The sequence below is a fragment of the Bufo bufo genome, chromosome 6, assembly GCF_905171765.1.
Source record: "Bufo bufo chromosome 6, aBufBuf1.1, whole genome shotgun sequence".
Taxonomy (NCBI): Eukaryota; Metazoa; Chordata; class Amphibia; order Anura; family Bufonidae; genus Bufo; species Bufo bufo.
The window spans coordinates 24723762-24867940 of NC_053394.1; the positions used below are offsets into that span (position 1 = coordinate 24723762).

The 144179-nt window shown below is 46.6% G+C and overlaps 5 protein-coding genes and 1 long non-coding RNA gene across 10 annotated transcripts in view; 2 read left to right on the top strand and 4 right to left on the bottom strand.

The window, feature by feature from the left end:
* The window catches only part of TPI1 (triosephosphate isomerase 1), a 14113-nt gene extending 6889 nt beyond the window's left edge, over positions 1-7224 (bottom strand). Inside the window, exon 1 of the mRNA XM_040436365.1 lies at positions 7020-7224. Coding sequence (XP_040292299.1) covers positions 7020-7131 — 112 coding nt within the window. The 5' untranslated portion in view covers positions 7132-7224. The remainder of the gene's footprint in view (positions 1-7019) is intronic.
* Positions 7225-15297: 8073 nt separating this feature from the next.
* Positions 15298-23108, top strand: LOC121005316. Its single transcript, XR_005779912.1, has 4 exons — positions 15298-15395; positions 17232-17240; positions 22529-22531; positions 23098-23108. It is a non-coding gene; the product is annotated as an uncharacterized LOC121005316 (long non-coding RNA).
* Positions 23109-26046: 2938 nt separating this feature from the next.
* Positions 26047-48376, bottom strand: USP5 (ubiquitin specific peptidase 5). 2 transcript variants are annotated; one of them, XM_040435362.1, is made up of 20 exons: positions 48213-48376; positions 47160-47285; positions 46421-46487; positions 43215-43348; positions 42921-43066; positions 42083-42267; positions 41441-41535; positions 41168-41361; positions 40900-40971; positions 40622-40697; positions 39668-39793; positions 39426-39579; positions 39170-39344; positions 38309-38397; positions 34464-34586; positions 32061-32204; positions 31672-31817; positions 30434-30590; positions 28744-28828; positions 26047-26515 (listed from the first exon to the last, which is right to left on the bottom strand). In XM_040435362.1, the coding sequence occupies exons 1-20, from the start codon at positions 48318-48320 to the stop codon at positions 26422-26424; spliced, it is 2496 nt and encodes an 831-aa protein (XP_040291296.1). In that variant the 5' UTR covers positions 48321-48376; the 3' UTR covers positions 26047-26421. The 2 variants fall into 2 exon arrangements, with proteins under 2 accessions (XP_040291296.1, XP_040291295.1); XM_040435361.1 differs by having other exon boundaries at positions 34395-34586.
* An 8025-nt stretch (positions 48377-56401) lies between these two features.
* CDCA3 (cell division cycle associated 3) lies at positions 56402-62233 on the top strand. Of its 4 annotated transcripts, none has more exons than XM_040437583.1 (7): positions 56402-56477; positions 56666-56672; positions 58244-58391; positions 58467-58596; positions 59013-59255; positions 59337-59455; positions 61794-62233. In XM_040437583.1, exons 3-7 carry the CDS (start codon positions 58269-58271, stop codon positions 61908-61910), a joined length of 732 nt encoding a protein of 243 aa, XP_040293517.1. In that variant the 5' UTR covers positions 56402-56477; positions 56666-56672; positions 58244-58268; the 3' UTR covers positions 61911-62233. The 4 variants fall into 4 exon arrangements, with proteins under 4 accessions (XP_040293517.1, XP_040293516.1, XP_040293515.1 ...); XM_040437582.1 differs by having other exon boundaries at positions 56402-56437; positions 61794-62231; XM_040437581.1 differs by having other exon boundaries at positions 56413-56505; positions 61794-62231.
* A 1612-nt stretch (positions 62234-63845) lies between these two features.
* GNB3 (G protein subunit beta 3) lies at positions 63846-83884 on the bottom strand. The gene is made up of 10 exons (XM_040437580.1): positions 83603-83884; positions 74009-74073; positions 73300-73338; positions 73111-73217; positions 72077-72140; positions 70367-70529; positions 69800-69866; positions 69009-69210; positions 68704-68920; positions 63846-64478 (listed from the first exon to the last, which is right to left on the bottom strand). Exons 2-10 carry the CDS (start codon positions 74063-74065, stop codon positions 64372-64374), a joined length of 1023 nt encoding a protein of 340 aa, XP_040293514.1. The 5' UTR covers positions 74066-74073; positions 83603-83884; the 3' UTR covers positions 63846-64371.
* A 49569-nt stretch (positions 83885-133453) lies between these two features.
* The window catches only part of P3H3 (prolyl 3-hydroxylase 3), a 24138-nt gene continuing 13412 nt past the window's right edge, over positions 133454-144179 (bottom strand). Inside the window, exons 10-15 of the mRNA XM_040436900.1 lie at positions 141809-141904; positions 141420-141567; positions 141179-141296; positions 138050-138125; positions 135225-135365; positions 133454-134857 (exon numbers count right to left, since the gene is read on the bottom strand). Of these exons, the coding sequence (XP_040292834.1) occupies positions 134672-134857; positions 135225-135365; positions 138050-138125; positions 141179-141296; positions 141420-141567; positions 141809-141904 (765 nt within the window). The 3' untranslated portion in view covers positions 133454-134671. The remainder of the gene's footprint in view (positions 134858-135224; positions 135366-138049; positions 138126-141178; positions 141297-141419; positions 141568-141808; positions 141905-144179) is intronic.

The following is a 144179-nucleotide window of genomic DNA, read 5'->3' on the forward strand; positions in this document are numbered from 1 at the left end:
TTTACTTCTATGGGAACTATGGGAAAATAGCGCTTTGCCATTTTCAGCAGTCCCTTTAAGTGAACAGAGTGCACAGCGCAAGCGCCTCCACCGCTCCATTAACTTATATGGGAACGCCAGAGATAGCGCTTGTTACCTCAGCACTCCCATAGAAATGAATGGAGGGTGGCCACACATGCGCGGCTGCTCTCCGCTCACTTCAGGGGTCCCGTTCTGGAGATAGGTGCGGGTCCCATCTGACAATCCTAGCGTTATACCACCAATGTCTCAAATGAGACAATCCCTTTAACGAGTCCCTTCACATATTTTACTGGTCACCGGTAACCCATAGGAAGCAGACATACTAGTCAGATTTACTAATTCTGCCTAAAAGTAAGAAGACCCCCTTAAACTCTCCACTTGGGGCCTGCAAACTTTCCCCTCCAAAAGACCATATTCCGGGTCCAGGAAGCTGAGATTTGGGTGTGAGGACCCTCATACAGCCCCCATATCTCAGCTTCCTGGACTAATCAGCCACAACACAATTTTCAGGTTTAGCAGAGACTTCAAAAAGGGAAAAATATATAATTTTCTATTGTGATTATTCATCAGGAATCCCACCTGCCTCTTGAATAATCTATAAAAAGTAGACACCCAAATTATTTCTGCCGCCTGCCCATAAACCAGCGGGGGACACCATTCAGTACAGAGATGACATTTTTGGGCATCTACATGATACGAGGCTCGTTGGAGAGTTTTCTAATATACTTTATCATCTCCAATGCCCCATTACTAGTACACGTCACTCCTGTTTTCCCCCACATACAGTGTTGGCCTGCTGCCACTAGGGGGCAATCTATATACAGCTTTATATGGCTCCAATTCATATGAAAAGAAGCTGCCTGCACACTGCCACCTAGTGGTGGAAAACATGAGGAGCTGTAAATTTTCAAAAACACAAGGAAAAAAAATGGCATTCAAAAGTGATGCAAGTGACGTACACCATACTGCGTGTATTGCATCAATTCCCTACGGTTTTAAAGATCTCTGCTTGCTGTCAGGAACAGGAAACTTTAATGCAATCCCTCCTGGTCATGTGGTAATTGCAGGGTTGTGATACTGTAATGAGTCCTGCACCTGTGTGACCACCACATGGCCAGGACACATTGTAGTCTTCTGGAAGGAAAAAACGATTAAGCTTTCTATTCAGTGACACCAAGCAGAGCTCTTAAATACTGGAAAAAGGATACAGAAAACTTGCCATCGTTTCAAGCGGCAGGTATAGGTGCAGGCGGAGATCTGAGCTACAATATGCCAGTTTCTGGGGTAAATTATAGTAAATATGCTATACCTGAAGCAACGCCCCTTTTGTGAAGCCCCACCCACAAATGAAGAGAAGGCATAAAACTAAATAAATTGGCAGTTTGTTCAAGCCCAAGGATGCTTCCGCAAACATGTGCCCATTTGGTATGTGCGAATCAAGTACTGGATCTACCCGCCGCAGATGTGAACCTACTTTAAAGGGGTGATCCCATGACTAATGTCCGATTTGCATTTTTCACATCCTACAGTAGATGACAATGTCCATCTAACAAAGCTAGAACCAGCCCTGTACCTCACATGGGTCCAAAGATCTCCACATTTGTTGCTCTGCTAGATTTATATCAAACCAACAGCTCAAGGGGAGTGTCCTTTCTACTGCAGCTCAGGAGCGTGTCCATGCTCTGCCTATCACAGCTCAGGGGGCGTGTCCATGCTCTGCCTATCACAGCTCAGGAGCGTGTCCATGCTCTGCCTATCACAGCTCAGGAGGCAGTTGAAGGATAAAACTGAGCATGTGCGACCACCTCAGTAAGCAGGTCAGAGAAATAATAAAATAAAAAAAACACAGCAGGTGGCGCTATACAGATACATTTTATTGAATTGCTCTGCGGCTATAACAACATTTTTAGCAGAAAAGTTTCTTCCGTCTATTTTAACTTCGAATCTTCAATTATCACAATAGGAGAAAACCCATCATTCCTGGCTTTTCAGACATCTTGGCAATTCTGGCCCCCCATGTATTGGCCACCTTATCACAGGGGCCCCCTTTCCCCACCTACCTTACGCACACGACTGCATCCATATGCCGCCCGCATTGTTTTTTGCGGACCCATTGACATCACATTTTGCACTCATGTATAGGACGCGTTCTATCTTTTTGCGCAACGGACTTCAGGATGTGAAAATCCAAAGGATGACGGGGTGCCCTCTGCATTCCCATGTCTGTTCTGTAGAAAGATAGAAGTGTCCTATACGTGCCTGCAAAATGCGGATCACGGACCCATGAAGTCAACAGGTCCGCAAAAATGTGGATGCAAAATGGACCGTATCCGCATTTTGCAGATGTACAGTTTGCAGAGCGCAAAATACATAGGATCGTGTGCGTGAGACTTACTAATGTATTGTGATTGTCCATATTGCCTCCTTTGCTGGCTTCATTATACACAGCTTGTTTCCATGGTTACAACCAGCAACAGTGGTCGTGCTTGCACACTATGGAGAAAAAGCACCAGCCTAAGGCCTCATGCACACGACCGTTGTGTGCATCCGTGGCCGTTGTTCCGTTTTCCGTGATTTTCTGCGGACCAATTGACTTTCAATGGGTCCGTTGAAAACTCGGAAAATGCACCGTTGTTCATCCGCGGCCGTGATCCGTGTTTCCGGTCAGTCAAAAAAATATGACCTGTCCTATTTTTTTGATGGACAACGGTTCACGGACCCATTCAAGTCAATGGGTCCGTGAAAAAAACACGGATGCACACAAGATTGGCATCCGCGTCCGTGGCCGTAGGCTACTTTCACACAGACCGATCCGAAGATCCGTCTGCAATAAAAGCTTTTTCAGAGCAGAGTTTTCACTTCTGTCGGATCTGAGTTTTCACGTATATTCTAACACAGAGGCGTTCCCATGGTGATGGGGACGCTTCAAGTTAGAATATACTACGAACTGTGTACATGACTGCCCCCTGGCAGCACCCGATCTCTTACAGGGGGCTGTGATCCACACAATTAACCCCTCAGGTCCCCCCCCCCCCCCCCCCCCATCATTGGTGGCCAGTGCGGCCTCCCCTCTGCCCTCCCCCCTAATTAAAATCACCTTCCCCCATCATTGGTGGCAGCGGAGAGTTCCGATCGGAGTCCCAGTTTAATCGCTGGGGCTCCGATTGGTAACCATGGCAACCAGGACGCTACTGCAGTCCTGGTTGCCATGGTTAATTAGCAATTTTTTGAAGCATTATACTTACCTGCGATGTCAGAAAAAAGAGAAAAGACCCCGGATATCCCAGAAACACAAGGAGGACAGTGCCTACACAGTATAAACGTGCTGGGACATCCAAAAAGAGGTAACTCGGTACAAGCTCCGAGTACAATAACAAAGGAAAAAAGGAAAGAAGCCCTGACGAAGGCACGCCGAAACGCGCGTTGGGGTAGCGCCATCCTGGTTCCCTTGTCCACACTTGGTCCACCTTTGGTAAGCTTTAGATCATAGTCTCCCTCCCACGGCTTTGTGCTGCCGATGTTGAGATTCCTCACTTGGCTTTTATTCATTGTTTTGCTGACTTTACACTATTTCCGCATTACTATTTTGGTCAGCACACCATGCACCACAGCCATGGTTGGTTCTCTCACTGATCCGTTTGGCTCCGCACGGCCAGGCGGACACCAAAACGACTTTCTTCATGTTTGTGGATCCTCCAAAAATCAAGGAAGACCGACGGAAGAAAAAACAGTCACGGATCACTGAACAACGGAAATCCGTTTTGTGGATCGCCAAAAAAAACGTCCGTGTGCACGAGGCCTAAGGCCTCTTGCACACAGCCCTTGTGGTTCCGTACCGTGCACAGGCAACATCCGTACAGCGGCCGGGACGGAGCGAGAGCCATTCAACTAATCCGCCCGCACCAAAAAAAAAAAAAAAAAAAAAGTTAACTTGTTCTATTTTTTGGAGGTGCAGAGGCACGGACAGGAACAGCGGGTTCCAATCTGTGCGCTTCCGTTCTGCATCTCCGTGATTGTGAACCAATTCAAGTGAATGGGTCCGCATCCATGGGAGTGCACACGGGCCAGTGTCCGTGTATTGCAGACCCACTGCAAGGATACTTTCACACTAGTGTTTTTTGCGGATCAGTCATGGATCTGCAAAAACGCTTCCGTTACAATAATACAACCGCATGCATCCGTCATGGACGGATCCGGTTGTATTAGGTCTTCTATAGCCATGACGGATCCGTCATGAACAGCATTGAAAGTCAATGGGGGACGGATCCGTTTTTTATTGTGTCAGAGAAAACTGATCCGTCCCCATTGACTTACATTGTGCGTCAGGACGGATTCGTCTTGCTCCGCACTACATGGCGGACAGAAAAACGCTGCAGGCAGCGCCTCCAGAGCGAAATGGTGACTGAACTGATGCATTCCGAGCGGATCCTTATCCAGTCAGAATGCATTGGGTAAAACTGATCCGTTTTGGACCGCGTGTGAGAGCCCGTGAACGGATCTCGCAAACAGAAAGCCAAAACGCCAGTGTGAAAGTAGCCTTTGTGAGCTCCCGGTCACCAGAGAGGCTTTTCCTACAATGTGCAACAACGACCACCACTGATGGATAACAGGGTGGTCGTAACCATGGAAATGAGCAGTGCATAACGTGCTGGAAAAATGAATCAACCCAGCAAAGGAGGCAATATGGAGAATCACAATACATTAGGAAGAGCCTTGTGTTAACTTTCTCTACATGATAAATGTCATTTGCTGAAGTGACGAAAAATATTCTACAGTTTTCAAACCAGCACCTGGATCTAAATACTTTTGTAATCGAGTTAGTCAATAATATGTATCTGTACAGCGCCACCTGCTGTTTGTTTTTTCTTATTTCTCTGACCTGCTTACTGAGATGGTCGCACATGCTCAGTTTCGTCCTTCAACTGTCTCCTGAGCTGTGATAGGGAGAGAATGGACACGCCCCCTGAGCTGCAGCAGAATGGACACGCCCCCTGAGCTGTCAGCTAGCAGAGCAATGAATGAGGAGATCTCTGGATCCATGTGAGGTGCAGGGCTGGTTCTAGCTCTGTAAGGGTACTTTCACACTAGCGTTAGTCTGATCCGGCAGGCAGTTCCGTCGTCGGACCTGCCTGCCGGATCCGCCTGCCGGATCCGCCAATCAGTGTGACAACTGACAGCATTTGTAGCCGGATCCGGGTCCGGAAAACAACAACGCTAGTGTGAAAGTACCCTTAGAAATAGGGTGTCATGTACTGTATGATGTATTATTTTTGACATTAGTCATGGAATAACCCCTTTAACCCCTTAAGGACTAGTCCTAAAATAAGAACCGGAATGAATGAGCTTTGCTGACGATTTCAGGTTTCGTCACCCAGATCACGTCCCCCCCCCAGCCCGGTCACAGGGGCAATAATGCAGAGGCCGTTACAAAACCACACGGGAATCAAACCGATTTTTTTTCCCACCGTCTTTAACTGCGGCAAAAATGATTTACGATTTTACGGACATTAGAACGATGCTGCTCTTTTACCCTGTGGTGGAATATTTCTTCTATTCACTGACAGCAATCAATTGCAAACTGGCCTCGCACTCCATTAGTACAGAGACCAAGGGGGTCTCATATGGATGGGAGAACGGCTTCGGTCACACACGCCGAGCGCTGAGGGTTATTTTTGGACCATCCCACAGTTTATTTTGGGCAGAGGAAAAGGTTAAAAGTCACGACCTTCACATCGGCCTGAGCGCAGAGAGGGCTGAAAGGTCAAAGCTGTTTTTAGGCCGTCTACTAAGCTGTGACAGGTGCAAAGGGTTAAAGGTCACTTAGGAGACGGGGACCGGGCACATCCTTGTGCCTTTTGGCCTCAGGGAGGACGAGAGCCGGGGAGCGCGCCCGACCACATTACTGCAGCCTGTCCGCACATTGAGGTTACTGTCTCTTTAAATGGCTGAGTGCATTGGGAGCGAGTACGTGCGAGTACGTGCCTGCAAGCAGAGACAGGCGGCTGCTGCAAAGGGGCAGAGACCAGCACGGCGGCAGTGCCTATGCCAAGCCTGTGCCCTTTTATAGCTCCTGCATCGATCTCTTTGCAGCTCAGCCTCAGGGCCTTCTGGGATTTGTAGTTCTACCTCATCAAGTGCATGATGGGTACTGAACCAGCATCATGTCTACTGTATTATAGGTCACCCCTCCCCCATCTACAGTGAACCCCCGCCCCCCCAACCGCACGAGAATCCATCAAAGGGGCACACGCAGTGCGCATGGACACAAGGGCAAAATTAGCGGTTTTCACCGTAGCAACAGGAAGTTACGTGCAGAGCGATGCATTAACCCTTCCACTGCATGGCACACACCCACCAGGTCCAAGAACCGTATTGCCACCCCAGCACCATAGTCTACAGTAGAAGCCTGCAGCAGCGCCTGCTGGGGGTTGTAGTATCCCCTGGTTGCAGGGAAGATACAGAAAGGACTCGACCATCCGTTAATGCACCCCCCAAATAACACCTGGAGCCCCCCATAACCCACGTCACCCATGTAAGAGGCAGAACGTGACCCATGTACCGCTCCTGCTGATGTTTTACACACACACGGCCATTAAAGGGTTACCCCGGGCACATACAGTGATGGTATATGGATGGAATCTACCATAAAAGGTCCAGAAGGGGGGGGGGGGAGCTGACCGCTGGGACCAACATCCATGGTTGGACAGTTGATTATTATGGAGGGTGATGGGGGCACCATGTTTGGGGGATATTTGCCCCATTATTCGATAGGTGCTCATAGTAGTTCTCAATAACAGCCGATCCAGGCGACAATCAGCGCCAATGGTCAGATCGCTTACGGCGGTCACCTGGACTATGGGCAAATACATAACGTGGGCACCCAGGATGGGCATGGCCAATGGGCACCATGACAAGGTCCCAAGGGTCACAGATTGTGACGCCTGATCAGACCCCACAGTGGACATTATAGATGACCCCATGTATTAACCCCTTCCCACCTGTCTCCGCGTTGATCTTGCCGCCGTTCAAGGTGGTGATCAGCTCCTCCAGGCTCTTCTTGTCACCGTTCATCTTCCAGTTCCCCCCCACGAAAAACTTCCTCGGAGACATGTCTGCGGCGGCTGCGGGGACTCGAGGTGCTGAGGATGAACCGGGCGCGGTGCTGACAAGAGCACCTTCTGAATGCGGCGCCTTTAAATATTAGCTGCGGCGAGCACGCCCACTCGCTGGGCAAAGGTTCAGATGGCCCCGCCCACCGACGCTCTGACAGATGTCGTACGTAATCAGGCGCCATGTTAAGTGTGGGCAAAGCTCTTTTCTGCCAGGATAGAAGGGAGAATCTGTATTTGTTGTGTTATTATAGAAAGAAAGGTCAATGCAATAAATGGGTGGGGGAGGGGGGTAACATTCTGATTTACATGGCGCCATGGCTTTTCTCTAAGGTTCTGGCACCTTGTCAGGCTGCAGTCGCAGGGTCATATTTTCGGTCCATGTACACTGAACAAAATATAAGCGCAACACTTTCGGTTTTGCTCCCATTTTGCATGAGCTGAACTCAAAGATCTGAATAGGGTTGCCACCCGTACGGGAATGACCCCGACAGTCCAGGTTTGTAATCCTGTGCCTGGGTACAAGCCTTTCTCAGACCCGGGCACAGGATTCAAACTGCAGACTTGCACACCTGACAGCTGGCGGTGAGCGGCGGCGGCGGCCGATGAGGTGTCAGCAGCTGGGACGATCAGCTGTCACTGCAGGCGATCAGCTGTGATGGTAGCGCAGGGCGGCGCTGTCTTCAGACACTCCCTCCCTCCTTTAAATGTTTTCTTTTTTATTTTATAGATTATGCCAATATTGTTTTGCTTTTTCTTATGTGTAAAAAAACAATAAATGCCTTTTGAAACATAAATGTTTTCTTTTACTATCTGATATCCTGTCTGCTTGGCCCGTTCCTCAGTTACAGCTTGCGCTCCACAGCTGGACCCACTTCCGGCCTGTGGAACGCAACTTCCGGTCCCGATGCGTTCCACCCGTGTTCGGGTTTGGCTTGAAGAAAAGGTGGCAACCCTAGATCTGAAACATTTTCTACATACACAAAAGACCCATTACTCTCAAATATTGTTCACAAATCTGTCTGAATCTGTGTTAGTGAGCACTTCTCCTTTGCCGAGATAATCCTTCCGCCTCACAGGTGTGGCATATCAAGGTGCTGATTAGACAGCATGAATATTGCACAGGTGTGCCTTAGACTGCCCACAATAAAAGGACACTGAAATGTGCAGTTTGATCACAGATGTCGCAACGTTTGAGGGAGCGTGTAATTGGCATGCTGACTGCAGGAATGTCTACCAGACCTGTTGCCCGTGCAATGAATGCTCATTTCTCTACCATAATCCGTCTCCAAAGGCGTTTCAGAGAATTTGGCAGTACATCCAACCAGCCTCACAACCGCAGACCACGTGTAACCACACCAGCCCAGGACCTCCACATCCAGCATGTTCACCTCCATGATCGTCTGAGACCAGCCACCCGGACAGCTGCAGCAGCAATCGGTTTGCATATCCAAAGAATTTCTGCACAAACTGTCAGAAACCGTCTCAGGGAAGCTCATCTGCTCGTCGTCCTCATCGGGGTCTGGACCTGACTGCAGTTCGTCGTCGTAACCAACTTGAGTGGGCAAATGCTCACATTCGATGGCGTCTGGCACGTTGGAGAGGCGTTCTGTTCACGGATGAGTCCCGGTTTTCACTGTTCAGGGCAGAGGGCAGACAGCGTGTGTGGCGTCGTGTGGGTGAGCGGTTTGCTGACGTCAACGTTGTGTATAGAGTGGCCCATGGTGGCGGTGGGGTTATGGTATGGGCAGGCGTATGTTATGGACAACGAACACCGATGCATTTTATTGATGGCATCTTGAATGCACAGAGATACCGTGATGAGGTCCTGAGGCCCATTGTTGTGCCGTTCACCACGACCATCACCTCATGTTGCAGCATGATAATGCACGGCCCCATATTGCAAGGATCTGTACACAATTCCTGGAAGCTGAAAACATCCCAGTTCTTGCATGGCCAGCATACTCACCGGACATGTCACCCATTGAGAATGTTTGGGATGCTCTGGATCGGCGTATACGACAGCGTGTTCCAGTTCCAGACAATATCCTGCAACTTCGCACAGAAGAGGAGTGGACCAACATTCACAGGCCACAATCAGCAACCTGATCAACTCTATGCAACGGAGATGTGTTACACTGTGTGAGGCAAATGGTGGCCACACCAGATACTGACTGGATTTCTGCCCCCCCCCCCCCTTCCCCCAGTAAGCAAAACTGAGCACATTTCAGAGTGGCCTTTAATTGTGGAAAGTCTAAGGCACACCTGTGCAATACTCCAGTGTTTCCCAACCAGCGTGCCTCCAGCTGTTGCAAAACTACACCTCCCAGCATGCCTGCACAGCCAAAGGCTGTCCGGGCATGCTGGAAGTTGTAGTTTTGCAACAGCTGGAGGCACGCTGGTTGGGAAACACTGCAATATTCATGCTGTCTAATCAGCACCTTGATATGCCACACCTAAGAGGTGGGATGGATTATCTCGGCAAAGGAGAAGCGCTCACTGACACAGATTTAGACAGATTTGTGAAAATATTTGAGAGTAATGGGTCTTTTGTGTATGTAGGAAATGTTTCAGATCTTTGAGTTCAGCTCATGCAAAATGGGAGCAAAACCAAAAGTGTTGCCTTTATATCTTTGTTCAGTGTATATTTCTTGGCAAAATTACAAATCCACAGAAAAAAAAAAGGCATACAGATTTTGAGGCGGTTTCACACAAGCTTAACATGGATGCATTTTTGCAATCGTACAGCCTGACCATCTGAGCTAACCGCATGGTGTTAACCTGGCCTTACACATGTGTATTACAGGCCAGTGCACAGATCTGTGTCCAGAATATAGAGCCTTTTCTACAGCCGGATTTCAGATACCTGCGAATATGAAAATGGGGCCCCTTCATGAAGTCATCATCATCCTAGAGCTCCTCTGTTTTGGTTCTGCATTTTTTTCTATATGGTGGCGGCCCTTGTGCAGCAGCCCATATGGTATGTGACTGTCCTCCCTCATGTCCTCATTTTGGTCCATGCTCCATGACAAAAATGGAGATGGATCCTGAGGCCGAAAATTTTTTCTCAAAGGTTTTGGATAATCACAGTGGGGGTTGTAGTTATTTGAGCAGTGTGAATGTACTGTACTTCCCATACAGGGGTGTACACAGAAAACATTGGATCCGATATTGAAGCTCAGATAGGGATCCACCAGATGTACATCAGCCGCAGATTTTTTTGCTGGTGCAGTTTATAAGCTCTCTCTGTATATGGGACTCTGTTTTTCCAATATAATTCTGGCTACCAGCAGCTGCCACTAGGGGGAGCCTAATGCATATGAATGTCTACAGCTAGTAGAGAATGCAAAGAGAGTAAATATAAGTCTGTGAGCAGTGAGCTCCCCCTAGTGGTGGCTGCAGGAACACTATCAATATGCAGGGGAAGCAGTTCAGTGTTGGCCCCCCAGATCACAGCTTCATGGTCCGCCTCTGCGATATCATTAGGCACTTATTTTACACAATGCTGATGTTTACTTTGGGGTAACTGCAAAAAAAGGGGGTCAGTCAGCACATCCCTATGCGCAGGTGCACGCTGCCATTGCTAGAAACATACAGGGAAAAAAGAGACAATGCAGCAGCGCCCTGCAAACACAAATAAAGTACAATAATGCCATAATTTTAGAAAACATTCTGGGAACCGAACACTAAATCCTAACTGTTATGTGCCATAAAAGCCACCAGAAAATTAAGGGAGAATGTTTTCTATAATTATGGCATTATTGTACTTTATTTGTGTTTGCAGAGCGCTGCTGCATTGTCTCTTTTTTTCCTGTATGATTCTAGCCATGGCAGCGTGCACCTGCGCATTGCAGTTGTCCTGGAGCTGGAGGTGCGGCTGACTCCAGTTGGTCTTGCACCCCTGACCAGCCTGTCTGCCCCATAGGCCGATTTTAATTAGAGTAAGTATAAGGGCTCGTTCACACAAACGTTTTTCGCGTTCCGTATACAGAACCATTCATTTCAATGGTTCCGGAAAAAAAAAAAATGTTATTCAGTTTCCGTATTTCCGTTTTTCCGTTAGCTTGAAAGATAAAACATGTCCTATTATTGCACGCAAATCAGTTCCGTGGCTCCATTCAAGTCAATGGGTCCGAAAAATAAACGGAACACATACGTAATGTACTCCGTATGTCTTCAGTATCTGTTCCGTTTTTGCGGAACCATCTATTAAAAATTTTATGCCCAGCCTAATTTTTTCTATGTAATTACTGTATACTGTATATGCCATACGGAAAAACGGAACGGAACCGGAAACACTACTGAATCAAAAAAACGGCCCGCAAAACACTGAAAAAGCCATACGGTCGTGTGAACAAGCCCTAAAGCTGTAGCCTGCTCTCATTGTATTTATGATAGCCATTTGGCATCAAGAGAGGTATAGGGTGAGCTCAGCATGCATGTTGGTACCTGCATCCCTGGATTTAATGGAGGCCGTTGTGGCACCAAAAATGGTAAAAAGAGTGGACCCAGCATGCATGTGGAACCTGCACTCCCTGAATTTTATGGTGGCCATTATGGCACACAACAGGTAGGATTTAGTGTTAGGTTCCCGTCTTATGGAGATCGCCTTGACGTGTGGTAGACGGGCTCAAATAATTTTGTACAAAATGTATTTGCCAAGAATCTCAAATTTGCAAAATAAGCGAAGCATTTACACCAGAATGTTTTCTATAATTGTGGCATTACTGTACTGTACTGTATTTGCAGAGCGCTGCTGCATTGTTCCTTTTTTTCCTACTTTGGGGTAAGGGATTTGATATCCATGATGCATTCACATATTTTCCATCCATATTCCATATTTCGATTTTTTTTCGCCCAAAAACAGAACAATCCCATAAGTACAAAACCCTTCCTAATGGCAAAAAAATAGAAAAGTAGAAATTGGGATTACAGATAGGACCATGGGAATCCATGTGCAGAGAAGGAGTTAAAGGGGTTATCCCATGAGTGATGTAAATAATGAAGAAAGCATAGAGCACATGACAAACTAAAGCTAGAACCAGCCCCGTACCTCACACGGATCCAGCGATCTCCCCATTTATTGCTCGACTTGTTCTGCTTGATTTATTTCAGGCTGGCAGCTCAGGGGGCGACATTTCTGCTGCAGCCGTCTCCCTATCACAGGTCAGGAGGCAGATGAAGGATGGAATTGAGCTAGTGTGACGACTTCAGCAACGTGGACAGAGAAAAGGAGATTTTTGTGAACTCACCTGTAAAATCTCTTTTTCTCTGAGTTCATTGCGGGACACAGGACCGTGGGTATAGCTGCTTGCTGCCACTAGGAGGCGACGCTAGGCTAGAAAGTGATAGCTCCTTCCCTGCCAGCTATACCCTCCCCAGTCAGGAGAGTTTGTGCCCAAGCAGTAGGAGTAGCAGAAAAGAACTGATAACACAGTCAGAACATTACCTACATCGGTAGGTATGAACTAAAACTGAAACCCAACATATAACCAACCACCGGCATGTGCGGTAACAATGGAAAAAAACAATAGGTGGGCGCTGTGTCCCCCAATGAACTCAGCGAGAAAGAGATTTTACAGGTGAGTCCACAAAAATCTCCTTTTTCTCGCTCGTATCATTGGGGGACACAGGACCGTGGGACGTCCCAAAGCAGTCCACGGGGAGGGAACAAACAATACTCGCCCATGGAAAAACTGCCCTCGCAGACGTTCAGGACGCTGCCGCCTGCAGGACTTTACAGCCCAGGGCAGCTCTGCCGATGCCAGGGAGTGCACCTGGTAGAATTTCGTGAACGTGTGTAAGGAAGACCACGTTGCCGCCTTACACAACTGGAAGGCTGATGCACGATGGAAGCGAGCCCAGGAAGCGCCAACCGCTCTGGTTGAGTGGGCCGTGATTCCAGGGGGTGGAGCCCTGCCCCGGGAACGGTATGTCACCATGATTGCCAAACGTATTCACCTGGCAATCGTCACCTTAGAAGCGGCACTTCCCTTACGAGGACCATCAGGAAGCACGAATAACGAATCCGTGCGGCGGAAAGAGCTAGAGACGGCCAGATAGATCCTCAGAGCACGAACTACGTCCAGTTTGTAAAGAGAATGCTCTCTAGGATGCGAGGGAGCTGGGCAAAAGGAAGGGAGGACAATGTCCTCGTTAACGTGGAAGGCCGAGACTACCTTCGGTTGAAAAGAAGGTATGGACCGGAGCACCGCCTAATCCTGATGAAGGACTAAAAAGGGTTCCCTACATGAAAGGGCTGCCAACTCTGAGACACGCCTGATGGATGTGATAGCCACCAGGAATGCCACCTTCCAGGAAAGAAGACGCAGGGACACCGTCTGAAGCGGTTCAAACGGAGCCGATTGGAGTGAACTTAGAACGAGGTTCAGATCCCAGGAAGGCACGGGAGGCCGATAGGGAGGAACAATATGAGCCACCCCTCGGCTCTGAGAGGAAGGGGCCATGGTGCGTCTGCTAGGAGGAGGACGACGTCGGAGTACCACGCCCGGCGGGGCCAGTCCAGTGCGATGAGGATCGCCTGAACGCCCTCCGTCTTGATCCTGCGCAGGACACGCGGCAGGAGAGGAAGAGGGGGGAACACATACACTAGGGAGAACTCGTTTGACGGTGCTACCAGAGCGTCTGCGGCGCACTCCTTGGGATCTCTTGTGCGAGAGAAGAAGGTGGGAAGTTTGTGGTTGAACCTGGACACCATCAAGTCTACTACCTCCGGACGACCCCACCGGAGACAGATCTGTTCGAACACCTCCGGGTGCAAGGACCATTCCCCGGGGTCCAGAGTCGTCCGGCTGAGAAAATCTGCCGCCCAGTTCTCCACTCCCGGAATGAACACAGCTGAAAGAGCTGGGACATGTAACTCTGCCCACCTCAGGATTTTTGCAGACTCCCTCATCAATGCAGGGCTGCAGGTATCCCCCTGGTGGTTGATATAAGCCACCGCCGTGGCATTGTCGGATTGACCGGCCCTTCAGGAGAGGGGCCCAATGGAAAAGGGAGAGCCTAATGGCCCAGAGTTCCAAGATGTTGATTGGCAGTCTGGACTCTAATTGAGACCATAAGCCCTGGACTGTCCTAGGAGGGAAGACTCCTCCCCAGCCTTGAAGGCTGGCGTCGGTGGTAATGATCGTCCACGAGATCGGGAGAAAAGACTTCCCCGACTGCAAGGTCGGGATCCGGAGCCATCACCTGAGAGCTAGACGCACTTGTGTGGGCAGACTCATGTGACGGTCCAGGGACAGTGGAGATTTGTCCCACTGAGTCAAGATTGCCCTTTAGAGCGGGCGGGAGTGGAATTGTGCAAATGGAATCGCTTCGAAGGAAGCGACCAGAGCCCCTAAAACTTGCATACAGCAACGGATAGATGGGTACCTGCGATAGAGAAGCAGGCAAACTGGCCACTGGAGTGCCAGTTGCTTGTCCACAGGGAGGCGGACCAACGCCTCCTCCGTGTCCAGGGTCATCCCTAAGAATGTGAGACGTCTGGCCGGGGACAGGGAGGACTTCTGGAAATTCACCAGCCAGCCGAACTGAGTGAGGGTATCCAGAGTGATACGAAGGCTGGCCTCGTTCTGGGCCAGGGTTGTCGTCTTGACCAGAATGTCGTCCAGGTAGGGAATCAGAGTTGATGCCCCTGGAACGAAGTAGGGCAAGTAGGGGAGCGAGGACCTTCGTGAAGACTTGCGGTGCTGTTGCCAGCCCAAAGGGGAGGGCGACAAACTGGAAGTGATGGGGCCCTAAGGCGAAGCGGAGAAAGCGCTGGTGCGCCTGGTCAATGGGGACATGTAGGTTCGCGTCCTGAATGTCTATGGAGGAAAGGAATTCTCCCTGGACCAGTGAAGCAATGACGGAGTGAAGGGACGCCATCCGGAAGTGCTGAACTCGGAGGAACTGGTTCAACAATTTGAGGTCCAAGATAGGCCGAACGGAACCCTCCTTTTTCGGAACTACAAACAGGTTTGAATAAAACACTGTAAACTGTTCTGTCCGAGGGACCGGGGAGATCACTCCTCGAGCTATCAGCGAATGAATTGCCTGGAACAAGGCGGAGGCCCTCTCTGCTTCCTTGGGAACTTGGGACCAGAAGAAGAGCTCCGGGGGAGGGGAGGTAAATTCGATTTTGTAACCTAATGTGATTAGCTTGAGTGCCCATGCGTCTGAGATGTGGGCCCGCCAAATCTCCTGATAAAGGAGGAGACAGCCCCCCACCCGCGAGCGTGGGGGCGCACCTTCATGCAGAGGCCTGTTTGGTGGCCATGGAATGGGAGGATTGGGATTTAGGCCGCCAGGCCGACTAAGACGGTCTTTTCTTCTGTTCCTGTGCGATAGCGGCAGGAGGCCCTCCTGACGCTGGCCGCGTAACGGAGGTGCGGCTAAAGGAATGGCTCCGTGCAAACGAGGACCTAGCACGAGAGGCGCGCTTGGACTTGGTTTGGGGAAGGGATGTACTCTTGCCGCCCGTGGCCTCTGAGATTATCTCATCCAGCCAGGTACCGAACAAGCGGGACCCTGCAAAACGTTTGGAAGAGACATCTGCCGCCCATACCTTGATCCAGAGCTCCCGCCGCAAGGTGATGGCGAGGGCTGAAGAGCGGGCTACCAAAGTATCTGTGTCCAAGTACGCTTCACAGAGGTACTTTCCTGCCTGAGCAATCAGCAAAGCCTGAGACTGGAGCTCCAGATGGAGGTCTGACGCCATACCTCCATGAAAACTAAGCGACCATTCCGAGACCGCCTTAGCCACCCAGGCGGAGGCGAAGATGGGACGCAGGGCAGAACCACTTGCGGCAAACAGGGACTTAGTCACAGTCTCCATCCGACGGTCTACTGGATCCTGGAGGGAGGAGCCGTTGGCTACCGTAATGGCGGTATTTTTGGCCAGACGTGGCACCGGAGGATCCACCTCGAGAGGGGAAGCCCATTTTGCCAAGTCGCTTAGGTGGAGCGAAGCGACGATCTGGATGGTCCCAGGCCTTGGTAATGACCACAGTAAAGTCATCATGTAAGGGGAACTCCTTCGGATTTTGTCTGGAGCGAAGGAAAGACACTCCTTGGCTAGTGGAGGGAGGGTCGTCTTGCACCTGGAAGGTGTCCCGGACTGCCGTTACTAGGCTATCCACCATGGAAGCAATCTTAGAAGATTGTTCCGAATCTATGTCAGATAGTGAGTCACCAATCTCCCCTTCGGACAGGGCTTCCCCACGAATGGAGGATATGTCCGAGCGAGATTTAAGGGGGGTGGAGAAGCAGAGGCATCAGAGGAGGAATGGCGTCCTGCTCTGATCCGCTTCTGTGACGACCTGCTCCTGAGGGACTTGCCCAAGGAAGGTGAGGACTGCTCTGGTGGGGACTTATCAACCAAGCGACCCATGAGTGATAGGGTGGATTGGGATATTTTAGCAAGGTCCTCCACCGCCCGGGATAGGGAACGCGCCCAGCCAGGTTCCACAGAATCAGAGCGGTCATGGGGCTGCATAGGCTGGGGGGGGGGGGCAATGCTACCCCAGAAGGAGAGCACGCGGAGCACACAGGGTCCCACTGACCGCGAGGGAACTTTAGACTGCATACAGTACATGCAAAGTGTGTAACAATAGGAAGGCGGGGGTCATTAGTGGGATCAGACATGGCTGACTAGGGCTGAATGACCGACTCAGGGGTGGGGAGGGTATAAGGGTACGTCCTACCAGCCACCGAGGCTACCCATGTCCTGTGCTTCCTTAGAGACGCGGCTGCAGTGAGAGAAGCGCGTGAATGAGAAGAAACCGCCCACTGCAGCGGCGGAAAGCCAAGCCCATCTCCTCTAGGCATAGGGACCCGGCACTTGCTGAGAACGCGCAGCGGAGCGGCCACCCGTCAGACATATAAGCAGGCGGCCCATCATAGAAATCCTCAGACATAAAGAAAACCCATACTGAGGAGCGGGGGGGATATATACTCCTCTGCTGCTGTCTTCTTCACCCTCCGTCCGGCAGAACCAGCAGGGTCACCCCTTCAGCCACTGGCACCTAAGTGGCAGGAAGCTGGAACTGAGGGCTAGGAGATATGGGTGACCCTTAGGCAGGGGGGAAACAGGGAAGCGAGGCTGCCCTGGTCCACATTGACTTCTTAGGGGGAGGATGGTCCGTGAGGGAAACCGGCTACACACGCCGGGAAAAATAGAGGGGCTAGGCAATTCTGTTTTCCACCTAAGGAGAAGAAAGAAAAAGAAAATAAAAAGAAATAAAAAGCCGCCCTGCAATATGCAGGGAGGTCTGCCTCCTATGACACTAAGCTAAAAACTGATATGCTCTCTCCTGACTGGGGAGGAGCTATCACTTTCTAGCCTAATGTCACCTCCTAGTGGCAGCAAGCAGCTATACCCACGGTCCTGTGCCCCCAATGATACGAGCGAGAAATAAGGAAAAGATCAAACAGCAGGTGGCGCTATACAGTCACTTTCTCTTGAATGTGGCTATAATTCATTTTAAATTACGTGGAATTACAAAAGTATTGAGATTCGGGTTCTGGTTTGAAAGCTGCAGAATATTTTTCGTGGGACAACCCCTTTAACCCCTTAGGGACTGGGCTAATTTTCACCTTAAGGACCAGGCCATTTTTTGCAAATCTGACCAGTGCCACTTTATGTGGTGATAACTTTAAAACGCTTTGACTTATGCAGGCCATTCTGAGATTGTTTTTTCATCACATATTGTACTTCATGACACTGGTAAAATGAAGTAAAAAAATATCATTTTTTTTTATAAAAAAATACCAAATTTACCAAAATTTGGGAAAAATTAGCAAATTTCCAAGTTTCAATTTCTCTACTTCTATAATACATAGTAATACCTAGAAAAATAGTTATTACTTTACATTCCCCATATGTCTACTTCATGTTTGGATCATTTTGGGAATTACATTTTTGTTTTTGGGGACACTACAAGGCTTAGAAGTTTAGAAGCAAATCTTGAAAATTTTCAGAAATTTAAAAAAAAAAATATTTTTAGGGACCAGTTCAGGTCGGAAGTCACTTTGTGAGGCTTACATAATAGAAACCACCCAAAAATGACCCCATTCTAGAAACTACACCCCTCAAGGTATTCAAAACTGATTTTACAAACGTCGTTAACCCTTTAGGTGTTCCACAACAGTTAATGGCAAATGGAGATAAAATATCAGAATTTAGATTTTTGGGCAAATTTTCCATTTTAATCCATTTTTTCCAGTAACAAAGCAAGGGTTAACAGCCAAACAAAACTCTATATTTATTGCCCTGATTCTGTAGTTTGCAGAAACACCCCATATGTGGCCGTAAACTGCTGTACGGGCACACGGTAGGGCGTAGAGGGAAAGGTGCGCCGTGTGGTTTTTGGAAGGCAGATTTTGCTGGACTGGTTTATTTACACCATGTCCCATTTGAAGCCCCCTGATGCACCCCTAGAGTAGAAACTCCATAAAATTTACCCCCTCAAGGTATTCAAAACTGATTTTACAAACTTTGTTAACCCTTTAAGTGTTGCACAAGAGTTATTGGCAAATGGAGATGAAATTTGAGAATTTCAATTTTTTTGAAAATTTTCCATTTAATCAATTTTTTCCAGTAACAAAGCAAGGGTTAACAGCCAAACAAAATGCTATATTTATTGCCCCGATTCTGTAGTTTGCAGAAACACTCTATATGTGGCCGTAAACTACTGTACGGGCACACAGTAGGGTGTAGAGGAAAAGGTCCGCCGTGTGGTTTTTGGAAGGCAGATTTTGCTGGACTGGTTTATTTACACCATGTCCCATTTGAAGCCCCCCTGATCAGTGGCGCAGGGATCGCCATAGCAGCCATAGCAATGGCTATGGGGCCCTACGCCACTGGGGGCCCGGGCTGCCGGCTGAGGATAAAAAAAAATATATTCACGTGGCGGTGCGATAGGGCCCCACTCCTCCCAATTGGTGGCGGCGGCAGTTCCGATCTGAGTCACAGCAGTGTAATGCTGGGGCTCCAATCGGTTACCATGGCAGCCAGGACGCTACTGAATTCCTGGCTGCCATGGTCAGTTACTCTGCAGAATACTTACATGCGCTGTGGCCGCCGGGCGCTCCTCCTTCTTGTAACTCGTCACAGGTCTGTGCAGCGCATTGCTATAAGCATAAGCCGCTCTGGGAGCTGATGCAGAGGCACTGGGGCTGCTATGAGGCTACTGGGGGCTGCTATGAGGCATGGGGCTCTTATCGGAGGTCTGATTGGGGGTCATTCATATTGGGGTCTGAGCTGAGGTGTGAGCTGAGGACTTATTGGGGTCTTATTAACATTGGGGATCTTATTGGGGCTGTCAGCTGAGGTCTGATTAACATTGGGGGTCTGATTGGTGGTCTGACCTGAGGTGTAATGAAAAATATTTTTTTTCCGGAGCAGCTTGGAGAAAAAAGGCCTCACAGTCTCCCACACTCCTTCTGCCCGGCCAAGCCAGCCAGCACCCCTGAGGCCAAGCCTGCCAGCACCCCTGAGGCCAAGCCTGTAAAGCACCCCTGAGGCCAAGCCTGTAAAGCACCCCTGAGGCCAAGCCTGTAAAGCACCCCTGAGGCCAAGCCTGTAAAGCACCCCTGAGGCCAAGCCTGTAAAGCACCCCTGAGGGAGGCCAAGCCAGCCAGCACCCCTGAGGCCAAGCCTGTCAGCACCCCTGAGTCTTCAGAACTGTAGGTAAATTATATATAAGAGGAGCTTATAATATGAAAGATACAAATTATGTCAGAGCGGCTCTTCACCTACACGTGTATCAGCATTAGATATATACCCCTTACTCTCCCTAATACCCAATCTACACAAGATACATATCCCTACCTTCTGTCTAATACACATACACACCACACGATGTGTACTTTCACCTTCTTGTGTTACAGACCCCTGTACAATTTAACAATCTTCTTTAATACACAGACATTTAGATTCATACATTTCCTACACTGGCACAAATGCGTTGCCAGTGACCAACTGTCTGTGCTCAGTCCTACGCGTAACCGTCGCAAGTGCATGAGGAGCTGCGGATGTGGTGGTGAGATCCGGGAGGGGGAAGGGGCCCATACATTTTTTTTACTATGGGGCCCAGTCATATTTAGCTACGCCCCTGATGCACCCCTAGAGAAGAAACTCCATAAAAGTGACCCCATCTAAGAAACTGCACCCCTCAAGGTATTCAAAACTGATTTTACAAACTTTGTTAAAGAGCTATTGGCAAATGGAGATGAAATTTGAGAATTAAAATTTTTGGGCAAATTTTCCATTTTAATCCATCTTTTTCCAGTAACAAAGCAAGGGTTAACAGCCAAACAAAACTCTATATTTATTGCCCAGATTCTGTAGTTTGCAGAAACACCCCATATGTGGCCGTAAACTACTGTACGGGCACACGGCAGGACGTAGAGGGAAAGGAGCGCCGTGTGGTTTTTGGAAGGCAGATTTTGCTGGACTGGTTTATTTACACCATGTCCCATTTGAAGCCCCCCTGATGCACCCCTAGAGTAGAAACGCCATAAAAGTGACCCCAACTACGGGATAAGGTGGCAGTTTTGTTGGGACTATTTTTAGGGTACATATGATTTTTGGTTTATCTATATTACATTTTTGTGAGGCCAGGTTACCAAAAATAGAAATTCTGAAATTTCATCTCCATTTGCCATAAACTGTTGAGGAACACCTAAAGGGTTAATAAAGTTTGTAAAATCAGTTTTGAATACCTTGAGGGATGTAGTATTAGATGGGGTCGCTTTTATAGAGTTTCTACTCTAGGGGTGCATCAGGGGGGCTTCAAATGGGACATGGTGCAAAAAAAAAGGCCATCAAAATCTGCCTTCCAGAAACCATACGGCGTTCCTTTCCTTCTGCGCCCTGCCGTGTGCACGTACAGCAGTTTACGACCACATATGGGGTGTTTCTGTAAACTGCAGAATCGGGGTAATAAATATTAAGTTTTGTTTGGCTGTTAACCCTTTCTTTGTTACTGTAAAAAAATAACGGATTAAAATGGAAAATTTGCCAAAAAATTGCTGTTTTGGCACCGTTTTTATTAAAATTTTTTGACTGTGTTAATCAGAGGGGTTAAGTCATGGGGTATTTTTATAGAGCCGATTCTTACGGACGCGGCAATACCTAATATGTCTACTTTTTTATTTATTTATTTTTTACACTATTATCTTTTTATAAACAAAAAAAAAATAAACATTTTAGTATCTCCATAGTCTAAGAGTCAGTTTTCTTTTTTCGTTTTTAGCCGATTATCTTAGGTAGGGGCTCATTTTTTGCAGGATGAGAGGATGGTTTTATTGGCACTATTTTGGGGGGGCAGGGGCATGACTTTTTGATCACTTGCTATTACAATTTTTGTGATGTAAGGTGACAAAAAAATACCTTTTTTTGCACTGTTTTTATTTTATTCTTTTGACTGTGTTCATCTGAGGGGTTAGCTCATGGGGTATTTTTATAGAGCAGATTCTTACGGACGCGGCGATACCTAATATGTCTACTTTTTTTTATTTATTTTAGTTTTACTAATATTTTTTAAAACATTTTTTTTTTGTTTTAGTGTCTTAAGTCTGAGAACCATAGTTTTTTATCCGATGTCAGTGCTAAATTGGGATATAAATGTAGTACTCCATGGAAGTGTGGTACTCCCTGAAGCAACCAATAATGCAGAGGCCCGGATGATCGGGGCACATGTCGCACTGAGTAGTGGTGTCCTTCCGTATCCGCTTCTGCGACACACTCTGCACCTTTTTTGGGTCCGTCCCTTCTTTCCAGTATGGGGGACCACACCTGGAAAGTGTTGGCCAGGGACGATCCGGGCGCCTCCAGTTCCCGAGGTACTCCGGCCTGCTCTTTCCCAGTCAGAAAAGATCAGGGCCTTGAGGACTGCCTCATAGAACTGGAGGAATGTCCCTGTGTTGCCAGCGCTTCGGGATAGTACAAAAGAGTTGTACAAGGCAACCTGTACCAAGTAGACCGCAACTTTTTTGTACCATGCCCGGGTTTTTCGCATGGCGTTATATGGCTTGAGGACTTGATCAGAGAGATCAACTCCTCCCATATACCGATTGTAGTCGACGATACAATCGGGCTTAAGGACCGTTGCCGCGGTACCTCGCACAGAGACGGGGGTGATGCCGTTACCATGAATTGTGGACAGTACAAGGACATCCCTCTTGTCCTTATATCTGACCAGCAACAGGTTTCCACTGGTAAGGGCACGGGTCTCACCCCTGGGGATAGGTACCTGGAGGGGGTGGGCAGGGAGGCTGCGTTGATTTTTCCGCACGGTCCCACAAGCGGACGTGGATCTGGCGGTGAGAGACTGGAACAAGGGAATGCTGGTATAAAATTTATCCACGTACAGGTGGTAACCCTTATCCAGCAGTGGGTACATAAGGTCCCACACAAGTTTCCCGCTAACACCCAGAGTGGGGGAACATTCTGGGGGTTCAATACGGGAATCTCGCCCCTCGTACACACAAAACTTGTAAGTGACCCCTGAGGTACCCTCACAAAGTTTGTACATCTTCACACCATACCTCGCCCGCTTTGAGGGAACATACTGGCGGAAAATGAGTCTCCCCTTGAATGCAATGAGAGACTGATGAACCGCGACCTCCCTTCCAGGTACATAGGCCTGTACAAATTTGGCCCCAAAGTGATCGATGACCGCCCTGATTTTGTACAGGCGGTCATAGGCAGGATCACCTCGGGGGGGAAGGGGGGGGGGGGGGACATGCTGCATTATATGCATAATGCAGGCATTTCCGGATGGCCTCAAACCGGGAGCGTGTCATGGCCGTACTGTAAAGTGGGGTCTGGTAGAGGACATCCCCACTCCAGTATTGCCTGACACTAGGTTTTTGGACTAGGCCCATGTGCAGCACGAGACCCCAAAATGTCCTCATCTCGGCTGCACTGACCGGGGTCCAGCCACCAGGTCTAGCTAAAAAGGAGCCCGGGTGTTGAGCAATGAACTGTTGGGCGTACAGATTCGTCTGCTCCACCGTTAGATTTACAAAATGGTCACTGAAAAAAAAGACTGAAGTAGTCGTATTCAGTGAAGCCCACTTTGGGAATCTGGATTCCTGGTTTGCTTACAAACTCAGGAATCACTGGCTCAAAACGCTCTGGGGTGCACCAGACAAGTTCACCGGCAGGGGGCTCCGGTGGACTTATCTGGTGGGCCACAGGGTCCCTGGACCACAGGGTCCCTGGCATGGCGGTCCCCTTGCTCCGCCTGGCGGCGTCTCCGCCGCCTTGGGGGCTCATCATCATCGCTAGATGATGAGGAGGATGCGGATGACAACAGGAAAGTGGGGTCATCCTCGTCCTCACTGGGACTCTCGGACTCGGAGGCAAGCTGGGCGTATGCCTCCTCGGCCGAGAACATCCGGCGGGCCATAGGGTTTGTGTGTGCGTGCATGATCTATACGAGTGTATTACTGTAGTGCAGCGGCGGCATGAAGCGCACTGCGTCATAACAACCAATGACGCCATGTGCTCATGCTGTCAGCAGGAATACAGGCCGGCATACCACGGACCGCTCACGGCCACAGAACACGGCTGTGTGCATTCGGCCTTAGGCCTCATGCACACGACCGTTGTGTGCACCCGTGGCCGTTGTTCCGTTTGACGTGATTTTCTGTAGTCCCATTGACTTTCAATGGGTCCGTTGAAAACTCGGCTGCTGCACCCGTTTTGTCACCCGCGCCCGTGACCCGTGTTTCCTGCCGTGAAAAAAATATAACCTGTCCTATTTTTTTCACGGCTAACGGTTCGTGGCCCTATTCAAGTCAATGGGTCAGTGAAAAATCACGGATGCACACAAGATAGTCATCCGCGTCCGTGATCCGTGTCCGTTTTTCCTATCATTTTCAATGCAAACTTAACTTAGTTTTTTTTTTCACTTTTCATGTCCGTGGATCCTCCAAAAATCAAGGAAGACCCACGGATGAAAAAACGGTCACGGATCATGGACCAACGGAACCCCGTTTTGCGGACCGCAAAAAAATACGGTCGTGTGCATGAGGCCTTATGCTGAGGATTCGCCCCACATTTCACCATTTGCTTAGTTTACTTGTGGAAAGTTTCTGCACCTACTTGGACAGTTCTGGATCAGGGCTCGTTCACACGAACGTGTGATGCCCGTTGCCGTATTGCGGACCGCATTTGCGGATCCGCAATACACGGGCACCGTTCCGTGGCCATTTTGCATCACGGATGCGGACCCATTCATTTCAATGGGTCCACAAATCCGGAGATGCAGAACGCTTTCTGGGGTTCTTTCTGGAGTGCTTTCTGGGGTTCCGTGCCTCCGCACCACAAAAAGATAGAACTTGCTCTATCTTTTTGCAGAACGGAAGGATCGCGGACCCATTCAAGTGAATGGGTCTGCGATCCCCATGTGCCTGCCCCACAGACGGTGCCCGTGCATTGCGGACCACAATTTGCGGTCCACAGCATGGGCACTGGCTTCACATGTTCGTGTGAACGAGCCCTTACACTGCAGGTTTGCTGCACAAAAATCTGAGGGCAAATCTGCCCGTAATACGCAACAGTTGCAGGTGGCTTAATGTCAATTTCAGTTATTTTAAGGGCCGAGTTCACACTATTTGTTTGTGGAATCTCTGTGCAGATTTTGTCAGTGAAATTCCTGGAAAATCTAAGGGGAATGGAACTTTGAAAGGTGTTTTCCAAGATTTTTATACCGATGGTCTATCCTCAGGATAGTGATCCGTGGGTATAGGCCATCAATATGAAAATCTCTAAAACCCCCTTTAACAAATTCCACTTCCTTACATGTGGTGGCCTCCATCTTGCATAAAGGACAGAGCTGTGTAGTTCCAGAAATACTGCAAAACAGCTGATCTGTGTAGGTAAAGGGTGTTGGACCCCTGCCGCTCAGATAGTAATGGCCTAGGCCAGTGGTGGCAAACCTGCGGCACTCAGAGCCCTCTCTGTGGTCGTCCGCGCCCTGGAAAAAGTCTATGGTGTACCAATATGCCTTAGACTTTTCCTGCCATTCATCAGCGCAGGGCGCACCATGAACAGCACAGGCAGCGCACTGACTGTAGGCAGCTATTATAGCTAAATGATAAAGTACAGGGAAGATGGACTATACTGGACTGTAGTATTCAGGGTAAATTGCTGTGTGTTGGCACTTTGCGATAAATAAGCGGGTTTGGGGTTGCAGTTTGGGCACTCTGCCATTAAAGGTTCGCCATCACTGCCCTAGGCTGAGGATAGGCCATTACTTGTAAAGGAGTGGACAACACATTTAAAGGGTATAGGATATGCCCCCAAAGTCCGATAGGTGCAGGTCCCACCTATACTTAGAACAATGCCCACAAAGTGCCAGAGGGCGCACCGCGCATGCACAGTCACCCTCCATTCATTTCTACAAGACTGCCGAATATAGCCGAGCATCGCGCTCGGCTATTTTCGGAAGTCCCATAGAAATGAACGGCACATGCGGCCACTGCTCCATTCACTTCTATGGGGCCGACAGAAATAGCCGAGTCGGCGCTCAGTTATTTTTCGGCAGTCCCATAGAAATGAATGCATGCGCGGTGCGCCCTTCGGCACTTTGTGGTCTCGGATCTAAGTATAGGTGGGACCCGCACCTATCAGACATTGCCCCCAATGTCCAAGATGGGAATACCCCTTCAAGGCTGTGGATTCTCACATCTCCAGCATGCCCCATCTCTTCCCAAAATGCTGCCGGGTTTCACTTGGGATTTCACTCATTAACATGTTAATCTGCAGCTTAATCCGCACCAACGAAGAACACATGTAACTTAAGCCGATTTCACTTTGGGTTTTAACGAAGATTGTGGGGAGGAAGGGGAGCGGTTCTGGTGCTTAGTGGGCCAGTGCAAGACAAAACCACAGAAACTGAAGTATGGGGAGAGAAAAACTTTATTCACACGGTTTTGTGAACACATAAACCAGCCAACTACTGCGAGAGAAACCCCTGCACCCCAGGACTGAGCACACGGATCCTGGTATCGGATCTCCACCCCCGAGTCCTGCCCCCAATGCAGAAGCAGACACCGCCTGACCGTCCAATACGCCAGACCCATTCTCTGCTGAAGATATTGGGGGGGGAAAGAGTGCAGCAATGGGAATGGAGGGTTGGGAGAATCCAAGGACAGGAACATCTTGCAGCAATAACCTCGGAATAAAGCCGCACCAAACCTTGAAGATGAGAACCAGGAAACCATCTATCCCACAATCCTCGCCAAGGAGGGACACAGACCGTGAGGGGAGGGGGGATTAGCTCTGCACACGCTGGTAAAAGTAAATGTAGCCAAGGTCTTTTGGAGGCTTCTCAGATGCGCAGACCTTCTGGTCATTGTAGATCACCCACCTGAAGAAGACAAAGAGAGGACAGTGGTCAGCAAGAGACAGGAGGAGGCTGAAGGAGAAGACAGTGGTCAGCAAGAGACAGGAGGAGGCTGAAGGAGAAGACAGTAGTCAGCAAGACAAGGATGGAGGACGGGGGCTGGAGGACAAGACAGTAGTCAGCAAGACAAGGATGGAGGACGGGGGCTGGAGGACAGTGGTCAGCAACAGTGATGACGGGGGCTGGAGGACAGTGGTCAGCAACAGCGAGGACAGGGGCTGGAGGACAGTGGTCAGCAACAGCGAGGACGGGGGCTGGAGGACAGTGGTCAGCAACAGTGAGGACGGGGGCTGGAGGACAGTGGTCAGCAACAGGGAGGACGGGGGATGGAGGACAGTGGTCAGCAACAGTGAGGACGGCGGCTGGAGGACAGTGGTCAGCAACAGTGAGGACGGCGGCTGGAGGACAGTGGTCAGCAACAGGGAGGACGGGGGCTGGAGGACAGTGGTCAGCAACAGTGAGGACGGGGGCTGGAGGACAGTGGTCAGCAACAGTGAGGACGGGGGCTGGAGGACAGTGGTCAGCAACAGTGAGGACGGGGGCTGGAGGACAGTGGTCAGCAACAGGGAGGACGGAGGCTGGAGGACAGTGGTCAGCAACAGGGAGGACGGGAGCTGGAGGACAGTGGTCAGCAACAGGGAGGACGGGGGCTGGAGGACAGTGGTCAGCAACAGGGAGGACGGGGGCTGGAGGACAGTGGTCAGCAACAGGGAGGACGGGGGCTGGAGGACAGTGGTCAGCAACAGGGAGGACGGGGGCTGGAGGACAGTGGTCAGCAACAGGGAGGACGGGGGCTGGAGGACAGTGGTCAGCAACAGTGAGGACGGGGGCTGGAGGACAGTGGTCAGCAACAGGGAGGACGGGGGCTGGAGGACAGTGGTCAGCAACAGTGAGGACGGCGGCTGGAGGACAGTGGTCAGCAACAGGGAGGACGGGGGCTGGAGGACAGTGGTCAGCAACAGGGAGGACGGGGGCTGGAGGACAGTGGTCAGCAACAGGGAGGACGGGGGCTGGAGGACAGTGGTCAGCAACAGGGAGGACGGGGGCTGGAGGACAGTGGTCAGCAACAGAAAGCACAGAGGCGGGAGGAGAGGAGAGATTGCAGAAAAGGAAACCTCCACCATTGAGCAATTATGTTAAATAGTGGAGGTTTGACCTTTCCTAGAAATGTGGAGCTTTATTTAAATAAATTCCATTATGTATCTGCAACTGAGGGGGGGGGGGGGGCTCTTCCGTGCTTATAGGGGACACAAATGTCACTTGTGGGTCCATAGAGTCTGTATAGCAAGTTACTTAGTGCTTCTTTCCCCATTCATTCCTTGGTGAGCAGCGCCCGGTCTCTGGCGGTGTTCCTGCACACTGAAGACCTTGAGGAGCATCCAGGGAACATCTAGCTATGAAACAAAGAGCTTAGCTCCACTGAAGACATCATCAGGATAGATGCGTCTTGCTACCACCTCCTCCTCTCTCTGTATTATATTGGCATCATAATGATTTGTTCAGGACTTCGGTGACTGCTCTGTATGTTATCTTTTCTGTGTATAGATTATTTTAAAAAAAAATATTAAAAAAAAAATATTTGCTTGGTCTTGAAAGGGTTAATGCCGAAGGGAGTTTTTTTTCATTGTGATTCCCATGTTTTCTTCTCTGTAGTGTCACGGCTCTGAATGTTGGTACATATCCCTGTGCACTAATAACACGCAGGCAGTTTGTAAGGACAGACCCTTGCCCATGCGATCAATGGCGCGGCAACAGCTGTAATCTTCAGGATGGGTCGTCAATATCAGATCAGTGGGGGTCGGACTCCCAGCACCCCCCATTCGGCAGTTTGGAGGGCTTCGTTAGTTACCTGCGTGCTGTCTACACAGTGGTGGTAACTGCCACGTCCCCTTCGGCTAAGCCCGCTCCACAGGTTTTTAAAAGTGGCGTGTGCAGTGGAGAATCTCAAAAAGTTGCAAGTTTTTGCACAAAATCCCTTTTGTCCAAAAACGTGCGACTTCTGTATGCCAGAAAACAGGCATACAACCTTAGTAATGTTTTTATCATGGGGTGAGGAAGGAGAAGGGGGGGGGGGGGGGGGCGCGCTGCGGTTGTTAGACTCTGTAACGGATGACACAAGGCTGGAAAGTGAAATACAGAAAAGGGAAAATGAGGCGAAGGACCAGACATGCTGAACATGGAGAGGGTCTCACCGTCCGTCTTTCTTTATGTGACATACGTAGTGACCGCACATGGTGGACGTTCCCATATGACTGATGAATGCGAACAGCTCATATCCTGTCAAGACGAAAGAGATAAAGCGTAAAATAAAGACCCCCTCTGTATTTCATTTTGTCACCCCATCCAAAACGGACGCATCTGATCTCTGAGAGCGCCCTGCTCCAAATGAGAAAGTGCCAAAATGGGTGTCGAAAAAAATGTACCATATGACTGCATCCATGACACTGTTAAAGGGGTTTTCTCATTACAACAGCTTATCCCCTATCCACATAGGATAAGTGTTTGATCGGCGGGGGGTGTGACCCCTGGGGTCACCGCCAATCACTAGAACGGAGGCCAGTAATTCCCCTGTTCTAATGGAGCTGTGCACGCACATAAGGCTGATGTTCTATTCAACTCTATGGGACTTATACCCTGTAGAATTGTATGGCGGGGCAGCAGCGGGCATGCGTGTACACCACCCCATTCAACTGATCGGTGGGGGTCCCAGCAGTCAGATTCCCGCCACTTGCTTATGAACCACCCTGTGGATGCTACCGCTTAGGAGGTGAGGTTTGACAATCTTTTTGTCCTAGTGAAGACCAGGCAGAGGACACTGAGGAAGATTGGCCATGTATGGATCGTGTGAGTTTTTGAAACTGGCAGCCAGCGAACCAGATAAAGGACCATGTGCATAAGTCCCTGAAGGGGTTGTTCAAGATTACAAAAACATGGCTGCTTTCTTCCAAAAACAGCACCGCACCTATCCACAGAGTGTGCCTGGTATTGCAGCTCAACACCTTTGAAGGGAATTTAACGAAAGCAGCAAAGTATCTCTGCTCCTGGTAAAGGACGAAGTGCTGGGTGGTGTTTGCACTCTATCTTTAGTGTTTAATTGTCTCTGGCTTGTCTTCACTTCTACACGTGTAATCCATCATTGTGAATGATGAGGCTACTACCAACACTACTAACTACTACTACTACTACTAACTACTACTACTAACTACTACTACAAACTACTACTACTACTACTACTACTAACTACTAACACTACTACTACTACTACTAACTACTACTACTAACTACTACTACTACTACTAACTACTAACACTACTACTACTAACACTACGAACTACTACTACTAACACTACCAACACTACTACGACTAGCTACTAACTACCAACACTACTACTACTAACTACTACTACTAACACTACTATTAACTACTAACACTACTAACTACTAACACTACTAACTACTAACACTACTACTAACTACTAACACTACTACTAACTACTAACACTACTAACTACTAACACTACTAACTACTAACACTACTACTAACACTACTAACTACTACTACTACTACTACTAACACCACTACTACTACGACTAGCTACTAACTACCAACACTACTACTACTACTACTAACTAACAACACTACTACCACTACTACTACTACTACTACTACTAACTATTAACAGTACTAACTACTAACACTACTACTACTGACTACTAACACTACTACTACTAACTATTAACACTACTAACTACCAACACTACTACTACTAACTAACAACACTACTACTACCACTACTAACTATTAACACTACTAACTACTACTACTACTAACTACCAACACTACTACCAACACTACTACTAACACAACTGTTGGACACTCACGGCCATTCCCATCTTTGACGCGAGGCCCGGCAGCAGGGAGGCTCTCGGACACGGATTCTGCCACGGAGCGTCCTTCTGACAGGTCCATAGCAGCTTCAGCATCCAGGTCATCGATGTGCGAGAAGATCCAGTCCACTGCTCGCTCCAGACTGTTGCTCTAGAGGGGAAGTTACAGAGATTGAGCGTTCGGTTATCGCCCTCACACTAAGGCCTCTTTCACACGGGCGTTGCAGGTGCATTGCGGGAACATGCGCAGTTTTTCCACGCGAGTGCAAAACATTGTAATGCGTTTTGCACTCGCGTGATAAAAATCGTGCATGTTTGGTACAAACTTGGGATCGGTTTTCTGTAGATTGTATTATTTTCCCTTATAACATGGTTATGAGGGAAAATAATAGCATTCTGAATACAGAATGCATAGTCCAATAGGGCTGGAGGGGTTAAAAAAAAATACAAATAATTTAACTCACCTTAATCCACTTGATCGCGCAGCCCGGCATCTCCTTCTGTCTTTTTTTTTGCTGTGTGCAGGAACAGGACCTGTGGTGACGTCACTCCGGTCATCACATGATCCATCACCATGGTAAAAGATCATGTGACGGACCATGTGATGACCGGAGTGACGTCACCACAGGTCCTTTTCCTGCACACAGCAAAGATGAAGACAGACGAGATGCCGTGCTGCGCGAGCAAGTGGATTAAGGTGAGTTTAATTATTTTTTAACCCCTCCAGCCCTATTTTACTATGCATTCTGTATTCAGAATGCTATTATTTTCCCTTATAACCATGTTATAAGGGAAAATAATAATGATCGGGTCTCCATCCCGATAGTCTCCTAGCAACCGTGCGTGAAAATCGCACCGCATCCGCACTTGTTTGCGATTTTCACGCATACCCCATTCATTTCTATGGGGCCTGCGTTGCGTGGAAAATGCACAAAGAGGAGCATGCTGCGATTTTCACGCAACGCACAAGTGATGCATGAAAATCACCGCTCATGTGAACTGCCCCATAGAAATGAATGGGTCGGTATTCAGTGCGGGTGCAATGCGTTCACCTCACGCTTCGCATCCGCGCGGAATAACTCGCCCGTGTGAAAGGGGCCTAAGGGATACTCTCCTCGTCATTGTGGAGGGGGCCCTCGTCATTGTGGAGGGGGCCACTGTATGTAATGCGAGCAGCTGGAGAGCGCAGAACAGTCGTCAATGACCGCACACAGCGCTGGCGAAGTACTTACTGTAGAGCGGAGAGCCTTCACTGCTTGCTCGTGGGAGAAGCCCATAGATATAATTGTGGCTATGTGCTCCTCAGATGGAGGGTCTCCTCCTGTGGGGACTGAAGGTGGAGCGCTGACCCCGGATAAAACTAAAGGATGAGCAAAGTCTGCGAAGAGAAGGAGTACCGTGAGGGTTATCATGAAGTGCATTAGAAGCCTCCACCCCTATCCTGGTAATGGTATGGCCCACACCCATCGCTGTATACATATGGAGTGCCTTACAGGATGCTTTCCATCAGTGATCCCCACCTGTGGGTCTCAAGCGGTTGAAAAACTACAACTCCCAGCATGCCCTAACTGCAGGAGATCCCGTAACATTTTCAAGAGCTCTGCTTGGTTCCACATGTTACCTGGGTCGTCCATGTGAGACATCACCCACGTCATGGCGGCTTCTGCGCCGCTGTTGCCCGTGTAATAAACTGCTTTGCGACAGGCTTCGGCTGGGAATCCCATTTCCACCAGCTGCGTGACCACCGACTCGTCCAGCATGGGAGCTGAGGGGACAGATATGGAAGTGAATTAAGAAGAGATGGGATGTGGCGTCCTGCATTTAATGGGGTTCAGAGACAGCCCAAAGGGGTGAGCAGAGAAAGAGTTAATAGATCCCCCGGAGCAGGGAGCCCACAGGCAGACCCCCCTCCCCCTAGAGACACACACAGGTCATGCACAGCCATCCACGTGACACGTACACGGACTACTAGTGTCACATCATGGGACCCCCCCAGCTGCGGGGCAGGAAAGCGCCCAATAACAACCAATCAGGATGCAGCTTCCTTCTCCAAAAGGCTGCAGAGATCTGGGAGCTGGCTGTGAGGGGAGGGAACGGCACTGCCATTACAGCATCCTATAGAGCAGGGATGTTCAACCGGCGGCCCTCCAGCTGTTGTAAAACTACGACTCCCACCATGCCCTTCTGAAGGCTGATAGCTGTAGGCTGTCCGGGAAGGATGGGAGTTGTAGTTTTGCAACAGCTGGAGGGCCGCACGTTGAGCATGCCCGCTAGAGAGTAACGAGCAATGGTACTTACACGTCCACATTGTTGCTTAGCAACAGACACAAGCACCATGAAGCCTGGCAAAGTTATTCCCTGCAAAACCCAGAGGCAGCACGCCCCCCAGGGCCAAGAAAATGGCAACCAGCTGGCGTGCTATTAACCCCTTTAACACCACCATACATACAAGCAGTGCAGGGTTTAATAATGCCGTCTCTTCCTGGGCGCCATAGCCGCCGAGTTTCTAATGTTTTAAACAGCAGACACCCAAGGCTAATGTCCGCAATTGGTAATAACGCCGATTGCAGACATTTAACCCCTCAGATGTTGTGGTCCTATGTGGCCACGTCATCTGATAGCAGAAATTTGGAACGTCTTACCCTAGCTGAGATTGGGGAGGGTGTTACTTAGTGGTAATAGTCCAGAACCTGTATCAGGCTATTACAAGTATATTACAATGCAGGCCTGCAGGTGGCAGCACTGCAATATACCAAATTTACCACACTATATTAAAGGGGTTATCCAATACTATAAAAATGTCCCCCATATGCCGGGCCCCTGACAATGAATATACTTACCTGGCTCCCCGCACCGCCGCTTCTCCCCGTGAGAGATAGCAGCCAATGACGGAACAAGCCTCCCTAGTGTCCCCTGTGATGTTAAGGAGGCTCGTCCTCGCCTGCCACTGGCTGCTCCCCCCAACACCGGATGTTTTCATCCGCACACGGGGAGAAGCTGCATGGGGACCAGGAGCGGCGCGGGGAGAGGGGTAAGTATATTCCACGTGAGGGGCCCGGCATATGGGGGACATTTTTATAGTATTGAATAACCCCTTTAAATTACATAGAGTGTGGAAAGGGCAAGTTCATGTGCCCAGGGGAAATTGCGCTAAGTAAAAAAAAATAAAAAAAAAAATAATACAAAATTAAAAAAAAATATATAAAAAAAATCTAAATCACCCCTCTTTCCCCAAAATTCTAAAAAAAATTCTAAAAAAAAAAAATTCTAAAAAAAAAAAAATTGTTCGGTATCTCCATGTCCAAAAAAATTATTCATCCCATACTTCAAACGGCGTAACGGAAAAAAATATCTAAAATGGTCAATTCACAATTTTTTCGTTGCTTCACCTCCTCAAAAAATTTTATAAAAAGTGATCAAAGTTATACTCACTCCAAAATGGGATCAATAAAAACTATAGTTGTCCTGCAAAAAATAAATCCAGAAACGGAAAATCGCCCGGTCCTGAAGGGTTAATAAGGCTAATCTATTGCATAGTAAAATGTTGTGCAGCGTATGTAGCATTCTTCACCATTTCTAAAACCTGTGCTTGCTGTCAGTGAATGGAAACTCGGTCCACATCCAAAGGATGAAACCCTGTCTCTCAGAGCAATCTTCTGGGACAGGCCACGCAGCCACGTGAGCGCCATATTCTCCAGACAGGTTTCAGCTTCTGGATGCAAACAATAAGGCTCCCAAACAGTGACAACAGGAGGAGGTCTACGGAAAAAAAAACCTGTGAGAGATGATCTTATTATAAAGCGTCGTCAGGTAGTCGTCCGTATATCTACTGTATGGACGAGGGTCAGTACAGGACACCATGGGCTATAGGGGAGGACCGGTAATGGGGGGGCGATGACATCACACATCCGTTCAACCAGCATTCACATGAACCACAAGAGTCAGAAACACTAACATGTCGGAGAGGAGAAGTGAGGGGAGCAGTACGAGTCGTCATCATCGTTGCCATAGAAACCAAGGCTACCTTTGGGCTCATCTGGGGTCACCAAAGGGGGAGCTACATCTGGAAGTTCCTCTTCATCCCCTTGCAGACCCCCACCCCGAAATTGAGACAGGTCCAGTTCCTCTGGGGCATCAATTGAGACGTCTGCGGATAATCAAATGGAGAGAGGAGGTGAGAAGGCAGCATCGAGGAAATACAGCAACCGAGAGGGTCATCTTAGAGCACGCTAACCCCTTCCTTCCGTCCCAGCGCACAGCCTCCTCCTCCGCTATATAGACAGAAGGTACATTAAAGGAGATTCCCCCTTTAAAGAGGAGCAGCCAACTCCCTGAGTGTTAGAGTCATTCATGTATTCCTTATGAAACCACAATCTTCAATAAGAACTCTGTCGTGCAGTTCCTCTGTTATTCCTCTTTGTTAAAGATGATAATTACTTACCAGTAATTGGATTTTCCATTTAGCCCCCAGAACGGCACTAAGCAGGAGGAGGAGGAGGATACCCCACCTCCCAGGGACAGGAAACAAGGCGGAGAACAATCATTAAAAAGCCTCCTCCCCTTTACCTTCTCCAGTAAGTGTCCCAGAAACTCAAGACTATGCCGAGCAGGTATATTTATTTATACTTCCTTTATCTGATGAAAGGGTATAGAACAGGCATGCTCAACCTGCGGCCCTCCAGCTGTTGCAAAACTACAACTCCCAGCATGCCCGAACAGCTTACAGCTATCAGCCTACAGCAGGGCATGCTGGGAGTTGTAGTCTTACAACAGCTGGAGGGCTGCAGGTTGAGCATGCCTGCTCTAGAACATAGTAACAAAAAAACAACAAAGGATTATTAACAAATCAACATAAGTTTGGGTGGGAAATCCCAGTGCCGTTGTGGAGGCTAAATGGAAAATCCAATTACCGGTAAGTAATTCTAATTTTTTCCCATACGCCTCCCCAACGGCACTAGGCAGGAGGATTAACAGAGGAATCAAAAAATTTAGGGAGGGACCACTGCAGACAAGACGTTACGCCCGAAAGAAAGGCCCCTATTAGAGATAACATCCAGTACTCGGACTGGACCAGGTGGCAGCCGGACATATCTGGGCCAGAGAGGCACCTTCCGCCCACCAGGTAGAAGTTTCTCTAGTTGAATGGCAGAGGGGAGTAGCGCCCCTCTCTGTATATGCCAGCGTGAAATAGTAATTTTTGAAGCCCCTTGACCGCTCTTTCTTCCTGCATACTGTTCTAGTAGGCGATTCGATTTTCTTATGTCCTTAGTGGCTTCTAGGCAAGTCAAAACGCATCTCCTGGCGTCTAGATTGCGGTACTGAACCTCCTTGTCGGACCCTGGCCTGTGGACAGAAGGTAATGACATTTCCTGCTGACAATGGAATTTTGTAAATACTTTAGGCAAAAAGGAAGGCTCATGTTTTAAAATTATTCTGTCATCCAGAATGGTTAGATATGGTGGACGTCAAGACGAGGCCTGGATCTCTCCCACCCTCCTGGTCGAGGTGATCGCAATTAAAAAAAAAGCCGTCTTTAGGGAAAGTAACCTTAGAGGGATCTCAGAGGTTCAAAAGGAGGATCCATAAGTACAGAAAGTACTAGATTAAGGTCCCAGGGAGGCACCGTAGATCTAACTGATGGGTTTCACCTATGGGCACCTTTAAAGAAACGCCTGATTAAAGCTTCATCAGCACTGAGGGCCGCTACCTGGACCTTCAGAGAACTGACCCTTATCTGTCTTCTAGGCCTTTCTGTAGGAAGTCAAGAATTATCCTGACATCTGGCAAGACAGTGGGATTCCAGGCCTGAGAAGGCATCTACTCCTAGTGCTCTGTCCTCGTAAGATAGGGAGTAGAAACGATCTAGCTGTCTGTCTATTCTGGAGGAAAAGAGGTCCAGGACAGGAATTCCCCATCTGTCGCACATTGACTGAAATATCATTTTGTTCAAGGACCACTCTCCTGATTTTAGAGGTTTTCTGCTCAGAGCATTTTCTTGTCCTTTCAGAAGAACCGCTGGAGTTTATGTGGCTTTGGGCCCTGGAGAATAACTAGAACGCCGTCTGACCATTTTCTGCTTTTTGTGCCGCCCTGTTTCTTTATATAGGCTACAGCCATTCTGTTGTCGGGTGGCTGGGTGAAAGGCTAGGAAAACTGCTAGAAGTTCCTTCCAGTTTGAGGATAGAGGATGCAATTCCTGGCTCCAATCTCCCTGGACTAGCCGATCCCTGCTGTGAGCCCCCCAACCTGACCCGCTTGCATCCTCAATGTTCATGGTAGCCCTGATGGTTTTTGGGAGCGAGAACACAGGGGTCTACCCGATTCATCATCTAAAGAAACAGAGTCGGAATCGGAGGAGACCTCTCCTTCTTCATCGACATCCAGAGGTGCGTCAGGAATAGATCTGGAGGTAGAGGGTCTCTGAGGAATCACCTCTGACTTCCTCTTTAATGATAGATTTCAGGCTGTCCACTTAAGATGGGGTCTCTTCAGCCATGATCTTATCTATACATCTCTGGCAAAGTTTTTTTTTTTTTTTTACAGATGGCACACTTTTTCTTTAATGAAGGTTCCCCTTCAGGAAGAGCTTTGGAGTAATTAATGTAAGTGGGAACCTTCACCATGAAAACCCCAATGGTGTACAAAATAAAATTGCAAACATAGATGCATCCATAAGGAAGCGGCTTACCGGGCTTAGGGCCTTTGGACGTATGCCTAGACGTCGGTAGGGCCTGTATCTTGCACCGGATCCCGGCGCCCTGCTGCAGCCCTCCTGACAAATTTAGTCAGGGAAAAGGACGGACCCAGAAAAGGCTGAGTGACATCTTTCCAAAGCAGGAGGGAACCCCTGCTATGTTCGCCACTTCATCCCGGAGGGACAGGAAACAACTGGAGAAGGTAAAGGGGGAGGAGGCTTTTTAATGATTGTTCTCCACGTTGCTTCCTGTCCCTGGCAGGCGGGTATCCTCCTACTTAGTGCCGTTGGGGAGGCGTATGGAAAAATTGACAGACATGCCAGGAGCGGTGACATCTCCTCCTTTTACCATATTATAGGGGTGATCTGAGATTAGAACTAGTGATGAGCGAACTTCTGTTTTCAAGTTCGGCGTACAAGGTTCGCGCTATCTAAGAATTAGTTATGGATTCCGCTACCACGGACAATGAGTTATGCGGTAGCGGTATCCATAAGGGAATTCTAAGAGAACCCGAACCTTGTACGCCGAACTTGAAAAAAGAAGTTTGCTCATCACTAATCAGAACACATGGGTCTGCTTTAATTCTGCCAGAAACAGCACCACACCTGTCCAATGTCTGGTACTGCAGATTGGTCGCAGCTGCAATACCAGACACTGCCAAGGAGAAGAGTGGTGCGCTGTTTGTGGATATAGAAGCAGACCCGGCTGTAACTACATGAGCAGAATTTTTACCAACCACTCGTGTCAAATGCAAAACATCACAACCTAAGCTGGCTCGGCTATTTCAGTCGGGCCCATAGACGTGAATGGGAGCAGGACTTGGTGGTGGCTGGACTGGAGTCCTCCAGCCACCACCGTGCGGGGCTCCGTTCCCGATATAAGTGCGGGTTCCAGAGGTGGAACCCGCACCTATAAGACAATGGGGGCATATCCTAGCGATATGTGATGAGACAACCCCTTTAATATTCAAGGAGTGTAAGTGGAAAAACAGCAGCAACAGGAACCAAGGCCAAGTCTGAGCTGGAGGAGAACATGACAGCAGCTGGAGTTGTGACATCCTTACCTACAGCCCACATGTCATCAGCACTCCCAACATCAACCAGTGTACAGAGAAAGAAGCCGGCAGTCCATGGCCCAGTAAATATACCCATAAGGGGGGGGATCGCGTCCTTACCCAATTTCTTTGGAACCCAGTCCAGACCAAAGGTGAATTTCTTAATCTGGATGACCAGATAATCGGGGAATGAGGCAAAGCGGGACGTCCTAAGACAGTGAAAGAAATTAGTTTACACACAATTAAAAAGGTGGGAACTTGATCACTCAGACACCTCCGCTGATCCCAAAAAACGTGGTTTCTGGCAGAGGAGTGATCACACAAAACATTCTGCTTCTTTCTAAAATAAAAAAATTCACTGGAAAGAGGTATTAAGGTATTAGGTTTCTATTATCTAATGTGCTAACGGTACTGGGAAACGCTGAACAAGAAGTAAAACTCTAGATTTTTATTAGATATGAATTAAAAAGGAAGGACCTCTATATCGCCATACTAAAAGCTAAAGAGCGTAATCAAATACGAGTACATGGGCCTTCATAAATAAATGAATGGTGCTTATAGCGCTGGTTCTCTCCGCACCATCTAGCTGAGATGTACGGTGAGAATCCAGTGGTCGCCATTCTGTAGCGGCGTATAAATTGTGGGTGCCGCAACCAGAGGTCCGGTAATTTACATGGACCCCCAATTCTACAGCGTATGTGATTAATAACGCTGCATTGTGAGGTCCCAGTACAGCCCGCTGCTTTCTCTGTATTGTAGCATAAACAAATCAGAGAACAGCAGCGGCTGATAGACCACTTTACTGTAACAAACCCTCAGCTACGAGGGAAGGACTAATTCAGAGAACATTTTCAGCCTCACAGTGTAACCAAAACTGCTTCAGTTCACAGACTGCACGCAGAGAACTTCAGAATATGAAACACGTCGCCTGTAAGAAAGTGGCAGAAGTTTTCATAATGGGTTCAATAAGACCAGACTTACTTGAGTGCAGTAGACTTGGCCTGCAGGGCGGCGCTCCAGAACTCGTCCAATTGCTCAGGGGCTGCAAAGGCTTCTAGACAGGATGTGAATGGAATTCGTGCTCTGACTAGCTCAGGAGGGGGCCGGTGATCCTGCTCTGCTTGCTGTCTGGCCTGCTCATAGGCAGCGAGCTCATCTGCACGACATATAAAGTACAGGTGAGTTCAATGGCCAATCAGCCCCCAAATATCCAGAGCTGCGGCTGGCTCATTCTGACCTTTGTTTAATGCGGCCTCCATGGGGACAGGCAGCTGCAGGATATACTCCACCCTCTGCGTGTACTTCACTTTATGAGACACCAGACATTTAATCTTCTCCTCCACCAAAAACCGGAAAACCTCATTGGGATTGGAAGAGCTGCGGCAATTTCTCTGGGGACACGTAATGCAGGGGTTCAGCACCCAAGGTGTGTAGAGCTGCAAACCCAGAGGCGGCTCTATAAAAAGTACCGCCACTCACCTCCACCATGTTTATGAAGTGTAGGAAGAACTCCTGGGCATCCTGCTGCCTGTTGGTGGAAAACTCGGGGTGTCCTTTTCCAATAAGTGCTTTAAACATACGTGGTGCAATGCCGTCCTGTATGCCCTGCAAAAAAACAGAGGGGTATATAGTGCATATAATACTGGGGGGCAATTACTATGACTGGAGTATATTCTTCTCTTTTGGTGCATTTTCTAAGATTAGTGTACCTTTAACGGGGTTGTTAAAGGATAGGTCATCACTATGTGATCGGCGGGGGTCTGACGCCCAGCACTGCCGATCATCTATTTGAAGAGACTGTGGCACATTGCTGCTTGCCAAGCACAGTGCCATTCCATTGGATAGTGGCTGTGCTTGGTATTCCAGCCCCAGTCCATTCACTTGAATGTGACTCACCTGCGCCTAGGCCATGTGATGTCAGCGGCCTAGGAAGAGGTAGCAGCGCTGTCTTTTCAAACAGCTGATCAGCAGAGGTTCTGAGAGTCAGACCCCCCAATGATCACATAGTGATGACCTATGCTGAGGATAAACGATCAGTATAAACTACTTGGACAACCCCTTTAAAGCACTGTGTTTAGTGTCACTGGGCATACAGCAACCCTGAGTTCTACCACTAGGGGGCAAACGCTAAGCGGGAAGTCATCGCTGGAATCAGCCACATTTTTGTGGGTGAGCAGAATGGTGTAAGGCCATTGTCAGTCATACAGATTTACTAACATTTACTCCAGAGACTGCTGTAAATTATAGCGCCAGTCTACACCAGCCCATAACTGGCATAAATGTGATATTCTGGCGCGTGGAATGCAAAACGCCAAATTTATGAAACGTGCCTGCTCCAGCACACATTGGATGAAGCCTGGCGTATAAAAGAGCACTCTAAGTAACCCTCCCCCTATGTATTTACTGCTTCGGCACCTGACACCGCAGCCTCACCTTCTGCTCCTCGCCCTCTTTCTCAGTTCCCGGCTTTGAGTGTTCTCCAGACAACAACCCGTGGCCGAGCTTCGCTCTGTGGAAACATCCCGCACATGGATGGGAGTCAGTCGCATCGTCAAGGACATTCATGTCAAATCTTAAGACTGTTACAATGTTTCAGTGTGAATAAGATGGAACGAGAAAGTCTCCAAACACTTAAACAGTGAATGGAAAATGGCGCCCCCTCCTGCCAACCTGACATATCACAGATGAAAACCACGCTGCCGTCCACTCACACTTGGGTGCTGAAGTCCTGCGTGGGATCAGCTGGTGCCTTATGGAATATTTGATCCATTCGCTCCACATACCTGTAAGTGATCAAGACTGGGTGTTAAACTTCATTTTAACCCCTCAACAACCAGAGTGTTTTGCTGCAATACGACCAGACACATTTTAGAGATTTTGTGCATCCTAAATCCTCCCTCATCCCTAATAATCAGTCCTCTGTCTATCCGCTGTGGAGGTTATTAGCAATGTGTCCCCTCTGACCCCGGAGACACTTACTTGCGCAGGAAGGCCGGTATACTGAACACAACCTGCATCGTTGAGTTCAGATAGCAGCTGTTGCCCAGGTTGCGGATCCCTGTGTACCCCTGTCCATACAATGGCTGCAGCTGTACCCCTGATTCTTGGATCAGCTCCCATTCGCCAATTCTCTGGTTCATATCAATTTCCAGCTCGGTCATCGTCTTGTCGGTCTAAAGATGAAGAGATGTTACTCAGGCGTTTCAGATGTACTGTGGGCCGGCAGAAATATCCTGACACGGCTTCTCTCACCTTCTGCATCTTCATCATGTCGATCCCAAAGTGAGCCAGATGTTCCGCCAGGTTGGGGTCAAGCACCATGTCGTCTTCATCGTAGGAATAAACATCTGCAGTAGATGGCGGAACAAAGAGGTAAAGAAAATACCAGAATATCGGAAAGGAGGTGAATACTTTTGCAATGAAGCAACTTAATTTTGCAACCGGAACTAAAATGCATCTAAAATAAACGATAACAACGCAAATTATCTACACATAATAAAATACATAGCTCCTGTGCAGAACTATGTGTCTCCATGGTTACAGTCTGTGACACTATACAGACAGCAGAAGAGGGAGAGATGACTGCAAGCGTCAGGGTTTGTGGTCTGTGACCGAGGAGACAAGTCTTCATTAGAGCTTTATACATAAAATGATAGGAGATATCTAATGATGATGATATGCAACGTTTGCATCATTTTATGTCTGCAGCCGGACCCCCTGGTTTCATGATGACCCAAGTTCTGTTCAGTAAACCTATGAGGTGGTCTAAAAGCTGCCTGAAGTCCTTCCTTTGCCATCCTCCTCATCAAAAACCGCACCAAAATGGATATTGTGAGAATTTCCCCTAAAAACAGTGATGTAATTGGCTGTGCAAGTGCAAAAAAGAGAAATTACCAGCTCCATCTGGAGTGATTGTGCCTAGCTTGACAGCCAACGGGTACCCGGTCTCCCTGTAATGCTGCACTGCGTGGTTATTCCCTCCACTGCCATCAAAGTACCGCCTTCCACAAAAGATGGCTCCGTCTGTCATATTGAGCCACAGGTTCTCCCGCAGGTCGCACACGCTGCACTTCCAGCCGCTGGGGGATACAATGAGGCGGACAGGGTTAAAAGGGAAAATTCCTGGATGAATAAGAATAGTAAAATAATTCTCCATTACGGCCTCACCGCTCGGCTCCACTGCGCTTGTGGCATCTCGACGGTTTATTGTCAGCCTCCAGGAGCAACGGGGGCATTGCCGTTACACCTAGAGTCTCTGCTCTCTCTGCACTTTGATTGACAAGGCCAGGCGGTGTGAATGTGATCACCGCTGCCTGACCCTGTCAAACATAGGCTCATTTGCATATAATAAAACACCATTTTTTCTCAGCAATGCAGACACATATGAACATGGGACCAACACAGATTGCTTCAGCTGCCAAGTGCACATGGAACAGGTCAGCCAGTGTCATAGGTACAAAACTGCTGACAGATGCCCTTTAAGAACTCTAACTCTGTACACCAGGAATCAATAACCTCCAACACTCCAGCCGTTCTCAAACTACAACTCCCAGAATCCTCCTTTCACTTCTATGGGAGTTACAAGAACAGCCGAGTAAGTGGACATGCTGAGAGTTGTAGTTTCACAGCAGCTGGAGGGCCAAAGGTTACCAATTCCTGCTGTACACATATCACAATGGTGAGAGGATATACAGCAGGACAAGCTAGAAAGGCCATACTACAGAAGACTTACCAAGGAGGGATACGGGGAGCCCCCTCAAGCTGTTGGAGACTGAACGCGTGTTTGGAGACTTGCCTCACCTCCCCGTCCCATGCCTGAATCTCCTGCTTACGAGAAGCAGAGTCGGCAGCTAAGATGGCATCAATGGCAGAGGACACCTAAGAGACGGAAGAAAATGGAGTGAGATGCACAAGAAGAAAGGAGAGCATGGAAGAATGCAGCACAACAACCCTCAACATCCCAATGTCAGTAATACAATGTTCACAAATATGTCCCCCCACCCCACACACACCTCAGATTACCCACCCGGTCCCTGACCATCTCTGGGAGTTCCAACAGTCCGTCCCGCTGAATCTCCAGGAACTCGGGCAGAATGACCATCTTCACCTCTTCCTCATACTCACACTGCTCATCACACATGTCAAATCCGCCCTCCATCCCTAAAGAAAGGGGAGAGACATCAAGGATGAGAGAAAGATGGAGGAACCGGGACCCCTCCCTATTATATAGACTCAGGCTGGATTCACACACAGCTGAGTTCATGGCCTTGTCACTCTTGTGTTTCTCCACAGTTTACCACCATAACTTTTTAGGTGCACACAGCTTTTTAGCACCTTGTTTTTGCGGGAAGAGTTACTGAATTCTTAGAAATCACTTTGAGATACATATAAAAACGCCTCTCCGCCACCGCTCCGGTCTGGCTGCTTTCGGTTCCGCAGCACCAGGCAACGCTTTGATCACGTGACCACCACTACGGACAATAACAGGCCTCTGCAGTCACAGCAGTGATGTACGGTTCAATCTGCTGAGGCCTGTGAGTGGTCACGGAATCAAAGCGCTTCCTTGTCCTGCAGGACCAGAAGCAACCAGGCATGGAGCAGCAGCGCAGAGGGGATTTTTTTATGTTCGGGGAGGACCCCAGGGGTTGTCAGCTCCAAGGTCAGACAATCCATCTAATGTTCAGTTTATGCCGATTTGTAGAACAGCAAAATCCATAAAAAATGCAATTCCTAATTTTATTTTATTATTTCATGCCGTTTGCTATAAGGTTTATTGTACAGTACAGACCAAAAGTTTGGACACACCTTCTCATTCAAAGAGTTTTCTTTATTTTCATGACTATGGAAATTGTAGATTCACACTGAAGGCATCAAAACTATGAATTAACACATGTGGAATTATATACATAACAAACAAGTGTGAAACAACTGAAAATATGTCCTATTCTAGGTTCTTCAAAGTAGCCACCTTTTGCTTTGATTACTGCTTTGCACACTCTTGGCATTCTCTTGATGAGCTTCAAGAGGTAGTCCCCTGAAATGGTCTTCACTTCACAGGTGTGCCCTGTCAGGTTTAGTAAGTGGGATTTCTTGCCTTATAAATGGGGTTGGGACCATCAGTTGCGTTGAGGAGAAGTCAGGTGGATACACAGCTGATAGTCCTACTGAATAGACTGTTAGAATTTGTATTATGGCAAGAATAAAGCAGCTAAGTAAAGAAAAATGAGTGGCCATCATTACTTTAAGAAATGAAGGTCAGTCAGTCAGCCGAAAAATTGGGAAAACTTTGAAAGTAAGGGCTATTTGACCATGAAGGAGAGTGATGGGGTGCTGCGCCAGATGACCTGGCCTCCACAGTCACCGGACCTGAACCCAATCGAGATGGTTTGGGGTGAGCTGGACTGCAGAGTGAAGGCAAAAGGGCCAACAAGTGCTAAGCATCTCTGGGAACTCCTTCAAGACTGTTGGAAGACCATTTCAGGGGACTACCTCTTGAAGCTCATCAAGAAAATGCCAAGAGTGTGCAAAGCAGTAATCAAAGCAAAAGGTGGCTACTTTGAAGAACCTAGAATATGACATATTTTCAGTTGTTTCACACTTGTTTGTTATGTATATAATTCCACATGTGTTAATTCATAGTATTGATGCCTTCATAGTCATGAAAATAAAGAAAACTCTTTGAATGAGAAGGTGTGTCCAAACTTTTGGTCTGTGCTGTACGTGTCATGGCAGTTCGGACATGCATAATAGGTGTATATTTCACTATTAAATTACTTACTGCTAACATTTTATTTTTTAGCGCCCTTAGGCGACTTCATTTTAAATGGTCACTAACTTTCACACAACAGTGATAAAGAACTAGTTCTCATGTTATCAGCTGTTTACGTCTCGCCTCCCCTTGCTAATTGCTTTTCACTTAAAAAAAAAAAAAAAGGCCTTAAAGAGGACCTGACAATATAAAATAACTAGCAGGTTGTGTAGGGCATAGTGCAGGGATGCAATATCGCTTACTAAGTTTGTCTGAATACCATCGGTACAGGGAGGAGGAGACTGCCCTATTTCTCAATGGGCGTCTCCTTCTCCCTGGCTGTAGCGCAGTCCAATCGCAGTGGAGAGCGTCACAGCCAGGGAGAAGCTAGACAGGACTCCAGAAGAGACAGCAAAGAGACTGCTGCAGCTACATAGGGAGCTTATTTCACAGCACAAGTGCTTTGTTCACAACTATACAGATCAGTACTTGTAATGTCCTCCATGGTCCTCTGGCTGCTTCTAAATGAGTGAAAATGAGGGGGGGGGGGGGGAAGCCATGGATGCCTGGTAAGCTCTTCATTCACAGCAGGGCCCCGTTCCTGAGATAGGATGGGACCTGCCCCTATCAGACATTTATGGCATATCCTATTAATATGCCATAAGTGTCTAGATGGGAATATCCCCTTTAAAGATTGTGATCAGATTTGATCCCAGCCTGTAAGTGACTGCGTCGGCACAACTTCTGTGCCCTGCATGAGCGCCATCACATACATGTACATGATAATGAGGGGAAAAACAATTCCATGGCCAGATGTCGCTTTACTTTCTTCAATGTACAGAGTGTTTTGGCTTTCGTATGCTTTTTGGGGTCTTTTGTGGCTTTTTATTTCTCTAGGATTGATAAAGAGCCAGAAAAAAACACAAGTACAAAAGGTTAAACAATTAGAAAAAAATTCTAACTATAAAAATGCTTTAAAATTGCTGAAAAATGCACGTGTGAAGGAGACAGAAGTATCAGGCACAGATCTAGTGCAGCTATGAAAGTCATTAAAAGGGTTTTCCGAGATTTCAATACTCACTGTATAGGTCATCCCTTCCTGATCTGTGGGGGTCCAACACCCAGCACCCCCTGGATCAACTGTTTTGAGAAGCCACCAGCGCTCCTGAGCAGGCCGCTGCCTTCTCGCAGCTTACCAAGCACAGCGACGCATAGTGTATAGTATCACAGTATATATATTATTCACTTGAACAGCGCTGAGCTGCTCCTAGGCCACGTGACCGATGTTCGTGTCGTCGCTGGCCGAGGAAAAACTGAGAGAAGGTCACTGCACTACTGAGAGCACTGGTGCCTTCTCAAACAGCTGATCGGCGGGGGTCCCGAGTGTCGGACCCCCACCATTCAGATACTGATAGCCTATCCAGACGATAGGTCATCAGTATCAAAATCTCAGAAAACCCCATTAATTACAGGCAGGTTCATACCTATGGCGAGGCGGGTGGGCTTCTTGCGAGGGGGGTCACCTGTATTAGAACTGGAGTCATCAGATTTCTATGGAATAAAAACATGTTACACGGTCAGCAGATGAGTCCATGATATAGCGGATCTGCACTACGATGAAAGGCTGGAAGAGGGTACAACGACCATCTGTGGGGTGCTGGGGGCATCATGCATTATGGATGGACTCACTTATTTTAACACATGAAGAGTAAGGCATCATATAGATGACCTATTGCTGACAACTTGCCCTGCTGATGGTTTCCCTTTAAACCAGGGATGCCCAACCTGTGGCCCACCAGCTGTAGCAAAACTACAATTCCCAGCATGCCCGGGTAGCCTACAGCTATTAGGCTGGGTTCAGACCTGAGCGTATTTGATATGCGCGTTTAACACGCGTTTGTGTGATTGACTGCAGTGTCCTATGGCCACAAACGCGCGTCAAAACGCCCCAAAGAAGCTCAAGAACTTGTTTGAGCGTAGGGCGTTTTTCAGCGCGTTCAAACGCGCTGTAAAACGCTCAAGTGAGAACCAGGGCCATAGGGAAGCATTGGTTTTCATGTGTTGAGCGTTTTACAGCGCGTTTGAACGCGCTGTAAAACGCTCAAGTGTGAACCCAGCCTAAGGGAATCCTGGGAATTGTAGTTTTGCAACAGCTGGAGGGTCACAGGTTGAGCATCCCTGCTTTAAACCAATCCCTTCCCTCCACACAAGCAGCTCCAGTACCGGTTTGGCGGTCCTCTTCAGGTGCAGGAACGCTCTCTGGCCAGACTTGTTGTAGTATTTTTCTACATACGGTCTGCCAAACCCCAGGAAGGTATTCATACAGATATATAATCCGCCATCAGACTCCTGAAACACAAGATGTATTCAACATTATGGAGGATGTCATTTGAAGAGAGGGGGGGGGGTTCATGTGGCCTTACATAGGACTGCTGACCCAAAATCTCTGGAGAATTTAACCTAAGGCTGCACTACTGACGTCATCATATGTGCCCGTATTGCTGAGAAAAATGAACATTTAGTATATGCAAATGAGCATCTAGGAGCAACGGGGGCGTTACCATTACACCTAGAGGCTCTGCTCTCTGTGCAACTGCCGCACCCTCTGCACTTTGAGGTGTGATGACATTTATACTGCCTGGCCCTGTCAATCAAAGTGCAGGGGGTGTGGCAGTTGCAGAGAGAGCAGAGCCTCTAGGTGTAATGGTAACGCCCCCGTTGCTCCTAGAGGCTCATTTGAATATATTAATTAAAACATAATTGTTCTCAGTAATGCGGGCACATATGAACATGGGACCAACACAGATGCCTTCAGCTGCCAAGCGTAAGAGGTCAGACAGGTTCATAGGGACAAAACTGCTGACAGATGCCCTTTATTGGTTTTACGATTTGATGGTTTTACAAGAAGCGGATGTGAGAAGACCAGTCGTGATGGCGGGCACTCCGTAACCGATTGTAGAATACAGGGATGTAGTGCAGCCGCACAGCGCGGTCACCTGACCCGGTCTGTTTACCGGACCACCCACTAAGAGCGATTATACTGTAGGATTATAATCGTCATGTCGGTGGGATGGGAACCTGACTGGGGTCCGCAGATGCGGTGTTAAGGCACCTCAGCCCCTCGTTACCCCTCTATGAACTGGTCATATTGCCACAAGGGTGTGTCTGGTGATGGTGCCCTTTAAGAGGTGTCAGTGGACAATAATTCCAGCAGGTACAGGGCAGACAGCAGAGATGATGACAGGAGAGCCACAGACAGGGATGACAATGTAATACCGGTGTATGGAAGGAGAAGGCACACTCATCCTTGTGTACTCGGTCCCCAGCCCTGGGCAGCCGGATAGTCGGCAGGACAGACAACAGCGCATCTTTAACGTCCACCATGACTCCGGTTCCTGGAGGAGAGTGACAAGGCTCTGTTTCCGCTTCCGGCGGCGCTCTGTCCTCCGCCTCACAGTCTCAGTGGTGACTGGAAGGACCGCGAAGACAGAACGCGCATGCGCGGTGAACAAAGGCAGCGCGGCGCGCAGGCTGGGTACAGCGCAGGCGCATTGGTTGCCATTCTGCGATACAGTGTCAGACCCGGCGGCCATGATTGTTGAGGGCAAGAAGGGACGATAATGGAGGGAAGAGACTCAACTGTACGCAAAAAATCGGATCTAATCCTTGGTAGAGCTAGGGTTATGTGAAAGATCAGGCCACAAAGGGGCAGATTTAGGAAAACTCTAAAACTAACGTTGGTGCCCATAACAACCAATCACAGCACAGCTTTTATTTTTCAAGCGCAGAATACCAAATGTTGTGATTGGTTGCTTCATACAATCGCCACTCACATAAGCCTTGCCCATGTTCAGCTGGGGACAGGCCAAATTTGGCAGGACTGTCTTTGAAAATTAGCGACAGCCCCTGCAAATTTGGGACTGTTTGGCGCCTGGTGCTTGCCAAATCTCCAGATGCTAATGAAGTATCCCAGCGCCTCCCAGTAATCAGCCCCTCGCTGTGTTTGGTGTAGGGGGGGCGAGACATCAAAAATACAAACGCAAGGGGGCCTGGCCTTCAGTAGCGGACGGGCCACGGTGGGGCTTGCAAAAAGGGGAAAGCCTAGTTAGTCCGCAAAAAATGTAGGCGGTACGGGTTACACACACCATTGCCTCTTGTACCAACACGCTACAAAGTTGGCAAGTCTGATTTGGTAGCCGTGTGACATTGGGACATAAACTCATCCCAGTGCGGCCTCTGAGATAAGCGTCACAGCCGGACACCACGAGAACATCTGTGGTCCCTCTCCAGAGTGTGGACACCCCTGTTTGATTTTGGTAAAAAAGGGACCACACCAACCTGACCGAGCAACTCATTCTAGGAATTATTGACCGGGGCCCAAGCAGTCAGACCCCCCGCGCCCGTCTAAATAACGTGACATACACAGGGATTCCTGGAAGCCCCGATAAAACAACAAACTTTTGTTAATTTCCTTTTAGACAGAAAAATTGCTTAAAGGGGTTTTCCCATCTCAGACAATGGGGGCATATCGCTAGGATATGCCCCCATTGTCTGATAGGTGCGGGTCCCAGGGAAATGAACGCAGGGCGCACTGCGCATGAGCAGCCGTCCTCCATTCCTTTCTATGCGGCCGCCAAAAATAGCCGAGCGCTGGCTTGGCTATTGCCCTCTGCCCCATAGAAATGAATGGGAGCATGGGCCGCGCATGCGCGGTGCGCTCCCATTCACTTCTATGGGAGCAGTGCTTGGTGGTGGACGGACCCCAGGAAATCCGGGGTCCTTCAGCCACAGCGCTCCCCGCTTCCTTCTCGTTGTAGGTGCGGGGCCCAGCGGTGGGACCCGCACCTATCAGACAATGGGGGGCATATCCTAGCGATATGCCCCCATTGTCTGAGATGGGAATACCCCTTTAAGGCCAGTTTCACACTGCTGTTTATGTTTATACTACAGTGTGCTACCAGAAGGCCGCCCTGCCCCATTCATTATTATGGGGAGCGGCGTAGATCTGGCCGCAGCAGGGCAAATATGCCGAGCATCTCCTAGCAATGGTCCATGAAAACTGTTGACCAAACATGGATGACATCCGTGATGTATTTGTGATTTTTCATGGATCCATAGACTATAATGTGCGTGAGGGATCTGTAATGTGGTGCTTCGCTCTGGTAGATGGGGTAAGCGGGCGCAGTACAGAGGCAAAATACCAGTTCTTAACTTAAAACGTCAGTGTTTATTCACACTTGAGGCAATTGCGCAAAACAGCACGTAACTTTGTGGTCTTGGTGTTAGGTCACACACAATGGAAAGTTCATATAACACAAGTCACCTTGCTGGCAGTTCTGCCTCCAGTAATCCACAGCAGGCTTTATAGGGGGCCTGTTTCCCCAGCGTGCAGCTCTCAGCCCTCCAGCACAGCACAAAGCCTCAGATCCCAAAAACAGAGACATCTCTGCTGAACCCAGCTGCCTATTTAAGGACAGCCAGGTGGTACCAAAACCCGGACCGGTATTTGACCCCACCTGGCTGAAAACCAGCCAAGCCGCACATGCTGGGAGGAAAATACCTGCCTTGCCAGACACAACCCCTCACTGTGTCACAGTAATTACGGACAAAATAGGGCCTGACGTCACCACAGACCCACAGTCCGTGGAAAACCACTGCTGTGTGAATACACACATTAAAGTCAACGAGCTGTGTGAGCAGTCCATGGAGACCACCGACAGCACATGTCCGCGATTTATTCAGGTGTAAAAGAGGCCTGATATGGGAATCAGTGAGAAGCTCAGAGCTCATTTATCCCACTAAGGGCTCATTCACACGACCGTTGTAGGGACCGCATCCGAGCCGCATTTTTTGCAGCTCGGATGCGGACCCATTCACTTAAATGGAGCCGCAAAAGATGCGGACGGCACTCTGTGTGCTGTCTGCATTCATATGTCCGTTTCGTGGCCACGCCCAAAAAAAAATATAGAACATGTCCTATTTTTGTCTGCTTTGCTGATAAAAATAGGCATTTCTATTATGGGTCGGCCCATTCCATTATGCAAATTGCGGAACACACACGGGCAACATCCGTGTTTTGCGGATCCGCCATTTGCGGACCGCAAAACATGGCTCAGTCGTGTGCATGTAGCCTAATAGTTTGGAATGGGCGAACCCGAACTTCACCGGGTTCGGTTTTCAGGTAGGCTAGAAAAATGGAATATAATGGAATTCGCAGACCGAATGCAAAACGGAATCCTGCATAACGGAAACCAGATGGATCTTTTATGCTTGGCTTCCGTTTTGCATTCCATCAACGAATTCCGTTATATTTCGTTTTCCTAACCCACCTGAAAACCAAACCCGATGAAGTTCAGGTTCGCTCATCCCTAAGGCCTCATGCACATGGGCGTTGTTTGGGTCCGCATCCGAGCCGCCGTTTTTGCTGCTTGGATGCGGACCCATTCACTTCAATTGGGCCGCAAAAGATGCGGACAGCACTCCGTGTGCTGTCCGCATCCGTTATTCCGTTCCGAGGCCCCGCAAAAAAAAATAACATGTCCTATTCTTGTCCGTTTTGCGGACAAGAATAGGTATTTCTACAATAGGCCGCCCGTTCCGTTCCGCAAATTGCGGAAGGCACACGGGCGTCTTCCGTTCTTTGCGGATCTGCGATTTGCGGACCGCAAAAAACTGAACGGTCGTGTGAATGAGGCCTAACTATTAGGCCCCTTTCACATGAGCGAGTATTCCGCGCGGGTGCAATGCGTGATGCGAACGCCTCACCGATCGGCTGTTTGAAGACGTGGTGGCACTCCGGCCTCCTCACCAAGCACAGCGCCCGCACGGAATCCGGACCCATTCATTTCAATAGGTCTGTGTACATGAGTGTTGGTTTTCACGCATCACTTGTGCGTTGTGTGAAATCGCAGCATGTTCTATATTCTGCAATTTTCACGCAACGCTGGCCCCATAGAAGTGAATGGGGCTGCGTGAAAATCGCATCCGCAAGCAAGTGCAGATGCGATGCGTTTTTCACAGATGGTTGCTAAGAGATCTTGTTTGTAAACCTTCCGTTTTTTATCACGCGCGTGCAAAATGCATTGCACCCAACCCGAAAAAAACTGAACGCGATCGCAGGCAAAACTGAATGACTTTGCCTGCGAAATCGCGCATTTTTCACTGAAAGCATTTCCAACGCATCCAGACCTAATCCGGACACGCTCATCTGCAAGGGGCCTTAGGTTACATGCACACGACAAATGGCAGATCCACAAAACACGGATGCCGCCCGTGTGTGTTCCGCAATTTGCAGAATGGAATAGGTCTGATCTTTCACATAAACCTCTAGCTCTACCAAGGATTAGATCCGCTTTATTGCTGAACCCGGTGAAGTTCGGGTTCGCTCATTCCGAATAATAGTATCCTCTGACAAGTTACGGTTTTCCTTGCCTTACACTTGGCTTTCTCCACAGAAGCAGTGCTGAACTTGGGCTCCTTGGCCCTGCATCATCCCAGAAGAAATGGACTCTAAGACCAGGAACCCTTTTCATAAGGGCCGGCAGGGTGCAAGGGTTGAAAAAAAGGCTCGCCTGTCACTCGTGCTCCAGTTCTAGCACCGAGCACCCTTCTCCTGCTGGACCAGAAGTCTGACATGCTGTCTACATACATGTCACCGTTACTGGCATGTTACGTGACCACTGCCACCGTTGAGGCCATTGATTGGCAGGTAGACACCATGTGGGGACTGGAAACTGAGGAGAAAGGGTCTCAGAGCCTTGGTGACAGGTGTAACCTCTGCACCCTGCCTACCCATATGAAAAAGGGTTCCTGGTCTTGGGGGACCCCTTTAAATGAGTGTCACCTTCAAATGGGGGTGTCTTTAGGGGCTCACTATTAAATAAAAGTCTCAGCCCACCAAAGGACCTTCTGATATTCTGCTGGGCAAAAGAGATTTCCAGGAGCAGAATACTGAAGATGACCTATCCTCGGGACAGGTCACCAGTATCTGATGGGTGGGGGTCTGACTCCTGGCCGCCTCACCGATCGGCTGTTTGAAGACGAGGTAGCACTGCGGCCTTCTCACCAAGCACAGCGCCGTCCATTGGATAGTGGCTGTGCTCGGTATTACAGCTCAGCACCCATTTACTTGAACAGGACTAATCCGCACATAGTCCATGTAACTGAGAAATGTGGGTCACCGGCCTAGAAAGTGGCCGCAGCACTCAACAGAGCATCGCGACCCCTTCAAACAGCTGATAGGCGGCGGTGCCGGGAGTCGAACACCCATCAAGGTCAGTATTTAGTCAGCATTTGTAAGCCAAAAACAGCAGCAACTGCACATGCGCTACTAAACTTCCGGAGCAGCCTCACAGGGCCCAGATTGCCAGGGCTGGGCTAGATGTGCAGCGCTGTCAGTCAACAGGTAGGTGGGCACTCCTTCACCTGTGGGGAGAGCCCGTCACAAGTGAAGAGTTCTTGCTAATGAGACTAACTGATTCAATGCAATTGATTCGCTCATCCCTAGTCTGTATATATATATATATCTCCCCCTAGTGGCAGCTGCAGGCAGCAAGAATTGTATCATATAGCTCAATGATGGCAAGCAGGGGACTTGGAGCTCCCCTATGCTGCAGTTTGGCTGTGGGTTGCCCAATGCCCTGGGCCCCCAAGTACTGTCCTGTGGGTCTGAACAGCCGCTCCTTATCTGATGTTGTCATGCTAGCAACCTGCTGTTTATAACTGTGATGCTGGCGGCTCTGCCCTCCCTGCTCCCAGAGGGCACAGCCATCAGAATGTTTGCCCCATCTTCCATTGCAGTGCCCATCAGTGTCTCCCTATTACATCCCAGAGGGCATGAGTAGCGCGCTTTGTCTACTCCACACTGGCTGCGTCCTACTCCGCTTGCTTGCAGTGACCAGCACCTATCTCGTAAATGGAGACAGAAAAGTCCTGGAGGGCGCACACAGCGCATGCGCGGCTGCCTTCCATTCATTTATATGGGGCCGCTGAAAATAGCCGAGAGTTGCTGGTTCAGTCCGAAAAATCAGTCCAAATATCTGGACATGCAGCATGTGGTCAACACGAGAGTCAGGAAGAGGTCAGGTCAGGCAGCTGAGGGTCAAAACACAGGAGAGGTCGAGCATGGGAAGACAGAATGAAATATAGCACACCTGTTGCATGACTTTCCGTGCTCAACCTCTCCCGTGTTTTGACCCTCAGCTGCCTGACCTGACCTCTGCTTGACTCTCGTGTTGACCACATGCTGCATTTCCCGATCTTTGGACTGATTTTCCTACTGAACAAACTCTGCCTGCCCTGACCTTGTCTTGTCCCCTAACTATGGTTTGCCTGATCCCTTGGTGCTCCACACCAGTGACTACTCCAGGAGGTAGTGGCCTGGTGGTTCCCCTGCAGTGGAGTCCTGATCCGTGTATAGGGGACAAAGGCGGAAGAAAAGGGGACTTACTTTCATAACACCTTTAGAAGTAGCCCCAAAATCTCGCGCCCGCGCCGTCCCGTTCAGTATTCGGCACAGGCGCAGTGAGTGAAAGGCGCTCGCCGGCTGCCGGCTTCCTCACTGCGCCTGTGCCGAATACTGAACGGGACGGCGCGGGTGTGAGATTTACACTGCAGACACGCCCGGAGGTAGGAGACCAACGCTGCCTGGCCCTGTCAATCTAGTGTAGCAGGGCGTGGCCAGAGGTGGGAGAACGGAGCCTCTAGGAGCAGGGGCAACGCCCCCCCCTCCTGCTCCTAGAGGCTAATTAGCATATTATAAAAGTTATATTTCTGGAGTACCGGGGGCATAGATAAAAGTAGGAATAGGCTAGTTAGGTTCAGCTAGTTTAATAGGGTTAATTCTGGTGACAGAAACCCTTTAAATCTAAGGTCACTTTATATAGGCACATCTGCTGGCAATTTTAGCAAATACCAATCCAAAATAGCAAGGACCTACACTGTGCATAATTCATGAAAATATGATTTATGCTCCATCTTCAATATTGGAGTCATTACAGCTTCATGGAGCTCCCCTTTAAATAGTGGTCACATCATTAAAGGTAGGGGGAATTAATGAAATTGCCCATGGCCACCAATCAGAGCACAGCGTTCAGTCGTTGTTGACCTCTTGAAGAATGAAAGCTGCTTTCTGATTTGTTAAAGGGGTCGTCTCACTTCAGCAAATGGCATTTATCGTGTAGAGAAGGTTAATACAAGGCACTTGCTAATGTATTGTGATTCTCCATATTGCCTCCTGTGCTGGCTGGATTCATTTTTCCATCACATTATACACGGCTCGTTTCCATGGTTGTGACCACCCTGCAATCCATCAGCGGTGGTCGTGCATACAAACTAAAGGAAAAAAACGCTGACCTATGCACTCCCGTGGTCCCGGGCCACCAGAGGCCGGCACTTTTTCTATAGTGTGCAAGCATGACCACCACTGCTGGATCGCAGGGTGGTCATAACCACGGAAACAAGCAGTGTATAATGTGATGGAAAAATGAATGAAGCCAGCAAAGTAAGCAATATGGACATTCACAATACATTAGTAAGTGCTTTGTATTAAAGGGGTTATCCAACCCCTATAATGCCCGGGCCCCTCATACCCCATCCCCCGGCACCCGCCCTGCTTCTGATGCCCGTACGGCCGTCTCTGTATCTCCCGGTCGCGCGGATCAGAACATCCTGCGATGCTAGGGAGGTTCGTCCCCGTTGCGGCCTGCTATTGGTTAACCTGACCCCCTTCCCCGTATGTTTTGATCCACGCGATGGGAACATGCAGCTGCGGCCATGCGACGCAGGTGCTGGGAAGCGGGGTAAGTATGAGGTGCCCAGGCATTAGGGGGGACATTACAGGGCTGGACAACCCCTTTAACTTTCTCTACACGATAAATGCAATTTGATGAAGTGAGACAACCCCTTTAATCTGGGCAACAAAGATAGTTTCATAAATCTGCCCCATTCTCTTTAGATGTTTTTATTCCAGGCTCTATGGTTAGTAGTATGACTTCTGTTTTACTTTCCACAGGACTCGCTCATCCCTTTACTCAGTAAACAACTCAGCGCCTGACCGCTCCCAACAGTTCTAGTCAGAAAAGAAGCGTTCTACATTACCGTCCGCATAACAGTAGCCATTTTGTTGACTATCGCCTCACAGTTGCCTAATTTTGATCTCTGCCAAAATGGCTACCATAGGTGGAGTCAAAGCGCTCTACTAGAGAGACGCCAACAAAAGGTGGAGGGAGGCGGTCTCTGACTTTGACCAATCATGTGTCAGATCTGCTAAACACGACATCTAAAGTAGCCAATCACTGACCTGTAGTAAGAAGGGCTTGTGAAAAAATAGCTAGTTGATTGTTATTGGTGGAAGTGAAGGGGCGGGACACTTCAGAGCCAACTAGCGCTGGCGGCGCTTCTGATTGGCTGCAGCGCACAGTTTGAATGTTGCAGCTAGGAAGTTCGCTCAGTAGGTGTTGTGGCTGCTGCACGCCGGTGCTGGGACTGGAAGGCTGCACGGTGTCGGGACGGGAAGGCTGCTATCACGGGAGGCTGCACGGTGTCGGGACGGGAAGGCTGCTATCACGGTGTGTACACGGCTTATACCGAGAGGCGCTCTATGGTAGAAATCTCAGAGAGGGGGCTGCTGTATGTAAATTAAGCTTAAAGGATTTTTCCATTTCGGTCTGTTGTGATGCATCATTTGTCTGGTGGGTGGAGATGTGACTGCAGTGCCCCCCAAACCTGAGAACCGCGGTGTCTGCTCTCCCTTCCCCTGGTTGGGGGTCGTCTTCATATATGGCTCCCTCTATTGCAGTCAGTGGGTGGTATAGAAGCCGGTGAGGACGCCTGCTCCGCTGTGGTTATATATTCCATGCCCTTAGCAGATCACATTATGCCAGGCGCCGCTGCTCTCTGGGTCAGATCTCCACTGATCACACAAATGACGTGCTGTAAAGGTTTCTAGAGGGAAAGTACTCCTTAAAGGGGTTGTTCATGTTCTGGGGGTCTTGTGGCTGGACCTCCCAGAGGGAAGCGTGCTGAACTGCGTTCTGTCTCCCTTGATGCAGCACTTGGGTTATGCGCTGTCAACATCTGGTTTGACGCTGCTGCAGCCATTGACGGGCTTCAGTGGTGACCTGCTCCTCTTGCGTTACAGCGGGTGGTCATGTGATGTAAGGGGGGGGGGGGGGGGGATCCGAGTGCTATAACAGGGGGAGCAAAGGAACCAGGACCCAGCAGCGGGGAGCAGGTAAGTACACTCCCCAAGAAGATGAACAACCCCTTTAAAGGGCGTTGTCCTGTGTGGACATCCCCTTGCCATATGTTTTGTTAAAGGGGTTCTGCACTTTGTTTAAACTGATGATCTATCCTCCGAGCCTGATGCGTGGCCAGCGACGCGAGCCCGCGAGGGTACAAATTAATGTAGATTACGGGCTCGTGGAGTTCTGCCAGATTACTATACTTTAGTCGAATGCGCTTGTGCAGCGCGCACACCCCCTCCTCCAGCTGATTCCAACGCGTCCACGTGACTTCCGGTGCAGCTACATCACTTCCGGGTATAGACTTTTGTCCGGGTATAGAAAAGTGGCAGAACACCGGCAGTAAACAGTGAGAAAGTCGCGGCGCTGCTGGAGCGCCGCTGCCTTCTCGAACAGCTGGTCGGCAGGGGTCCCGGGTGTCGGACACCGCCAATCGGAGTATAGATCGTCAGTTTAAACAAAGTGCGGAACCCCTTTAAAGGGGTTGTCTCATCAGACAATGGCAGCATATCGCTAGGGCATGCCCCCATTGTGTGATAGGTGCGGGTCCCCTGCACCTTTATTGAGAATGGAGCCCCAAAAATGGTGGAAAGTAGCTCAGCTATCTTATGTGTCGGTGTAGAGAATGTCACTGCTGCAGCCAATTGTTGTCCTCTGCATTAGATGGATGAGGACAGTGATTGGCGGCTGCAGCATGAGGAGCGGAGCAGTTCTGGAGAGAGGGGGTGAGTAGAAGATTAATGCCTCACCCAGCTCCGTCCATATGCACAGGACGTGCCAGGAGTGCCCGCTAGATGTGGGGAGCCTCACCTATCCCCAGGGGTGAACCAGACCCTCGCTCTGCCTGGTGGAGAAGGAATGCAGCTGCGCATGTCCCTGGCTCTCTCCATTCACTTGTACGGACGCTGTGGCGCGCTGCCTGTTCTGGGGGGGGGTGTAGCTGTGCCTTCTAGAGATGAGACCTGCACCGTGGCGTGTCCTGCGCAGTGAAGGTGGATATGAGGAATGTGTAGTTGCTGGAAATTGGGAGTTGTACTCTGCTAAGTAAAGATCCTCTCCCCTCAGATCGCTGATTCCAGTTTGTGGTAAGATGGGAGCGACAGATTCCAGGCTGCAGCAGGTGACTCCATCTCGCCCTCTACGAAACCGCCACCTGTCCCATGTGATTGACCCCCGCTCCCCTTCAGTGGGGATCCCCAGGACGCCTATAGAGGTTGGTGCGGTGAGAGTCTGTGCCCTGTGTTCACACTGACATCTGTCTGAACCCCTCCCTGTGCGCTCTCTGCAGGTGGCGGAGTCTCCTCGGAGTTCTCATGTAGCTGCACAAGAGGAAGAAATGGCCGAGCCCTCCGCTGTAAACGACCCGCGCTCCCCCACGCACGGCATTGCCCGCACCCCGCTGCGTCCTTCTTTACAAGGTGAGTGCTGCACAGGTAGAAATCTCTTCTCTGATCTCGTTGTCTCTCCCCTACACCAACACATTGCAACAGATTCCAGCTGTGTGAAGGACTCCGTTTACAGACGGCAAGAAGAGAACTTGTAAATGGTAACCAAGAAACGGAGAGCTCATTAGCAAGTGGCGGATGATAAATGAAGGCCCCTCACCAACCTCCTGTGAGCCCTTTTCTACCCGAAATATGGCCACGGGTAGAAGGCATCAACCTGGTTGAGTGGTCAAGTGATGTCATCCAAGGGCAACCGTGATTATATTAAATGACTGCTAACTGGGAGATACAGTTGATTACCTCAGACCTTGAACGACTCGAGGACCGCTATTTTGAGGCCTATATAGGGTAAGCCTCGATTAGCCCTCTAATTGTCTTTACTTTTCCAGCTTCCTTGAACCTTCTGGCTAAGCAGCTCAGCGAGGTGTTTGTCTCGGAGGATTCTGGGATTGAGGGCAGCCCTGAAGCCAATCTAGAAGCTCCAGAAGACCACCCTGTGACTGAAGCCCTCCCTCCACCTGCTGAGGAAGAGGTGAAGGTGGTGGCAGAAGAAACGGTCATCTCTCCTGTTGCATCTCCAGCAGAGCCGCCCCCAACCGCCGTGCAGCAGAAACCAAGGGGCAGATCTCCAGGTGAGACGCCGGCAAAGCTTGACCTTGGACATCGGTCTTGTACACTGGCATTGTGTAACCCTCACTCATGTCTTCATGTAGGTACAAAGAATGTTCGCCAGCGACCCAGGAAAGCCTTGGTCTCCACGGCCTATGGCCGATCTCCACTGAAAGTCCTGCAGGACGACAACTCCCCCAGCACAGCTGTGCAGAACAGACAGGTAAGGCTATGACGGCAGGACGGGGGACTGGCTTACTCATTGCTGGGCCAGATGACTAGAGCATAAGCATCTCCATAGAAGCTTACACTGAAAGGCCATGGACATTTTCAGGGTGATTGTGTGTGTGTGTGTGTGTGTGTGTGTGTGTGTGTGTGTGTGTGTGTTTCACAATATTTTATGATACATTATATCAATTTTGGGCCAAAAATCAGTTTTCGATCTTAAAGGGTTTCTACCACCACATTTTGACCTAATTAGCTGTCAGACACGAGCGATCTGCTAGTGTCTGCTGTACCTAACCATGCTATTGTAATTCCTTTCTGTGCAGCGGTTACCCTAAAAAACATGGCTTTATTGATATGCTAATGAGCCTCTAGGTGCTATGGGGGCGTCTTTTCAGCATCTAGAGGCTCCGTCCACTCACCATTTCTGCCCTCCAGCCCGCCCCTCTCCACTAGATTGACAGACTACTTCTCTCCATCTCGGCCGAATTCTCGCGTTGGCGCAGTGACTGTCTCCCTGCGCCGGCATCTTCACTGCGCCTGTGCCGATTACGGTGCAGGGAGCAGTCAAACGGTCACTGCGCTAAATACAGAAGCACACGGCGCAGGCGCGAGTAGGCTGTCAATCTAGAGGAGAGGGGCAGGCTGGAGCGCGCTGGGCGGCGGAAATGGTGAGTGGACGGAGCCTCTAGGTGCTGAAAAAGACGCCCCCATAGCACCTAGAGGCTCATTTGCATACCAATAAAAAAATATATCTTTTTTGTTTTCTTAACATGATTATGGGGGCGGCCATCTTGCCTGAACCGCTCTCAACAGCATTTAGAAAGCATTAGGGCTCGTGCACAGTAACTTTTTGTCAGTTTTGTTTTTGACAGCCTGTATGTGGAACCATTCACTTCAATGGGGCCGCAATAAAACCGAAATGACTCTGTGTATTCCATGTCCATTCCACAAAAAATATGTCCTATTGTCCACATTACGTACGAGGATAGGACTGTTCTATTAGGGGCCGGCCATTCCATTCCACAAAATGTGGGAATGCACACGGCCGGTATCCGTGTTTTACAGACAGTCGTGTGCATGAGCCCTTAAGGGTACTTTCACACTAGCATTTTTCTTTTCCGTTATTGAGTTCCGTCACAGGGGCTCAATACCGGGAAAGTTTTAAAGAGTTTTATCCTAATGCATTCTGAATAGGGAGCAATCCGTTCCGGATGCATCAGTTCAGTCCCTCTTACGTTTTTTGGCCGGAGAAAGTACCGCAGCATGCTGCAGTTTTCTCTCCGGCCAAAAATCCTGAACACATGCCGGATTAATTTCCATTGAAATGCATTAATACCGGATCTGGCCCCAAGTGTTCTGGCCAAACAGATCCGTTCTTTCCGTCCGCGCATGCACAGACTATTAAATATGTGAAAAAAATATATATCGGATCCGTTTTTCCGGATGACAACCGGAAAGACACATCCGGTATTGCAATGCATTTGTGAGCCGGATCAGTTTGCGTCCAGATTGCCGTATCCGACAGGCAGTTCCGGCGACGGAACTGCTATAGAATCCTCTGCTGCAAGTGTGAAAGTACCCTAAGAAAATTGCTTTATGGCAGCCCCATGGTCCATGGAGACACTGGACTGGAGGGGACCTCATTGTCTTCGGTCATTATACAAGGAAAGAAGAGATGAGATGTGACCATCTCCTATTGTGAATGGTGGATCCTGTACACAGAGGTGATATCGTTACAGGCAGGATTAGGGTGCATTCACATGACCGTATAAATAGAACCGCATCCGTTCTGCAAATTTACGGAACGGGTGCGGACCCATTCATTTCAATGGGGCCGAAAAAGATGTGGACAGCACACGTGTGCTGTTCGCATCCATTGTTCCGTTCTGTGGCCCCGCAAAAAGTTAGCGCATGTCCTATTCTTGTCTGCAACCACGGACAAGCGTAGGCATTCTCTATATAGTGCTGGCCATGTACGGTCCGCAAATTGCGGAACGCACACGGCCGGTATCCATGGCCAGTGCGAGAACTGCAGGATGTTATGAGTTTTGTTTAAATATAGATATTAAAAATGTCACCAAAAATTCTTTAAAAATGTTAAATGTGACCGACTTTTTTGTGTGTGACGATGGTAGGGGCACGCCCTCTTCAAACTGGCAATTCGCTGGAGAAGCTGCAGAGTTTTGCCAGTGGGCGTTCAGATTTTCTATCAGAAAAGTTATTTTAAATGCCTTCTCTTAAAATTGGGATAAGCCTCAGTATTTGATAGATGGAGGTCTGCACAATGCTTGGTGTCCCTCTGCATTTAGGACAATGTTCTCTCCTCTTTGTAGGTGAAGAAGATCCCCTTCCAGTCTGAACAGCCCTCGTCTCTGAGGACCCTGAAGATCTCTCACTGGGAAATGTCCCACAACAAGGAGAACGCACAGTACACCCAGGGCGAAAGCTGAGCCGCCCTCGTCATAGCCCATGGCGGTATAGCTCCGTACTCGCCGTATACTCCGATCCTCGTACTCTACTTGTGTAAATATTTCTTATTCTCTGTCTGTGAATTTCAATGTTGGACAAAAATAAACCTGATTTTTATTAATGAAGTGGAGGAGCTATATATTCAAAGCATCGGAGGGGAAACGTGCTGATCTGGACCGATAACGTTACAAGAAACGTCTTTTACCTCTTTGTGGTTGTGAAGGGTACATTAAGACTACATGCACACGATCGTTGAGGCTCCGCAATGCATGGGCACAGACCGTCCGGGCAGCCGCATGCGGATCGCAGACCCATTCACTTGAAAGGGGTCCGCATTGCAAAAAAGTAGTGCACACGCTACTTTTCTGCGGTGCGGAGGCACTGCCAGAAACACCACGGAAGCAGTCCGTAGTGCTTCCGCATCTCCGTGATTGCAGACCCATTCAAGTGAATGGGTCCGTGATGCGGAATGCACACGGCCAGTGCCCGTGTATTGTGGACACGTGCATGTAGCCTAAGTGTGTGAAGTGAGAAGAAGAGAGGCACTAATGGAAGACGCCTAATTACTGTACAAGAATATAACTACTATAATACTGCTTCTATGTACAAGAATATAACTACTATAATACTGCTCCTATGTACAAGAATATAACTACTATAATACTGCCTCCTATGTACAAGAATATAACTACTATAATACTGCTCCTATGTACAAGAATATAACTACTATAATACTGCTCCTATGTACAAGAATATAACTGCTATAATACTGCCTCCTATATACAAGAATATAACTGCTATAATACTGCTCCTATGTACAAGAATATAACTGCTATAATACTGCCTCCTATGTACAGGAATATAACTGCTATAATACTGCCTCCTATGTACAAGAATATAACTACTATAATACTGCCTCCAATGTACAAGAATATAACTACTATAATACTGCTCCTCTGTACAAGAATATAACTACTATAATACTGCCTCCTATGTACAAGAATATAACTACTATAATACTGCCTCCTATGTACAAGAATATAACTACTATAATACTGCTCCTATGTACAAGAATATAACTACTATAATACTGCCTCCTATGTACAAGAATATAACTACTATATTACTGCTCCTATGTACAAGAATATAACTACTATAATACTGCCTCCTATGTACAAGAATATAACTACTATAATACTGCCTCCTATGTACAAGAATATAACTACTATAATACTGCCTCCTATGTACAAGAATATAACTACTATAATACTGCCTCCTATGTACAAGAATATAACTACTATAATACTGCCTCCTATGTACAAGAATATAACTACTATAATACTGCCTCCTATGTACAAGAATATAACTACTATAATACTGCCTCCTATGTACAAGAATATAACTACTATAATACTGCCTCCTATGTACAAGAATATAACTACTATAATACTGCCTCCTATGTACAAGAATATAACTACTATAATACTGCCTCCTATGTACAAGAATATAACTACTATAATACTGCCTCCTATGTACAAGAATATAACTACTATAATACTGCTCCTCTGTACAAGAATATAACTACTATAATACTGCCTCCTATGTACAAGAATATAACTACTATAATACTGCTCCTCTGTACAAGAATATTACTACTATAATACTGCTCCTATGTACAAGAATATAACTACTATAATACTGCTCCTATGTACAAGAATATAACTACTATAATACTGCCTCCTATGTACTAGAATATAACTACTCATTCACATGTATCTTTGCAGCAGAATGTGTGGCAGCTCCTAGGATTTCTGCCCTGCCTTTTGTAGTCTATCATCCCAGATAGGAATACCCCTTTAATAAAACCAGTAACGTAACGGACCAGTCTGAAAGATGCCAAAAATCTTTGGCTGCCATGACCTAAAATAGATTTTATTTTCCTCTTTCTATAAAACACAAACCTGTTTGAAAAAAGTGACAGAAAAGGGGGAGGTGTCAGTAAAATAAATTAGATGTGCACACAGATGTCAACATTGTTTGCAGCAGGAGTAGATAACAAAAGTGGGTATGGGGGTGGAGGAAGGGTCTGATCAAGAAGGATTTATTTGGGGGGTAACAGCTGCTGTGGGGGGAGGGGTGGGGGGAGAGTTTGGTTCCAGGGATCAGCTGCCTTGAGGAGCAGTGCTCTGGATGCAGTGTGTACAGCAGCCACTAGGTGGCAGTGTTGTGTAAGAGTCACATAGCAAATCCAAGCAGGTGCCTGGCATCAGGAGAGAGAGAGGGGGGGGGGGGGGGGGGGGGGGGGGGGGATGCTGGTGCAGCTCTGCACTTGGGGGGATAAGATGCTAATTTTGGTATATTCAAGGAAACTGATAAATAGAGGGTTGAAGGAGGTGAGGTGGGGAGACCCTGTCTCTGCTGCATGAAGTATCTTGCAAAAATTCAGTTCCAGATTTTGAGGAAACTATCCCACGATCCTGTGGCGACCGCCATCCCGTCCGAGGTGACACCGAGGCAGCTGACGCGGTTGTCATGCCCAGACAGCACACCTGTCGGATTACAAAAAATAAATGATAGGAATTGACCAATAGGATTCTTTCAATTCTACGTGGCATTTCTTATTTTTTCTGCTTCTGGGAAAGCTGGGTCACATCCAAAATGGCTGACGTTTTTAGCTTCCATCTGACCTTCCTGTCAGATGCGGAGCGATATTATTGCCTAGCAATGACTCACGAGGGCCCCTGTACACACCGGGGGAGATTTATCAAAATTGATGTAAAGGAAAACTGGTTTTGTTGCCCATAGCAACCAATCAGATTCCATCTTCCATTTTCTAAAGCAGCTGTGAAAAATGTAAGGTGGAATCTGATTGGTTTCTATGGGCAACTAAGCCAGTTATACTTTACACCTGAACCCGCATTCATCCAGCAACACCTTAAAGGGGCTGTCTAGTTTCCGAATTAAACGGTTTAACCTTCTGGATCAACCTGCAATAATAAACAGCTAAGTACTTACCTGCCGATCCTGCCATACAGCGCTGGTTCTCCTGGCCTGACTATTTAGCAGTGACGTCATGCCGATAACACATGACTGCTGCAACCAATCACTGGCCTCAGCGGTGTACCCAGAGAGGCCAGTGGTCGGCTGCAGTGGTCACATGTTGTTTACATGACGTCACTGCTGCAGCCGGTAAAAAAAAAAAAAGAGAAGAGAGAACAGGAGTGGCAGCGTGGGATTTGGCAGGTAAGTACTTACCCGTTCATTATTGTAGGTTAATACAGAATGTTATCTGGTTTCATCCTGAAACTGGACAACCCCTTTAAGTATGGAAAAGTTTTAGGGATCCTTCACACACAGTTTTGTCAATGGCATTTATTGCGCACAAGTGTGTTTCATATGGTAGCTGATGGTTTTTTTTAAGGTGTTTTTTGCATCTTTAGCATTCTTAGGGCGGGTTCGCATTGGCGTTATAAAGGAACCTAATTCAATAACAGAATATAATGGAATTCTAGGAAGGGATGCAAAATGGAAGCCTTTAAGAGGCATTCCGTTTTGCGCCGTCCTAATGCACGTCTATGGGGACAAATAACGGTTCCTGTCAACGGGACTATTTTTCAGTCAGACAAACGGAACCATTATGTGCCCCCATAAATATGTATTAGGATGGAGCAAAATGGAATGCCTCTTAAAGGCTTCCGTTTTCCATTCCGTCCTAGACTTCCGTTATATTCAGTTATAACAGAACCTATAACGGAATTCAATAACGCCAATGCGAATCCGCACTTATAGAGTAAAGAATGTACCCCCTGTGGTGTGGTCACTTCCATTGTAGAGTATTATTGGGGGGGGAAGCATTGTTAAAGGAAATGCATAAAAAAATGCCAACACACATTACATAGGTGATTTCTGAAGATGATGCAAAACTTGGTGAAAAATACCAGTTTCTCCTGTGTTTAATATTTCCCATAGACTTCCATGCATTTTTTTTTTACTAAAATCGCAGCAAAAATGCCTCAAAAAGCCTATATATGAACCCACAGTATGGGGGCGCTACCACACCGGGTAATTACATCACCAGTGTAACGAGCCTTTAGGGACAGCGGAACAGAATGGGCGTGATGACATCTTGCTGCCGTCTCCTGAGGTAATGGCAGTGTCTTAAGAAGAAAAAACCCATCAGCGGTCGCCAATGAACCTGATACTGTAGATTAGAAGCTGACAAACCCGTTTATGAGATAATCGGAGGCTTTGGCTTTTCCCATTGACCACAATAGAGCAAGAAAAATACACAAGTATCAAAAATGGCTGACAGGAAGTGTGTCCTTGTTGCCATAGCAACCATCCTCCCAGAGCTCTTCAGAAATGAAAGCTGATCTCTTACTGGTTGTTAACGGCAACCACCCCTTAACCCTAATACCCTTTTGGTGTGTTATTTGGGCACTATGGAGGTATTATTAGAATTTACATCACAGGGCACCGTCCAAATTAAAGGGCCCGTACATCCTCAATAGCAGTCGACTGAATGCTCAATTGGCAAACAACTATTATTCCTTATTTTCTATACACAGTACATGCATACTCGGCTGCCAGACACCTCTGTCAGCGGCTCATCACCTGTGGGATTGGGTATGTTGAAATCCAGTATGCCCCAGCCTTCATTACAGAGACCTCTGCCTTCGGGGGGCCTCCAGAATTCACAAGTTTGGCCGACTTTCCTTTAATGTGTATGGGCACCTGAAGGTCGACCCTGGGAATGACTGTGACTGACTGAACACCTACGGGAGGCGGCCATCTTTGGTTGTCTTATGTGGTTATTAAAGGGGTTGTCTCATGACACATACTTACCACTTAGAGGATAAGTATCTGATCAGCTGGTGGGGTACCACCCAATCATGAGAACGGGTGCCCCATGTCCCCCTGTTTAAATAGTTTGGCATGCACGCTGCCGCCTTATTTATCTCTATGGGACTTCCAGAGATAACCTGTGGATAGGGCAAGAGTCAGCAACCTCCCGCACTCCAGCTGTTGTAAAACTACAAGCCCCAGCATGCTCCTTTCACTTTTATGAGGTTTCTGAGAACAGGACAGCAAGTATGCATGCTGGGAGTTATACTTTTACAACAGCTGGCATGCCAAAGGGTTATTGACGACAGGATATGAGATGTATTGGTCAAGGAACAACCCCTTTAAGACTCCATTCACATGTCCGCAAATGGGTCCGCATCCGTTCCGCAATTTTGCGGAACGGGTGCAGACCCATTTATTTCCTTTGCGGATGGAATGGATGCAGACAGCACACAGTGTGCTGTCAGCATCCGCAATTGCAGAGCGCGGCCCCGATCTTCAGGTCCGCAGCTCCGCAAAAGATAGAACATGTCCTATTCTTGTCTGCAGCTTGCGGACAAGAATAGGCATTTCTATATGGGTGCCGGGCGGGTGTGTTGCGGGTCCACAACACACCACGGACGTGTGAATGGAGCTTAAGGCTCGAAATATATAAAATTGCTTAATTAGGAGGCTCAAGTAAACACTACAGGAAGTAGAAATACCCTTTAAGGCGACCATGAACTATAGTTGAGGTGTCAGCAATCTCCCGCACTCCCAGCATGCTCCATTCACTTCTATGGGAGTAAGGCCTCTTTCACACGACCGTTTTTTTTTTTCCGTTTTTGCGGGCCGTTTTTTGCGTTCCATATATGGTCCGTATACGGAACCATTCATTTCAATGGTTCCGCCAAAAAAACGGAATGTACTCCGTATGCATTCCGTTTCCGTATTTCCGTTTTTCCGTTCCGTTGAAAGATAGAACATGTCCTATATTTGGCCGCAAATCACGTTCCGTGGCTCCATTAAAGTGTATGGGTCCGCAAAAAAACGGAATGCATACGGAAATGCATCCGTATGTCTTCCGTATCCGTTCCGTTTTTTGCGGAACCATCTATTGAAAATGTTATGTCCAGCCCAATTTTTTCTATGAAATTACTGTATACTGTATTTGCCATACGGAAAAACGGAACGGAAAAACGGACCGGAAACGGAAACACAACGGAAACAAAAAACGGAACAACGGATCCGTTTAAAACGGACCGCAAAACACTGAAAAAGCCATACTGTCGTGTGAAAGAGGCTTAAATCTGCAAAACACGGATACCGGTCATGTGCATTCCACATTTTGCAGACTGGAATGTCCGTCCCATAATAGAACAGTCCTATTTGTGTCCGTAACGTGGACAATAACAGGACATGTTCCGATCTTTTGTGGAATGGACATTCGGACATACGGATACGGAATTCACATGGAGTCATTTCCGTTTATTGCGGCCCCTTTGAAGTGAATGGTTCTGCATACGGGCCACAAAAAAAATTAACAAAAATTAAGTTCTTGTGCATGAGCCCTAACTAGGGTGAACTCACTTAGCTTGGCCATGTTAGTTCAATGGCAGCAAGGAAGATCAGCGGCTACCGAGTTCCACCTGTTTCAGAGGAAACCAACCTGACAAGATGCTGGTTGGTCAATGGTGGGCAGCTGTCTCACTGTCCATCGGTGTCCATGGACCACCTTCCTATCTATGGCCCATGTGATGGCAAATTATCAGGACAATAGCCATCCTCAGACAGTAGTGATAGGAAACCAATGGTCCGGCACCAGGTGGTCCATTACCGCTGTTTATCGTGCATTTACTGTGTATAGATGAATACTAGACCATTGGAAGTTCTAGACTATTAGGAACCAAGGGACTGAAAAAGATATGATAGGGTTAAGAGATGACTCACCAACTCTTTCACATTTTAGGGAATCCCATATGTTGCAGTTGAAGTCGTCGTAGCCTGCCAGGAGGAGGCGTCCACTGCGGGAGAACGCCACTGAGGTGATGCCGCAGATGATGCTGTCCTGAGAGTAGACGCTGAGCTCCTGGTCAGCACGCAGGTCAAACAAGCGGCATGTGGCATCATCGGAGCCTGTGCAGATGGCCTGACCACTAGGGAAGAACTGTGTGGAGGATTGGGTTAGACCACTGTTTCATTTTTACATGACCCTCTTTGGCCCTCCCAATTCTTCTGTCCTCTCCCATACTCACACAGATGGCATTGATGTCTGACTCGTGCCCTGTAAACGTCTGTCTGCACTCGCCCTCCCGCACGTCCCACAGCTTGGCGGTGGCGTCACAAGCCCCGGAAACGAAGAGGTTAAAGTCGGGAGACACGGCCAGGCTCATGCAGTCTCCTGTGTGGCCCACGAACACCGTCTTCTGCTGCCCGGTTTCGATATCCCACAAAGCACTGGAGGACAAATAAGGAGGTTGAGATATTCAATACTGAGGCCTCAAAGCGTGGACGTCCCTGTTAGGTGGTCCACATTCTACATTGGGAGCCTCATGGCTGGATTAGAAATTATGGAACTAAAGCTGTGATAGTTATGGAGGTACCAAGGTTATCACTGTTTTGGGTGACATTGGGGTTGTCACTGTTATGGGACCACTATGGCTTTCATGACTTGCTCTTTAAAGCAGGCACAGTGTCTCTCGCTTTTATAAGGGCATGGGGCTGTTGTTATTGAGGCACTAATGTAAACATTAGGTCTGAGAGTGACTACAGTGCTTCACTCACTCTGGAGGACCTGTCATATCCTCCAGTGATATGATTGGGCATGGTGTAATGCTTCATTTTCCCTGTGGTGGCGCTGCTGGGAAACGGAACACTTCCTGTCAGGTTTCCAGTAACTGATCGCTGAGGGTCTCAGCAGAGGAACACTTTGTGATCAGCTTATTGTCGGGGTACCCTTCTATTAAGTAGAGATTGTCCAAAGTGAAGACCCCTCTAATAATGGTACCCAGCCAAATACTGAACTTCCACAGATCTGCGCACTTACCAGGTGGTGTCTCCTGAGCTGGTTACAATCTGGTTATCATCCAAGAATCTGCAGCAGGAAAGATAACCTGAAGATAGAAAAAACCCACCAAGATGAAAAACATCAGGTGTGACGACAGTTAACCCCGATATCCCCTCTCTGTCCATTACCCCTTTAATGGGCTTTCTGGGCAGTGTCGGACTGGCCCACCAGACTACCAGAGGATCCTCCGGTGGGACCAGGCTCTGATACCATAGTGGGCCCCAAAGATCCAGGAGGAAAAAACACTTGCAGACAATAAATTGCCACTAGAGACTTTATTGATATAGGGATTGGGCCCCAAAAATAATCCCCTCTGGTGGGCCCAAGGAATCCCAGTCTGACCCTGTTTCTGGGACTGAAATATTGATGCACTCTCTTTTGGAAAAACAACAATATTGGGGGTCTGATCCCCACGGATCTGCAGAATATTGATAGTCAGTCCCCTATTGATCAGACCTCGATGACCTAAAGATAGAGTATCAATGGCGGCACATTTCTCCAGATTCGTCTTTTGCCTTTGATGTCGCATAACGGAGAAAAACTGACCTGTGTGAGCGGCCAGCTCCCTGCTGACCCGGACGTTTCCCTCCCGTGTCTTTAAATTGTAGATGGAGCACATGTTGTCCAAACCACCGCATGCAACAAAGTTACCAGAGGGCGCATAGGAGCAGGTCATCACCCAGGAGGATCGCAGGGGGATAGCATGAACCTAGAAGAATATGGAAGCCATGATGTGGAGTTGATGCATTAATATAATGCAACAGGAGGGTTGGGCGGGTTACATTTCTCAAATTATAAAAACAAGGTGAGAATGTACAGAAATTCTGTTAAAGAGGTTCTCTGGGAATTAATAAAATATAAATACTTAAATATTACTTTATTATAAATATATTCCTTAATGCCTTTCATTAGTTATTATGGCTTGCTTGTTTTGTGGACAGGACAGACTGTGGTAATGGAGACTGCATACAGGAGCTGTCCTTCATGTCTCTCTGTCCTTCATGTCTCCTCATGGACTCCATTCCTACAGAGATGCAGCTGAAGATCTTATCATCTGAATTCAGAATCATAATGCCTGACAAGCAGAGTAGAGAGCTGCTGTGTGATTAGGACAGGTTTTGTGTGTACTAATAGGGCGGTGGCCATTTTATTTCTCCTAATGATTGCCCCCCAAGACAAAACAAACCATTATAACTAATGAAAGGTATTTGGGAATGTGTTTATAATAAAGTAATATTTAAGTATTTTCATTTTCTTAATTCCCGGAGAACCCCTTTAACCTTTTTTTTTTTTGTATCAAGCATTCTAGCAAGAACAGAAGCACAATTGCGCAACTTACTAATAAACTTTATTTTTCAATTTCTCACCTTTTTTAAGACTTGTCTTTGCTGTCAGTGAATGAGAACACTTGCATTTCCATTCAGAGGCAGTAATCCTAGACATAGCTCGTCCTGCTGAGAAGTGGATGCAGTTGTACAGGTATACTGCCTCTGAATGTGGTCAAAATATTCCTATTCACTAAAAGCAAGCAGTTGTTGTTTTTTTTAAAAATAGGGATGATATTAAACACATAGGGGAAAAATGTCCTTCCTCCCAAACCAAACTGGTGCTATAAAGTTGCCAAAACCGAGTTTTGTGAAATTTTGAATGCCATTGCAATTTTTTATGCTGCCCTCGCCAGTTTCTGAAAAGGGTCGTGGTGTGGGCAGGGCAATTGGCCCCAGTACATTTATCATCATTTACCCCAGAAACTGGCATAGGGAGGTGATGAATCCCCAATAGTATATTCGTGTTTTTTTTTCCTTTATAAAGAGATTAAAGGGTTTGTCCCAAGATACAAACGTATGACCTATCGACAGGTAAGAGATAAGTATCTGACCGGTAGGGATGCATGCTCTAGAACCCCCCCCCCCCAATCCTGAGAATGGGGGACTTGTGTTTCCATACGAATGGAGCGGCTTCTCGAGCATGCCTGCTTGACATTCTTTCCTGGGACCTCCATACTTCTGATCGGTGGGAGTCTGGGACCCCGATTAATCAAATAATTCTCCCCAACCGTTTCTCCTCCTTGGAGGATCTCTGCCGTAGAGGTATTATTTTCTTACTTCTTTCATAGATCTATATTTATGTCTGCCCTGATCTCAGTTTACATGCAGTTAAAAGGACATATGTGCACGGGAGATGGGGGTCTCAGTCCTCCTGATTAAACCGGAAAGTACAAAGCATATGTAATCGTAGAAGATTGTAAAAGCTCACCTTGTTTGTTGTGTATGTGTCCCAAACGATAAGTTTTCCATCTTGAGAGGCGCTGACCAGGAGCCTGTATGACATAATACACCATGTCTATAGTATATATAGGAGAACCCTGATACAATTATATTATACTGTCTATGTAAAATATACTGCACCTCCCAATATGACCGACCACTGGACATGACCACAATACAATTCTATTATTCTGTATACATAGAACACTACAACCCCCAACATGTCCTGACCACTGGAGAAGACCATAATACAATTCTATCATTCTGTATACATAGAACACTACAACCCCCAACATGTCCTGACCACTGGACAAGACCATAATACAATTCTATTATTCTGTATACATAGAACACTACACCCCCCAACATGTCCTGACCACTGGACAAGACCATAATACAATTCTATCATTCTGTATACATAGAACACTACAACCCCCAACATGACCTGGACATGACCATAATACAATTCCATTATACTCTATACATAACACACAACAACCCTCAACATGACCTGACCACGGGACATGACAATAATTAAACTCTATTATACTGTATATATAGAGCACTACAACCCTCAACATGACCTGACCATTGAACAAGACCATAAAACATTCTATTATACTCTATACATACAACACTACAACCCCCACTACTAGAAAAGACCTTAATACAATTCTATTATAATGTATACATAGAACACTACAACTCCCAACATGACCATAATACAATTCTATTATACTGTAAACATTGAACATGACAACCCCCAACATGACCGACTACTGGGCAAAACCATAATACAATTCTGTTACACTCTATACATAGAGGACTACACCACCCAACATGACTGACTACTATTTTATTATACTCTATAGATACAACATTACAACTCCCAACATGACTGACCACTGGACACAACCATAATATAAGTCTATTAGACTCTATATATACTGTAGATCACTACAACTCCCAACATGACCCGATCACTGGACATGACCATAATACAGTTCTTTACATAGTAAGTACCTTGAGTCAGTCGACCAGTGCATTGCGTAGATTTTGGCCAAGTGACCACGCAGCGTTCTTCTGGTGCGCAGCTGTATGCGTCCGACCACCTCCATCCCAGATGTGATCTGAAGACAGAAGTTGTGAGCGGTCAACACTTTTTACTTGGAGAACTCAACAGAAATGGATCTCCGGAAGAAAGCTACTCACCTGTTCTAAGGTCGTGTCTGCACATTGTTTTCTGGCGTCCTGAAAGTAAATAATGAAGATCTATGATCTATGGACATCTTACTGATGGAAGAAGCTCCACAGATACTACAAGCTGGAAGACGCTCTACAGATTCTGCTAACGGAGACTTGTGTCCCTGGACATCGGTTTGTGGGTTCAGACCTTATACAGTTGGCCAAAAATTTCCATCAGCCAAATAATGAATACTCTGGCTAGCTAGCGGAAATGTCTTCCTACTGGAGGTTTCCTTCAAACCTTCCAAATGTGGCCAAGAAGACAAGGCTGGAACCATGTTGAACATGTAACTGTTTGGAAGGGGTCACTGACCAGTATTAATGGGGAATAAATTGGTTCTCTCAGGAAGAGTTACATAGTATCTTTTAAAAAAAGTCTAATCTCAACCTCAATGTAACTTGTTTATGTGTTGATCCAGAAGAAGCCAAAACAAAACCCATGTGAGATGTCTTGAAGGATCGGCTGATAGAAAAGAAGGACCAGGAGTGTTGGATTATGGCATACCTGGTCCTGTGTTCCTGCAGGAGATAAGTCACCCCAGTAGCCCATTCCCCTCTCCCCAATGAAAACACATGCACGCTCAGCTGAACCAAATATATGGGGGGCTCAGGAAGAACGTATATATAATTGTTAAGCCAAATGGAGATCTAGGATGGCACAAGTCCAGTGATTTACCGCAATCTGCTTCTTCAGAGCCTCTGCCTCTTGACGTAACTCCTCGAGCTCCCCCATCTTGAGAACTGTGTAGAGACAAAGCGTGAAGAAGAATGAGTAGGTCCATCTCTGATCAGGTAGATAACACAGACATGATAATATTTTTTGGATGCTTGACCTTTCCAAAAATCACAGAGAAGATGGAATCATTTTTGTAAAATTCATTTCCTGATTTTGTGAGTGACAACTGTTTTTTTTTTTCTGTGACTTGTTCCACCTGTTTTCAGGTAAACAAAAGCATTTGGGAACCTTCCTGGAGGATGACTGGTGGACCAGACCGATCCGGACCCTGGGTAAGAACAAGATATGGCACTGTGCACTCCAGGTGCTGATGGCTGCCCAGCAGAATGCTCATTGCTCTACCAATTCCTACAGTATGGACCCAGAGATTGTATTTGCTTTAGTCTCTGATGTTCAATGGTTTAGTGCCCTAATCCCAGTGGTCTGGTATTTTAGTTCCCTAGTCCCTGGTGTCCAGTGGTTTAGTGCACAAGTCCCTGGTGTGCAGTGGTTTAGTGCACAAGTCCTTGGTGTCCAGTGGTTTAGTGCACAAGTCCCTGGTGTCCAGTGGTTTAGTGCACAAGTCCCTGGTGTCCAGGGGTTTAGTGCCCTAGTCACTAATGTCCAGTGGTTTAGTGGTCAAGTCCTTGGTGTCCAGTGCTCTAATCCTAGGTGTCTTGTGGTTTAGTGCCCTAGTCCCTGGTGTCCAGTGGGTTGTAAATCCAGTGCCCTGTTCATAATATCTGTTTGTTTAACTGCCTAGTCTCTGGTGCACAATGATTTAGTTCCCTAGTCCCTGTTTTTTTAAGTCTTTTGTTACCCAACCGTGCTGTTCCTGGTGTCTATTGTTTTAGTTCCCTAGTCCCTAGGGTCCAGTGGTTTAGTGCTCTAGTACATGGTGTCCAGTGGTTTAGTTCCCTAGTCCCTAGTGTTCAGTGGTTTAGTGGACAAGTCCCTGGTGTCTAGTGGTTTAGTGCCCTAGTCCATGGTGTTTAGTGGTTTGGTGCCCTAGCCCTGGTGTCCAGTAGTTTGTTAACCCAGTGCCCCGTTCCTAGTGTCTTTTGGTTTAGTTCCCTGATGTCCAGTTGTTTGTTACCTCAGTGCTCTGTTACAGATGTCCATAGGTTTAGTTCCCTAGTCCCTGGTGTTAAGTGGTTTAGTGCCTTAGTTCCTAGTGTCCAGTGATTTTTTTACCCCATTGGTTTAGTGCCTTAGTCCCTGGTGCACATTATTTAGTTCCCTAGTCCCTGGTGGTAAGTGGTTTAGTGCCTTAACCCCTGGTGACTAGTGGTTTTGGTACCTAGTCTGTGGTGAGAAGTGGCTTGTTACCCCAGCTACTGTCAAACCATTGGACTGCTGGAAAGTCATCCCATGGGCAAGTCCAACACTTCACTCATTAAGGTTCTTGTGGACCCCTTATGAGGACCTGGTTGGGAACATGTACTAAATACCTAGATGTGCAGACAACCATTGGCGGGGGATTCATGCCTGACAATGAGCATTGTTGTACCCACCATTTGGTTGAAGCTACCATTACAAAAGAACATGGTGGGCAACGATTCAGTGGCACCTCTAATTTCTGTAGGTTCACCCATTAACTTATTTAACACAACACAGAAATCAGTGGAGGATGAATCATATCGGTGGTAACATCTATAAAACCTGATGATGAAGACATTATCTTCTTCGATCACCGGAATCTGGATATTTGCCCCTTTATAGCCGTCTCTATAGATATTTGGGTGGTTTTTGATTCCTCTTGAACATGGATTTTGCAGGAATATATGTCGATGACCTATCCTCGGCCATCCTTGTGTGTTCGTTGGGTGTCTGGGTCACCTTTGTGTCTATGGCAGGTTGATTCATGGACTAAGCACTCCGGTCCGTCCCTGCTTTCATCTCAGTCAAAACAAGTGCAGTAACACGCAGTGACAGGTGACGCCATTAGTACTATGCAAATTGTGCACTTTAAAACCCCATGGATTTGCCTAATTTACCCATTTAATTTGGTCACAGGAGACATTTCCTGCTCCAGCAGAGACAGATGGCGCAAGGTACGTTCCAGTCTAAACTAGGACTTATGTATCGTCCAACATGTGGCTTCTGTGGGGCCCCTGGTGAAAGGAAGGCCAGGTTGGCCCTGTCCCTGGGGGCATGAACTTGCACTTTTCTAAGGGGGTGGGTCACATCACCCGCCTGTCCCATAAGGGGGTGGAAACTGACGAGCCCCTTCATTTGGCAATATATATAGACTAGGGTATGTCATATCATTATGATCGGTGAGGGTCTTCCCTCTAGGACCCCAGCAGATCCAGAAAAGAAGAGGCCAACATCCTTCTGGCATTTCTCCTGCATAAGGACCACCTGCCGTGCCACCCATCTCCATGAATATGGCCGTGCTTCAAAGCAGGTGCAAAGCAAAACGGTTACAAAACTGCAGCTCCGCCCCAGCGGAACCGACCCTAGAAGGGGCATGCACTTTAACAACCATTTTTTCTATCGCTCCAATGCTTCTCACATTAAAGATAGGCAATTTTGCAAGCAGTCGATTAAAAATCATTAAAAATGCTTTTGCCCGATACATAAGCAGTGCAACAAAATATCACAGGAAAAAAAACTGGATGACGTGAGAAAAAGCAGAGCAACGAAAAACGTGGCCAAATGATCTCAACCGGAGCAGAGCTGAGTGACTGGAACGGCGTGGCATGAACTGAGTCCTTCCCTTGTTTGCGGTAGGATTTACAGCCCATTAGAGGCGGATGGGGGAGAGAAGCGTTACTGCCTTTACCCCATCAAACCCGCGTTAAAGGGGGCCTCCAGCATCGGTGAGGGATCCCCAATATTTGACCGGTGGGGTGCACTACGCCCCCTACATGTTTACCCCACCACAACACATCACACTCCTCTTCCCTGTGGCTTTGCCCGATCCAGTTGAATGTAAGTGTGCTGCCGTAAGATGCAGTTCCAGGCACTGCCACAACTGTATCGATGGCGCTGTGTCTATAATGATCAGGTGGTCATGAATGTCCCACATGGGTGGAGGAAGCTGAGATGTGGGGAGCTGCTTGCTGGAGCCCTCACAGTATACAGCTGCTTTGGCCACAGGGATTATTTGTCCATTGCCTAAAAAAAATGGCATCAAAGAAAAACTAAATATTTTTGGCTTCCAGTCTATGGCTACACTGCACAAGATGGAAGCCTACAAAGCAAACTCTGTACAGACACTGAACAAGTAGATGCCTCTGAAGAATTGTGAGTGCAGCTCTGGAGTATAATATAGGATGCAACTCAGGATCAGTACAGGATAAGTAATGTAATGTATGTACACAGTGACTCCATCAGCAGAATAGTGAGTGCAGCTCTGGAGTATAATACAGGATGTAACTCAGGATCAGTACAGGATAAGTAATATAATGGTTGTACACAGTGACATCACCAGCAGAATAGTGAGTGCAGCTCAGGAGTATAATACAGGATGTAACTGAGGATCAGTACAGGATAAGTAATGTATGTACACAGTGACTGCACCAGCAGAATAGTGAGTGCAGCTCTAGAGTATAATACAAGATGTAACTGAGGATCAGTACAGGATAAGTAATGTATGTACACAGTGACTGCACCAGCAGAATAGTGAGTGCAGCTCTAGAGTATAATACAGGATGTAACTGAGGATCAGTACAGGATAAGTACCTTTCAACTTTCCCTCTTCCACTATATGTAGGTTATCAAGGGCAGGAATCATATGAAGTGGAGCAAGACATGGCAGCAGCAACAGACTACACATAGGGTTTTTGTAGTCTGTTACCATGGAGATACATAGGTTTTCACAGTGCCTATACATAAATACGATAGATCAAAATATCCATTATTGCAGATGCATTGGAGCAAAACTATACATACCCTTTTACACTATTATTTGATCGCTGTGTACACACAAACAATAGGATTTTATTTTTATGGAAACTATTTGCAAAGTTGCTTCCTCTATTATTTTTGATGCACTGGAGCAATGCAAAGTCCTTGCAAATGTATACGCGCCCTTTAAAATCTACTTGGTACCCACAAGATTACAAAAATTTCTGTTTTAGACTGTGGATTGTCCAAAAATACCCAGTGCAGACATGTTACCACCCCCCATGATAGCCTGCGGGTCGCTGCCAGACCTGCCCTGCGCTCGCCTCTCTAGTCTTTTGTTTCTGAGCCTCTTAATTTTCTCTTTTATATTTTTTCCCGGAAATGGCCGTCCAGAGGGCATCACTCGCTCCCGGATAACTGCCTAAATCCCGCATTAATTGCCAAATCCCCCTCCTGTCAATCACTGCTGTTTTCATTTTTCGCTTCTGTCTCTGCCACTGATTTTCGTGTCGCCGCTGCTTTTTGCCATTTAGTTGCAGCTTTTTTTTTTTTTTTTTTAAACCTGATGTTTCTCCAATGTCTGCTGCCGTATAAACTTTCGCTGCGCCGCTCACTCTCAAGACCTGACAGATGGCGGCCTCTCTGCCTCTTTAAGCAGATAAACGAATTCCGCAATTTCCTAAAGCTGCAAATGCAGGGACTGGTGTGATGGGAAGATGTGTGTCCGATGCCAGACGTCACGTAACAGTGAGACAAACACTAATCTGCCGCCGGGGAAGAGGGCACCAGGAGTATCGGGGGCAGAGAGTGATGTAGCAGAGCCCGATTTGTCACTTAATGCTATGCAGTCCTATGTAAAATCTCAGAGATGAGATCGCCATGACAAACTCAGCACTGCTACACGTGACCCTCTGCCACATCTCTAATAAGGCCTCAGTAGGGATGCCCTGGAGTATATGGGGCAGAAAGCGATGTAGCAGTGCCCAATTTGTCACTTAATGCTACACAGTCCTATGTAAAGTCACCGAGATGAGATCGCCATGACAAACTCAGCACTGCTACACGTGACCCACTGCTACAACTCTAATAAGGCCTTAGTAGGGATACCCTGGAGTATAGGGGGCAGAAAGCGATGTAGCAGTGCCCAATTTGTCACTTAATGCTACACAGTCCTTTGTAAAGTCACCGAGATGAGATCTCCATGACAAACTCAGCACTGCAACACGTGACCCTCTGCCACATCTCTAATACTGCCTCAGTAGGGATGCCTAGGATTATCGGGGGCAGAGAGAGATGTAGCAGAGCCCAATTCGACACTTAATGCTATGCAGTGCAGTGTAAAATCACAGAGATGAGATAGCCATGACAAACTCAGCACTGCTACACGTGACCCACTGCTACATCTGTAATAAGGCCTCAGTACGGATATCTAGGGGTAAAGCTATATATTAGTAAAAAAAATTAGGTGTACATTTGGGCACAGGGGACAAGATGGAGAAGGTGGTACAGGAAGTGGATAGAAAGTTGGTATTTGTAGAAGGGCAGGACTGGCACCCTGAACGGTGAGGGAGTCCTGCCTGGCACCAACCAAAATTTAGTGTGTCACTTCTTATTTTGATGGGTTGTACTTGGTTTTCATATAGTCACTATGCAACCAATCAGATTTCACCTTGCATTTCTCAAAACTCCTTTGGAAAATGAAAGGTGGAATCTGATTGGTTGTCATGGGCAACAAAGCCATTTTTCCTTTTATATCAGTATTGACCCATCTTCCCCCTCCAGGACTGGACAAACATGGCCGCTTTCTTCCAAAAACAGCGCCACAACTGCCCAGGGGTCGCGTGTGGTATTGCGGTGCAGCACCATTCACTTTAACTGAGCTGAGGGGCAATAATGGGCACAATTTTTTTTTAAAAAGCACTGCGGTCTTTAGTCATATGACGCACGTCATGGCCAAAGTCGTTTTGCAGCGCCAGCCATAAGTGGAGATATAATCTAGAGGGCACAGTATAAGGATCTATTGGACATATATATACAATCGTATACATCTGTATCTATAAAATGGGGGTATTTGAAAGTACAAGACTGAAGGTATAGATCCCTTTAAGAATGCCTTTAAAGGCACTGCTAGTTATTTGGTGCTTCACTGACATCCAGTGGAGGCCATTTTGTGTGTAGAGCCAATGGCTAAAGGAAAAACTGTCTCTGTTGCCCGGAGCAACCAATCAAAGCACAGCTTTCATTTTTTCAACAGCACTATAAGAAATGAAAGCTACGCTCCGATTGGTCGCTATGGGCAATGAAGGCAACTCAGAAATCTGCCCTATTTGTGAACCTAATGGGGAGTGTTTTATCAAAACTGTTGCCCATAGCAACTAATCAGATTCCACCTTTCATTTTTCAGAGCTCCTTTGGAAAATGAAAAGTGGAATCTGATTGGTTGCTATACGCAACTAAGACAGTTTTCCATTACACCAGTTTTGATAAATCTCCCCATGGCGTTTATTATAAAGAGGGCGACACCTGAGTTGCCTTCATGTTCCTAGGTGTGAGCAATAAAGGATGGAGTAGGGGGGTGTGCACCATCATCTGCCGCTTCAGGAAAACTGAGTGACAACCTCTGCAGGACAGAAATAGAGGCCCTAATGGGTTGTCACCTGGCTTTTCCAGAAGGGAGGAGTTGAAAGGATCCACACAATATATGCAAATCAGTGGATTCCTCTCAGCTGATTGGCCGGTCGGGATCAGCCGACTGGATCCAGGGCGCTCAAGGGGATCGGGGCTATCGCAACGCCTCGATTAGTGTTCTTAGGATGCAGAGATCACTTCTCCATAAAAGAAAACGCTGCTGGAAATGATGTCACTCCTTTACTTTCCTCACTTTTCTTATCACATATTCTTCTGTGTTCAGGTCCAAAGCTAAATTCTGAATTCTGGGATCTCATATATACCAGTTATACAGCTTGAAGTGTTACGTCACATGACTGACACAGGGGGTGGAGCTAAACTGGTGTCTGTTTTTAGTGGCTACCAGCAGGAAATTAGAAGTAGCTCTTTATAAGTGAAGAAAAAAAACCCAAATAGCGCAAAACCTGTGCAATTTCATTAAAGCAAAGTATTTACAAAGTGGCTCAGAAAAATGTACAGATGAAAACCGTAAAGTTTTTTTCTAAAAGTGGAATAATCCTTTAAGTGTTTGTAATAAGGTCTATACTGTATATATAGTGCTCGACGCAGCTCTTACCCATAAGGGCAGTCCTGTTGGAGGGTGTCGCTATTTTCCATTAGACTGTAAGCTCTGGAGTGCAGGGATCGCCTGCAAATATTTGCTCTTTAGCTTGTGTTTGCCTATGGAGCTCTATCAACACGAGTGGCGTTAATATTTACGCATATTGTCCCGGACTTTATATGGCTGACATCACTAGCCCATCCATTGTACTACACTGACGTTGTCTAGGCGCACTAATAACCTACGCGATAAGTATAAAGTATACAAATACATGGTGCTCTCTAGAAACAGGCGGCAAGTAAACAGCTCCGCCATGACACTTCATACATGCAAATCAGAGGCACGGGGTGCGGGAATAATCCCCACGACCAACGCATAGGAAAATGACAGAAGCCGGGAACGTCCAGGTTTTGCATGACATGGTCAGGCTACTTTCACACTGGCGTTTTGGCTTTCCGTTTGTGAGATCCGTCAGGGGCTCTCAGAAGCGGTCTAAAACGGATCAGTTTTGCCCTAATGCATCAGAATGCATCAGTTTGCCTCCGTTCAGTCACCATTCTCGCTCTGCAGCGTTTTGCTGTCCGCCTGATGAAACTGAGCCAAACGGATCTGTCCTGGCACACAATGTAAGTCAATGGGGACGGATCCGTTTTCTCTGACACAATCTGGCACAATAGAAAACGGATTCGTCCCTCATTGACTTTCAATGGTGTTCAAGACGGATCCATCATGGCTATAGAAGACATAATACAACCGGATCCTTTCATGACGGATGCATGCGGTTGTATTATTATAACGGAAGCGTTTTTGCAGATCCATGACGGATCCGAAATAACGCTAGTGTGAAAGTAGCCTTATACATAAGCAGGACTGTACTGACTGCCACCATGTCTATGGCGCCAACATACTGCACAGCGCCGTACAAGAATCACATAGTGGGTCCTGAGTATGAATGGGATAAACTGCCAATCAGGGGACAGCTTGGAGGCCCAAATAGGTTCAGCCGTGCAATAATATTATGTCATGTCCACTGGTCAGGACATGTTGGGAGTTGTAGTGTTCTATGCATAGACTATAATAGAATTGTAGTAGTATGGTCATGTCCAGTGGTCAGGACTTGTTGGGAGTTGTAGTGTTCTATGTATAAAGCATATTAGAATTGTATTATGGTCATGTCCAGCGGTTAGGTCATGTTGGGGGTTGTAGTGTTCTATGTATAGAATATAATAGAATTGTAGTATGGTTGTGCCCAGTGGTCAGGACATATCGGGGGTTGTAGTGTTCTATGTATAGAATTTAATAGAACTGTATTATGTCATGTCCACTGGTCGGGACATGTTGGGGGTTGTAGTGTTCTATGTATAGAGTATAATAAAATTGTAGTATGGTTATGTCCGCTGGTCAGGACATGTTGGGAGTTGTAATGTTCTATGTATAGAATATAATAGAACTGTATTATGGTCATGTCCAGTGATCAAGACATGTTGGGAGTTGTAGTGTTCTATGTATAGAATATAATAGAACTGTATTATGGTCATGTTCAGTGGTCAGGGGTTGTAGTGTTCTATCTATGCAGTATACTAAAACTGTATCATGTCATGTCTGTTGGTCTAGTAATGTTGGGGGTTGTAGTGTTCTATGTATAGAATATAATAGAATTGTATGATGGTATTGTCTAGTGGTCAGATGTGTTGGGGGTTGTAGTGTTCTATGTAGAGAGTATAATGCTAGGTCTACATGACGACATTTGTCGCGCGACATTTTGTTGCACCAATGTCACGCAACAATTTTTATAATTGCAGTCTATGGTGTCGCACTGCAACAGGCAACATGCTGCGACTGCGACGCAACAGTCGCAGAAAATCCATTCGAGATGGATTTTTCTGCGACTGTCGCGTCGCAGTCGCAGCATGTTGCATGCTGCAGTGCGACACCATAGACTGCAATTTTAAAAATTGGTGCGCGACATTGGTGTAGTTGTGCCATATCTGTCGTGCGACTAATTGTCGCGTGACAAATGTCGTCGTTTAGACCTAGCCTAATAGAATTGCATGATGGTTTTGTCTAGTTGTCGGTCATGATAGGGGTTGTAGTGTTCTATGTATAAAGTAAAATAGAATTGTATTATGGTTATGTCCAGTGGTCAAGACATTCTGGGGGGTGTAGTGCGCATGTAGAGCATATAAAATAATTGTATCATGGCCATCTCTAGTAATCAGGTTATGTTGGGGGTTACAGTGTTTTATTTATAGAGTATAACAGAATTGTGATATAGTCATCTCCAGTGGTGTAGTCATGTTGGGGGTTGTAGTGTTCTATATGTATAAAGTATAACATAATTGCCTTATGATCAGATCCAGTGGATGGGTCGTGTTGGGGGTTGTAGTGTTCTATTTATTCTATATAATAGAGTTCTGTTCCATTAGCAGATCCCCTCCATAGCTCTCCCGTCTTCCTGTGCTGTGTCTTACCTGTGGGTGAAGGGTCCCTCTTCTCTCGGTGACTCTGCTCCTCTCTCCTATTCTTCTATCATGAAACTTTTTGAGTGGTTCCCTTTGCAGGTGTCTCCTGGGACCTTCTCTCAGGTCTCCGCTCTCTTCTTCTCCGTTGTCTTCTTCCACTTCTTGTGTTTCCCCTCCCTGGACCCCTGTGCTCCTCTCTGTGCCCGCGGTGTCAGCCCCTTACCCCTCAGCAGTGGGGTCGCTGCCCTTCCTCCTGGTAATCTGGAGCTCCCACCTGCCCTGTGACTGCTGCCTGTGCACTGCAGAGGTATGAGAGAGCACTCCGGGGAGGGGGAGGCCGGGGAGGCCGGGGAGGGGGGGGGGGGGGGGGGAGGCCGGGGGGAGGAATGAGGCTAAAAGCCGATTTAGAGTTAAATGCTTAAATGCAAACCAGTTTGCAAATGGGAGAACAGGAGCCAGGAAATCAAAGACTGCATGTGTGTGTGTGCGTGTGTGTGTGTAAGATATGTGTGTGTGTGTGTGTGTGTGTGTAAGATATGTGTGTGTGTGTGTGTGTGTACCATGTGTGTGTGTAAGATATGTGTGTGTGTGTGTGTGTGTGTAAGATATGTGTGTGTGTGTGTGTAAGATATGTGTGTGTGTGTGTGTAAGATATGTGTGTGTGTGTGTGTGTGTAAGATATGTGTGTGTGTGTGTGTGTGTGTGTGTGTGTGTAAGATATGTGTGTATATGTGTAAGATATGTGTGTGTGTGTGTGTGTGTGTGTGTGTGTGTAAGATATGTGTGTGTGTGTGTGTGTGTACCATGTGTGTGTATGTGTGTGTACCATGTGTGTGTGTACCATGTGTGTGTGTGTACCATGTGTGTGTACCATGTGTGTGTGTGCGTGTGTGTACCATGTGTGCGTGTGTGTACCATGTGTGTGTGTAAGATATGTATGTGTGTGCGTGTGTGTGTGTGTGTAAGATATGTGTGTGTGTGTGTAAGATATGTGTGTACTATGTGTGTATATGTGTAAGATATGTGTGTGTGTGTAAGATATGTGTGAGTGTGTGTGTACCATGTGTGTGTATGTGTGTGTACCATGTGTGTGTGTACCATGTGTGTGTATGTGTGTGTGTACCATGTGTGTGTATGTGTACCATGTGTGCGTGTGTGTACCATGTGTGTGTATGTGTGCGTGTGTGTGTGTACCATGTGTGTGTATGTGTAAGATATGTGTGTGTACCATGTGTGTGTATGTGTAGAATATGTGTGTATGTACTATGTGTATATGTGTAAGATATGTGTGTGTGTACCATGTGTGTGTATGTGTAAGATATGTGTGTGTGTATATATATATGTGTACCATGTGTGTATATGTGTGTATATATATATGTGTGTGTGTATTTGTGTAGGATGTGTGTATATATATGTGTATGTATATATCTTTGTATATGTGTGTACTGAGCTGCATCTGCACATCAATCATTTCTATCACTATTATCTCATATCTATCTATCTATCTATTATCTATCTATCTATCTATCTATCTCCTATCTATTATCTATCTATCTATCTATTATCTATCTATCTATCTATCTATCTATCTATCTATCTATTATCTATCTATTATCTATCTATCTATCTATCTATCTATCTATCTATTATCTATCGATCTCCTATCTATTATCTATTATCTATTATCTATTATCTATCTATCTATCTATCTATCTATCTATCTATCTATCTATTAAAGGGGTAGTCCAGTTAGATTGCTGGAGGTCCTACTGCTGGGACCCCCACTGATCACGATAATGGGGGCCCCGTACCCCGTGAAGCCCCCTGAAATAAATGGAGCAGCCGTTCAGGCATGCGCGCAGCGGCTCCATTTATTTCTATGGGAGTTCTGGAGAGAGGTGAGCGCTGTACAGATAGGTGAGCGCTGTACAGAGAGGTGAGCGCTGTACAGATAGGTGAGCGCTGTACAGATAGGTGAGCGCTGTACAGATAGGTGAGCGCTGTACAGAGAGGTGAGCGCTGTACAGAGAGGTGAGCGCTGTACTCGGCTATCTCCAGAACTCCCATAGAAATGAATGGGGAAGCCACGTGCAGGGGCTCTATTCATTTCAGGGGTGCTGAAGGGGGTATGGGGCCCCCATTCTCGTGATTGTTGGTGGTCCCAGTGGAAGGTCCCCCACTGATCTAACAGTTATCCCCTATCCACAGGATACCTTAATCTAACCGGAATACCCCTTTAAGGCTCATGAAGAGGGGCATCTGGGAGCCCCAATACAAAACCTGTATCAGAGCCCCCTCCCCCCATCTGCCATGTTCTATGTAATACTGCTGTCTTCTTAAGTGGCAGTGGGGTCTTTGGTTCCCCTCATGGATCAGGTCCTGGGAACGACATCTACTTCTGGACCACCTAAACAATTATATTACAAATCCACATCATCCTATGGGCCCATGGGTAGGTACCGTCACCGACAGCAATGCAACAAAATCCTCCTGAGCCTTGTATGAGGTGACGTCATGGGGGCTTGTAGGCAGTCACCGATCTGTAAGCTGATCAGACGTTTGTACAGAAATAAACCAGCCGTGAACAGACAGAATCGCTCCATTAATAGTAAATTAATATTTGGGATTATATTCCCATACCCTGGAGTGGCCGCCGGCCTCCCCGGCATGCAGTATCAGGGAGGTAATGATGGAGGAGATGGTCGTATCCTGGACCAATGGTAGGGAACGATCAGGATTATTAGGGGAGATGGATGAGATTGTGGATCTGGGTCTGAACCAGGACGTGATGACGGCTATTACCACTGGACGGGTTGGTAGAACAGGTCTGCGCCTCTGTGAATTCTGCTTTCTGATTTTAGCTTCTGGTAAATCCTCTTGAGCTGCATCTGTTGAACCTGCTGTTATCCTGAGCAAAGCAGATAATACTCCATAACCCCAGGATTGCCTGCCCTGTCCTACCTCTCCTCTACAAGCGCTTCCTGGCACCACGTCTCCAATAATAGCACTGCCCTGCCCTACATCCCTGCCAGCATTGCCATGTCCTACCTCTCCTCTGCAAGTGGTATCTTCAATAATAGCACTGATCTGTCCCCCACAAGATCTTCCTGGCACTGTATCTCCAATAATAGCACTTCTCTGTCCTCCGCAAGATCTTCCTGGCACCACGTCTCCAATAATAGCACTGCCCTGCCCTACATCCCTGCCAGCGTTGCCATGTCCTACCTCTCCTCTGCAAGTGGTATCTTCAATAATAGCACTGATCTGTCCTCCACAAGATCTTCCTGGCACCATGTCTCCAATATTAGCACTGCCCTGTCCCCCACAAGATCTTCCTGGCACCACGTCTCCAATAATAGCACTACCTTGTCCTCCACAAGATCTTCCTGGCACCACGTCTCCAATATTAGCACTGCCCTGTCCCCCACAAGATCTTCCTGGCACTGTATCTTCAATAATAGCACTACCTTGTCCTCCGCACAATCTTCCTGGCACCATGTCTTCAATATTAACACTGCCCTGTCCCCCACAAGATCTTCCTGGCACTGTATCTCCAATAACAGTACTGCCCTGTCCTCCACAAGATCTTCCTGGCATTGTATCTCCAATATTAGCACTGCCCTGTCCCCCACAAGATCTTCCTGGCACTGTATCTCCAATAACAGTACTGCCCTGTCCTCTACAAGATCTTCCTGGCATTGTATCTCCAATAACAGTACTACCTTGTCCTCTACAAGATCTTCTTGGCACTACTTCTCCAATAACAGTACTGCCCTGTCCTCCACAAGATCTTCCTGGCACTGTATTTCCAATAACAGTACTGCCCTGTCCTCTACAAGATCTTCCTGGCACTGTATCTCCAATAACAGTACTGCCCTGTCCTCTACAAGATCTTCCTGGCACTGTATCTCCAATAACAGTACTACCCTGTCCTCTACAAGATCTTCCTGGCATTGTATCTCCAATATTAGCACTGCCCTGTCCCCCACAAGATCTTCCGGGCACTGTATCTCCAATAACAGTACTGCCCTGTCCTCTACAAGATCTTCCTGGCATTGTATCTCCAATAACAGTACTACCTTGTCCTCTACAAGATCTTCTTGGCACTACTTCTCCAATAACAGTACTGCCCTGTCCTCCACAAGATCTTCCTGGCACTGTATCTCCAATAACAGTACAACCTTGTCCTCTACAAGATCTCCCTGGCACTGTTCCACCAATAACAGTACTGCCCTGTCCTCCACAAGATCTTCCTGGCACTGTATCTCCAATAACAGTACTAACCTGTCCTCCACAAGATCTTCCTGGCATTGTATCTCCAATAACAGTACTGCCCTGTCCGCCACAAGATCTTCCTGGCACTGTATCTCCAATAACAGTACTGCCCTGTCCTCTACAAGATCTCCCTGGCATTGTATCTCCAATAACAGTACTACCTTGTCCTCTACAAGATCTTCCTGGCACTACTTCTCCAATAACAGTACTACCCTGTCCTCCACAAGATCTTCCTGGCACTGTATCTCCAATAACAGTACTGCCCTGTCCTCCACAAGATCTTCCTGGCACTGTATCTCCAATAACAGTACTGCCCTGTCCTCTACAAGATCTTCTTGGCACTACTTCTCCAATAACAGTACTGCCCTGTCCTCCACAAGATCTTCCTGGCACTATATCTCCAATAACAGTACTGCCCTGTCCTCTACAAGATCTTCCTGGCACTGTATCTCCAATAACAGTACTGCCCTGTCCTCTACAAGATCTTCCTGGCACTGTATCTCCAATAACAGTACTGCCCTGTCCTCTACAAGATCTTCCTGGCACTGTATCTCCAATAACAGTACTACCCTGTCCTCTACAAGATCTTCCTGGCATTGTATCTCCAATATTAGCACTGCCCTGTCCCCCACAAGATCTTCCGGGCACTGTATCTCCAATAACAGTACTGCCCTGTCCTCTACAAGATCTCCCTGGCATTGTATCTCCAATACCAGTACTACCTTGTCCTCTACAAGATCTTCCTGGCACTACTTCTCCAATAACAGTACTACCCTGTCCTCCACAAGATCTTCCTGGCACTGTATCTCCAATAACAGTACTGCCCTGTCCTCCACAAGATCTTCCTGGCACTGTATCTCCAATAACAGTACTGCCCTGTCCTCTACAAGATCTTCTTGGCACTACTTCTCCAATAACAGTACTGCCCTGTCCTCCACAAGATCTTCCTGGCACTATATCTCCAATAACAGTACTGCCCTGTCCTCTACAAGATCTTCCTGGCACTGTATCTCCAATAACAGTACTGCCCTGTCCTCTACAAGATCTTCCTGGCACTGTATCTCCAATAACAGTACTACCCTGTCCTCCACAAGATCTTCCTGGCACTGTATCTCCAATAACAGTACTACCCTGTCCTCTACAAGATCTTCCTGGCATTGTATCTCCAATATTAGCACTGCCCTGTCCCCCACAAGATCTTCCGGGCACTGTATCTCCAATAACAGTACTGCCCTGTCCTCCACAAGATCTTCCTGGCACTGTATCTCCAATAACAGTACAACCTTGTCCTCTACAAGATCTCCCTGGCACTGTTCCACCAATAACAGTACTGCCCTGTCCTCCACAAGATCTTCCTGGCACTGTATCTCCAATAACAGTACTAACCTGTCCTCCACAAGATCTTCCTGGCATTGTATCTCCAATAACAGTACTGCCCTGTCTGCCACAAGATCTTCCTGGCACTGTATCTCCAATAACAGTACTACCCTGTCCTCTACAAGATCTTCCTGGCATTGTATCTCCAATATTAGCACTGCCCTGTCCCCCACAAGATCTTCCGGGCACTGTATCTCCAATAACAGTACAACCTTGTCCTCTACAAGATCTCCCTGGCACTGTTCCACCAATAACAGTACTGCCCTGTCCTCCACAAGATCTTCCTGGCACTGTATCTCCAATAACAGTACTAACCTGTCCTCCACAAGATCTTCCTGGCACTGTATCTCCAATAACAGTACTGCCCTGTCCTCTACAAGATCTTCCTGGCACTGTATCTCCAATAACAGTACTACCCTGTCCTCTACAAGATCTTCCTGGCATTGTATCTCCAATATTAGCACTGCCCTGTCCCCCACAAGATCTTCCGGGCACTGTATCTCCAATAACAGTACTGCCCTGTCCTCTACAAGATCTTCCTGGCATTGTATCTCCAATAACAGTACTACCTTGTCCTCTACAAGATCTTCTTGGCACTACTTCTCCAATAACAGTACTGCCCTGTCCTCCACAAGATCTTCCTGGCACTGTATCTCCAATAACAGTACAACCTTGTCCTCTACAAGATCTCCCTGGCACTGTTCCACCAATAACAGTACTGCCCTGTCCTCCACAAGATCTTCCTGGCACTGTATCTCCAATAACAGTACTAACCTGTCCTCCACAAGATCTTCCTGGCATTGTATCTCCAATAACAGTACTGCCCTGTCTGCCACAAGATCTTCCTGGCACTGTATCTCCAATAACAGTACTGCCCTGTCCTCTACAAGATCTCCCTGGCATTGTATCTCCAATAACAGTACTACCTTGTCCTCTACAAGATCTTCCTGGCACTACTTCTCCAATAACAGTACTACCCTGTCCTCCACAAGATCTTCCTGGCACTGTATCTCCAATAACAGTACTGCCCTGTCCTCCACAAGATCTTCCTGGCACTGTATCTCCAATAACAGTACTGCCCTGTCCTCTACAAGATCTTCTTGGCACTACTTCTCCAATAACAGTACTGCCCTGTCCTCCACAAGATCTTCCTGGCACTATATCTCCAATAACAGTACTGCCCTGTCCTCTACAAGATCTTCCTGGCACTGTATCTCCAATAACAGTACTGCCCTGTCCTCTACAAGATCTTCCTGGCACTGTATCTCCAATAACAGTACTGCCCTGTCCTCTACAAGATCTTCCTGGCACTGTATCTCCAATAACAGTACTACCCTGTCCTCTACAAGATCTTCCTGGCATTGTATCTCCAATATTAGCACTGCCCTGTCCCCCACAAGATCTTCCGGGCACTGTATCTCCAATAACAGTACTGCCCTGTCCTCTACAAGATCTCCCTGGCATTGTATCTCCAATACCAGTACTACCTTGTCCTCTACAAGATCTTCCTGGCACTACTTCTCCAATAACAGTACTACCCTGTCCTCCACAAGATCTTCCTGGCACTGTATCTCCAATAACAGTACTGCCCTGTCCTCCACAAGATCTTCCTGGCACTGTATCTCCAATAACAGTACTGCCCTGTCCTCTACAAGATCTTCTTGGCACTACTTCTCCAATAACAGTACTGCCCTGTCCTCCACAAGATCTTCCTGGCACTATATCTCCAATAACAGTACTGCCCTGTCCTCTACAAGATCTTCCTGGCACTGTATCTCCAATAACAGTACTGCCCTGTCCTCTACAAGATCTTCCTGGCACTGTATCTCCAATAACAGTACTGCCCTGTCCTCTACAAGATCTTCCTGGCACTGTATCTCCAATAACAGTACTGCCCTGTCCTCTACAAGATCTTCCTGGCATTGTATCTCCAATATTAGCACTGCCCTGTCCCCCACAAGATCTTCCGGGCACTGTATCTCCAATAACAGTACTGCCCTGTCCTCTACAAGATCTTCCTGGCATTGTATCTCCAATAACAGTACTACCTTGTCCTCTACAAGATCTTCTTGGCACTACTTCTCCAATAACAGTACTGCCCTGTCCTCCACAAGATCTTCCTGGCACTGTATCTCCAATAACAGTACAACCTTGTCCTCTACAAGATCTCCCTGGCACTGTTCCACCAATAACAGTACTGCCCTGTCCTCCACAAGATCTTCCTGGCACTGTATCTCCAATAACAGTACTAACCTGTCCTCCACAAGATCTTCCTGGCATTGTATCTCCAATAACAGTACTGCCCTGTCTGCCACAAGATCTTCCTGGCACTGTATCTCCAATAACAGTACTGCCCTGTCCTCTACAAGATCTCCCTGGCATTGTATCTCCAATAACAGTACTACCTTGTCCTCTACAAGATCTTCCTGGCACTACTTCTCCAATAACAGTACTACCCTGTCCTCCACAAGATCTTCCTGGCACTGTATATCCAATAACAGTACTGCCCTGTCCTCCACAAGATCTTCCTGGCACTGTATCTCCAATAACAGTACTGCCCTGTCCTCTACAAGATCTTCTTGGCACTACTTCTCCAATAACAGTACTGCCCTGTCCTCCACAAGATCTTCCTGGCACTATATCTCCAATAACAGTACTGCCCTGTCCTCTACAAGATCTTCCTGGCACTGTATCTCCAATAACAGTACTGCCCTGTCCTCTACAAGATCTTCCTGGCACTGTATCTCCAATAACAGTACAACCTTGTCCTCTACAAGATCTCCCTGGCACTGTATCTCCAATAACAGTACTGCCCTGTCCTCCACAAGATCTTCCTGGCACTGTATCTCCAATAACAGTACTAACCTGTCCTCCACAAGATCTTCCTGGCATTGTATCTCCAATAACAGCACTGCCCTGTCCTCCACAAGATCTTCCTAGCACTGTATCTCCAATAACAGTACTGCCCTGTCCTCTACAAGATCTCCCTGGCATTGTATCTCCAATAACAGTACTACCTTGTCCTCTACAAGATCTTCCTGGCACTACTTCTCCAATAACAGTACTACCCTGTCCTCCACAAGATCTTCCTGGCACTGTATCTCCAATAACAGTACTGCCCTGTCCTCCACAAGATCTTCCTGGCACTGTATCTCCAATAACAGTACTGCCCTGTCCTCTACAAGATCTTCTTGGCACTACTTCTCCAATAAAAGTACTGCCCTGTCCTCCACAAGATCTTCCTGGCACTGTATCTCCAATAACAGTACTGCCCTGTCCTCTACAAGATCTTCCTGGCACTGTATCTCCAATAACAGTACTGCCCTGTCCTCTACAAGATCTTCCTGGCACTGTATCTCCAATAACAGTACTACCCTGTCCTCTACAAGATCTTCCTGGCACTGTATCTCCAATAACAGTACTGCCCTGTCCTCTACAAGATCTTCCTGGCACTGTATCTCCAATAACAGTACTACCCTGTCCTCTACAAGATCTTCCTGGCACTGTATCTCCAATAACAGTACTACCCTGTCCTCTACAAGATCTTCCTGGCATTGTATCTCCAATATTAGCACTGCCCTGTCCCCCACAAGATCTTCCGGGCACTGTATCTCCAATAACAGTACTGCCCTGTCCTCTACAAGATCTTCCTGGCACTGTATCTCCAATAACAGTACTACCCTGTCCTCCACAAGATCTTCCTGGCATTGTATCTCCAATAACAGTACTACCTTGTCCTCTACAAGATCTTCTTGGCACTACTTCTCCAATAACAGTACTGCCCTGTCCTCCACAAGATCTTCCTGGCACTGTATCTCCAATAACAGTACTACCCTGTCCTCCACAAGATCTTCCTGGCATTGTATCTCCAATAACAGTACTACCCTGTCCTCCACAAGATCTTCCTGGCATTGTATCTCCAATAACAGTACTGCCCTGTCCTCCACAAGATCTTCCTGGCACTGTATCTCCAATAACAGTACTACCCTGTCCTCCACAAGATCTTCCTGGCACTGTATCTCCAATAACAGTACTGCCCTGTCCTCCACAAGATCTTCCTGGCACTGTATCTCCAATAACAGGACTGCCCTGTCCTCTACAAGATCTCCCTGGCATTGTATCTCCAATAACAGTACTACCTTGTCCTCTACAAGATCTTCTTGGCACTACTTCTCCAATAACAGTACTGCCCTGTCCTCCACAAGATCTTCCTGGCACTGTATCTCCAATAACAGTACTACCTTGTCCTCTACAAGATCTTCCTGGCACTGTATCTCCAATAACAGTACTGCCCTGTCCTCTACAAGATCTTCCTGGCACTACTTCTCCAATAACAGTACTGCCCTGTCCTCCACAAGATCTTCCTGGCACTGTATCTCCAATAACAGTACTACCCTGTCCTCCACAAGATCTTCCTGGCATTGTATCTCCAATAACAGTACTACCCTGTCCTCCACAAGATCTTCCTGGCATTGTATCTCCAATAACAGTACTGCCCTGTCCTCTACAAGATCTCCCTGGCATTGTATCTCCAATAACAGTACTACCCTGTCCTCCACAAGAACTTCCTGGCACTGTATCTCCAATAAAAGTACTACCCTGTCCTCCACAAGATCTTCCTGGCACTGTATCTCCAATAACAGTACTACCCTGTCCTCTACAAGATCTCCCTGGCACTACTTCTCCAGTAAGAGCATTGCCGTATATTCCCAACTCCATTCACTCTGCCTCCTATCTTTCTACCAACACTTACAAACCAGAACTCTCACATGGAGGGCCCTTTAGGCACATTTCTCCTCCTCACACCAGCTCAATTATAAACGGGTTCTTCAGACCGAACAAGACTTGGGAGAAAAGAAGGCAAACCTGTTTATTCAGAGTAATGGTTTGCTTTCCTTTCCCCCTACTGGGATGCAGATTCTTTAAAGGAAATCTGTCCAAACCTCCCCCCCCCCCTACCCCCCAAACTAGAGTGACGCTGAGTCCAATTGTATAATTGTTATCTTCATACTCACATTCTGACGCTGGGCTCCCACAAGCCAGCAGTAAAATGCATTGAGAGGACTCCTGTTTGAGTCCTCTCCATTATGTGCATGAGCTCAGGAGTCCTCTCAATGCATTTTACTGCTGGTTTGTGGGAGCCCAGCGTCAAAATGTGAGTATGAAGATAACAATTATACAATTGGACTCAGCGTCACTCTAGTTTGGGGGGTGTTTCGGAGCTGACAGATTCCCTATACAGAGAAATTCACCATACACCAACAATAAAGGCACAAAATAAACAATAACATTCCAACATGTTATTATTACTATCACCTCCTTTGGCTGCACAAGCAATACTGACAAGAACGTGTGGGGATATGGCTAAAACTATAATTTTCTCAAGAATTGTCAGTAGACTATAGACTGATCCTGAGTTATATCCTGTATTACACTCCAGAGCTGCACTCACTATTCTGCTGGTGCAGTCACTGTGTACATACATTACTTATCCTGTACTGATCCTGAGTTACATCCTGTATTATACTCCAGAGCTGCACTCACTATTCTGCTGGTGCAGTCACTGTGTACATACATTACTTATCCTGTACTGATCCTGAGTTACATCCTGTATTATACTCCAGAGCTGCACTCACTATTCTGCTGGTGGAGTCACTGTGTACATAAAGTACATTACATTACTTATCCTGAACTGATCCTGAGTTACATCCTGTATTATCCTTCAGAGCTGCACTCACTATTCTGCTGGTGGAGTCACTGTGTACATACATTACATTACTTATCCTGTACTGATCCTGAGTTACATCCTGTATTATACTTCAGAGCTGCACTCACTATTCTGCTGGTGGAGTTACTATGTACATACATTACTTATCCTGTACTAATCCTGAGTTACATCCTATATTATACTCCAGAGCTGCACTCACTATTCTGCTGGTGCAGTCACTATGTACATACATTACTTATTCTGTACTGATCCTGAGTTACATCCTGTATTATACTCTAGAGCTGCACTCACTATTCTGCTGGTGGAGTCACTGTGTACATAAAGTACATTACATTACTTATCCTGTACTGATCCTGAGTTACATCCTGTATTATCCTCCAGAGCTGCACTCACTATTCTGCTGGTGGAGTCACTGTGTACATACATTACATTACTTATCCTGTACTGATCCTGAGTTACATCCTGTATTATACTTCAGAGCTGCACTCACTATTCTGCTGGTGGAGTTACTATGTACATACATTACTTATCCTGTACTAATCCTGAGTTACATCCTGTATTATACTCCAGAGCTGCACTCACTATTCTGCTAGTGCAGTCACTGTGTACATACATTACTTATCCTGTACTGATCCTGAGTTGCATCCTGTATAATACCCCAGAGCTGCACCCACTATTCTGCTGGTGCAGTCACTGTGTACATACATTACATTACTTATCCTGTACTGATCCTGAGTTACATCCTGTATTATACTTCAGAGCTGCACTCACTATTCTGCTGGTGGAGTCACTGTCTACATACATTACTTATTCTGTACTGATCCTGAGTTACATCCTGTATTATACTCTAGAGCTGCACTCACTATTCTGCTGGTGGAGTCACTGTGTGCATACATTACTTATCCTGTACTGATCCTGAGTTACATCCTGCATTATACTCCAGAGCTGCACTCACTATTCTGCTGGTGGAGTCAATGTGTACATACATTACTTATCCTGTACTGATCCTGAGTTACATCCTGTATTATACTCTAGAGCTGCACTCACTATTCTGCTGGTGGAGTCACTGTGTACATAAAGTACATTACATTACTTATCCTGTACTGATCCTGAGTTACATCCTGTATTATCCTCCAGAGCTGCACTCACTATTCTGCTGGTGGAGTCACTGTCTACATACATTACATTACTTATCCTGTACTGATCCTGAGTTACATCCTATATTATACTCCAGAGCTGCACTCACTATTCTGCTGGTGCAGTCACTGTGTACATACATTACTTATCCTGTACTGATCCTGAGTTACATCCTGTATTTTACTCCAGAGCTGCACTCACTATTCTGCTGGTTCAGTTACTGTGAACATACATTACTTATCCTGTACTGGTCCTGAGTTACATCCTGTATTATACTCCAGAGCTGCACTCACTATTCTGCTGGTGGAGTCACTGTGTACATACATTACTTATCCTGTACTGATCCTGAGTTACATCCTGTATTATACTCCAGAGCTGCACTCACTATTCTGCTGGTGCAGTCACTGTGTACATACATTACTTATCCTGTACTGATCCTGAGTTACATCCTGTATTATACTCCAGAGCTGCACTCACTATTCTGCTGGTGCAGTCACTGTATACATACAGTCGTGGCCAAAAGTTTTGAGAATGACACAAATATTAGTTTTCACAAAGTTTGCTGCTAAACTGCTTTTAGATCTCTGTTTCAGTTGTTTCTGTGATGTAGTGAAATATAATTACACGCACTTCATACGTTTCAAAGGCTTTTATCGACAATTACATGACATTTATGCAAAGAGTCAGTATTTGCAGTGTTGGCCCTTCTTTTTCAGGACCTCTGCAATTCGACTGGGCATGCTCTCAATCAACTTCTGGGCCAATTCCTGACTGATAGCAACCCATTCTTTCATAATCACTTCTTGGAGTTTGTCAGAATTAGTGGGTTTTTGTTTGTCCACCCGCCTCTTGAGGATTGACCACAAGTTCTCAATAGCATTAAGATCTGGGGAGTTTCCAGGCCATGGACCCAAAATGTCAACGTTTTGGTCCCCGGCCACTTAGTTATCACTTTTGCCTTATGGCACGGTGCTCCATCGTGCTGGAAAATGCATTGTTCTTCACCAAACTGTTGTTGGATTGTTGGAAGAAGTTGCTGTTGGAGGGTGTTTTGGTGCCATTCTTTATTCATGGCTGTGTTTTTGGGCAAAATTGTAAGTGAGCCCACTCCCTTGGATGAGAAGCAACCCCACACATGAATGGTCTCAGGATGCTTTACTGTTGGCATGACACAGGACTGATGGTAGCGCTCACCTTCTCTTCTCCGGACAAGCCTTTTTCCAGATGCCCCAAACAGTCGGAAAGAGGCTTCATCGGAGAATATGACTTTGCCCCGGTCTTCAGCAGTCCATTCACCAAACTTTCTGCAGAAGATCAATCTGTCCCTGATGTTTTTTTTTGGAGAGAAGTGGCTTCTTTGCTGGCCTTCTTGACACCAGGCCATCTTCCAAAAGTCTTCGTCTCACTGTGCGTGCAGATGCGCTCACACCTGCCTGCTGCCATTCCTGAGCAAGCTCTGCACTGGTGGCACTCCGATCCCGCAGCTGAATCCTCTTTGGGAGACGATCCTGGCGCTTGCTGGACTTTCTTGGACGCCCTGAAGCCTTCTAAACAAGAATTGAACCTCTTTCCTTGAAGTTCTTGATGATCCTATAAATTGTTGATTGAGGTGCAATCTTAGTAGCCACAATATCCTTGCCTGTGAAGCCATTTTTATGCAACGCAATGAAGGCTGCACGCGTTTCTTTGCAGGTCACCATGGTTAACAATGGAAGAACAATGACTTCAAGCATCACTCTCCTTTTAACATGTCAAGTCTGCCATTTTAACCCAATCAGCCTGACATAATGATCTCCAGCCTTGTGCTCGTCAACATTCTCACCTGAGTTAACAAGACGATTACTAAAATGATCTCAGCAGGTCCTTTAATGACAGCAATGAAATGCAGTGGAAAGGTTTTTTTGGGATTAAGTTAATTTTCATGCCAAAGAAGGACTATGCAATTCATCTGTTCACTCTTCATAACATTCTGGAGTATATGCAAATTGCTATTATAAAAACTTTTCCAATTTCCAATATTTATGTAATTCTCAAAACCTTTGACCATGACTGTACATTACATTACTTATCCTGAGTTACATCCTGTATTATCCTCCAGAGCTGCACTCACTATTCTGCTGGTGCAGTCACTGTGTACATACATTACTTATCCTGTACTGATCCTGAGTTACATCCTGTATTATCCTCCAGAGCTGCACTCACTATTCTGCTGGTGCAGTCACTGTGTACATACATTACTTATCCTGTACTGATCCTGAGTTACATCCTGTATTATCCTCCAGAGCTGCACTCACTATTCTGCTGGTGGAGTCACTGTGTACATACATTACATTACTTATCCTGTACTGATCCTGAGTTACATCCTGTATTATACTTCAGAGCTGCACTCACTATTCTGCTGGTGGAGTTACTATGTACATACATTACTTATCCTGTACTAATCCTGAGTTACATCCTGTATTATACTCCAGAGCTGCACTCACTATTCTGCTGGTGCAGTCACTGTGTACATTCATTACTTATTCTGTACTGATCCTGAGTTACATCCTGTATTATACTCTAGAGCTGCACTCACTATTCTGCTGGTGGAGTCACTGTGTGCATACATTACTTATCCTGTACTGATCCTGAGTTACATCCTGTATTATACTCCAGAGCTGCACTCACTATTCTGCTGGTGGAGTCACTGTGTACATAAAGTACATTACATTACTTATCCTGTACTGATCCTGAGTTACATCCTGTATTATCCTCCAGAGCTGCACTCACTATTCTGCTGGTGGAGTCACTGTCTACGTACATTACTTATCCTGTACTGATCCTGAGTTACATCCTGTATTATACTTCAGAGTTGCACTCACTATTCTGCTGGTGGAGTTACTATGTACATACATTACTTATCCTGTACTGATCCTGAGTTACATCCTGTATTATACTCCAGAGCTGCACTCACTATTCTGCTGGTGCAGTCACTGTGTACATACATTACTTATTCTGTACTGATCCTGAGTTACATCCTGTATTATACTCTAGAGCTGCACTCACTATTCTGCTGGTGGAGTCACTGTGTACATACATTACTTATCCTGTACTGATCCTGAGTTACATCCTGTATTATCCTCCAGAGCTGCACTCACTATTCTGCTGGTGGAGTCACTGTGTACATAAAGTACATTACATTACTTATCCTGTACTGATTCTGAGTTACATCCTGTATTATCCTCCAGAGCTGCACTCACTATTCTGCTGGTGGAGTCACTGTCTACATACATTACATTACTTATCCTGTACTGATCCTGAGTTACATCCTGTATTATACTCCAGAGCTGCAGTCACTGTGTACATACATTACTTATCCTGTACTGATCCTGAGTTACATCCTGTATTATACTCCAGAGCTGCACTCACTATTCTGCTGGTTCAGTTACTGTGTACATACATTACTTATCCTGTACTGGTCCTGTGTTACATCCTGTATTATGCTACAGAGCTGCACTCACTATTCTGCTGGTGCAGTCACTGTGTACATACATTACTTATCCTGTACTGATCCTGAGTTACATCCTGTATTATACTCCAGAGCTGCACTCACTATTCTGCTGGTGCAGTCACTGTGTACATACATTACTTATCTTGTACTGATCCTGAGTTACATCCTGTATTATACTCCAGAGCTGCACTCACTATTCTGCTGGTGCAGTCACTGTATACATACATTTCATTACTTATCCTGAGTTACATCCTGTATTATCCTCCAGAGCTGCACTCACTATTCTGCTGGTGCAGTCACTGTGTACATACATTACTTATCCTGTACTGATCCTGAGTTACATCCTGTATTATACTCCAGAGCTGCACTCACTATTCTGCTGGTGCAGTCACTGTGTACATACATTACTTATCCTGTACTGATCCTGAGTTACATCCTGTATTATCCTCCAGAGCTGCACTCACTATTCTGCTGGTGCAGTCACTGTGTACATACATTACATTACTTATCCTGTACTGATCCTGAGTTACATCCTGTATTATACTCCAGAGCTGCACTCATTATTCTGCTGGTGCAGTCACTGTGTACATACATTACATTACTTATCCTGTACTGATCCTGAGTTACATCCTGTATTATACTTCAGAGCTGCACTCACTATTCTGCTGGTGGAGTCACTAGATACAGAGCTGGACCATATAAGTCGAGATTTGTCTGGACTTTTCTTAGATTTTTTTGTTTGTACACTGTGATCTTTTGGGAATTTAGACCTGGTGCGTGTCATGCCCTATATAGCATGTATACTGGATATGTAGTGTGTTTCGGGGAGGAAGGGGGGGGCGGGCGATGACAACAGCAAAAGCCACCAGATTACACTAAAGAGATTATCAGCCAGAGAAGATAAAGATAAAGGGGAAGGATGTCTCATACTGTCAGAGGGCAGGTCAGGGAAGAAAAGCTCAAAAATTACAGGCGTAGTCTCTGGAGATCACCATGATAGAAGTCAGATAGAAAATAAAGGCCCCCCCTTCCCCAAATTTAAACAGTAGTAGTATGATCTGCTGCTCTGGGGGGCTCAATGACCCCTCCACCACATAAGAAGACACCTCTATTATAAGGGGCCCTGAGACAAACCCCTAGAAAAGACCTTTCTAATCTGCACATCTTCTCACCTTTCACCCCCAGGCCGCCAGAGGTCAAGCGCTGCATTGAAGTCTGTGTGGGAGGAGCCTAAGAGATGGGAGGAGAGAGCAGGGGCCAGGCATTTCTAGGAAGCCTGGGTGACTCTGTGACTAAAAGATGCTAAAATCCTTACAAGAGGAAGAAGAGAGGACGCCAGGAACACAACTGACAAAACACAAGAGACAGTGATGCACATTTATACATCTCTCAGCCTGGGCTCAGAGGTCATCATCCCACTATGTGGGGGAAGGGAAGTGACAAGCCCTTGAATCACTGCCTGACTATTCCACAGTTTGGGTGGATTTTCCAGTCTCTTGCGCGTTTTCATATCCTGTATTCTGGGCTGAGCACCTTTTCAGGGCGTTCTCATATATTAACTGGGAAAAATAATTCAGTACATCCTTACAGGCCACAAGACAGCAGCGGATGAGACCGCTGGGACAAGTGAAACTTCAGAGAGTGACACCGGGATAGACGGCCTGCAACTTATTTGGTTACTCAAACCTCAAAATTTTATTAGCAAATCAGACAAGAGAGACAGATTAACTCCCTCCATCCAGTCTCTTTCTATTTGCACTCTCATAGTGAGGAAGTCTCTCTCCAGGCCCGGTGCTATAATAAGGCAGACCAAGCGGCCGCCTTAGGGCGCTGAGAAGGGGGGGGGCGGAAAAATGAAACTTTATTATTTTTTTTCATTAATCACTTGCATGCCGCTGGCCTCCAGCAACTGTTCTCCTCTGTGTGGTGGTCCTCATATCTTCTCTCTGGGCTCCTGAGTCCTGACAAGTTGTTTGAGGACCTTTCCCGCTGAGCCAATCACTGGTCTGACACATGACAAAGCTGCAGCCACTGATTGGCTGAGTGGGAAAGGTCCTCAAAGTCTTGTTGGGAGCACAGAGAGAAGATACCAGGACCCCACAGGGGAGAAGGGGAGCTGCTGCAGACAGGAACAGGCCCAGGTGAGGAGCATAATGTTTATTTTTAACCAACATTAATAGAGGGGGGAAATGTGACATGGGGGGGGGGGGAGAAATGTGACATGGAGGGGGTTGAAATGTGACATGGGGGGAGAAATGTGACACAAAGGGGGTGATGTAAAAAGCGGGGTAATGTGACATGGAGGGGGAGAAATGTGACATTTCTCCCCCTCCATGTCACATCACCCCCCTATGTCACATTTCTCCCCCTCCATGTCACATCACCCCCCTATGTCCCATTTTTTCCCCCTCTGTCACATTTCTCCCCCTCCATGTCACATTTCTCCCCCCTCCATGTCACATTTCTTCCCCCTCCATGTCACATTTCTCCCCCCTCCATGTCACATTTCTCCCCCCTCCATGTCACATTTCAACCCCCTCCATGTCACATTTCAACCCCCTCCATGTCACATTTCAACCCCCTCCATGTCACATTCTCAACCCCCTCCATGTCGCATTTCTCCCCCCTCCATGTCACATTTCTCATCCCCCTCCATGTCACATTTCTCATCCCCCTCCATGTCACATTTCTCATCCCCCTCCATGTCACATCACGCCCTCCTTTTTACATCACCCCCACCGAGACGTGGGGGGGGGGGGGGGGGCGCCAAAATGTAGCTTTACTTGTGTGTGCAAAAATCCTTGCACTGATCCTGTCTCTCTCTATTAGCATTCTCATGTAAGCAGTTCTCTCCTTTAGTACTCTCATAGCAGGCAGTTCTCTTTTTCTATTAGCACTCTCACACTAGGCAGCCCTATTAGCACTCTCATAGTAAGCAGCTCTCTCTATTGGAACTCTAACAGTGAGCAGCTCTCTATTGGCACTCTCTCTATAAGTAGCTCTCTCTCTATTGGCTCTACTTTCACAGTAAACAGTTCTCTCTTTTGGCACTCTCATAGTAAGCAGCTCTCTCCCTCTATTGGTACTCTCTCAGTAAGCAGCTCTCTCTCTCTCCATTGGCACTCTCACAGTAAGTAGCTCTCCCTCTATTGGCACTCTCTCAGTAAGTGTAACACCCCAGAGTTATGTTACTACACGCCCTTACCCCTCTACTATCTTTATATTGTCATCAGATATGATTTTGCTCATGTCTTCCACAAATGTGCATACAAAACCATGTTAAATGCAATTGTTCATGTAATTTGCCTGGTTACCAGTAGGTGGCAGCAACTCATTGGCAGGTACAAGCTACAGTTTAGTGTATCTGAGCTGGAATGGATTATTCCAGCTTAGCTCCCCCTCTGTGGAGAGGTGGGCTGGACCCACATCCTGCAGTTTGGGTGGAGAAGGAAGTTAGAGTAGTGTAGCCTCCCCCCTGCTAGGGGTAGGGTGTGTGTGCGAGGAGTTCCCCTGCATAGGGAAGACAGCAAGGACCTAGTCTCAGCTGAGACTTCGCCATATACTCAGTCAGAGCACCTTCAGCTCAGCTGTATGAAGAGAGCAGAAACTACAGGTCAACTCCAGAGTTCTGGGAAGAAAGCATCCCCTGAGAATCCATCTGTGAGATAAGTCCAGTGCCTAGGAGAAGCCTAACAGCAGAAGTTACAGATAAGTGCAGAAGCTAACCCTGCCACAGTTACAGAGCTACCAAGCAGATGTTTTATCCTGAAAGCTCCACATTTAAAGCAGAAGTACTCATTCCTGCCAATCCTTGCCAAAACATGCTGGGACCAAGAGACCAAAGCTGAATACTGCTTGGATGCAAGTTATTTCAAGTAAAGCAACGTTTGAACATCATCTAAAGGTCTGGACATCATTTATTCTGCAAAGTTCCTCTATTACTCCTACTATCACTACACTCAAATTTATTGCAAGTGAGCCAGGAGTCCAGCCATACCCAGGTAGGAGACACAGTGACACAATTATCACCACCCTACAGAGACATTATAGGCCATTACACCACTCTGGCATTCCTAATCTGGGACGTGCGTTATAACACCTTGGAAGAGCCCTGGGATAATACCCTGCGCACGCTGCAATTGGCGTCACGACAAATACAGAACATTATCCGCCCGTGCCTGGCCACTGCATAAGCAGCTCTCTCTCTAATGAGAATTTCACAGTAAGCAGCTATCTATCTATTGGCACTCTTTTAGTAAGGAGCTCTCTCTATTGGCACTCTCTTAGTAAGCAGATGTCTCTCTATTGGCACTCTCTCAGTAAGCAGCTCTCTCTATTGGAACTCTCTCAGTAAGCAGCTCTCTCTCTCTATTGGCACTCTTTCAGTAAGCAGCTCTCTCTATTGGAACTCTCTCAGTAAGCAGCTCTCTCTATTGGCACTCCCAGTAAGCAGCTCTCTATATTGGCACTCTTTTAGTAAGGAGTTCTCTCTATTGGCACTATCTCAGTAAGTAGCTCTCTCTATTGGAACTCTCTCAGTAAGCATCTCTCTCTCTATTGGACCTCTCAGTAAGCAGTTCTCTATTAGCACTCTCTCAGTGAGCAGTTGTCTCTCTATTGGCACTCTCTCAGTAAGCAGTTCTCTCTCTATTGGCACTCTTTCAGTAAGCAGCTCTCTCTATTGGCACTCTCTCAGTAATCAGTTCTCTCTCTCTATTGGCACTCTCTTAGTAAGCAGCTCTCTTTCTATTGGCACTCTCTCAGTAAGCAGCTCTCTCTCTATTGGCACTCTTTCAGTAAGCAGCTCTCTCTATTGGCACTCTTTCAGTAAGCAGTTCTCTCTCTATTGGCACTCTCTTAGTAAGCAGCTCTCTTTCTATTGGCACTCTCTCAGTAAGCAGCTCTCTCTCTATTGGCACTCTTTCAGTAAGCAGTTCTCTCTCTATTGGCACTCTCTCAGTAAGCAGTTCTCTCTCTATTGGCACTCTCTTAGTAAGCAGCTCTCTTTCTATTGGCACTCTCTCAGTAAGCAGTTCTCTCTCTATTGGCACTCTCTTAGTAAGCAGCTCTCTTTCTATTGGCACTCTCTTAGTAAGCAGTTCTCTCTCTATTGGCACTCTCTTAGTAAGCAGTTCTCTCTCTATTGGCACTCTTTCAGCAAGCAGCTCTCTCTATTGGCACTCTCTCAGTAAGCAGTTCTCTCTCTATTGGCACTCTCTCAGTAAGCAGTTCTCTCTCTATTGGCACTCTTTCAGTAAGCAGCTCTCTCTCTCTCTATTGGCACTCTCTCAGAAAACAGTTTTCTCTCTCTTGGTACTCTCTCAGTACGCCCCTCTCTCTCATAGACAGCTCTGCGGTCAGCTATTACAGAGTTTACAGAGTTTTGGCTCTAGAACCAGAGCGGTGGATGATGACTAGGTCCAGGCCTGACGGTAACCTGCGGTGGATGATGACTAGGTCCAGGCCTGACGGTAACCTGCGGTGGATGATGACTAGGTCCAGGCCTGACGGTAACCTGCGGTGGATGATGACTAGGTCCAGGCCTGACGGTAACCTGCGGTGGATGATGACTAGGTCCAGGCCTGACGGTAACCTGCGGTGGATGATGACTAGGTCCAGGCCTGACGGTAACCTGCGGTGGATGATGACTAGGTCCAGGCCTGACGGTAACCTGCAGTGGATGATGACTAGGTCCAGGCCTGACGGTAACCTGTGGTGGATGATGACTAGGTCTAGGCCTGACGGTAACCTGCGGTGGATGATGACTAGGTCCAGGCCTGACGGTAACCTGCGGTGGATGATGACTAGGTCCAGGCCTGACGGTAACCTGTGGTGGATGATGACTAGGTCTAGGCCTGACGGTAACCTGCGGTGGATGATGACTAGGTCCAGGCCTGACGGTAACCTGCGGTGGATGATGACTAGGTCCAGGCCTGACGGTAACCTGCGGTGGATGATGACTAGGTCCAGGCCTGACGGTAACCTGCTGGGAGTAGTTGTCATGTATGTGATTTCTCGTAGCTGCTGTCAGACATCTGCTCTGCTGTGATGCCATATGGACGCACGCTTGGAATATCACAGCTGAATCTGAGAGGATTACTATTGGGCATTTTTTTTTTGGTCTTTGTCCATTTCATTCAGTGCCAACGCTCTTGTAAACAGCTGAGGGTTTGTTACAATGTATCCAGTGTAGAGCTAAACACGTCAGAGCACAAATCTCTCTGCTGTACTGATCGGATAAACGTGGTATCTATCCAAGCTTCGATGAGACACGTTTCTGTACTATCCCACAATACCATGCTCCGCCGCACTCCCTAAGTAGGACATGCCTATAGAAATGTTGATCCTGAGCCTGCTGATTCAGGAATAGAATGCAAGAACTACTGTGATACTTAGGCTTCATGTGAACAGAACCTGTTTGGTGGTACATGTATGCCCGGCCTCTGGGCACTCTGTGATGTGCTTCTTTCTCCATATTCTCTCTGCTTGAGGTTCTACGGGTGCCATGTTCAGATGTGGCAGATATCTTCCACCATGGACTTTTTTTTAGAATCCATTGCAAAGTCTGCATTTAATACATGCACATTTTGTCTGCTCTATGGGGTTTTTAAGACCTCACCACATTTACTGTACATTGCAGTCAATTTTCAATGTTTATTCCATACTATAAATCTGCAAAAATCCTGCCAATGTGAAGAAACGATATCCCTGAGGTCTAAGGAAGTGAATGGGTTAATACTGAGATCCCTAGTAACCTAGAGCAGAGAAGGGTCACTGACAACAGTTTTTGCTGGTCCAGGTTATAGAGCAAAGTCAATGCCAATATCTCTGGTGGTCTTAGGCAGGAAAGGGGTTACTGCTAGCATCCCTGATGATCTAGGGCTGGGAAAGGGTTATCAGCACCCTCGGTGGTCTTGGGCAGTAAGAAGTTTATTTCAACACTCCTGGTGGTCTGTGGCAGTAAAGTGGTTAATACCAGTATCCCTGGTTGTCTAGGGCAGTAGATTAACATCGGTTCCCTTACGTCCTAACCAGCAGCACCAGTGGGAAGTTCTCCCCTGTGAAACTGGTAGGACAGGTGGAATTTTTGTTGACCATAAATTTCCTACCAAGCACTAATTAAATAATTAGTAAAACCCAGACTGCCCACATCCCAGTGCTTTTTTTCTCTGTCCCTGTGGACAGTAGGACGGGTCAGGCTGCGGCCTGTTACCTTAAAAGACATTCTGCTAGAACAGATTTGTGCTGCGGCTTCTTGGAGCTCCCACAGCACTTTCGTCAAACACTATCGCCTAGACTCTAGGCGCTCTGAGGGGGTGGCATTCGGACGCACCATTCTGTCTGCCGCCCTCTCATGGATAAAAAATAAAAAATAAATAAAGCGGTATTGAGTACCTATTAGGGGACCCTCCCAATTTGTTTGTGTTACTTGCTAGGTCCCCACTTGTGCTGCTGGTTAGGACGTAAGGGAAGCGTTAATTTTTAACGTAAATTTGTTTTCCCTTAGTCCTAACAGCAGCACACAAATATCCCACTCTTGTTTTAGTTCCTACTTGATAATAAATCACTGCCCCTTTATAGGGGTGGGTTTTACTAATTATTTAATTATTACTAGGTAGGAAATTTATTGTCAACAAAAATTCCACCTGTCCTACCAGTTTCACAGGGGAGAACTCCCCGCTGGTGCTGCTGGTTAGGACTAAGGGAAAACAAATTTACGTTAAAAATTAACGCTTTTGGGGAGTGTGAAGTTAATGCCAGCATGCCTGCTGGTCCTGGGCAGTGAACTGGTCAACATTCTTAGTGGTCTAGTAGCATTAAGAGGCTTTGTCAGTATCTCTGGTGGTCTGTTGGGGGTGAAGGGGTGTAGTGCCCTGGAGCATGGAGTACTTTGACATTTGGACATTTGCCTATTTCCCCTATGCAAAGTTAAAACTTCTTACTTTATTTTACCTAAAAGGGTTAACTTACACTGTTTAATACAGTGTAACTGCATTTTATATATCCTGTTCATTATCACTGTATTTAAATGGCTCTGTGGAAAGGGTTAATGAATACTGAGAGACTGTTAGGGCTTTGATTGAGAAGCTGGTCATTTTCCACAGCTGCTATAGGGTTTAAAGAAGACCAGGTTTTGGAGGGAAAAACCCAGACTTGTTTACCACCAAAAAGCGGACAGCCTGACCTTTTAAATGTCTGGTTTAGTTCTGTTGTTATGTCTGAAAACTTGTTTTTGTCCGGAAAACCTGCTGTGTCATTGCCATTGAGTATCATTGAAGCCCTAATGTAAGTCTATGATTACTTTCACACTTTTGTGCGGATCCGTCATGGACGGATAGTACAGCCTTCTGCATCTTTTCAGAATGGATCCGTTTGTATTATCTTTAACATAGCCAAAACGGATCTGTCTTGAACACCATTGAAAGTCAATGGAGGACGGATCCATTTTCTATTGTGCCAGATTGAGTCAGTAAAAACGGATCCGTCCCCATTGACTTACATTGTGTGCCAGGACGCATCCGTTTGGCTCAGTTTCATCAGACGGACACCAAAACTCTGCAAGCAGCCTCCAGAGCGGAATGGAGACGGAACGGAGGCAAACTGATGCATTCTGAGAGGATCCTTTTCCATTCAGAATGCATGAGGGCAAAACGTTTCCATTTTGGACCGCTTGTGAGAGCCCTGAACGGATCAAACAAATGGAAAGCCAAAACGCGAGTGTGAATGTACACTATGATAGACGACAGTTGAAACAATGTATTTGTTTGTGCTGAGTTTCTCCACTCCACCCCTCCCACTAGAAGGTTCTAGTCTAGCAAAAACTGTATATAAGGAGAAGCAGTCAGAGCCCCTAGTGTTCTTCAGTTAGGGACCAGTGCTTGGAGGGGAAGACTCTGCCCGACTACATGAGTGACCAGGAGAAGACGCTGAGATGGGGACCTTGAGCCACAGACTATAGGTCACTAGCCCTGTGACCAAGAAGCTACCCGGACTACTGAGCTACAGACCACGGGCAAAGACGCTGAGATGGGGACCCTGAGCCACAGACTATAGGTCACTAGCCCTGTGACCAAGAAGCTACCCGGACTACTGAGCTACAGACCACGGGCCAAGACGCTGAGATGGGGACCCTGAGCCACAGACTATAGGTCAATAGCCCTGTGACCAAGAAGCTTCCCGGACTACTGAGCTACAGACCATGGGCCATTGACCAGGATGCCAGCCTTCTGAGAGAGAGAGAGAGAGAGAGAGAGAGAGAGGGAGGGACAGTTAGCTCAGGCCTTTCCTCAGCATTAAACCCTTCTTCTGCCAGGGAGGAGACTCTGACAGACTACTGAGTGACCAGAAGAAGACGCTGAGACAAGAATACGCTGCCACAGACCCTGGATCACCAGCCTTGGACCAGGGTGCCAGCCTTCTGAAGAGAAAGAGGGACAGCTAGCTCAGGCCTTTCTTCAGCATCAAACCCTTCTTCTGCCAGAGAGGAGACTGGAGAAGCCAGCCCTATGCCTCGCCTGTATTGTTTTGTACCTGAATTCCTCCAGTAAAGAAGCACACTGGTTACTGCAGACCCTGACTCTCTGGACTTATTTCCCATTGGGGTGCACCACGCCTTACCATCCCTTCCGGAGAGCAGCAACACGTGGTGACACCTCGACGGTGTCCGGGGGACCCAGCGTAGCGTTGGGGCAATCCCAAACCCAGCCACTGCAGGGGTAAGCCTAGTGTCTGTGGGTTACTCACTTTCCCAGGCCATCTCTGTGTCTGGGAAGAGTTGAACACTGTGCCCGATCACAGGTTGGGTTCTCCAGGTATCAATTTCTTGGCTGTGTTGGTGGTAATTCACACCATTTGGCAATTCTGCCTCAAAGAGTCCTTGACCATAGCAGCACCCACCAGTTTTCACGCCAAACAGGTAGCAAGCCTTCATCCAGACACAAGGCTCCTAGATCCCAAACACAGAGACCTGGCTTCTGAGCCCAGCTGCCTATTTAAGGACAGCCAGGTGCTGCCAAAACCCGGACTGGCACTTAAAATCGGTCCGGTATTTGACCTCACCTGGCTGTAAATTAGCCCAGCAGCACATGCTGGGAGGAAAATACCTGTTTGTCCCAGACCAAACCCCTCACTGTGTCACATAGGTGAACACATGCCAGACAGTGTACCCGGGACAGGGCATCCGTGTTTCCCTGTAACCGGCCTGCCCTGTGTTCCACCGAAAACGTAAAGTTTTGCAGGGAGAGAAACCATCCGGGCGTTTCTGTCCTTGGCCTGGCTCATCCACTTGAGAGAGGAGTCGTCAGTCACCAGGCGGAATTTTCTCCCCAATAAATAATAGCGGAGAGACTCAAGTTCTCACTTGATAGCAAGGCACTCTCTCTCCACTATACTATACCGGGTCTCGGTTGGGGTGAGCTTACGGCTGAGCAGTGGTGTAGCGTGGGTTGCCAGCACCCGGGGGAAGCCAAGTATTGCGCCCCCCCAACCTGTGGCCACGCCCCTCTTTACAGATAATGCAGTCCTATGTAACACCACAGATAACACAGTGATAACTCTCTGAGATAATGTAGTAGATGTCACCTGCAGTCCTATGTAACACCTCAGATAACACAGTGATAACTCTCTGTGTGCAGATAATGTAGTAGATGGGTGTGAGCCCCCAGAATTCAGAACACGCACAGGGTGACGTGAAGTCTGGGGCCGGGCTGCTACAGTGTGGGCCAAATTCTATATCCACCCTGCCGTCACTACAGAACATACAGGGTAATACAGCGCCCCATTCCTCTTACATCCAGTGACGTCTCCTTTGATGTAGATGTTCTCTTTTCTCATCCTCTTCTTTCAGACCAGACACCATTTTTCAGCCATTTCTCGTCTCTGCAGTTTGACAAAAAAATCTTAGTTTACTACTTTTCCATCATCCTCCCATCTTCTGGACAAACTATCCTACCACCCCCAATACTGTGCCGCTGTGCTCCCCAATACTATACTGCAGAAACAGATAAACCCCCTGATAATAGTAGTACCATGCAGATAGTGCCCCCTTCAATAATTATAGGCACGCAGTGCCCTAAAATACCTGTGCCCAGCAAATAGTGCCCCTGACACTAATAGTTACATATATTTATTTGTATACCGACACTTTGTTCATTTTGTATACAATTTTAAATGTGTGTTTGTTGGTTTGTCTAATAAACTTTATACATTTGTATCATTGGCTTATTATTGGATGTGCATTGATAGGGTGGTTCTTGTGACTCTCTCTTGGGTCAGGCGTTTCTTGTACCATTTTTTTTTACCCCCCTTTTGCACTCCAGGGATTATATGGTGTGCCCCCTGTCTCTTCAAATTGTAATAGTGTAAACATAACGTCCCCCAAAAGTTATTGTGGTAAGCTGATACTGTGCCAGGTGCCCCCACAGTAATAGTGCTCCCAAAAGTCTGACCAATAGGAATAATTCTCTGCTAGAGCACACATGGTAGTAATAGTGCTCCTACAGTGCCCCCAACATGTCCCCACTGTGCCCCAGAAGTAATAATGCTCCCATAGTGCCCATACTAGTAGTAATAAAGCCCACCATAATTCCCCCAGTAGTAATAATTCTCCTTATAATGTCACAGTGCAAAACATACCCCCTTTTAATGCCCCTAGTTGAGCTAATGTCCCCATAGTGCCCCCATAATGTGCCAGTATAAAATACCCCTATATAGTGCCCCCAGTAAATGCCCCCATTGTGCTCCTCTCACCCCCTCCTTCTAGTGCCCACCATAATGTACCAATAAAAATGCCCCATATATTGCCCCAGTAGATGCCCTCAGTGTCCCCCAAAATTTGCAAATATAAAATACCCATTCTTAGTGCCCCCCGTAGAAGACCCCATAGTACTCCTCTCCCCCTTTCCCCATAGTACCCACTAGAGATGAGCGAATTTCATATTTTGAAATTCGCTCACACTTCGTTTGGTGGTAAAAGGTGAATTGCGTTATGGATTCCGTTACCACGGACCATAACGCAATTCTATGACGGAATGCATAACGGAATGCCTTTAGAGGCCTTCCGTTATTCATTCAGTCATAATAGAAGTCTATGGGCTGCAAAACGGATCCGTCCCGTTTCCGTTATGCATTCCGTCATAGAATTGCTTTATGGTCCGTGGTAACGGAATCCATAACGCAATTCACCTTTTACCACCAAACGAAGTGTGAGCGAATTTCAAAATATTAAATTCGCTCATCTCTAGTACCCACCATAATGCATCCCAGTATAAAATGCCCCTATACAGAGCCCCCCATATAAAATACTCTTTGTGGCCTCTGTAGAAGCCCCCATAGTGTTCCTCTTCCCCCTTCCCCCATAGTGCCCCCATATAAAATACCCCTTTTTTGTTGTCTCAGTTGATGCCCCCATAGTGCCCCCAATAATGTGCCAGTAAGAACAGCACATCTTCCTTTGAAAGGCATTTACCGCCTTAACATTACCTTTAAATGTGCTCTTACTGCCTGTCTGTGTGTGTGACAGTCGGGTCCCAGGATCCTTATTTATGACCTCATCTGGCCAGCTGACACTGTCATCACTCACTGCTGTGTCGTGTCGCTCAGTCACACACAGGCTGCCGCTGCACTCGGTCCTGAAGCGGCAGCCATCTTCTTGCTCCGCAGTGTCTGGAAGGTGGGCGGAGCCTATATCAGTGCGTACTGCTGCGCGCTCCCTGGTGATTCATCAGGGCGCGCGCTCCTTCGGCTGACAGTTTACCGCTCCTCGCTCACTCTGTGCAGTGCAGGATAGCAGAGCGAAAACATTGAGTCAGTGTTCTTTGCGCCATCGGACAGCCAGCGCCCCCCTGCAGTCTGGGGCCCGGGGCAACGGCCCCCCCGGCCTCCCCCCATGCTACGCCCCTGCGGCTGAAGAAGACAACGGGATGCTCCTCCCCGTTGACTTCCTGAGACAGTACAGCACCGAGGCCTACTTCGGAGGCATCAGTCTGTACTATAAACTCCCTTTTGAAGTCGGGCGCCACCAAACCCGGGGACCCGCACAGGGCCGACTTCAAAGCGGAGAAAGCCTCTTCCGCCCGATCATCCCAGCGAACCATCGTTGACTTGTGTCCCTTCAAGAGTCCTGTCAAGGGCGCCTGTAGAGTAGCAAAGTGGGGAACAAACCTCATGTAATAGCCCACCATTCCCAGGAATGACTTTATTTGCCTAGTGGTGACAGGTCGGAGCCAATTCCGTATCGCCTCTATTTTGTTCACTTGGGGTTTGATGACTCCGCACCCAATGACATACCCCAGGTACTTAGTCTCTTCTAACCCTATCGCACATTTTTTTGGGTTAGCTGTTAGGCCAGCTTTCCGAAGGGCGTCCACTACAGCCTGCACTTTGGGTAGGGGACTTTCCCAGTCGGTACTGTGGATGACAATATCGTCCAGGTAAGCCGAAGCGTACTGACGATGTGGACGAAGCACGATGTCCATTAGTCGCTGAATAGTGACGGGGGCGCCATGCAGACCAAAGGGTAAGAACTTATATTGATACAGACCCTCAGGCGTGATGAAGGCAGATTTCTTTTTGGCAGCCTCCGGTTAAGGGCACCTGCCAGTACCCTTTCGTGAGGTCCAAAACAGAAAAATACCGGGCTTGTCCTAACCTCTCCATGAGCTCATCCACCCGGGGCATGGGATACACATCGAATTTGGAAACCTTAAGTTTTCGAAAGTCGTTACAAAACTGCAATGTCCCGTCCAGCTTGGGTATCAATACTATAGGACTGGCCCACTAACTTTTGAACTCCTCAATGACGTCTAGCTGCAACATAAGCTGCACCTCCCCTGATAAGGCCTGTCGCCGAGCCTCGGGTACCCGGTATGGTTTTAATCAGACTTTTGCCTGAGGCTCAGTGACAATGTCATGCTGGATTATGGAAGTGCATCCAGGGAGGTCCGAGAACACATCCGTGTTCCGAATAACGAACTCCCTGGCCTCCTGAGTCTGTTTGGAGGAGAGGCTGTAGGCAATTTTTACTGTGGCAGCCGCCTCTCTTGCATCAGACAGGGGAGCCGGAACCTCCTCTCCTAGAAAACCCGGCCGCGAGCTGTCTTCTGTACAGTTTATAAAATATAAATAAAAGTTCTCCGTTACGCTGTTCTTGACCTAATATTTGGCGCTGCTGATCTCCGTGTGAAGTGGGTTCTATTTTCATTAATCGTCAGTTTCTCTATAAAGGTGAATGCGCTGCCGTGTTCAAGAAATGCATCCGAAAATCATCAGACGTATAGATCTATACGGCTGGATGAATTTTATTTCAATGCTCGTTGACATACTTCCTTTGTGAGTATAAGAAACTTTTTCACTATGTGCGCAAACCTCTAACTTCCACAGAGGGATCGTTTTGTGAAAGACTATCCCGGTTGGATACTCTGGTGTTTGGCTGCATCAAAAAAGCTGCAAAAGTCTGATGATTTTCGGATGCATTTGTTGAATACGGCAGCGCGATCACCTTTATAGAGAAACTGTCCTCTGTACATGGTTTGAGTAGATTCACATGGTAAACCTGCTCCGACTTTCGCTGCTCTGGCTGGTGTACCTTGTAGTTTACATCTCCAATTTTCTCGAGTACCTCGTAGGGTCCCTGCCACCTAGCCAGGAACTTACTGTCCACGGTCGGCACCAGAACCAAAACCTGATCACCCAGGTTAAAGATCCGGACCCGATTACATACCTGACTCTGGGCTCGCTGAGCTGCCTCCATATGCTCCCTAACAAGAGGCAACACTGTCTCTATCCGATCTTGCATATGGGTAACGTACTCAATGACACTTTTATGTGGAGTGGGTTGTTGTTCCCACGCCTCTTTGGCCACGTCCAAGAGACCGCGAGGGTGTCTGCCATATAGCAGTTCGAAGGGTGAAAACCCAGTAGAGGCCTGGGGTATCTCTCGAACTGCGAACATGAGGTAGGGCAGAAGGAGGTCCCAGTCCTTCCCATCTTTAGACACTACATTTTTCAACATATTTTTTAATGTTTGGTTAAACCGTTCTACCAGACCGTCCGTTTGTGGATGGTAAACGGACGTCTGTAGCTGTTTTATGTGCAGCAACTTACAGAGTTCCCTCACCACCTTGGACATAAAAGGGGTTCCTTGGTCGGTCAGAACCTCTTTAGGTAGTCCTACTCGGAAAAACATCTCTATTAATTCCTTAGCTATGAGTTTGGTCGAGGTACAGTACAGACCAAAAGTTTGGACACACCTTCTCATTCAAAGAGTTTTCTATATTTTCATGACTATGAAAATTGTAGATTCACACTGAAGGCATCAAAACTATGAATTAACACATGTGGAATTATATTTATAACAAACAAGTGTGAAACAACTGAAAATATGTCATATTCTAGGTTCTTCAAAGTAGCCACCTTTTGCTTTGATTACTGCTTTGCACACTCTTGGCATTCTCTTGATGAGCTTCAAGAGGTAGTCCCCTCGGAAATGTGGCTGGGGGCTAGTTATCTGGCAGGTCGGGCAAGACTTACAAAACTCTTCCACTTCTTTGAATATGCTGGGTCAGTAAAACCACTGTAGAATACGATCCTGAGATTTCTGCAGCCCCAGGTGACCCCCGAGAATGTGTTGTGGGCTAGATCTAACACAAGCTTGCGATAAGCCTTGGGGACCACCAACTGTTCAATAGGCTCAACCCGTAGTTGGTTTACTCGATACAACATATCCTGATGAACCAGAAAACAGGGAAACACTGACTCTGCCCCAGGTTGTTGTGGTTCACCATCTACTATTAACACATTTTCCCAGGCGCAAGATAGGGTTGGGTCCTGACTTTGGGCGGTACCAAAATTATCCCCAGAGACATTGAGGTCTGCCAATTCAGGACCCGGCGGCAAGTCCTCCACGTCTCCCACCATCACACTTAGCGATGTCTCCTCTCTTCCACCAAAGTGGCGGTCACCCCTACCGCTGGCACTTTGGTCTCAGGTTCCCAGGGTTCTGGTCTCCCCCTAAGCCGGGCCATTCTGCTAGGGTTACCCCTGTATTATGGGTATCAGTCACTCTCATAGCAAGCCAAAGTGCCGGGAAGCCCAGGAAGTCTCTCCCTATTATGAGTTCATAATGTAGATTTGTGGCGACAGCCACCTCGTGGGTCTATTTACCGGACACCGTAGTTAGAGACACCAGTGCGGTTGGGTAGTCTTTTAAGTCTCCGTGGATGCACATAACCCCGACTTTTCGGCCAGTATACTCAGGGGACCACACCAGGGGAGCCCTTACTAGGGTCACCAGACTCCCTGAGTCCAGCAGAGCCTCTGACGGAGTGTCTCCCACTTCCACCTGGCACAAATTATCTAGAAACTCTAGGGTACCTGTTGCACACAGCCTCCTGGCATATAGCGGCTGACGATGGCCATAGTTAGTGTCCATGGGCTCAACCTGATGGGGACAGTCAGCTCTTACATGGTCAGGCTCCTGACACCGCCAGCAGACTATAGGAGCCAGGTCTGCCGTGGGTACATCCTGGGCAGGCTTTATCGGCTCAAATCTCCGGACCTGGGGAGGAGATTTGCGGGGTTTGACTGGCCCCTCCTGACAGAACCCTCCTTTAGATTCCTGGTAGCTTCATAGCGTTCCACCAGGTCCACCATCTCAAGGGCATTGGCAGGAGACACCTGAAAGATCCAGTGCTGGAGAGGGTATGGCAAAGCCCTCCAGAACATATCAGCTAACAGACGATCCAGCATAGCCGGGGGACTCAGCACGTCAGGCTGTAGCCATTTTTGCAAGAGGTAAAGTAAGTTATAATACTGGGGTCTTGCAGGCTCAGCCCCACTGATGGACCCGCTGGGCCCAGACAACACATTCACCCCCAGAATCTCACCCTTGACTTGATCGTCCGGCAAGTCGAAATACACCCGTGGGGAATCGGATGCCAGGAACGGAGCAGCGACCTCAGCCCACTGGTCACGGGGTAGCTTTTCCCTGATGGCCACTTTCTCGTACATCGCCAGGTAGGTTTCGATGTCGTCTGCGGGGGTCATCTTAAGAATCGCGGCATGGACTGCTTTCCGGGCATCGTGGACGCTCGGGGATGCTCCTGCTGTTTGCAAAGCCATCACGTGTTGTAGCAGCAACTGGTTAGTCTCGCATTTTAGCTTTGTCTCTCGCTGCTGCAGATTAGCCTCCATAAGGGGCCTTCACAACAGCCTCCATTTTGTTGTGGGGCACTGGTTGTAATACAGCTGGTTTAATGTACAACATACAACCGTGCCTGAAAAATACAGAAACCAAAAAATATCGGCGTTTACGCCAGCCTCACTGCTCTAGCCCGCATCCTCCACCAATTGTGGGGTTTCGCTCTGGTAGACCGGATTAGCAGACGCAGTATAGAGGCAACAACAAGTTCTTTGGATCAAACAGTTCAGTGTTTTATTCACACTTTAGGCAAGTGACAAAACAAGCAGTCATAATCAACCAAAGTCACCTTGCGGTGTTGGTGGTAATTCACACCTTGCGGCAATTCTGCCTCAAAGAGTCCTTGCTGATAGCAGCACCAACCTGTTTTCATGCCAAACAGGTAGCAAGCCTTCATCCAGACACAAGGCTCCCAGATCCCAAGACAGAGACCTCGCTTCTGAGCCCAGCTGCCTATTTAAGGACAGCCAGGTGCTGCCAAAACCCAGAGTGGCACTTAAAATCTGGTCCGGTATTTGACCTCACCTGGCTGTAAATCAGTCCAGCAGCACATGCTGGGAGGAAAATACCTGTTTTCCCAGACCAAACCCCTCACTGTGTCACAGTGGTCACACACCGACTGGGTGCTTATTGTGTATACCGAGCAGATATCTTGGAATCGGTGAATCAGGGTGGTTCCAGGGGCTGTATACTGTACATAGATACAGTACAGTATTTTTTTTTTTACTTTTTATGTAATAACTATTAGCCTCGTTAGGGGCTAGAACCCTTGTTCTATTCACCCTAATAGAGCTCTATTAGGGTGAATAAGACTTCAGACTCTCCCTGCTGCCCTGTGCATAGTGCAGGGAGCTGACTATGGCAGCCAGGGCTTGAGTAGCGTCCTGGCTGCCATGGTAACCGATCAGAGCCCTGCGATTACACTGCTGGGGCTCCGATCAGAAGCTGCCACCCTCGGGCCACTGCCACCAATGATTTAATTGTGTGGAGGGGGGGGCGCAATTAATATAATACTTCGAAGAGGGGGAATAGAAGGGAGGGGCTGTGGCCACGGCGCCAACAATGAATATAGTTAATATGCCCGAATACAAACCTCGCCTGCATGTGCCGGCCATATCCCATACCTGGCCTCTATTACTGCGCGCCGTGATCCGCCGCAATTAACCCCTCAGGATCTGAGGGGTTAATTGCGGCAGATCACGGCGCACGCGCAGTAATAGAGGCCGGGTGTTAGATATGGCCGGCACATGCAGGCTACGTTTGTATTCAGTCCCTCCCCTCCTCCTCCTCTCTGTTCTCATTGGTGGCACAGTGGCCACAGTCCCTCCCCTCCTCCTCCTCCTCTCTGTTCTCATTGGTGGCGCAGTGGCCACAGTCCCTCCCCTCCTCCTCCTCCTCCTCTCTGTTCTCATTGGTGGCGCAGTGGCCACAGTCCCTCCCCTCCTCCTCCTCTCTGTTCTCATTGGTGGCGCAGTGGCCACAGTCCCTCCCCTCCTCCTCCTCTCTGTTCTCATTGGTGGCGCAGTGGCCACAGTCCCTCCCCTCCTCCTCCTAGTCTGTTCTCATTGGTGGTCAGCGGCAGCCGCACACAGTGGGGAGGGAGGGACTGCGATATAAACAAAATCTCTATCGTTGGCCAGATTTATATAATTTATATCACATATCGTCTATATCGCCCACCCCTGGTATAGAGTATAGCATATGTTTACACTATAGCACATGTATAGTATATGCATGCAGTATAGTGTTTGTATCCAGTGTACGGTATATGTTTATAGTATAGAACATGTACAGTATATGTATAGGGTGCATAGTATATGTATCTAGTATGCTGTATATAGTATATGCATACAGTATAGCATATGTGTATAGTATGTTTACAGTATAATACATGTATGTTGTATGCATATAGTATAGTGAATGTGTATAATATACACTCACCTAAAGAATTATTAGGAACACCTGTTCTATTTCTCATTAATGCAATTATCTAGTCAACCAATCATATGGCAGTTGCTTCAATGCATTTAGGGGTGAGGTCCTGGTCCAGACAATCTCCTGAACTCCAAACTGAATGTCAGAATAGGAAAGAAAGGTGATTTAAGCAATTTTGAGCGTGGCATGGTTGTTGGTGCCAGACGGGCCGGTCTGAGTATTTCACAATCTGCTCAGTTACTGGGATTTTCACGCACAACCATTTCTAGGGTTTACAAAGAATGGTGTGAAAAGGGAAAAACATCCAGTATGCGGCAGTCCTGTGGGCAAAAATGCCTTGTGGATGCTAGAGGTCAGAGGAGAATGGGCCGACTGATTCAAGCTGATAGAAGAGCAACGTTGACTGAAATAACCACTCGTTACAACCGAGGTATGCAGCAAAGCATTTGTGAAGCCACAACACGCACAACCTTGAGGCGGATGGGCTACGACAGCAGAAGACCCCACCGGGTACCACTCATCTCCACTACAAATAGGAAAGAGAGGCTACAATTTGCACGAGCTCACCAAAATTGGACTGTTGAAGACTGGAAAAATGTTGCCTGGTCTGATGAGTCTCGATTTCTGTTGAGACATTCAAATGGTAGAGTCCGAATTTGGCGTAAACAGAATGAGAACATGTGTCCATCCTCTGATGGCTACTTCCAGCAGGATAATGCACCATGTCACAAAGCTCGAATCATTTCACATTGGTTTCTTGAACATGACAATGAGTTCACTGTACTAAAATAGCCCCACAGTCACCCGATCTCAACCCAATAGAGCATCTTTGGGATGTGGTGGAACGGGAGCTTCGTGCCCTGGATGTGCATCCCTCAAATCTCCATCAACTGCAAGATGCTCTCCTATCAATATGGGCCAACATTTCTAAAGAATGCTATCAGCACCTTGTGGAATCAACGCCACGTGGAATTAAGGCAGTTCTGAAGGCAAAAGGGGGTCCAACACTGTATTAGTATGGTGGTCCTAATAATTCTTTAGGTGAGTGTATGTATCCAGTGTACAGTATATGTGCAGGGTATATAGTATACTGTATGTATAAAGTATAATATCTATATGTGCTGGGTCTCTCCACCTGCTGGTGTGGTGTTGCAGCGGTGGCGGTCGCCATGTGGCGTTGCACCAATTTAGAGTAGGTACCCATTCGTAGAGGCAGCCTTGGTGTGGTGAGTGGGCCTATGAATTTTGATCAAAACGTATACTAATGCCTCGTGTACAGTATGTAGATTAGGGCTGGTATACTATTATTTACACTAAAAAGTGATATGAATTGTGCTGAGAAGCATTAATAGATCAATGCACGGGGATGTGCGATCTGTGCTTTTGTCTATTTTTTTTTATGATACCTATATGTGTGTGTGCAGTATGTAGTATATGAATACAGTATATAGCATATCTATACAGTTACAGTATATGGAGGTGTATGTGAATAGTATTTTCTACAGTATATGGAGGAATATGTATAAAGTATATGGATGCAATATATTGTGTACAGAATATTAGTGTAGAATATATATATTATGTAGATTTACTATGTTTATATTATACAGTAAAAGCATATGTACAAAATATGTAGTATATAGTATAGAGTATGGTCATGTATACAGTATATAGTATAGAGTATGGTCATGTATACAGTATATGTATAGTGTATGATCATGTATACAGAATATAGTACGGTCATGTATACAGTATATAGTACGGTCATGTATACAGTATATGGTATAGAGTATGGTCATGTATACAGCATATAGTATATAGTATGGTCATGTATACAGTATATAGTATGGTCATGTATACAGTATAGAGTATGGTCATGTATACAGTATATAGTATGGTCATGTATACAGTATATAGTATGGTCATGTATACAGTATATGGTATAGAGTATGGTCATGTATACAGTATACAGTATAGAGTATGGTCATGTATACAGTATATAGTATGGTCATGTATACAGTATATAGCATGGTCATGTATACTGTATATGGTATAGAGTATGGTCATGTATACAGTATACAGTATATAGTATGGTCATGTATACAGTATATAGTATGGTCATGTATACAGTATACAGTATATAGTATGGTCATGTACACAGTATATAGTATGGTCATGTATACAGTATATAGTATGGTCATGTATACAGTATACAGTATATAGTATGGTCATGTACACAGTATATAGTATGGTCATGTATACAGTATACAGTATATAGTATGGTCATGTATACAGTATATAGTATGGTCATGTATACAGTATACAGTATATAGTATGGTCATGTACACAGTATATAGTATGGTCATGTATACTGTATATGGTATAGAGTATGGTCATGTATACAGTATATAGTATGGTCATGTATACAGTATATAGTATGGTCATGTATACAGTATATAGTATGGTCATGTATACTGTATATGGTATAGAGTATGGTCATGTATACAGTATACAGTATATAGTATGGTCATGTATACAGTATACAGTATATAGTATGGTCATGTATACAGTATATAGTATGGTCATGTATACAGTATATAGTACGGTCATGTACACAGTATATAGTATGGTCATGTATACAGTATACAGTATAGAGTACGGTCATGTATACAGCATATAGTATATAGTATGGTCATGTACACAGTATATAGTATGGTCATGTATACTGTATATGGTATAGAGTATGGTCATGTATACAGTATATAGTATAGAGTATGGTCATGTATACAGCATATAGTATATAGTATGGTCATGTACACAGTATATAGTATGGTCATGTATACTGTATATGGTATAGAGTATGGTCATGTATACAGTATACAGTATATAGTATGGTCATGTATACAGTATATAGTATGGTCATGTACACAGTATATAGTATGGTCATGTATACTGTATATGGTATAGAGTATGGTCATGTATACAGTATACAGTATATAGTATGGTCATGTACACAGTATATAGTATGGTCATGTATACTGTATATGGTATAGAGTATGGTCATGTATACAGTATACAGTATATAGTATGGTCATGTATACAGTATATAGTATGGTCATGTACACAGTATATAGTATGGTCATGTATACTGTATATGGTATAGAGTATGGTCATGTATACAGTATACAGTATATAGTATGGTCATGTATACAGTATATAGTATGGTCATGTATACAGTATACAGTATATAGTATGGTCATGTACACAGTATACAGTATATAGTATGGTCATGTATACAGTATATAGTATGGTCATGTATACAGTATACAGTATATAGTATGGTCATGTACACAGTATATAGTATGGTCATGTATACAGTATATAGTATGGTCATGTATACAGTATACAGTATATAGTATGGTCATGTACACAGTATAGAGTATGGTCATGTATACAGTATACAGTATAGAGTATGGTCATGTATACAGTATATAGTATGGTCATGTATACAGTATATAGTATAGAGTATGGTCATGTATACAGTATATAGTATGATGTATGATCATGTATACAGTATATAGTATGGTCATGTATACAGTATATGTATAGTGTATGATCATGTATACAGAATATAGTATGGTCATGTACACAGTATATACTAGTTGTATACAGTATATAGTACTGTCATGTATATAGTACGGTCATGTATACAGTATACAGTACGGTCATGTATACAGTATACAGTATATAGTATGGTCATGTATACAGTATATAGTATAGAGTATGGTCATGTATACAGTATATGTATAGTGTATGATCATGTATACAGAATATAGTACGGTCATGTATACAGTATATAGTACGGTCATGTATACAGTATATGGTATAGAGTATGGTCATGTATACAGCATATAGTATATAGTATGGTCATGTATACAGTATATAGTATGGTCATGTATACAGTATATAGTACGGTCCTGTACACAGTATACAGTTGCAAGAAAAAGTATGTGAACCCTTTGGAATGATATGGATTTCTGCACAAATTGGTCATAAAATGTGATCTGATCTTCATCTAAGTCACAACAATAGACAATCACAGTCTGCTTAAACTAATAACACACAAAGAGTTAAATGTTACCATGTTTTTATTGAACACACCATGTAAACGTTCACAGCGCAGGTGGAAAAAGTATGTGAACCCCTAGACTAATGACATCTCCAAGAGCTAATTGGAGTGAGGTGTCAGCCAACCAACTGGAGTCCAATCAATGAGATGAGATTGGAGGTGTTGGTTACAGCTGCCCTGCCCTATAAAAAACCTGATGCCTGATGTGAATGATGCCTCGCACAAAAGAGCTCTCAGAAGACCTATGATTAAGAATTGTTGACTTGCATAAAGCTGGAAAGGGTTATAAAAGTATCTCCAAAAGCCTTGCTGTTCATCAGTCCACGGTAAGACAAATTGTCTATAAATGGAGAAAGTTCAGCACTGCTGCTACTCTCCCTAGGAGTGGCCGTCCTGTAAAGATGACTGCAAGAGCACAGCGCAGACTGCTCAATGAGGTGAAGAAGAATCCTAGAGTGTCAGCTAAAGACTTACAAAAGTCTCTGGCATATGCTAACACCCCTGTTAGCGAATCTATGATACATAAAACACTAAACAAGAATGTATTTCATGCGAGGATACCACAGAGGAAGCCACTGCTGAGCAAAAAAAACATTGCTGCACGTTTACAGTTTGCACAAGAGCACCTGGATGTTCCACAGCAGTACTGGCAAAATATTCTGTGGACAGATGAAACCAATTTTGAGTTGTTTGGAAGAAACACACAACACTATGTGTGGAGAAAAAGAGGCACAGCACACCAACATCAAAACCTCATCCCAACTGTGAAGTGTGGTGGTGGGGGCATCATGGTTTGGGGCTGCTTTGCTGCGTCAGGGCCTGGACGGATTGCTATCATCAAAGGAAAAATTAATTCCCAAGTTTATCAAGACATTTTGCAGGAGAACTTAAGGCCATCTGTCCACCAGCTGAAGCTCAACAGAAGATGGGTGTTGCAACAGGACAACGACCCAAAGCATAGAAGTAAATCAACAACAGAATGGCTTAAACAGTAGAAAATCCGCCTTCTGGAGTGGCCCAGTCAGAGTCCTGACCTCAACCCGATTGAGATGCTGTGGCATGACCTCAAGAAAGCGATTCACACCAGACATCCCAAGAATATTGCTGAACTGAAACAGTTCTGTAAAGAGGAATGGTCAAGAATTACTCCTGACCGTTGTGCACGTCTGATCTGCAACTACAGGAAACGTTTGGTTGGAGTTATTGCTGCTAAAGGAGGTTCAACCAGTTATTAAATCCAAGGGTTCACATACTTTTTCCACCTGCACTGTGAATGTTTACATGGTGTGTTCAATAAAAACATGGTAACATTTAACTCTTTGTGTGTTATTAGTTTCAGCAGACTGTGATTGTCTATTGTTGTGACTTAGATGAAGATCAGATCACATTTTATGACCAATTTGTGCAGAAATCAAAATCATTCCAAAGGGTTCACATACTTTTTCTTGCAACTGTATTACTAGTTGTATACAGTATGTGAATACAGTTATGTAGTACATACTGTTATTTGCTTACTTCTTGCTCATTCAGGGAGACTTTAATCCCCACATTGTCTTCATTCACTTCTTACAGCAGAGGTAGACGGGTCTCTCCGCAGGCCTCTGCTGACATCTCTCCCCGGGCGACGTTTTACATTGGAGGAGAATGTAAAGAGATTTGTGGATCAGAGGTTCTCTGCATGACTGGATACTGACAGAGATCAGCTCCGGAGGCTCTGAATCCCACCAGTGTCCTCATACTTCTCACTTTACTTCCAGGCACGCTGTGGTTTTTGTCCGGCCGCCTCTTGGCACGTGTGCCGTGCTGTGGCTGAACCTCCGGCCCGACCCCATTATAGTGAATGGGGCTGGAGTGGGCTAGCGTCAGCACGGATCCGGCAGGCTGCTCCCCCGCCAGACCCTGCTGCCGCAAGGGTGAAAGTAGCCTAAAACAGTCAGCAACTGAAACACCCAGAATTGTGACATCTGTATTATTACTATAGGCCTCTGTAGTGATATCCTACCAGGGTAACAGCTGGGGCCTGACAACCGAAGGGGCCCATCACCACATGATGTATGTGCTGTGACATCATGGTGTGCATTACACCTGCATGGTGACATCATTATGTTTTTATTTCTTGTGTTGTGATATCACAATGATCATCATCGACTTTTTTTGTATTTGTTTTGCCTGTGCTATGATATAAAATTATAATGTGCTCTGTACTGTGACATCACTGTGTTTATTATCCCTGTACTGTGACATCACTGTGTTTATTACCCTGTACTGTGACATCACTGTGTTTATTATCTCTGTACTGTGACATCACTGTGTTTATTACCCTGTACTGTGACATCACTGTGTTTATTATCAGTGTACTGTGACATCACTGTGTTTATTACCCTGTACTGTGACATCACTGTGTTTATTACCCTGTACTGTGACATCACTGTGTTTATTATCAGTGTACTGTGACATCACTGTGTTTATTATCCCTGTACTGTGACATCACTGTGTTTATTACCTCTGTACTGTGACATCACTGTGTTTATTACCCCTGTACTGTGACATCACTGTGTTTATTATCCCTGTACTGTGACATCACTGTGTTTATTATCCCTGTACTGTGACATCACTGTGTTTATTATCTCTGTACTGTGACATCACTGTGTTTATTATCCCTGTACTGTGACATCACTGTGTTTGTTATCCCTGTACTGTGACATCACTGTGTTTGTTATCCCTGTACTGTGACATCACTGTGTTTATTATCCCTGTACTGTGACATCACTGTGTTTATTATCCCTGTACTGTGACATCACTGTGTTTATTATCCCTGTACTGTGACATCACTGTGTTTATTATCCCTGTACTGTGACATCACTGTGTTTATTATCTCTGTACTGTGACATCACTGTGTTTATTATCTCTGCACTGTGACATCACTGTGTTTATTATCCCTGTACTGTGACATCACTGTGTTTATTATCCCTGTACTGTGACATCACTGTGTTTATTATCCCTGTACTGTGACATCACTGTGTTTATTATCCCTGTACTGTGACATCACTGTGTTTATTATCCCTGTACTGTGACATCACTGTGTTTATTATCCCTGTACTGTGACATCACTGTGTTTATTATCCCTGTACTGTGACATCACTGTGTTTATTATCTCTGTACTGTGACATCACTGTGTTTATTATCTCTGTACTGTGACATCACTGTGTTTATTATCCCTGTACTGTGATATCACTGTGTTTATTATCCCTGTACTGTGACATCACTATGTTTATTATCTCTGTACTGTGACATCACTGTGTTTATTACCCTGCACTGTGACATCACTGTGTTTATTATCTCTGTACTGTGACATCACTGTGTTTATTATCCTGTACTGTGACATCACTGTGTTTATTATCTCTGTACTGTGACATCACTGTGTTTATTATCTCTGTACTGTGACATCACTGTGTTTATTATCTCTGTGCTGTGACATCACTGTGTTTATTATCCCTGTACTGTGACATCACTGTGTTTATTATCTCTGTACTGTGACATCACTGTGTTTATTATCTCTGTACTATGACATCACTGTGTTTATTATCCCTGTACTGTGACATCACTGTGTTTATTATCCCTGTACTGTGACATCACTGTGTTTATTATCTCTGTACTGTGACATCACTGTGTTTATTATCTCTGTACTGTGACATCACTGTGTTTATTATCCCTGTACTGTGACATCACTGTGTTTATTATCCCTGTACTGTGACATCACTGTGTTTATTATCTCTGTGCTGTGACATCACTATGTTTATCATCTCTGTACTGTGACATCACTGTTTATTATCTCTGTGCTGTGACATCACTGTTTATTATCCTGTACTGTGACATCACTGTGTTTATTATCCCTGTACTGTGACATCACTGTGTTTATTATCCCTGTACTGTGACATCACTGTGTTTATATCTCTGTGCTGTGACATCACTATGTTTATTATCTCTGTACTGTGACATCACTGTGTTTATTACCCTGCACTGTGACATCACTGTGTTTATTATCTCTGTACTGTGACATCACTGTGTTTATTACCTCTGTACTGTGACATCACTGTGTTTATTATCTCTGTACTGTGACATCACTGTGTTTATTATCCCTGTACTGTGACATCACTGTGTTTATTATCTCTGTGCTGTGACATCACTATGTTTATTACCCCTGTACTGTGACATCACTGTTTATTATCTCTGTGCTGTGACATCACTGTGTTTATTATCCCTGTACTGTGACATCACTGTGTTTATTATCTCTGTACTGTGACATCACTGTGTTTATTATCCCTGTACTGTGACATCACTGTGTTTATATCTCTGTGCTGTGACATCACTATGTTTATTATCTCTGTACTGTGACATCACTGTGTTTATTATCTCTGTACTGTGACATCACTGTGTTTATTATCCCTGTACTGTGACATCACTGTGTTTATTATCCCTGTACTGTGACATCACTGTGTTTATCATCTCTGTACTGTGACATCCCTGTGTTTATTATCCCTGTACTGTGACATCACTGTGTTTATTATCTCTGTACTGTGACATCACTGTGTTTATTATCTCTGTACTGTGACATCACTGTGTTTATTATCTCTGTACTGTGACATCACTGTGTTTATTATCCCTGTACTGTGACATCACTGTGTTTATTATCCCTGTACTGTGACATCACTGTGTTTATTATCCCTGTACTGTGACATCACTGTGTTTATTATCTCTGTACTGTGACATAACTGTGTTTATTATCCCTGTACTGTGACATCACTGTGTTTATTATCTCTGTACTGTGACATCACTGTGTTTATTATTCCTGTACTGTGACATCACTGTGTTTATTATCTCTGTACTGTGACATCACTGTGTTTATTATCCCTGTACTGTGACATCACTGTGTTTATTATCCCTGTACTGTGACATCACTGTGTTTATTATTCCTGTACTGTGACATCACTGTGTTTATTATCCTGTACTGTGACATCACTGTGTGTATTATCCCTGTACTCTGACATCACTGTGGTTATTATCCCTGTACTGTGACATCACTGTGTTTATTATCCTGTACTGTGACATCACTGTGTTTATTATCTCTGTACTGTGACATCACTGTGTTTATTATCTCTGTACTGTGACATCACTGTGTTTATTATTCCTGTACTGTGACATCACTGTGTTTATTATCCCTGTACTGTGACATCACTGTGTTTATTATCTCTGTACTGTGACATAACTGTGTTTATTATCCCTGTACTGTGACATCACTGTGTTTATTATCTCTGTACTGTGACATCACTGTGTTTATTATTCCTGTACTGTGACATCACTGTGTTTATTATCTCTGTACTGTGACATCACTGTGTTTATTATTCCTGTACTGTGACATCACTGTGTTTATTATCCCTGTACTGTGACATCACTGTGTTTATTATCCTGTACTGTGACATCACTGTGTTTATTATCCCTGTACTGTGACATCGCTGTGTTTATTATCCCTGTACTGTGACATCACTGTGTTTATTATCCCTGTACTGTGACATCACTGTGTTTATTATCCCTGTACTGTGACATCACTGTGTTTATTATCCCTGTACTGTGACATCGCTGTGTTTATTATCTCTGTACTGTGACATCACTGTGTTTATTATCCCTGTACTGTGACATCGCTGTGTTTATTATCCCTGTACTGTGACATCACTGTGTTTATTATCTCTGTACTGTGACATCACTGTGTTTATTATCTCTGTACTGTGACATCACTGTGTTTATTATCCTGTACTGTGACATCACTGTGTTTATTATCTCTGTACTGTGACATCACTGTGTTTATTATCCCTGTACTGTGACATCACTGTGTTTATTATCTCTGTACTGTGACATCACTGTGTTTATTATCTCTGTACTGTGACATCACTGTGTTTATTATCCTGTACTGTGACATCACTGTGTTTATTATCTCTGTACTGTGACATCACTGTGTTTATTATCCCTGTACTGTGACATCACTGTGTTTATTATCTCTGTACTGTGACATCACTGTGTTTATTATCCCTGTACTGTGACATCACTGTGTTTATTATCTCTGTACTGTGACATCCCTGTGTTTATTATCCCTGTACTGTGACATCACTGTGTTTATTATCTCTGTACTGTGACATCACTGTGTTTATTATCCTGTACTGTGACATCACTGTGTTTATTATCCCTGTACTGTGACATCACTGTGTTTATTATCCTGTACTGTGACATCACTGTGTTTATTATCTCTGTACTGTGACATCACTGTGTTTATTATCTCTGTACTGTGACATCACTGTGTTTATTATCTCTGTACTGTGACATCACTGTGTTTATTATCTCTGTACTGTGACATCACTGTGTTTATTATCCCTGCACTGTGACATCACTGTGTTTATTATCCTGTACTGTGACTGATATTTAAAGAAATGTCACTTAGATGCTGCCCCTTCTGTCATTTCACTGTCTCATCCTCTGCTGCCTGTCTCTTTTTAGGCACAGGTCTCTTACAGATTGTCCCTATTTAATATCATCTTCCAAATTTGTTGCAGTCTCCTTAGTTTAGTATGTCTCTTCCTTCCCACATCCCTCTAGTAGACCCCATTTGAGGTGATCTGAATGTTTCTTCCCACATGTCTCTTACAGACCGGTCTTTACATCACGTGGTTATCAAAAATGTCCCTTTCTTCAGCGCCCTTTAGATTCCATCGATTTTGTCACCGGACTGTCTCTTTATGTACACAACTCTCCATATGACGCCATCTTCTCCATTTTCTTTTATAACCTGATGTCTCCTTCTTTTGCTGCATGTCTCTTCTCTATGGTAGATGTCTTTTCTTTCTTACGTCTCTACGTATCCAAGTCGTGAGGTCTCATGAAGTCCGTTTTGTGTCATGACGCTCTCTGACAATGTTGTGGGTTCCTATGTTCTCTGCAGTCTCTTTCTATCCTATGGGCAGATGGTGCCCCCTCTCTGCCTTTGTTGCATGTCTCTTTCTGTCCATCTCTCTCGGCTCGTCCCCGTATAAAAAGTCATTGCGCTGTCTTATTTTCTCGGAGTGTCTCTTGCTGTCTTTATATGGGGACAATCGGAGAGCGAGACAGAGACAAAGACAGCAAGAGACACTCCGAGAAAATAAGACCGCACAATGACTTTATATGGGGACGATCGGAGAGCGAGACAGAGACAAAGACAGCAAGAGACACTCCGAGAAAATAAGACAGCACGATGACTTTATATGGGGACGATCGGAGAGCGAGACAGAGACAAAGTCATCGTGCGGTCTTATTTTCTCGGAGTGTCTCTTGCTGTCCTCGTCTCTCTCGCTCTCCGATCGCCCCCATATAAAGTCATCGCGCTGTCTTATTTTCTCGGAGTGTCTCTTTCTCGCTCTTGGATCGTCCCCATATAAAGTCATTGTGCGGTCTTATTTTCTCGGAGTGTCTCTTGCTGTCCTCGTCTCTCGCGCTCTCCGATCGTCCCCATATAATGTCATTGTGCGGTCTTATTTTCTCGGAGTGTCTCTTTCTGTCTCTGTCTTGCTCTCCGATCGTCCCCATAAAAAATCATCGTGCTGTCTTATTTTCTCGGAGTGTCTCTTGCTGTCCTCGTCTCTCTCGCTCTCCGATCGTCCCCATATAAAGTCATTGTGCAGTCTTATTTTCTCGGAGTGTCTCTTTCTGTCTTTGTCTCGCTCTCCGATCGTCCCCATATAAAATCATCGTGCTGTCTTATTTTCTCGGAGTGTCTCTTTCTGTCTCTGTCTCGCTCTCCGATCGTCCCCATATAAAGTCATCGTGCGGTCTTATTTTCTCGGAGTGTCTCTTGCTATCCTCGTCTCTCTCGCTCTCCGATCGTCCCCATATAAAGTCATTGTGCGGTCTTATTTTCTCGGAGTGTCTCTTTCTGTCTTTGTCTCACTCTTGGATCGTCCCCATATAAAGTCATTGTGCGGTCTTATTTTCTCGGAGTGTCTCTTTCTGTCTCTGTCTCGCTCTCCGAACGTCCCCATATAAAGTCATCGTGCTGTCTTATTTTCTCGGAGTGTCTCTTTCTGTCTTTGTCTCACTCTTGGATCGTCCCCATATAAAGTCATTGCGCTGTCTTATTTTCTTGGAGTGTCTCTTGCCGTCCTCGTCTCTCTCGCTCTCCGATCGTCCCCATATAAAGTCATCGTGCGGTCTTATTTTCTCGGAGTGTCTCTTTCTGTCTCGCTCTCCGATCGTCCCCATATAAAGTCATCGTGCTGTCTTATTTTCTCGGAGTGTCTCTTTCTGTCTCTGTCTCGCTCTCCTATCGTCCCCATATAAAGTCATCGTGCTGTCTTATTTTCTCGGAGTGTCTCTTTCTGTCTTTGTCTCGCTCTTGGATCGTCCCCATATAAAGTCATTGCGCTGTCTTATTTTCTCAGAGTGTCTCTTTCTGTCTCGCTCTCCGATCGTCCCCATATAAAGTCATCGCGCTGTCTTATTCTCTCGGAGTGTCTCTTTCTGTCTCGCTCTCCGATCGTCCCCATAAAAAATCATCGTGCTGTCTTATTTTCTCGGAGTGTCTCTTGCTGTCCTCGTCTCTCTCGCTCTCCGATCGTCCCCATATAAAGTCATTGTGCAGTCTTATTTTCTCGGAGTGTCTCTTTCTGTCTTTGTCTCGCTCTCCGATCGTCCCCATATAAAATCATCGTGCTGTCTTATTTTCTCGGAGTGTCTCTTTCTGTCTCTGTCTCGCTCTCCGATCGTCCCCATATAAAGTCATCGTGCGGTCTTATTTTCTCGGAGTGTCTCTTGCTATCCTCGTCTCTCTCGCTCTCCGATCGTCCCCATATAAAGTCATTGTGCGGTCTTATTTTCTCGGAGTGTCTCTTTCTGTCTTTGTCTCACTCTTGGATCGTCCCCATATAAAGTCATTGTGCGGTCTTATTTTCTCGGAGTGTCTCTTTCTGTCTCTGTCTCGCTCTCCGAACGTCCCCATATAAAGTCATCGTGCTGTCTTATTTTCTCGGAGTGTCTCTTTCTGTCTTTGTCTCACTCTTGGATCGTCCCCATATAAAGTCATTGCGCTGTCTTATTTTCTCGGAGTGTCTCTTGCCGTCCTCGTCTCTCTCGCTCTCCGATCGTCCCCATATAAAGTCATCGTGCGGTCTTATTTTCTCGGAGTGTCTCTTTCTGTCTCGCTCTCCGATCGTCCCCATATAAAGTCATCGTGCTGTCTTATTTTCTCGGAGTGTCTCTTTCTGTCTCTGTCTCGCTCTCCTATCGTCCCCATATAAAGTCATCGTGCTGTCTTATTTTCTCGGAGTGTCTCTTTCTGTCTTTGTCTCGCTCTTGGATCGTCCCCATATAAAGTCATTGCGCTGTCTTATTTTCTCAGAGTGTCTCTTTCTGTCTCGCTCTCCGATCGTCCCCATATAAAGTCATCGCGCTGTCTTATTCTCTCGGAGTGTCTCTTTCTGTCTTTGTCTCACTCTTGGATCGTCCCCATATAAAGTCATTGTGCGGTCTTATTTTCTCGGAGTGTCTCTTTCTGTCTCTGTCTCGCTCTCCGAACGTCCCCATATAAAGTCATCGTGCTGTCTTATTTTCTCGGAGTGTCTCTTTCTGTCTTTGTCTCACTCTTGGATCGTCCCCATATAAAGTCATTGCGCTGTCTTATTTTCTCGGAGTGTCTCTTGCCGTCCTCGTCTCTCTCGCTCTCCGATCGTCCCCATATAAAGTCATCGTGCGGTCTTATTTTCTCGGAGTGTCTCTTTCTGTCTCGCTCTCCGATCGTCCCCATATAAAGTCATCGTGCTGTCTTATTTTCTCGGAGTGTCTCTTTCTGTCTCTGTCTCGCTCTCCTATCGTCCCCATATAAAGTCATCGTGCTGTCTTATTTTCTCGGAGTGTCTCTTTCTGTCTTTGTCTCGCTCTTGGATCGTCCCCATATAAAGTCATTGCGCTGTCTTATTTTCTCAGAGTGTCTCTTTCTGTCTCGCTCTCCGATCGTCCCCATATAAAGTCATCGCGCTGTCTTATTCTCTCGGAGTGTCTCTTTCTGTCTCGCTCTCAAATCGTCCCCATATAAAGTCATCGTGCTGTCTTATTCTCTCGGAGTATCTCTTTCTGTCTCGCTCTCCGATCGTCCCCATATAAAGTCATCGTGCTGTCTTATTTTCTCGGAGTGTCTCTTGCCGTCCTCGTCTCTCGCGCTCTCCGATCGTCCCCATATAAAGTCATCGTGCTGTCTTATTCTCTCGGAGTGTCTCTTTCTGTCTCTGTCTCGCTCTCCGATCGTCCCCATATAAAGTCATCGTGCTGTCTTATTCTCTCGGAGTGTCTCTTGCCGTCCTCGTCTCTCTCTCCTATCGTCCCCATATAAAGTCATCGTGCTGTCTTATTTTCTCGGAGTGTCTCTTGCCGTCCTCGTCTCTTGCGCTCTCCGATCGTCCCCATATAAAGTCATCTCCCGTCTCCCCGCCCCGGGCCGCTCTCACAAACACCTTATTGTGTAGCGGACGTCCTGGGATGTTGGCGGAGCCGGTAATGCACTTCTCCCCCCCGGGACATAGAGCAAACTGGAGGCTTTATTAGAAAAATACAAAGTGACGCTGCACGAGATTAACCCATCGTGTACCGAGGAGGCGCCCTTCTGGCCGGAGGAATACATGTAACCCACTTAAAGGGATAGTAAATTGCTCCCTGGTAGCAGCCAGTTCTGTCTGGAAACATTCGATTGGGATTTCGAACAGGAATTTAAAAATCCTCCTTCTGCTTCCTGCCGCTTCTCTCCAGTGCCGAGGATTCCCATCCTCCTATAACGCTGCTGGACCATTATAAGCTGCTGACTCTAGGCGGAGTGCGCCCTTAATTCATGGTTTTTTGTTAGTAACGCTTCTGCAGCTTTCTCATGTACTTTGTGTTTCAGTTTATCACCACTTTCATGATCTCTGCTTGTTGTCAGCAAATGGAAAGATTCTTGTTTACGTCCTGAAAAAGAAAACCTGCGTGGACTTAAAGGGGTTTTCCAGGACCGCCACTGATCAGATGTTTGAAGAAGCACAGCGCCGTCCATCGTATAGTGGCTGTGCTTGGTAGTGCAGCCCACTTGGTCATGTGACCAGTGACCCTGACATCCCTGGCCTAGAAAGAGACCGGAGCGCCACGGCTCAAACAGCTGATCGGTGAGGGGAGAGGGGGTCGCCAGCCGTCGGACCCCCACCCCACCGATCTGATATTGATGACAAGTCATAAGTATGAAACACTCAGATAACCCCCTTAATACTGCTCACAGTGGAGAGTTTGTTACAATTGTATCCAGTCTGAACGGCCATTTGTGAGCAAAACACATCAGCAGCACAGATCTCTCTCTCTCCTGTCCTGATCTGCTGTTACAATGTATCAGTGCAGGTAAAATGTATCATTAGATACAATTGCAACAAATGCCTATTTAGGTTGAGCCTGTGAATGTAAACAAGGATGGTCTCCTTCACTGACAGCAAGCAGAGATCTTGAATATGGCGAGAAACTGTAACACAACGTACATTGGAAAGCTGCAGAACTCTAGGCAGTGATTAAGCTTCCATTTACATAATTCTTGAACACCCCTTTAAGCCCGGTCATGTGACCAGCGCAGCGCCACCGCATTACACCAATGTTTGCAGCCAGTGACCTGTTAACCCACGCTGCACTGGAAGTCTTTTGACCCCCCCCTACCCCTCCCGACCCGCAAAATCCAAAATAGCCTGAGTAGCAGTCCATTAACCCCTTCCTTGCCACCCCAGTCATTAAAGTTCATCTCTGATTTTCCTGGCGACTCTTCTCCTCTGCTGCCGTCCTGAGGGTTTGTCGGTCCCTTCGTTTTCCGAGGTCCCCGTCCTGGCGTTCTCTCTCCCAGTCCTGGCGGACTTGCTTTCCGTTTTCTCCGTTTTAATGGCCTCACCCGTCACTATGCTTTTCGCTTGAAGCCTCTCCTGTAAAAGGGGGAGGGGGTAAAGATATTAGTACAGGACGCCATATTGGAACCAGTCCTATTTGCAACATGGTGGCATTTGCACTGACTGTACAAATTAACCCATTCACAACCCTAGGAATTATCTCTGCAGCCAGGAAACGGTTGAGGGGTAAATTAGTTTTTTTTATAAAAGTTGGCAGTAGGTCAGGGTTGGTAGGTGGTTCTGAGAAGACCCCAGAAAAGGAAACACTCAGCATTAGAATATGATAGGAGCGTAACCCAGGGGGGAAATAACTTCCCTAAAAATGCAGAGATCAGTGTGAGAAGGAGATGATTGACCGCACACAACCGCTCCGGCGCTGACATTTACTTAGCACTGGCGTTACCTGTTCAGCGTGTTCTGCCGATTCCGTGAACCACAATGTTATCGCGCACCTTCTTCCCTGTGTCACGGCACGAACCCCGTGGGCATTCTCACCCCCCGAGCTGAACAGGACTAAGCGGCCACAGCGGGGGCGGACCTCTGCCTGCACACAGAACGAAGAATTTGTATCTTGATATACAATGTATTTGGTTTGTTTTAGGTCCAAAATGAATACAAAATGATACCATTCTCACTGCCTGCAGCCACCACTAGGGGGGAGTTAGAGGCTCTGTACACTCTGAAATCAATAATGAGACAGTACGCTCCCCCTAGTGGTGGCTGCAGGCAGACAGAATTTATTATTTAGTCCTATGTCTAGGCAGGAGATTTGTCAGAAAAACAGACCAATATAAACATCTATATTGTGAAACTGATATTGGACCTGAAATGTAAATGATGTTAACAAAGGTCACAATTCCCATCACAGCAGATCTCCCTGTGCAGAGGGATGTATGCTATAGCTCCCTGTTTTCTGCTATTTCAGCCTCAAGAGAGGCTACTTATTTGGAATTGGAATTTGAATTCCTAGCGGCTTCCCCCCAAAAAAAAACAAACATAGGGGGTCATTTACTATCCAGAAATATGCCTATATTAAGCATATTTCTGGCGCAGATTGCAGCACAAAGGTTATTTGCGCCGCAACGTACGACTTTTCCCTGCTCACGCCAGTTCTAAAAAAGTGGGTGCGGTGCGGGCAGGGAAGGGGACGGGAAAGAAAATGGTCTAAATGTAAGACAGCAAGGAAGCTGGCATAGATTTAGACTGACGGTGGTTGCACCGAAGTTATACAGAGGTCAGTAGAGTGGATCCAACACCCCATAGTCTTTACCATTAAGATATTCCAATAATTACTGTTTACAGTGCAATTCCTTTAATCCGCCATCCAATAATCCAAAAATATCTGATAATTCAGTCATTTTTTTCCCCCCATCACAGATTTAGATTTTATGAATCTTTCACATATCAGGTACCAATAATGCTTCATTAAAAATGAGTGTTTCTGTATTTATGCAATTGCTTTATTCTTGACCTTTCACAGGGGTTCTCCACGCTAGGAGAATAGGAGTGGGGTCCCAGAGGTGGAACTCGCACCTATTATTTCCAGAACGGTTCCTCGAAGCGAACAGAGAGCAGCCACGCTCCGGGAGTTTGGAAAATAGGCGAGTGCTGGCTCCGCTATTTCCGGCAGCCTCATAGCGGTGAATGGAGAGGTGGGACTTACCAAAACAGAGGAAGAACACGCTCCGCTATTTGCGGAACTCCCATAGCGATAACGCATGCATGGTGTGGTCTCCCGACACAGAGGTCATATTCTAGCAATATGCCATCAATGTCCCAGATGGACCAACCCCTTTAAGGACTGATCACCCATTGTCCGCATAGTTGACCAATTTCAGATCAGTGGGGGTCCAAGTCCCAGCCCCCCCAAGGATTATCCATTTGCATGTACTGCGTTATTAAAACCAGGCACTGGGACACCACAGCTGTGTCCTGGGAGCGCTGCGGTAACCAGACCACTGGGAGCCATGTAAGTTCTGGTGCCTGGTTCCAGCAACACAGCTACTTAGTGGGAGTGCCAGGAGTCGGACCCCCGCTAATCTGTAATTGATGACCTACCCTGAGAACAGGTCATCAGTACTTAAACGCTGATAGCGATTACTCAATTTAATTGAGTAACTCGACACAAAAAAATCCTTGATGCTAATTTTTTGCATTGAGGATTAGTTTGTGCCATGTGACCACGGAGCGCGAGCGAAGCGTTTGCTGTTACTCACCGCTCTGTGGTCTCCTGCCGGCCCGCGCCGCGCTGCCCTGTGTTCTGACATGAGCGCAGCGCGTGAAGAAGAGGCTGGAAGATCTGTGGCGTGTCAGCGGGGCCCCTACAGGAAAGGCAAGTTTTTTATTTCACTGGCACTGGGGACTGATGGCACTGGGGGGGCTGACAGCATAGAGGACTGATGGCAGGGGGGGGGGGGGGGTCTGATCATGGCATTGGGGGGGGGGGGGGGGGGCTGATGAGTTTTTATCAAGGAAAACATTCTTTTAATTCGTTTTTTTTTTTCTTATTAGAGTACTCGATTAATCGGTAGAATACTTGATTACTAAAATAAAATCGATAACTGCAGTCCTACTGGAGGACCCCTTTAAGGACCAAGCCAATTTTTGCAGCAATGTTTTGTTTATTAACCCCTGGCCTTCCAAGAGCCATACGAGGGCATGTTTTTTTTTGTAGTTTTGTAATGGCACTATTGAGTGTTCTGTATAATGTACAGAGAAACTGTAAAAGTAGTACTCGACGGGTGGAATAGAAAAAAATATATGCATTTCTGCCATTGTTTTTTATGGGTTTCGTTTTTATAGTGCTCAGCAGTGAACCCGACATGATCATTTTATTCTGTCTTATTATTAGTTTTTTTTTATGGTTTGCCATGTGTAGATACCTCTGCATCCAATTATCCAATCACGGCCAATGTGATTCACCTCTGCCAATCAGGCAACGAGTCCGTTTTAACCAGTGGGACCTCAGAAATGCTGGATTTCCATATATTTTGGATTATCAGATGCCAATGGAAAAGTATATAAAACTCGCACCATGCGAATAGTCCCCAATATTACGAATTCTCAAAGCACCATAAAATGAACCATAAAAATGATAATTTCTGCGTTTGGCTAGCTTTAGATTTTTTCCTTTAGCTGGATTTTGTATCTACTGTAATTTTCTATAGTAAATCTGCAGCATCACCTGCAGGCGATCACAGGTACTACACCCAGAAGCGTCACACTCACCGTGACCGTTGTCTCGTCCAGTTCTGTGAAGAAGAGGTCGCCCCCCAGGAAGTCGTCATTTAGATAAAGCATCCCACTAGCACAAAATAAATCACATGTATATATATTATGAATACATCAAGTATATAAAATCGGTCATAATTAGAATAAAACCTCTTTATAGGGGTTTTACAGGACTAGAAAAAAAAAATGGCTGATTTTATCCAAAAACAGCGCCACGCCTGTCCAAAGGCTGCATGAGGTACTGTTGCTCAATCTCATTCACTTTAAGGGAGCTGAGCTGCAATACCAGGCACAACCAATCAGCAAGTGTGGCGCTGTTTCTACAAAAACGCAGTCATGTTGTTCTAATGCTGTACAATCCCTTTAAATGGCAAGTGACATGTCACAAGAGGTCTTTGGTGGAGGGCCTGAGTTCTCCGCCAGTCGCTGGAATGATGGGGCCACGGCATAAAAATCGGGACTGTGTATTAGCACTTGAAGTTACAGAACCGATGCCTGAGGCTGCACTACTGACCAGATATGATGCAAAATCCCTTCCGATTTCTGTTCAAGGGGTCGTCCAGGAGGTGCGGGGTGTCAGATCCCCACCAATCTGATACTGATGGCCTATCTGGAGAGGAATCAGAATCCTGGACAACCCCTTTAAGTGTAGTGTCGTCATGGAGACCTTATGTACATCTAAATCATCATCTACATCCTCCCTGGCTTTAATACTAGCAATTCCATAGTTGTCCTGCCAGTCCTGATTCTGCAGGGACCATCCTGTGAACTGCCCTGCGAAAGGCGACATTTTGTAGATGTTTCTGGGTGGTCCAATAGGCGACGCTTAAAGGGTAACTGTCATATTTTTTTTAATTTGCTAGTTTATTACAGCTCGGCATGTATACCTGAGTTAGGCCTCATGCACACGACCGTTGTGCGCATCTGTGGCCGTTGTTCCGTTTTCCATGATTTTCTGTGGACCCATTGACTTTCAATGGGTCCATTGAAATCTCGGAAAATGCACAGTTGTTCATCCACTGCCGTGATCCGTGTTTCCTGTCCGTCAAAAAAATATGACCTGCCCTATTTTTTTGACGGACAACGGTTCACGGACCCATTCAAGTCAATGGGTCCGTGAAAAAACACAGATGCACACAAGATTGGCATCCGCATCCGTGATCCGTGGCCGTAGGCTACTTTCACACAGACGGATCGCAGATCCGTCTGCATAAAAGCTTTTTCAAAGCTGAGTTTTCACTTTGTGAAAACTCAAATCCGACAGTATATTCTAACACAGAGGCGTTCCCATGGTGATGGGGACGCTTCAAGTTAGAATATACTAAGAACTGTGTACATGACTGCCCCGATCTCTTACAGGGGGCTGTGATCCGCACAATTAACCCCTTAGGTGCCGCACCTGAGGGGTTAATTGTGCATATCATAGCCCCCTGTAAAAGATCAGGTGCTGCCAGGCAGGAGGGGGCAGACCCCCCCTCCCCTGTATTTAACTCATTGGTGGCCAGTGCGGCCCCCCTCCCTCCCAGTATTATATTCATTGGTGGCCAGTGCGGCCTCCCCTCTCCCCCACCCTAATTAAAATCACCTTCCCCCATCATTGGTGGCAGCGGAGAGTTCCGATCGGAGTCCCAGTTTAATCGCTGGGGCTCCGATCGGTAACCATGGCAACCAGGATGCTACTGCCATGGTTACTTAGCAATTTTTAGAAGCATTATACTTACCTGCTATGTCTGTGACCGGCCGGGCGCTCCTCCTACTGGTAAGTGACAGGTCTGTGCTATAGCCAATGCGCCGCACAGACGTTTCACTTACCAGTAGGAGGAGTGCCCGGCCGGTCACAGACAGCGAAGGTAAGTATAATGCTTCTAAAATTGCTAAGTAACCATGGCAACCAGGACTGCAGTAGCGTCCTGGTTGCCATGGTTACCGATCGGAGCCCCAGCGATTAAACTGGGACTCCGATAGGAACTCTCCGCTGCCACCAATGATGGGGGAAGGTGATTTTAATTAGGGGGGGGGGGGGAGAGGGGAGGAGGCGTGTCTCTCAGTAATCCAATCTGATTGGCTGGCAGGGAGCTGCTGGCTACAGCAAGTGTGTATGGGAAGTGAGGGAAAGCAGTTTTGGCCTCAGAGAACTGGCAGAGGAGACATCTTGAGAAGGTCCTCATATTGTAAATTTTTAAACAGCCGTAACTAAGGGAAAAACTCAAGGAAAACAGTGGTATGTGAAGAAACTAAAGATTGCTTTATGCATAATGCTGCTGCAGCAGTAACATATGCTAAAATTGATTTTTTTATGAAAACATGACAGTTACCTTTTAAAAGTCCCAATTTTTACATTTTTGGTGCTGGTAAATAATATTTACCAATGTTTCAGTTGGTAAAATCAGGGCATCTAAGCTCCTCCCCTGGGAACACCCTGAACCCGCACGTAAGCAATAACATATGGGCTGAGCTTCAGTTAGCTCCGCCTATTTTCAGTGTGGGACAGTACGAATTCGCCAGGACTGTCTCTAAAAATCAGGGAGAGTCCCACCAAATTCAGGACAGTTCACAACTATGCCAAGTATGTAGTTATGGGTCTATATAGGTGTGAACATTAACATATCTGATTATTTGAACCCCCATAACGTCTCCATGACAACCGAGAACCAAACAGTAATTAGAAGTAGACATTGTCACGAGAATCTCAGTGGTGCAGCCTCAGGCTTTGGAGTAGGCCATTAGTGTGCATTAAACAGGTGAAATCTCCAATGATAAACAATCAGCAAAGTTTGATCCATGTTATTATCAGAATCTCTCAGTAGTGCAGCCTCAGGCCCAGGGGTACACCTAGCCTTTCTGCTGCCTGAGGCGAAAACTGAAACGGTGCCCCCCCATGCCAATTTCTTAAGCGCTCATGGCCCATGGCCCTCCCGCTGCCCCCCTCTTGCCCCCTACCTGATGCTGTCTGAGGCGTTTGCCTCACCTGGCCTCATTGCACCCCTGCTCAGGCCTTGAGGCCTGTAACTTCAGTAGCTCATATCTCAGCCTTGAAGTCAGATATTCGGAAACGGTTTTCGCATTTTTAATGGTTGGTCCTCTGAGATCATAATGATCCTAATCTGCAGATCTGCTGCCACCCACCTATAGTCTCTGTGGACGTACGCAGGGGGCTCTCGCCAGCACTCCTTCTCCTCAGAGTCCAGGATACAGTTGTCTGCATGAACGGGATGACTGAGGTCGGAGCGCCCCTCCTGTTCTCCTGATACCCACAGTGAAAAGAGAGGAGATAGTTAAAGGGGAACACCGGGATACAGTATATGGCGGCCTACAGAAAGACACAGGGATGGATACAGAGCCAGAAGCCACAGAAAGCCTCAGTTACCCTCAATGGCCGACCGGCAGACGAGCTGAGAATACGAGAAATGTAGCATCTTGGTCTCAAAGTAAGACCGGGTGAGAATCCGAGCGCGCTCCGTGGCGTGATACAGAAAATGAGCGCGGTTTTGGTCCACCGATCCTGATGAGACCATCTGTAAAAAGAAGACTACAAATCAGACCAATTCAGAAGAATCAGCGACGATTACCAATCTGTAACAATTGTATCCGATTCTGGGAAAGCTGGGTGACGAACAGACCCAAAGAGGTCACAACTTGGCATGATGTGGCGGCCATGATGGTGCAGTCCAGATAGGCAGGGAGGCAATCCGGCCTTCCTGCCTAACATACTGCTTGAAGGACCCAGCTTACACCCCCATTTTGTTGCAGTGGTACCTGAAGGGCTTGCAGGACGGTCAGGCCCTGGATGCGCTCGTGAGACGTGTGAGGCGATCGTCTTCTCTTCAAAGCTTCACCAGAGGCTTCAGCTTCCTGATAAGCAGATAACAGAGTTACCACAAAGAACGCTGCTCCTCTCCCTGGTATACATTGTAATCAACGTCCCTGCGTCTTTATATAGCATAAAAACTACCCTCAAACCGAACAGGCATATGAATCGCTCTGCCCAGTCGTGGAGACAACCGAGAGGCTGTTCCCTCACAGATCACTCTGATTATTGGCGGGATGGAAGATTAGGCCGAGAGAGCGGCACACAGATTCCTGTGACATCTACAACAAGGCTGAAGCCTGGAGACGACACTAGTCATAAAACGTTTACCCATCGCTACCCTAGACCTCCAGGGATGTAGAAACATGAACCCCTTTATTGTTGTAGACTACCATAAACCCCTTCACTACCCTAGACCACCAGAGATAGACATATGAACCCTTTTATTGCCCTAGACTACCTCTTCACTGACCTAGTCCACCAGAGATAAAAACACATGAACCCTTTTATTAGCCCTAGACTACCATAAACCCCTTCACTACCCTAGACCACCAGAGCTGAAGACATATGAACCCTTTTATTGCCCTAGACTACCTTAAACCTCTTCACTGACCTAGACCACCAGAGATAAAGACACATGAACCCTTTTATTAGCCCTAGACTACCTTAAACACCTTCACTACCCTAGACCACTAGTGATATAGAAACATGAACCCCTTTATTGTTGTAGACTACCATAAACCCCTTCACTACCCTAGACCACCAGAGATGAAGACACATGAACACTTATTGCCCTAGACTACCTCTTCACTGACCTGGACCACTAGTGATATAGAAACATGAACCCTTTCATTGTTGTAGACTACCATAAACCGTTTCACTACCTTAGACCACCAGAGATAAAAGACACATGAACCCTTTTATTTCCCTAGATTACCTTAAACCTCTTCACTGACCTAGACCACCAGGGATGTTGACTGCTCTATCTGTGAAGTGCTTAGTGCCCTGGCACATGAATATACAATAAAACTAAATGTTTATAATGGCACTTTCACAAAGTCAGTGTTTGGTCAGTGATTTCCATCAGTGACAGTGAACCCAAACCAGGTCTGGGTCCTTCTTGTCCCCCCCCCCCCCCTTTTTTTTATTTTTTACCTCCAGCAGTGGTATATAGGAGGGATCTGTATTCATGCTCTACTTCTGATTCAAAAGCTACAAATCCCACCAAGGACAGGAACACAATATACAAATCTAACGCGCTAGCTAATAGATGACGGGCGCGCATTAGACCAAGGAAGTGCGGGTCACATGACATGTCAGATGATCCCCCACAAGCTCATGTTGCATGGTCGGAAAGAGTCAAAGAGTAGTGGGTTTCTATGGTTTGGGCTGCAGTATGAGATTTCGAGAATGTGCCGGAATGGAAAACCACGCTACGTTAGTTTCAGACAATTTTGAACATATTAAGTAAATACTTTTTTTATAACAAAGCGCCCAGCCCCTTCACTGCCTATGATCACCAGGGATGCAGACTTCGTCACAACTCTAAACCACTAGGATTTTACGTTAAGCTCATTCACTAACCCAGACCACCAGAGGTTAACGTACTCAGTACCCGAGACCACTAGGCAAGTAAGCATTTACCACTAAGCTACTCTAGACCACCAAGGTTTTTGAGACATTGAGGCCTTTGATACTCCAGACCACCAGAGATTTTGATATTAAGAAAAAGGATTCTGGAGACAATAGAGGTCCTCTTTTCAGCTCGTCTTTATTGGTATATTTCATAAAATCGACATGGTCACTGTCCCCACGGCATGGTCACTGACGCGTTTCGGGTAGGTACCCTTAGTCGTAGCACCATGCTAAGTGTGACCCCACATTATAAAGGAATTGGAATGCGCCTCTTCAGAAATCCAAGGAGGAACCTCCAATCCCATAGGCTGCCACAACAGAGGCACACCTCTTCCCCAATTATTCGTACAATTGAAAGCACACTGTGTGGATAATCCTGGGGCAAATTAACCCCTAGTCTCCATGCTGTTTCCTTGTATAGGAATAAACCGCACAGTGTGAATACTTGATCCTTTCTACCTATTAAAATAACATTATAAACAACCGGAATGGCCTGACAACTGCAGAGTGTTACAATAAGTTGTAAGCCGACAATAAATACACATCTGAATATTGAAACAGAAGCAAACATATGTGAGGAACCACATTGTTGCAGCGATAAGTGGTACAAAATATTGGCTGCAAATGAGCAAATCCACATAGCCAGTGTTGTAAACCTGATTGCTCCATATATCAGAAGCATCA

Coding starts and splice junctions, on each gene's coding strand:
- USP5 (XM_040435361.1), bottom strand. CDS start 48,320: ATGGTGGACGTTAAAGATGCGCTGTTGTCTGTCCTGCCGACTATCCGG. Junction 40,698..40,899: donor CAGGACTTCAGCACCCAAGT/GTGAGTGGACGG, acceptor ATGTTTCCACAG/AGCGAAGCTCGGCCACGGGT. Junction 38,398..39,169: donor GCCAAGTCTACTGCACTCAA/GTAAGTCTGGTC, acceptor TCACTGTCTTAG/GACGTCCCGCTTTGCCTCAT.
- GNB3 (XM_040437580.1), bottom strand. CDS start 74,065: ATGGGGGAGCTCGAGGAGTTACGTCAAGAGGCAGAGGCTCTGAAGAAG. Junction 73,218..73,299: donor CAGACACGACCTTAGAACAG/GTGAGTAGCTTT, acceptor TTCTGTCTTCAG/ATCACATCTGGGATGGAGGT. Junction 69,211..69,799: donor AGCTCAGGAGACACCACCTG/GTAAGTGCGCAG, acceptor TTTGTCCTCCAG/TGCTTTGTGGGATATCGAAA.
- CDCA3 (XM_040437583.1), top strand. CDS start 58,269: ATGGGAGCGACAGATTCCAGGCTGCAGCAGGTGACTCCATCTCGCCCT. Junction 58,597..59,012: donor GCTGCGTCCTTCTTTACAAG/GTGAGTGCTGCA, acceptor TTACTTTTCCAG/CTTCCTTGAACCTTCTGGCT. Junction 59,456..61,793: donor CAGCTGTGCAGAACAGACAG/GTAAGGCTATGA, acceptor TCCTCTTTGTAG/GTGAAGAAGATCCCCTTCCA.